Source organism: Colletes gigas, unplaced genomic scaffold (assembly GCF_013123115.1).
Source record: "Colletes gigas isolate AHSC1104 unplaced genomic scaffold, ASM1312311v1 Colletes_gigas_Sc00015, whole genome shotgun sequence".
NCBI lineage: Eukaryota > Metazoa > Arthropoda > Insecta > Hymenoptera > Colletidae > Colletes > Colletes gigas.
Window position 1 is genome coordinate 5810520 of NW_025106644.1, and position 127437 is coordinate 5937956.

The 127437-nt window shown below is 40.4% G+C and overlaps 15 protein-coding genes across 32 annotated transcripts; 7 read left to right on the plus strand and 8 right to left on the minus strand.

Moving 5' to 3' along the window:
• The first annotated feature begins 693 nt into the window (after positions 1-693).
• LOC122399715 (ELAV-like protein 2) lies at positions 694-23135 on the plus strand. 4 transcript variants are annotated; one of them, XM_043400604.1, is made up of 8 exons: positions 694-1471; positions 5045-5280; positions 7662-7765; positions 8679-8832; positions 10265-10303; positions 12882-13113; positions 15092-15133; positions 19380-23135. In XM_043400604.1, exons 2-8 carry the CDS (start codon positions 5085-5087, stop codon positions 19702-19704), a joined length of 1092 nt encoding a protein of 363 aa, XP_043256539.1. In that variant the 5' UTR covers positions 694-1471; positions 5045-5084; the 3' UTR covers positions 19705-23135. The 4 variants fall into 4 exon arrangements, with proteins under 4 accessions (XP_043256539.1, XP_043256540.1, XP_043256541.1 ...); XM_043400605.1 differs by lacking the exon at positions 15092-15133 and having other exon boundaries at positions 12882-13140; XM_043400606.1 differs by lacking the exon at positions 15092-15133.
• Positions 23136-36056: 12921 nt separating this feature from the next.
• LOC122399770 (eukaryotic translation initiation factor 2D) lies at positions 36057-38908 on the minus strand. The gene is given in 8 exon segments (XM_043400712.1): positions 36057-36350; positions 36416-36584; positions 36656-36860; positions 36935-37015; positions 37186-37331; positions 37400-38098; positions 38159-38546; positions 38723-38908. Coding segments are annotated over 8 exon segments (1821 nt in total). The 5' UTR covers positions 38779-38908; the 3' UTR covers positions 36057-36273.
• Positions 38909-39854: 946 nt separating this feature from the next.
• On the plus strand, positions 39855-43516 carry LOC122399725. 3 transcript variants are annotated; one of them, XM_043400622.1, is made up of 5 exons: positions 40601-40692; positions 40799-40846; positions 40923-41518; positions 41582-42733; positions 42818-43516. In XM_043400622.1, exons 3-5 carry the CDS (start codon positions 40931-40933, stop codon positions 43472-43474), a joined length of 2397 nt encoding a protein of 798 aa, XP_043256557.1. In that variant the 5' UTR covers positions 40601-40692; positions 40799-40846; positions 40923-40930; the 3' UTR covers positions 43475-43516. The 3 variants fall into 3 exon arrangements, with proteins under 3 accessions (XP_043256556.1, XP_043256555.1, XP_043256557.1); XM_043400621.1 differs by lacking the exon at positions 40799-40846 and having other exon boundaries at positions 39855-40692; XM_043400620.1 differs by lacking the exon at positions 40799-40846 and adding an exon at positions 39855-40037 and having other exon boundaries at positions 40175-40692; positions 41582-43516.
• Positions 43517-44179: 663 nt separating this feature from the next.
• Positions 44180-46922, plus strand: LOC122399896 (cilia- and flagella-associated protein 91-like). The gene is made up of 9 exons (XM_043400953.1): positions 44180-44211; positions 44369-44655; positions 44730-44938; positions 45009-45357; positions 45434-45762; positions 45822-46043; positions 46119-46414; positions 46483-46735; positions 46809-46922. The coding sequence occupies exons 1-9, from the start codon at positions 44180-44182 to the stop codon at positions 46920-46922; spliced, it is 2091 nt and encodes a 696-aa protein (XP_043256888.1).
• A 757-nt stretch (positions 46923-47679) lies between these two features.
• On the minus strand, positions 47680-49036 carry LOC122399810 (F-box only protein 28). The gene is made up of 3 exons (XM_043400782.1): positions 48784-49036; positions 48467-48715; positions 47680-48407 (listed from the first exon to the last, which is right to left on the minus strand). Exons 1-3 carry the CDS (start codon positions 48868-48870, stop codon positions 47757-47759), a joined length of 987 nt encoding a protein of 328 aa, XP_043256717.1. The 5' UTR covers positions 48871-49036; the 3' UTR covers positions 47680-47756.
• A 186-nt stretch (positions 49037-49222) lies between these two features.
• Positions 49223-55163, plus strand: LOC122399795 (importin-7). 3 transcript variants are annotated; one of them, XR_006259288.1, is made up of 20 exons: positions 49223-49393; positions 50153-50231; positions 50303-50453; positions 50535-50693; positions 50806-50962; positions 51028-51392; positions 51478-51623; positions 51743-51906; positions 51978-52097; positions 52193-52519; positions 52594-52780; positions 52870-53093; positions 53173-53265; positions 53353-53579; positions 53682-53887; positions 53978-54250; positions 54333-54476; positions 54575-54673; positions 54834-54940; positions 55055-55163. XR_006259288.1 is itself a non-coding variant. In XM_043400758.1 (19 exons), the coding sequence occupies exons 1-18, from the start codon at positions 49310-49312 to the stop codon at positions 54640-54642; spliced, it is 3174 nt and encodes a 1057-aa protein (XP_043256693.1). In that variant the 5' UTR covers positions 49223-49309; the 3' UTR covers positions 54643-54673; positions 55055-55163. The 3 variants fall into 3 exon arrangements, 1 of the variants encoding a protein (XP_043256693.1); XR_006259287.1 differs by having other exon boundaries at positions 54575-54940; XM_043400758.1 differs by lacking the exon at positions 54834-54940.
• A 776-nt stretch (positions 55164-55939) lies between these two features.
• Positions 55940-58567, minus strand: LOC122399796 (NEDD8-conjugating enzyme Ubc12). The gene is made up of 4 exons (XM_043400759.1): positions 58298-58567; positions 57284-57378; positions 57011-57217; positions 55940-56934 (listed from the first exon to the last, which is right to left on the minus strand). The coding sequence occupies exons 1-4, from the start codon at positions 58398-58400 to the stop codon at positions 56794-56796; spliced, it is 546 nt and encodes a 181-aa protein (XP_043256694.1). The 5' UTR covers positions 58401-58567; the 3' UTR covers positions 55940-56793.
• Positions 58568-59190: 623 nt separating this feature from the next.
• Positions 59191-62775, plus strand: LOC122400040 (FAS-associated factor 1). 3 transcript variants are annotated; one of them, XM_043401235.1, is made up of 12 exons: positions 59191-59334; positions 59744-59812; positions 59881-60163; positions 60246-60423; positions 60490-60766; positions 60827-60953; positions 61057-61202; positions 61278-61432; positions 61510-61705; positions 61783-61886; positions 61969-62290; positions 62475-62775. In XM_043401235.1, exons 1-12 carry the CDS (start codon positions 59293-59295, stop codon positions 62553-62555), a joined length of 1980 nt encoding a protein of 659 aa, XP_043257170.1. In that variant the 5' UTR covers positions 59191-59292; the 3' UTR covers positions 62556-62775. The 3 variants fall into 3 exon arrangements, with proteins under 3 accessions (XP_043257170.1, XP_043257173.1, XP_043257171.1); XM_043401238.1 differs by having other exon boundaries at positions 59881-60019; XM_043401236.1 differs by having other exon boundaries at positions 61969-62303; positions 62475-62600.
• A 66-nt stretch (positions 62776-62841) lies between these two features.
• Positions 62842-66810, minus strand: LOC122400039 (exosome RNA helicase MTR4). The gene is made up of 10 exons (XM_043401234.1): positions 66621-66810; positions 66446-66547; positions 66126-66368; positions 65846-66053; positions 65494-65760; positions 64595-65423; positions 64342-64514; positions 63843-64274; positions 63209-63746; positions 62842-63132 (listed from the first exon to the last, which is right to left on the minus strand). Exons 1-10 carry the CDS (start codon positions 66731-66733, stop codon positions 62975-62977), a joined length of 3063 nt encoding a protein of 1020 aa, XP_043257169.1. The 5' UTR covers positions 66734-66810; the 3' UTR covers positions 62842-62974.
• Positions 66811-67540: 730 nt separating this feature from the next.
• Positions 67541-74051, plus strand: LOC122399789. Of its 4 annotated transcripts, XM_043400749.1 has the most exons (8): positions 67541-67743; positions 70054-70168; positions 71625-71818; positions 71881-72039; positions 72108-72445; positions 72526-72860; positions 72972-73274; positions 73419-74051. In XM_043400749.1, exons 3-8 carry the CDS (start codon positions 71739-71741, stop codon positions 73698-73700), a joined length of 1497 nt encoding a protein of 498 aa, XP_043256684.1. In that variant the 5' UTR covers positions 67541-67743; positions 70054-70168; positions 71625-71738; the 3' UTR covers positions 73701-74051. The 4 variants fall into 4 exon arrangements, with proteins under 4 accessions (XP_043256684.1, XP_043256682.1, XP_043256683.1 ...); XM_043400747.1 differs by having other exon boundaries at positions 72526-73274; XM_043400748.1 differs by having other exon boundaries at positions 72526-73274; positions 73422-74051.
• Positions 74052-75275: 1224 nt separating this feature from the next.
• On the minus strand, positions 75276-77326 carry LOC122399776 (46 kDa FK506-binding nuclear protein). Its single transcript, XM_043400723.1, has 4 exons — positions 77265-77326; positions 76996-77085; positions 75883-76789; positions 75276-75785 (listed from the first exon to the last, which is right to left on the minus strand). The coding sequence occupies exons 1-4, from the start codon at positions 77272-77274 to the stop codon at positions 75704-75706; spliced, it is 1089 nt and encodes a 362-aa protein (XP_043256658.1). The 5' UTR covers positions 77275-77326; the 3' UTR covers positions 75276-75703.
• A 486-nt stretch (positions 77327-77812) lies between these two features.
• On the plus strand, positions 77813-87150 carry LOC122399704. Of its 4 annotated transcripts, none has more exons than XM_043400585.1 (4): positions 77813-77951; positions 79643-80624; positions 82391-82498; positions 82568-87150. In XM_043400585.1, the coding sequence occupies exons 2-4, from the start codon at positions 79799-79801 to the stop codon at positions 86311-86313; spliced, it is 4680 nt and encodes a 1559-aa protein (XP_043256520.1). In that variant the 5' UTR covers positions 77813-77951; positions 79643-79798; the 3' UTR covers positions 86314-87150. The 4 variants fall into 4 exon arrangements, with proteins under 4 accessions (XP_043256520.1, XP_043256517.1, XP_043256518.1 ...); XM_043400582.1 differs by lacking the exon at positions 77813-77951 and adding an exon at positions 78867-79186 and having other exon boundaries at positions 79285-80624; XM_043400583.1 differs by lacking the exon at positions 77813-77951 and adding an exon at positions 79164-79582.
• A 184-nt stretch (positions 87151-87334) lies between these two features.
• On the minus strand, positions 87335-90099 carry LOC122399706 (cdc42 homolog). Of its 3 annotated transcripts, none has more exons than XM_043400588.1 (5): positions 89470-89725; positions 89198-89400; positions 88942-89051; positions 88659-88856; positions 87335-88576 (listed from the first exon to the last, which is right to left on the minus strand). In XM_043400588.1, the coding sequence occupies exons 2-5, from the start codon at positions 89373-89375 to the stop codon at positions 88487-88489; spliced, it is 576 nt and encodes a 191-aa protein (XP_043256523.1). In that variant the 5' UTR covers positions 89376-89400; positions 89470-89725; the 3' UTR covers positions 87335-88486. The 3 variants fall into 3 exon arrangements, with proteins under 3 accessions (XP_043256523.1, XP_043256522.1, XP_043256521.1); XM_043400587.1 differs by lacking the exon at positions 89470-89725 and adding an exon at positions 89942-90099 and having other exon boundaries at positions 87886-88576; XM_043400586.1 differs by lacking the exon at positions 89470-89725 and adding an exon at positions 89746-90096 and having other exon boundaries at positions 87899-88576.
• Positions 90100-92147: 2048 nt separating this feature from the next.
• On the minus strand, positions 92148-95845 carry LOC122399897 (sodium channel protein Nach-like). The gene is made up of 9 exons (XM_043400954.1): positions 95787-95845; positions 94790-94961; positions 94408-94549; positions 94219-94340; positions 93598-93889; positions 93228-93422; positions 92608-92800; positions 92435-92541; positions 92148-92362 (listed from the first exon to the last, which is right to left on the minus strand). The coding sequence occupies exons 1-9, from the start codon at positions 95810-95812 to the stop codon at positions 92148-92150; spliced, it is 1464 nt and encodes a 487-aa protein (XP_043256889.1). The 5' UTR covers positions 95813-95845.
• A 91-nt stretch (positions 95846-95936) lies between these two features.
• On the minus strand, positions 95937-107294 carry LOC122399898 (pickpocket protein 28-like). The gene is made up of 11 exons (XM_043400955.1): positions 107086-107294; positions 106884-107026; positions 106732-106795; positions 105473-105644; positions 105269-105414; positions 104816-104948; positions 103940-104222; positions 102631-102793; positions 102469-102575; positions 101539-101719; positions 95937-96093 (listed from the first exon to the last, which is right to left on the minus strand). The coding sequence occupies exons 1-11, from the start codon at positions 107292-107294 to the stop codon at positions 95937-95939; spliced, it is 1758 nt and encodes a 585-aa protein (XP_043256890.1).
• Between the last annotated feature and the right edge of the window lie 20143 nt (positions 107295-127437).

Sequence of the window (127437 nt, forward strand, 5' to 3'; positions counted from 1 at the left end):
ACTTACAATGAAACTCGTACAAGTGTCGCGTATTTTCCTTCCGCGAAAGGGGAGGCGGATTTCTTTTAAAAGTATTTTTCTTTTTTTTTTTTTTTGAAGCAACCATCAGTGGTCTCGACGATTGTAATTCGTGGTTTCGAGTTCAGCGATCGAGTGCTGGCTCTCGCGAGGGGTAAAAGGACTCTTGTATCGACGCGATAGCGTACCCGGGGACGACGGGGGTCAAAAACCGTGAAGGGTTGGTCATGATCTGACGCAGGGGGTGGTAGGGGAACGAGAGAGACGGGATAGCAATATCGGGGAGCCACGTTGCAAACATTTCGAGCGAAACCCCCTGGCAAACATCTCCCGGTCGGGAATATCGTCCATACTCGTTTCTAGAAACTTTGTAACCTCTTCTATAGGCTTTCCAATAATTCGAAAGTTAGTGGAAACTCGAAGAAATTAAAGTGCACAGGGGGGGGGATGCTAGTTCGATCGTCGATGGGAGGTCGCAGTTTATTTAAGAACGCGCATACGTCTCTTATTAGTTCGATCGGCAACCCCTTGGCAGGGAACGCGCGTTGGAGGAACGAGATACGTAATAGGACGAGGGGTTCGCGTACGGGCTTAGCCGAGGGTGCACGACCGCGTCCGAGCGCGGCCGAGTACCGCCGAACGAGCCCACCGAGCGGTGCAATCCGTCGGCGAGAGGCCGGTGTGTCCAGTCTCTAGGCAGCCTCCGCCCGTGTCGTATCGTTATTTCCGTTTCCTTAGTATAGTGTTTAACGCTTTAATTTCTAGTCTCGCGTAATCCTCTACAAGTTCATCACACGTTACGTACACACACTCGTATTCTATCGTTTCCATAGACACACACACACACATACACACACATACACACGTACACGCGTATACACAGGTTTGGCGCGCATATATGTATCACGGCGTGTACACGTACTCCCGGGCCCGTATTTTCATTTCACGACGAACGCGAGTACATTGGCGGCCCGCGGTCCACCGGATGGTTCTGCTCGTAGCTGTCGTGTCCGCGTCGCTGGCAAAATAGTGAGATCACAGGAAGCGAGCATAAATGCCGATTAACGAGCGCTCGCGTCGTACTTTTCTTTCATTGATTTCCCCTTCTGTTCCGGGCGGCGGTGCGAGAGCGTGATAGTAGTAGGTGAACCATAGAGAAAGAGTTTTAGAGATCAGGGACGAAGCGCGAGAGAAGCGATAGACGCCGCATAAACGCACAGGGCAGGTTCGCTGCTTGAGGTGCTCGGGGTTCCGCGTGTGTGCATTCTCGGGGGAGAAAAAAAAGCGATAAACGACGTCGAAGGAAAACAACCGGGTTGGAGAGAAGTGTCGCGGAAAGGAAAGTGTTTCTCTCTGTGTCGTTTGCTGTGTGTGTATGTGTGTGTCTCGTGTGCTTTCGCGTACATCGATAAGGTAGATAGCGGATCCGGAAAGGAGGTGAAGAATTAAACAGGTGAGGGGTCTTATATTTTATTTCTCCTCGTAGTTTCTCGCTAGCGACGTGTCGTCTTTCGTTGGAGGGATTCGGAGCACGTGCCGTGCCGAGGTTCGTGGCACATTCTCGTTCTCACCCTTTGCTTTCTGCGTGCTTTCGTCCGTTCTTTCTCCGCGTCGCTCGCCGCGCTTTCCCCGACTGTCTGCCTCCCCCCACCCCACACCCCCCCTTCACCGACCACGGCACGAGCTACTGCGTTTTGCGTGCGTGCGTGCGTGCGTGCGTGCGTGTCACGTCCACCGTGTGTGCTTTCTCGCGCGGAAAGGGGCGTCGCGAGCGCGAGAGGGGTTTCCCTCGGAGTGGCGGAGGGGAGGGATCTCTCGTGCGCGCGGCACCAGAGAAAGGAGAGTAGGAGGGAGCGAGGCGGGTAGCTGGCTGGACGTTGGAGCGACGGAGAGGGAAAAGGAGCGCGGCAGGGACCGAGGAGTAGTCGCGCCTCGTATTGATCGGTCCCGGCCACGCGATTTTCATGATCCGTCGCCATGGCCACCTGGCCACCGGCCGAAGATCGTATCTGCCAACCGTACATACGTGAAAATCGAACTTTAACCCCGGCGACCCACCTGCTACCATCCACAGACCTCCTCTTCTCCCTGGGGATCTCGATGGTCGCGGAATTCTTTCGCGCCTAGCGAAGCAAATCACTATTTTGAGAATCCGTTGGATCGTTGTCGGGGAAATTAAATGCACTATTGTGTGCTCGATCGAACGATTGTTTAGGCTGCCCGAAACAACGCTATCTTTGTACAGTAATAAATACAGTCGGTTGGAATTAAATAAATATTTTTTCCAGTCGAGGTTGGGTTTCCTAGATCGACTTTCGATGGTCGTTTGGGGTGGGTTTTCGCATTGTGCGTACACGCAGCCACGCGTAACGACTATTGTCGTGAATTGTAACGACGGTGCCCCCGGGACTCGCGTTTCGAAGTCACAGGGCGAACGATACGTTTCCCGATGCCTTCCTCCTGCCCCCGGGTACAATGGGGTTTCACGGCTTTCATCGTGACGTCCTAAAACATCGCGATGCCGAGGAGAACGCGGATCGATAACGCTGAAGATGCGGGGTTACGATAAGTCTGACATTTTCCCCCGACTCCGACGATATTCAACCCCATCTTGGGAACGTAAAAATGTCGATCAATTTCCAACGGTCTTGTCCATGATTTTGCAAGAATGGTTCGCGTCCCTCGCGTAAGGTCAGCCACCCCTGTCGATGGCAGAGTTTCATGGCGGTAGCTTTCACCGTCCCAGTTTCTTTCTCATAGTCGAAACGTGGGCACGTTCGATGCATATAATAAAAGCTATCTATTATCTCCGGAGAGTGAGTGGTCAGTCGGATTGGGGTGACCACAGTCACGAAACAGAGACTGCACCCTGCGTGGGGCGGCCCCAAGGACAGCTGATACGAGCGACAGACACACAGGCGGAAGGGAAAAAGAGAATTAAAATGTACACCGGTAGCCCGTTACCGAATTGATATGTGTGCGTCCGCGGCAGCTGTGTGTATTCGCCTTAACCGTGAACACCATCGGCACCCCACGGCCGTCGCCTATAATTCCCCCCCTCCGCGTCTCTCTCCGTCTATTTTGCTCGGTTTCCGTCCCTTCGGCTGCCTACCGGGTGTCTCGAGTGGAATTACCCGACAGTCAAACGCGATACTTTTTAATTAACCGACCTCTCGCTTCTTTCGTGATCGATGTATTGCACGGAGATAAAAACCTCGATACTTGTACAGGCACGGTCGGTAAGGAGGACGTGTCTGGATATTATCGATTCGTGAACTCATTCAGTTTTTTAATCAGCTGATCTCTAGCTTTTTTCATAGTCGATGTATTGCATGGAGAGAGAAACCTCGATACTTGTACAGGCACGGTCGGTAAGGACAGTATTCGTGACCATTAAATACTCGTTTTTTAATTATCCCTCGCTTTTTCGTTGGGAGTATTCGATGTATTGCACGGAGAAAGAAACCTCGATACTTGTACACATGGTCGGTAAGCAAGGCAGTATCGATTCGTGACCATCGAGTACTCGGTTTTTAATTACCTCTCGTGATTTCGTTGGGAGTATTCGATGTATTGCACGAAGAAAGAAACCTCGATACTTGTACACATGGTCAATAAGAGGAGAGTATCGATTCGTGATCATCAAGTACTCGTTTTTTAATTACCTCTCGTGATTTCGTTGAGATTATTCGATGTATTGCACGAAGAAAGAAACCTCGATACTTGTACACATGGTCAATAAAGAGGAGAGTATCGATTCGTGACCATTGAGTACTCAATTTGTAATTACCTCTCGCATTTTCGTTGGGAGTGTTCGATGTATTGCACGGAGAAAGAAACCTCGATACTTGTACACATGGTCAATAAAGAGGAGAGTATCGATTCGTGACCATGAAGTACTAGTTTTTTAATTACCCATCGCTCTTTCGTTGAGAATATTCGATATATTGTACGGAGAAAGAAACCTCGATACTTGTACAGACACAGTCGGTAAAGAGGAGAGTATCGATTCGTGATCATCGAATACTCGATTATTAATTACCTCTCGCTTTTTTCGTAGTCGATGTATTGCACGGAGAAAAAAACCTCGATACTTGTACAGGCACGGTCGATAAGGACAGTATCGATTCGTGACCATCGATTACTCGGTTTTTTCGATGGGAGTATTCGATGTATTGTACAGAGGAAAAAATTTCGACCTTCTTTTAACCCGCGACCATTAAATTTTAAAATTAATTTAGAAATTAGAATCCTTCGATTAAAATTTGAAGTAGGAGAGATTGCAAACACCCCATAGATATCTCGAGCGTATTGAGCACGGTGGTTGGTCAGGAGGGTGGAAGGGGGCATCGCGAGGGAGAGTCCCGGAGCCCTTTAAACCAGAACCAGGGGGTCGTCGCCCCTTTAAATTATCCTCGTTTCTATCGGACCCTTCCCTCTCTCGGGCCTGCCAACCGCCGCCACCGCCTGTTCTTTTCACGCTGTGTTTTCAAAGTCATTGTCAGATTACGTCAGCATCCTAACCCACGAATTTTCGACGTTAAAACACCCGGTACGAGATTGAAATTCTCGTCGGATCGCGATCGCGTTCCCAATGTTTTCTTTCGTCCCTGGAAAAAATTGCGCCTGTTGCTACGCGAATGTATACATGTACGGGCAAAAACAGAGAACAGTACTCGCGGATTTCGGTGTTCACCGAGTGTCGCGCGAAAGGAAACTTTGTGCATCGTGTACAGTGTTTTGGTTTGGCCCAGACGTTTTTACGTCCTTCGAGGCTTCATTCCGTCGGCACGCGTGGCTCCCCGTGTTTATACTCGTCTGTTTTCTTCCCGTGTTCTTACCAACAGCCGTTTGCGTCTAATAAACTGACGTACACACGGTCCGAATCTCATTGAAAGAGCCTCCGACGATACACGGAGCCTTCGATGATTTCGATGACGCGTGGTCGAGCCAACGACCCATTGTCAGAGTTCGACAGATCGCGATGATCGAACGCGACGATAACTTGGCCGCATTCTCGTTTCAGATTTCGTACGTAGTTAGAGACGATCCGGTAGAAGAGTGCAATGATGGCGAACGGAATGGACACGGTTGTGCAACAAAACGGTGGTTCCAACCTCGGGCATGCCCCGCAGGAAGAGTCCAAGACGAACCTGATCGTCAACTACTTGCCGCAGAGCATGAACCAGGATGACATCCGTTCACTCTTCTCCAGCATAGGCGAGGTGGAGAGCTGTAAATTGATCCGCGACAAAATCACCGGTAAGTTGCTAATAAACTCACATTTTCCCAATTTTCACTCACCATTTGTCAATAATTATCCTCCAATACAAGATAGTAAATACAGAGACAATAAAAAAAAATATTATTGGATTGTGCACAAATTAATATCGCCATTTTTCAAATCTATCATCAAGCAATTAAGCCTCTAGAATGTTACAAATTGAAAATCTTTTTTCCAAACTATAAAACGTTATGGGAGTAGGTTGTGTCTCTCCGCGCCATTCGTTTGTTTGTCGATGGACGACGTCACGCGAATGGTGTTTAGTCTCCACGGGGTTGCTGTTTGTTTGGCTCTATCTCGAAACGATCGGGGGAGGATAGGATCTACTGGACGAGACGACGTTGATGTGCTCGATGAAAATTGTCGGATGGAACGATCGTCGAAAGTCGTCAGCAACGGACACCTGTCGATGGCAGATGTCAGCTATCTCGCGGTTTACAGCGTTTCATCAATTTCACGTACGCAGTGGTCCACCCCATCGACTCCAAACCAACCCCCCCATATTCGACAGAATTACATGTTCAAACACAATGTCAACAACCACTCCCTCGACTTCTCAGGACAGTGAAAACTCATTCATCGATTCTACTTTGTTTTATCTCACATCTCTAGATCTATCGATGTCTCATCGTCCTCAACATGATCAAAATTCGACTCTCCAGGCTTGCAAATCTTTCAGAATTGCTGAGTCCCAAAGTCCTAGATCGTCACAACTGGTTCTGGAATATGAATTTTTAAATAGTGTATCTATCGATGTACGCGATTATTATGCCGTGGGTTCTCGAGTTTCAAACGATTGCGTAATGTTGTGATTTTTCGTTTACCAGAGGCTGCATATTCGCCGCGTAATTCACCGTAATTTGTACGCGCGTACGCGTCTGGATTCCGTGCGTTAGTGGCCGGTGTAGCACGTGCGCGCGGACGTCGCGACGCTATTTCGAGCGGCGAAGTAGCGGGGGCGTCGTTTGGTTTTGAGGCTCCGCTGCTTTATATTCGACCTCGCGATCCTCAGGGCCGTACTGCATCTCGACCGTTTCCTGTTTTACGGAAACATCGATGACAGCGCGCCACCTCGACGGCACATTCAAAACTCCCGCGCTTTTCCCGCGTTTACGAACTTTTTATACGCAATACAAAGTTCTTCTCTATTTATTACTCGTATCGAACTCATAAATATACAAATTTCTCAATACCATTCCATAGAAGTGACTTTCAACTCTTTTCAACTCATTCGCGACGCCATTTTGTTTCTCTGGAATTATTTATCGTTTTGGATTTTAAAAGTGTCATGAAATGTTCGATAATTGTCAAGAATTTCTTGATATCATTCTATAGGGGCGAGTTTTAACCCTTTTCAATTCATTCGTGACGCCATTTTGTTTCCCTTATTTATCGTTTTAGACCTTGGAAGAAATGTCACGAAATATTCTCTAATTATCACGAATTTCTTGATACGATTCCATAGGGGTGAGTTTCAACTCTTTCCAACTCATTCGTGACGCCATTTTGTTTCCCTATTTTATCGTTTTAAACCTTGGAAGAAGTCTCACGAAATATTCTCTAATTATTTGTCAAGAATTTCTTGATAAGATTCAATAGGGATGAATTTCAACTCTTTTCAATTCATTCGTGACGCCATTTTGTTTCCCTAAAAACCAATTATTTATCCTTTTAGACTTTGGAAGAAGTCTTACTAAATATTCGCTAATTGTCACGAATTTCTTGCTAAGATTCCATAGGAGTGAGTTTTAACTCTTTCCAACTCATTCGTGACGCCATTTTGTTTCCCTAAAAACCAATTATTTATCCTTTTAGACTTTGGAAGAAGTTTTACGAAATATTCTCTGATTATTTGTCAAGAATTTCTTGCTAAGATTCCATAGGGGTGAGTTTTAACTCTTTCCAATTCATTCGTGACGCCATTTTGTTTCCCTAAAAACCAATTATTTATCCTTTTAGACTTTGGAAGAAGTCTTGCTAAATATTCGCTAATTGTCACGAATTTCTTGATATGATTCCATAGGGGTGAGTTTCAACTCTTTCCAATTCATTCGTGACGCCATTTTGTTTCCCTAAAAACCAATTATTTATCCTTTTAGACTTTGGAAGAAGTTTCACGAAATATGCTCTAATTATTTGTCAAGAATTTCTTGATAAGATTTCATAGGGGGCGAGTTTCAACTCTTTCCAATTCATTCGTGACGCCATTTTGTTTTCCATGAATTATTTATCGTTTTAGCGAAATTCTGAGATTATCGAAATATAAAATGGCGCCTGATGGTTGGAATCATAGCCCCCTCCATGTTTCTCTAGTCTCAAGAAATCGTCATCGAAATTCGTTTGCACTCTTCTGTTACAGGTCAGAGTTTGGGTTATGGTTTTGTTAACTATCACCGGCCGGAGGACGCTGAGAAGGCCATAAACACGCTCAATGGTCTTCGTCTGCAAACCAAAACGATCAAGGTTCGTTTCCCATGGATGCTCCGAATAAAAAAATGTCGATTTATAAAGATCTCGTGTTCGATTTCTTCTAATTATAAGCTAGATTTTAGTCTCGTTCGTCGAGGAACGTTTTTGTGAACCAAAATCGATGTGGTCGTCGATCAGTGTCGTTCTTTATTCATCCAATAATGAAATTGAGATCAAATCAAATGACGCCATTTTGATACTTGGAAGTAAACAAGTTAGAGTCGTAGAAAAGCACAGTAAATTTTGATTTGTTATTATAAATAGATAGATAAGTGTTTTTTATTTGCACAAAGAAAGGTAATAATGAAATTAAGATCAAATAAAATGACGCCATTTTGAAACTTGGAAGTAAACAAGTTAGAGTCGTAGAAAAGACCAGTAAATTTTGATTTGTTATTACGAATAGATAAATAAATGTTTTTTATTTGCTCAAAGAAACATAATAAATGGCGCCATTTTGATTTTAAATCATGAATGGATCATTTTAGCCACTGTGGTGGTTCTCAACATCGAAAAATGCGTTGTAAAACATCATATAAACCGAGGTTATCGATCAGTGACGTCCTTTATCTGTAAAAAGAAAAAGATTAAATGGCGCCATTTTGAAACGTGGAGAAGCGCGGTAAATTTTGATTTTTAAATTAGAAACGTATCGTTTTAGCCACCGTGGTGGTTCCCAACGTCGAAAAAAAGTTACTATCGTCCTTTATTTGTAGAAAAGAAAATATCGATTAAGTTAAATGGCGCCATTTTGAAACGTGGAAAAGGAGGTTAGAGTGGTAGAGAAGCGCGGTAAATTTAGATTTGAAATTACGAGCGGAAAGTTTTGGCCCTGTTTGGTGGGCCCTTCGAGCGTCGAGCGGCGTTTCGATTTGGACAAAGATTTAACAATGGCTGGTTTCCCCAGGTGTCGTACGCGAGACCGAGCAGCGAGGCGATCAAAGGCGCGAACCTTTACGTCAGCGGTCTGCCGAAGAACATGACGCAACAAGACTTGGAGAATCTGTTCTGCCCTTACGGCAGAATCATCACGTCGCGGATACTTTGCGACAACATCACCGGTGAGTTGTCGTACGTTGTCACTTGGCAGTAACGAGGATCGTGTTGACCAGTTAGCGAAAAAAACGCCCCTGCGGTGCAACACGGGGGCCCCCCGAGGCCCCCGGGAGGGCGAAAGAGACAATAATGGTCCGATAAAGCAAAGTCTCTGCTAAAAAAAAAAAAAAAATAAATAACCGAGGAACGAATGTGTAGTTTCGGTATCGGTGCGAGCCCAGACTCGCGATCGAGCGAACTTGCGTGTCCGATCGAGGATCGACAAAAAGAGAGTAGGCCATGGGGTTCTAGTCGTTTCACGCGGGGTGGATCGGTGCGTCTGCAATCAGAATATGCTCGTCGAGAAAACGAGTCGAGAGTGTAAAAAAAAATCGAGTTGTAGCCAGCAGCGAACGAAACACTGTGCTTTCGCTACTTTTTGCGTTACGTCGATTCGATCGAATCGGTTTCACTTTCATTTGCTTTCACGGTTTCTTTCTCTGTGTTTTCTTTCATTTTTTTACGAACGACCAGAGAGGATATCTCGTGATCGAGAGGCGAAACACACACACACGATCGCAGCTGGGACTTGTTTGCGATCAGAGAAAAAAAAAAAGCCTCTGCTTTCGTTTTATCGGGGTTTCTTTACTTGCGTTGCGTTATCAGCGTTCTGTTTACATAATCCTCAGTTGTACGCACAAGCCTCATGGCCTAGCACCCTCTTGTTTTTACACGTATAATTATTGATTTCTATTTTTTTTTTTTTAAATTCAACTTTATTTTCTGTTTCGTTTGATTCGAACGGGTTTACTTATTTCGCCGCTTCCTTTTATTTCTCTCACGCCTCCAACACTGGCATAATTTTCTATGTTACACACGCCACAGGACGCGCTGCCATCCCGTTTTTAATTTTCTCCCTTCGTTGCTGGTTTGCTTTTCACTACTTCCACAGCGCGGTCCTCGATCCATACTTCTTAGCCTCTATTTTAGTTTCTATTATTATTATTATTTTCGTTTGTTTTTCAGTTCAACCTCGAGTATGTTTGTTTTCTACCGTTTCACGATGCGTTGAGAATTCTTGCATACTTAAGGATGAAGAGAGAAATAGCGTAATTAACACAAAGACTCGCTCGCCCCTTATTCATCTCATCCTCTTTTGGGTTGTTAAAAAAGAATTTGGAATATTGGTTCATTTTTTCGATCTCGTTGGCGTCGAATCGTGTATCTTTTCATTTAAAAATCGCGGTGATTCGACGCCAACCCGGAAATAAAAAAAAAAACGCCCGTCGATGTTTCGCCGTCTTCTTATTACTCTCTATCCATTCTCTCACGTTCTCTTTCGTTTACCTTCGGCTATATCATTTGTCGCATCCCTCCGTCTTAGAATCAGGGGCGAGCGAATCGTGTATGCTGCCAGTTGAATTTTAACGTGATATGATTTTTTCCGTTTCTGTTTAGTTCGACAGATTCTGACCGGCGGCGGAGACTATTTGCCCGGTACGTAACTCATACAACTCTCTTTTCTTTTCCCTCATTCACGTTCGAGCTGAAACAAAAGCAGCCGCTGTTAATTCGTTCTTTTTTTTTATTTTCAAGCCGATTGCATTTAACCTCTCAAGGATCGAAATTTTTTTTATTTCTCAACAAAAAAGAAAACAGAGGGCGAACATTGGGTTCTCCTTTTATATTTATTTTTTTTTTTATTTTTTTCCTGTCGGCTGCTTTGTTCGCGCGATCACGTTGCCAAAACAGTTACGATCCAAAAAGTTCCTCCCGAGCGCCGTTTTTGTTTCTTTACGCTTTTTGTCGTTATTATTTATTTTGCGACCGTGGTCTCGATTACAGCGTATCGTTCTTTTCGTTCCCCCATTTTACCGCGTCGTCGACCACGTCCTTTCGCGCGTTAAAAAAGATAACTTGGCTTCAAACGGCCAGGGAAACCACACTCGATCGGTAAACATACGGCGAAAAGACGCTCGCTCGAGAACACGACGTAAAGAAACGAATCTGCGCGCACCGAGCCACTCGATCTAGAAAACCGCATCAACGACGGATTCTGCGGTTGTTCGTCGTTGATCGCGGCGATGGATAGTACGCCACGGTTCTAAACGACCGGAGAAAGGTTCGTTAGCGTTCGAATAGATCGTTAACAAAACCAACACGTCGACTAAAATGAGGCTTTCACGCCGCACCCCCCTCCGGGTTCTTCCGGTTACTACCACCTCCCCACGGAGACTTCCGGCGTCCATTTTGGAGAACTCTTCACCCAGCATTGCAATTTTCATAGTTTTCACTTACATTGCAGTATTTCGGTTCGATTATAATTTTAATGATATTTGCTACTCTTGTAACTTTGTTTTGGTTAATAATATTTTGGTTAATATTCTTTTTAGTAGTCATGCTTTCTTTTAATTGGGATGTATACATTGTATAATAGTATTTAGGAGTAACTTTAGGGTTGAAATTGGAGTGAAAGTCTTAAATTGAAGGATAATAAGAATATTTTATTGAATATTCTACTCAATATTCAGTTTCTGCTTTTAATTAGGATGTATAAATTGTATAATTGTATTTAGGAGTCACTTTATATTGAAATAGGAGTGATAGTCTTAATTTGAATGATAATATGAATATTTTTATCAATATTTTTCTCAGTATTCAGTCTTTCTTTTAATTAGTATTTATAAATTGGTATAATAATATTTCAGAGTATATTTAATGTTGAAATAGGAGTGGAATCTTAAATAGAATGATAATATGAATATTTTGTTCAATATTCTTCTCAATATTCAGTCCTTCTTTTAATTAATATATATAAAAATTGTATAATAATATTTAGAAGTAAATTAATCTTGAAATAGGATTAAAAGTCTGAAATAAAATGAAAATATGAATATTTTGTTGGATATTCTTCTTAATATTCAGTTTTTTTTCTAATTAATATATATAGAAATTGTAAAATAATATTTGAGAGTAACTTTAATGATGAAATAGAGGTGAAAGTCTTAATTTGAATGATAATATGAATATTTTGTTCAATATTTTTCTCAATATTCAGTCCTTCTTTTAATTAATATATATAAAAATTGTATAATAATATTTAGAAGTAAATTAATCTTGAAATAGGATTAAAAGTCTGAAATAAAATGAAAATATGATTATTTTGTTGAATATTCTTCTTAATATTCAGTTTTGTTTTCTAATTAATATATATAGAAATTGTAAAATAATATTTGAGAGTAAAATATGAAAATATGAATATTTTTGTTCAATATTCTCCTCAATATTCAGTCTTTCTTTATAGAAATTGTATAATAATATTTAGGAGTAACTTTAATGATGAAATAGGAGTGAAAATGTTAAATAGAATGATAATATGAATATTTTGTTCAATATTCTTCACAATATTCAGTTTCTTTTTTTATTTAGGATGTATAAATTGTAAAATAATATTTGAGAGTAACTTTAATGTTGAAATAGGAGTGCAATCTTAAATAGAATGATAATATGAATATTTTGTTTAATATTCTTCTCAATATTCAATATTTCTTTTAATTAATATATATATAAATTGTATAATAATATTTAGGAGTAACTTTAATAATGAAATAGGAGTGAAAATGTTAAATAGACTGATAATATGAGTATTTTGTTCAATATCCTTCTCAATATTCAGTTTCTTTTTTTAATCATCATATATAAATTCCTAATAAAATGTAGGAGTAACTTTAATATTGAAAAAGTAGTATCTCAAATAGTATGTTTATACACTCCTCCATTTTTATCATTCATATAATACCTATAAATATCCTTTTAATTAGTCTCAGAATTTTGCTTTAAAAAACGACTAACCAGTCTTAAATACCTAAAATTTGTATAATAAAATAGCTTAAAGAAAAATTATAAGAAAGAGGGTTGCAATGTTGGTGAAGCTTAGCAAACGAAGCTGCTAAGCTGCTAAGCCCCCCCCTCCCCGGAAGTCTCTTAGAGTGGTTGACCGCGTAAGACGTGGAAGAACGAACCCCAAAACGAGAGGGGAACCCCGTCGAATAACCAGCCTGACCGATTCCGACAGGATTGTCGAAGGGGGTCGGTTTCATAAGGTTCGACCAGCGGGTCGAGGCCGAGAGGGCGATCCAAGAATTAAACGGTACCATTCCGAAGGGCTCGACCGAGCCGATCACCGTCAAGTTCGCCAACAATCCAAGCAACAACAACAAGGCGATACCGCCGTTGGCCGCCTATCTGGCTCCGCACGCGACCCGACGATTTGGCGGCCCGATCCACCATCCAACCGGCCGCTTCAGGTACATTCCACTGTCGCCACTATCCAGGTACCTACTCGCCTCTACTCGCTCTACCCAAAAAGATCTCTCTCGTCTCTTTTTCTCTATTTTTCTACACTATCATGCTTTCCGTTTCCTGTTTTACGTTCCGTTTCTATTTCTATTTCTATTTCTATTTCTATTACGTTTCTGTCTCTTGTCTCTCTCATTTCTATTCTCGGTTCATTCTCGTTCTTCCGTATCGTTCGATAGATACCGCGTCGACGCGCGATCGGTCGATCGATACTCTCGAACGCAGCCTCGACGCGCGAGCGGTCGATAGCTACTCTCGACACCCGCGATAGGTCGACCGTTCCATAACCACGGAGAGTCGATCTATCGCGACGAGATATCGAACATCGAACTGAAATTTTTCACAACTACGAAAGTATCTAGCGATCGTTCGATCGTATCTTTTTTCCTGGTTTAACGCACTCACCGTTTGAGTACCTGAGTACACTGCAGGCTCCTCCTTCTGCACCTCATCTACCGTACATATTTCATCACATATTTCCGTTTTTTTTATTAACTCGATCTTACGTATCCTGGTGCATGCCACGTTGCGTGTCATCCTCATCAGAATTCGATTTCAGTTTCCGTGGTTTTTCTTTTTCCCGCGATGATAAAGAAATTTTCCCCCTCCCCGAAGAGAAGATAATCGATAGAGTCGACGGGTCGAGCACACTCGGGAAGCCATTAAATCGAACGCGATCGATGTTCTCGATATCAATATTTCAGCGACACGAACGTTGCGTATCGGGTTTAATCCGATCGTGAGACACGCGATACGCGATACGCCAGAAATTGCTGCCTTTATTTTCACCTTTGTTATCGTCGACACCTGCGAATCGTCCCCTCAATTCTCTGTTATTTGGATATTTTTGGATTTACCGATCCCTTCGAGAAACTACTCCCCTCCCAGTTCCAGACTCCCCACTCCCCCCTCTCCTTTCCCGACCAACAACGAGTGGTACAAGGTGGTCTCTAAATTAGATACTAATTATAGTTAGAAAGTATAGTTGTAAGTCCGTCGGTCGTGCAAAACAAGTCACGTCGTGCGATAAGACTGATCCTTGACCACTCTGGAAACATGGAGGAGCAAGGCACACACAAACGTTCTGTTATTTCTGTAAGTTTTGTTGGTTTTTTATCCTCGCGATCCACGGTAAGGTTCATCAAACTCTAATAAAAATAAAATTGCTTACCGATCTCTCGATTTCCAATACCGATCATTCCGATTCACTCCGTTTGGAGCGTTATGGTGGACCGCGAGGCCGACTAAAAATTCGAAATGGCGTCGAGGAACGTCGGTAACGATAAAGTTCCGCGGTACACGCGCGTATATGCACCACAGCCACGATCCTCGCCATTATTTAAACGATGACGACGATTAACGAGCAAATCGAACGTCGAGCTTCTTACAAGTCCGTCTGTAAGGTCCAATGCCCGGTTAAATGAACGCGAGATAACTTACGAGAGAGAACTCGTTCATCGATCTCTCGATAAATCGAGAAACTTTTTAAATTACGCTTTGGCTTTTTGCTTCGCCTCCCAAAACTCCCTTTATCTCGATCTCACCGTTCGATTTTGCGCTTTCCTGTTCTTTTATTTCCCCTCCTCCATCGAAAGAAAGTTTAAAACCGTTTTGGAAGCTCCGATTCTCTGTTTTTTCCCCCTCACTTCTTCCTCCACTTTTGTTTCCTTTTCTTATCATTTCTTACGTTTCACTCTCGCTGTATCTTCCGTTCTCTGTTCTCGTCTTTGTCTGTCTGTCTGCGTTTTAATTTTCCCTCCCCCCAAATTTAACGAGAAAAGCAAACGGAGAGGCACCATAGGTGGTAGTTCGGTGAGAAAAAAAAAAAAAAATTATGGAAGCGACACACACTTTATCCCGACCTTTTTCTGGCTCGTTCCCGGAGTATCTCTCTTCTTACGTTGTTCTTTTTGTGTTTTGTTTTAGCACTGGCAAGGCCATGCTTGCCATTAACAAAGGCTTACAGAGGTCAGTATTTTTTTCGTTACTACCACTACGTTCCCTCCCAGTTCTTTCGTTTCGTATTGAGTTTTTTTTCGTTCTTGTTTGTGTGGCTTCGTTCTGTATCCTCCCCACGTGCTTCGTGTTAAAAATTTCATACAGTCTCTGTAGAAGAAAGTTTCTCTAAAAAAAAAAAGAAAAAGTAGATTCCAAGGGAATAATAAAAATATTGCTGATTTATTTCATTTATTATGTATTCCGCCATTTTGGGAGAGTCTGTGAATTGTTTTAATCCTGTATGAAACTTTTAAGGCTCTTTCTCACTTTTCGTCTCACGCTTTTCTATTTTCTCTCGTCTCTCTTTCCTTCGTTTAATTTTCGTGTCTCTTGAGTTGACAGCCTTGATGCGTTTCTCTGCCCTACGTGATGTCACCGAGCATACATACGCGTAAACGTTTTTTCGAGAGGTCGATTCTGTCGATCTATCGACCGAATCGACCTCTCGATTTCCTTGTACTCGTATCGAGTATCGATATATATCGATATATCGAGAGGAATGAAATGAGAAACGAGTCGATGCAGTCGCGCCGGGACCGTACAGACGGATTACGAGCGATCTTTCTGGATAGATCCATAGATCGTCGCGATCTTGTCTGCGATTTAGTTGCACGAAATCGCAGCTGACTCGAATCAACGTTCCTCGACAGGCTTCGCATTTTCTTCTCCCTTGTTTTGTTGTTTCTTTTCTTTCGTTGTCTGTATAAATCGATTGTGGCTCGAGACCGTGCACCAGCGATCGCTCTCAATATCTATAGATCAATTAAAATGAAAAGAAATCTCAGTTGAATATGAGATATATTTTAATCATTTTAATTATTTTTTCTGTGCACATAAATTATCACACGCATTAAGTATTCTGATTAGATTGTAATTTCAATAAAAAATGCGTGATGATCTTTGAAATAGAGTGATCGAAGAGCTAAGCAGGATGCACGATCTCACAAAAGAATCGAACTCACCGAATCGTAGATATATTATTTCGTTTTGGCGCACATACCGCAAAAGAATCGCACTCGATCATTTTGAGAACGATGGACCAACGGTGTCTACGACTTCCGGTGCCAGAAGAAACGACTATAACGTTCGAATAATTGCGAGAGGTCGTTCCCCCATAACACGATCTGGAAGATTCAGGCAGAGATGGGCAATTTCGAAGAAATAAATTCGTACAGAATATTAAGTAATATTTTTTGGACAGTAAAATTCCGATTATGTGGCACACTGGGAGCCTGGGGCAATGCTATAATATCAAATATGCCGGATAATTGTACTATACCTACATTTGAAGTGATAAAAACGAGGAATATTATATCTCAAGTATTATACTTTCGGTAAAGAATTTTTTTCTCGAAACTGAGTAGGATTTCGAGGGTATGTCTGTTCATAAAAAATTATTGTAATTGGCCCCTGCAACCAAAAATAATTTTTTTAGAATCATTTGAAATTTTTTAATTTTGTTGAAAAATTTCACAACTTCTCGAATTTTTTTCTCGAAAGTGGGTAGAATTTCAGGGTTATGTCTAATGATCAAAAATTAGTGTAATTGACTCCCCTAGCTAAAAATAATTTTTTTAGAACGATTTGAAATTTTTTTTTTTTTCGTCGAAAAATTTAGGGACTTCCCCCTGTCGATATTCCTTCGAAATTAATTTTCCATTTTTAATCAATTTGTTTGGCGCGATACGGAAATTTTGTTTAATACTTTTTTATAGGTACCCATGAGCTCTATTTCAGAAAAAAATTTCATTGAAATATATTCACTATTATAGGAGTTATGGCTGTTTGAAAATTGGACCATTTCTATGGGGTTCTCCTCACTTCACGGGGTTAAGGAGCAACTTTTCGAATATTTTTGGAATTTCTACATATTCTCCACTAAAATACGCGTTGTTTGCCTTTTTAAACATTAAAATCCTTCGATCCGTTCAAAAGTTATGACGTTTTAAAGATACGCACGAAATTTTGGAGTAACATTTCTGACCTGCAATTATACTATCAGTAATGAATTTTTTTCTCGAAAGTGGGTAGCAAATCAGGGGTATGTCTATTCACTAAAAGTGATTGTAATTGACCCCTTCAACTAAAAATAATTTTTTCAAAATGATTCAAAATTTTTTAATTTCCAAAAATTTCTCCTCCTACTCGAATTTTTTTCTCGAAAATGGGTAGCAATTCGGAGGTATATCTATTGACCAAAAATGATCATAATTGACCCCTGCAACTAAAAATAATTTTTTCAAAATGATTCAAAATTTTTTAATTTCGTAAAATTTCTCCACCTAGTCGAATTTTTTTCTCGAAAATGGGTAGCAATTCAGGGGTATGTCTATTCACCAAAACTGATTGTAATTGACCCCTGCAACTAAAAATAATTTTTTCAAAATGATCCAAAATTTTTCAATTTCCAAAAATTTCTCCTCCTACTCGAATTTTTTTCTCGAAAATGGGTAGCAATTCGGGGGTATGTCTATTCACCAAAAATGATCGTAATTGACCCCTGCAACTAAAAATAATTTTTTCAAAATGATTCAAAATTTTTTAATTTCCAAAAATTTCTCCACCTGCCCCTTCTCGATTTTTCTTAAAAATTTCTTTTGTATTTTTATTAAACACAACCGCGGGTGCCAGATAATCGGAACTCTACTCTATCTTGACAATTGGCTCATCTCTGGTTTCAGGGATACCAATTCTCATAATTGTCGCGGGATGAACTCCACCCCTAATCGATTTTCTCTTCCAAAAATCGTAAATTAGTCGATATTTTTATATCTTTTCATTCCAAGAAATTTACGGAAGAAAGGGAGACGCTTGTTAGGGGTCGAGTCCGTCCCCCGCGTCATTAAGGAAAAACCACCCCCGACGAAGACGACGCGTGTATATACGCGCGTGTTTGTATGAAAGTCGCGGTTCCTAACGAGCGTTTGTAACGAATGTGTACGTAATTACTGTTCACCACCCCCGGCACTATACTGAAAACTCACTGAGATGTACCCTATTTTAACGCGGCTGTGACCACAAGCAGGTACGTAGATACACTTTTTCTACGTCTGTAAATATACTCTACGTTCACCTACACGCCCGTCGATGTATTCAGTGTTCGTAATTTCCGCATGTCGATTAACGACCGTCCACGTTGCATGTTCACCGCGAGTTTTCTTTCAGTTTTACCTTTATTAATTAAAATTTCAGTCCGTCGAGACCCCCCCACCCCCCACGTTCGACTTCCGGCGTAGACTTGCATGACGATCTTTTCTTTTCTGTACTTCATCTCTCCAACGAGGCAGTAGCGTTTCTTTGTCATTTATTATTAATTTTTTTTACGATAATTCAGAGTGTAAATGATTTGAACCCTCGCACGACTTTGGTAGCATCTGTCCCCTCAATAATAATTACTGTCTCGCGAGACAACGCGAACCTCGGGTGTTTCTGGGCTGAGTCGCCATTTTGTTGGTCGCAGACTATCGCTGTTTACTTAATTTGTAACATTAAACATAGATCACTTGCAAATTTTTACGTTGAATACTGATTTTTGTAAGAAAAAAGAAATTTCTGGGTATTTGCGTTTAATATTTTAACGTCTAAAATCGTTTATATCAATCTTAATATCTGTTTATTAGCATTTTGAGAGTTAATATCGAGTAAAAGCTAAGAATAAAAGTCGTTTAATTTGTTAACACTTTACCGACCGGTAGCGGTTGATTAATCGGCTATCGGTCGGTAAGCGTTGGTCGGTAAAAAAGTCGATTAACAGGCTATCGGTCGGTAATGTGTTAAGATTGAGAAATATAATGATATGGAGGTTAGGAACATTCGTAAATCCCATAATTCCCTTTATTTAATTTACAACAGAAAATGGCGTATGATTAAACATGGATGACTTGCAAATTTTGACGTTCAATTTCTGGGTATTTGCGTTTATCATTTTAAGGTCTAAAATCGTTTATATCAATCTTCATATCTGTTTATTTGTATTTTGGGGGTTAATATCGAGTAAAAGTTAAGAATAAAAGTCGTTTAGTTTATTAATGATATGGATGTTAAATGTGGAGGTTAGGAACATAGATCCCATGATTCCCGTCGTTTTTGCGCGCGTAATTGAAATCGCCGTAAAGCGACACCGTCGTTCCCGGTTGCAATGCTCGGAACGACGGCGGAGGATCGATGGCCTGGGTGGCGCGAATCGTCGATGGGTGAACGTTTTCGACTGTTTCAGGTATAGCCCGCTAACAGGCGATCTATTGGCGAACTCGATGCTGCCCGGACACGCGATGAACGGATCCGGCTGGTGCATCTTCGTCTACAATCTGGCGCCGGAGACCGAGGAGAACGTGCTGTGGCAGTTGTTCGGTCCGTTCGGCGCCGTCCAGTCGGTCAAAGTGATCCGCGACCTCCAGACGAACAAGTGCAAGGGGTTCGGTTTCGTGACGATGACCAACTACGACGAGGCGGTGGTCGCCATACAGAGCCTGAACGGTTACACGCTCGGTAACCGGGTACTCCAAGTCAGCTTCAAGACGACCAAGAGCAAGGCGTCGTAGGACAAGCAACAACAACGCAAACAACTCCACGCAACCACAGCCACGAACGCGGACACGGACACGGGTTCGAACACAAACACAAACACGAACATGAACACGAACACGGATCTAACCACGACCACGAACACGACCACGAACACGAACACGAGTACGACCACGAACACGGACGTGATCGTTTCATCGACCGCCGCCACGGCCTCGGGGACGTCCGCGACCGCCGCGATCGCTGTGATCACGACGCCATCGCCGAGGACCGTCGAGGCGCTCGCGGCAATCGCGCATGCTTCCAGTAAGAAGATGGACCACCAACCGAACCAACTAACTCGTTATAGCGTCAGGGGCGCGGTGTACCGACCGCCGCGCAATTACGAGTACTTGTACGACTTGATAACCGACTCCGATTTCGACACGCCGGACGAGAACTGCTGGTTGTCAGCCTGCTTCGACGAATGAGGCCCGGAGGTATCGTTAGACCAGGATACGACCACGACGACGGGATCCCTGTTACGTCGATGGGCTACGATGTCGCGGAACAAGACGGGGTGAGAGGGAGAGAGAGATAGAGAGGTGTGCAAAACGTGCACGTGTGCGTGTATGGCGAGATAGAGAGGCCGTGAGTATGGGTTACGTGCTGCGTGTGTGCGTGTGTATGTATGTGGGCCAGAAGGGGGTAGAGTTCGGGGGTCGAGGAGGAAACCGACGGGGCAAGTAGATCTCGTGGACCGTGGCTGCGGAGACAACCTGTGGAGGAACTTGGCATTTTCTTTCCGTTCTGCTCCCCGTTGTCCCTCTCTTTTTTCGGGCAGCTCGACACACGGTAGCTTTACGGGCCCTGCCGTTGCGTGTGGCGAACGAAATTCTATTCCAATTCTGCTGGGAACCTCTTCCGGGGGAAGGCCACAGAACGCCTGAAACGAAGCAGCGCCATCTAGAATAACAGCGCCATCTAGAGCAGCCATTAAGAAGGCACACGTTTGTACGAGCGTTTCTTTCACTGTTTTTTCGTACGCAGAGTCCCACACGCCACGGAACGGCCCTGTATCTGTATAATAATACGTGCGCTGGTGCACATGGGGGGTAGTTTCCGGCGAGGATCGATGAAAGTAGCGCGAGGGCTGCGTAGAACCGGGGGAGGTGGACGGGGAGAGATACGATCACCGGGGGAGCTCGCGACACGCGATAAAGGACGCGTGGTCGCGACTTCCGGTGCTCGTTTCTTTTACACCTCCGTTCCCCCCTCCCCTTGCACGACACCAAAGAGTCACCGACGTCAGGCTGTGAGCATGAAACGGAATTCGACGCGAAAATAACGAGCATCGATCGACGAGGTTCCGGAATTAACACTTTACCGGTCGGTAAGCGTTGGTCGGTAAAAAAGTTGATTAGTACGCTATCGGTCGGTAATGTGTTGGTCGGTAAAAAGGTCGATTAATAGGCTATCGGTCGGTAATGTGTTAAGAACCTCCGAGCCGCGTTCTCGGCTCGACCGGAAGCGGAGGATCGTTGGGAGGTCGAGGGCTGCGCGGGAACGTGGCTTTTCCACGCCTTTCCGATCGAATTCCCTTCGCAGTGATCTCATCGAAGCCACGGATCCCGCGTTTCGAGGACGTGGCTGCTACCCCTTAACGCTCGAACAGGTTTCAAGGTCTCACACGCACAGATCATTCGTCTTCTGAGGTTGTGGGAACGTACATTCTGCAGTTTCGGGCGGTCCGCGTATTTTTAACGGGATGAAGAGAGAAATAGGAGGGCGTAACCGCGGTTGAAAACCGTGCACGATATATTTTATAACAGGGGCAACACAGTTTTAGATTCTCGATTATTGAAAAGAGTAATAGCGCGCGTCTGACGGCGCGGGGGGTGTAATCAATCTCTAAAGTAGACAACAAGGCACTATAAGAACGAAGACTGAACCGAAGTAACGCTGGTTTGTTCATTCGATGTACAAGGATTGGCGGCCAGACTGAAACGGACGAGCGTTGAGGGGTCGAGACGATTCTAAACGAGGCATCTCGCGTTCAAAATGGCGGACTAGAAGTGTGGGTGGTTGTATCCAATCGAAACACGGAACGTGCACGAGGCAAACCCGAGTTAAACATAATCCAGTCTACGTAGAAACGATATTTCTATTGCAAAGTATAGACAAAGGGAAATGAAAATTGCACATTGTTTGAATGTGTGTTGAACGCGTCTGTGAACGTTCCGTGGACAAAATGGACGATGTAGATCGTGTCTGATGCGAAAGAAAGGATGGACAGGCCGTGAGGCGAGAACGGGACGGGGACAAGATCGATCTATCGATCAGCGAAGTAGTTCTCTCGCGCGCGACTTACGCGGAAACCAAAGAAAAATTTAAAGAGAACGATGAACGTACTTAAATCTTAATCCTCCGTATTTAAAATCCGTAGTTGAATTTAAGACGTCGACGAGTACCGGAAAGACGAATTATATATTATCGTACGCTATTTAAGGAGATACTTTTTAGGGGCTCACGTGCATACGAGAGATCTCGATAGATCCCGCGGTAATAAACGAGGACATCGAGACGCTCGACCCGAGTTTTTTTTACGTTCGTTCGGTTACGTAAAACTGTACTTTTTTTCGTTGCTAGTCAAGCTCTTGTACTTCTCTGTCGGTTCTGGCCAAAGAGATCCGCAGCTGGTCGCGTTGGTCAAAATGCGAGGACCTTATTTTCATTATTTGTTTTCTTTTTTTTTTTTTCTTCTTTACGTATAGGCGAGATGTGTTAGCTATAGTACAAAGTGCATTCTCGAGCGCGCAGTCTGATTTTACCCGGAGCTTTTTCTGTATAAAAAAAAAAATAGTCCCTTCGAGTGTGCACCGTTTCGTAGGAAACTCGTTGGCGCCTTTTTTTAAAAAAAAAAGAACGCGCTTGCGCGACAGGGACGTGTGTGAAAGGGAACCGCCGTTTCGCGGCCGAAATACTCCAATTTTTATAAAACGCCGAACGGGTTCGTTCGCTTACTTTTCTTTTTAAAAATACAAAGATAAAAAAAAAGATAAAAAAAAATATATATATATAAAAAAAAACACAAGTCTAACGTACAAAACGATATTCGATGAACGAGATGTGCTTGCAATATTATCATCGTACACGCTCGAGACGGTGCACGGTCAATGTGATACAGATCGAGGGGGGGCGAACGAATGATCCCGTCGATCGTCGCAACGCGTGTCTAGTCTACGTGCAAAGGGGGCGCTGTACGCCGCTGAACGCGAGTAAACGACTCTCCACGGGGAAAAAAGAAAAAAAAAAAAAACGACAGATCTTTTTAGAGTATTAAGGTTAATCAGACAGGATCGATAAGAAGGCGCGATTTAGGCGGTACGATGCGTAAGGTAAGCGAAACCGGTGTCGCTCGCGCGAATCCCAACGACTAAAATATCAGGAACAAAGCTTGAAGAATTTTAAACGGCAATTTGATACGAAAACACAAGTTTTCGCTTGTAAAAATCATTGGATTTTGTAAACTTTGATACGGGACTGATTAATGCCGATTTAATTTCGTTAATTACTACTCTATTGTACTATGGAATGTCCCCTGGACGAATCAGCTTAATGGAAATCTAGGCCAACGAATTCTTCGTCGCTTTTCCCGATCGCGGCGGTTTGAAATTGCCGCGCGCGCGCGCGCAGAGTCGTGTAGTTCGATCGCTGGCCGGTGGCGCGCGAGTGTCGCGGAGTGGCGGGAGACGGTCGCGTCGTTGCGGCGCAGCGCGAGCGTACGCGGATTTTGTATGTACTTAATCGCGAGTAAAGCGACAATTTCTTAAGCTCTTAGATTTAGTATATTTACGTGAGAGAGAAGAAAGCGTAGCGTGTATATGTTGTCCTATTTATGTGTACCTTCTTGTGTCTAGTCCGGGAACGAGGGATCGGGCCCCTCGGCGCGACCGTGGGCAAAAAGTGAAACGTGAAAATGGCGGCGCGTTCGGGGGGGCCCGCGTTCGGGTTTTCCCAAATGAAACGTAATTTTCAACCTCAAGCAACAAATGCTATCAGCTAAGATTTTTATTTTATTTATTTGAAAACCCCGGTCGACGAACTGAGTCTCGCGCCGGGGCGAAGAGGATCTCGATGATTAGTGCAAATTATTATACACTGTCTGACGATGCAGTGGCGTCGGGGCGTGCATTGGCGTAGAGGCGTACGCGGAGAAAAATTATTCGATCGAAACGATCCGCCCTTCGTTCTCGTGGGTGGGTCGAGACGGATGTTTTTATTGGGTGATGGGGGAAACCGGAAGCGTACGAATTTCGAGGAACGAAGGGCGAATCGCGGGTAAGAGAATTTCTCCGCGACTTAGGGTGCGAATTCATACACCACGTGCAGTTACATTTACTATTATAAACAATTAATCTACTCCTCATAATTACTATCAGTATATTAATTACATTTATTATTCTGGTTATTATTATTATTATTATTATTACCATCGTCATCGCCATTATTATTATTATTATCATTATTATTATTATTATTATTATTATTATTATTATTATTATTATTATTACTATTATTATCATTGCTATTAATTATGATCGTATATATTTTTTGTATCTCTCGTCTAGTAGCTACGTGTAACCTTAAACACCTTATTACTAACTTACTCTCACAACCATCAACAAAAGTGAACAAAAAAACTCTAACACTATTTTACTTTTAAACAAATCCGCTATCGCTATTTTCTTACCACCCCCCTCCCCCCCCGCTATATAACATTACTTACTATAACTATCACCACCACCACTACTTGCTATTATTACTATTACTACTACTACTACTATTACTACTACTACCGATTATTTATTTATTTATTTAATTATTATATAACATAACAAAAAAAAATTATGTTTTATTTAAGGATTAAACTGATTTGTGTTTGGTTCGAATACGTCGTTCGTTTTATTTCGATTACTTGTTTCAGTTGCCACCAACGGCCCACCCATCCGACAGTCATCCACGGTGCATCTACATATCTCTCCATCCCCGATATACTTCTTCCCGACATTCCTCGTTACTCAGACTGACTAGTATGATAAACGGCACGCGTGTGTGCGTGGGTGTGTATACACGAACGATTCGCCCCGGGCCTTCTGATCGCACGGTTCGTACAATCACAATTATATTTGAATTCGTTGCAATTGGGTGTGTGTGTATTTCGCCAAGTGCCGGAAGAACCGACCATTTCCGGTACCGATCGACGTTTGAACGAACCAGCGAAGACCGGAAGGCTCGCGACACCCGGAGGACAAGACTATCGAAAACGCGCGCCATCTTGGGACGAGAACGTGGCGCCACGGCGAACTTACGTACCACGTTGAAGATTCGAAAGGGGACGAGACACAATTCTAACGTTGTTTCTTCTCCTCTTTCGAGGGAAGCTGCTCAATTTCGCGCACAGTAAACCGGAAACCCTAAACGCACAATACGGTCGGAGAGCAAGAAACCACATCCTTGGTGTTTTATCACGCGCCCTGTCCCGTTCTTACCGGGGAATTCCCTGTAAAGATGAGTGATCGAGAGGAGTCTGTGAGAAGCTAGAAGAGTGTGAGCAAGAAAGAGAGAACTGAGAGATGGGTAACATCTGAACTTACAAACCTATATTAACAAATATGGCTATTAGATATTACATTATGTGCATTGTATTTTCAAGTAATCGTTAGTTGCATCGCTACGACGACGACGACGATCACGAGTGCTCATCGTCGACGACACTGAAGAAGAACACACAGCGAAAGGGCCAACGAGAACCTTCTGGAGTCGCAAACCGGTTCGAATTATCCCGCCAGGATCGCGCTAGTTACGAAACGCAACGCACAATCGCGCTGTCCGCGTCGCTCACGGTCGTCGGGTGCAGCTCGTGGTCGTCTTCGTTTCGTCCCCGCAGTCGGCCATCTTTGATCGACGACGCTCGCGACAGACAACGACAGGAAACGGTATTAACGTTCTCCGATGGCCGCGAGCCGTGAAACCAGAACAAAAAGGGTAAAAAGAAAAATCCTCTTCCAATTTGTACCGAAGCGACACGCATACCGCTGAGACTGAGACTTTAGGCAATGATAAATTAGCAACGATCGCGACACTCTGGCCCGAAACTTCCAGGACGTCAGAGGATATGTTTTATCGATGGACTCTGGAGAGTCGAGAGCGTTTGAACTACCGTTTAGGGTAATCCTCGTCGCCATTAACGGCTCCGCGAGTCTGTGAGAAGCGAAAAATAGGCTACGGGACATTTTGCATACGCGTGCGGTTTCTTTTTATTGTTTTCTTTCGGTATACCGCCTTTAGGAATCTCTTCGGTGCGTTTCGTCGGTTTCTTCTTCGATGTCTCCTCCGGTTATCCGCGATTCCGATGTCTTCGATCTTTCTGGGGGGATGGGGAGGTTTGTTTTCTTCGTAAGGGAAAAGAATGGAGGCTGTCCGTCTTTTCTTTCTTGGGTCAGGGGTGGCCGTTTCTTCGATCGTAAAGGCGGTGTACTCGATCCTCCAGGCGAGCAGAAAATTAAAGAGTGAAGGGGGGGTGAGTGTGAGTGAGTGATAGAGAGGAGAGTGCAGTTATCCGGGCGCGGGAGGATGGAAATTATTTTAAACGCGAGTCGTGGAGAGAGAGGGAGACACTGTCGCGGCAGCAGATGCAGCTCCAGCTCACCGTAGGCCTAACTAAGAAAAAAAGATGAAAAGTATTTATATACTAAGCTAACTAATTAACGGGGGCGTGATGGGGAGAAAGTTGAGAGATTCCTGACGAGCGAACAAAGACTAAAGAGAACGAGAGAGACTGATCGCGTGAGTGGGCACGAGAGACTGCGAGAGGGGGTACGGAAGGAAAGGGGGTAGAAAATAACTTAAAAGAAGAAGTACTCGAGAAATTTACTCCGAGCGCGAGTAACACAACGATCAACAAAAACTGATAGACTACTCTATAACAAAAGACGAAAAAAATTACAAAAAAAAAAAAGATGAAAGGGGCGATGGGCGGGAGGGGGGCGGGGGGACGACGTGCGTGGATTGAATGGGGCGGGGGGGTGGGACGGAGAGAGGAAGAAGGGAGGGGAAAGATGGGGCAGAGGGGAAGGAAAAGATAATCTATAATCTTCTGTACATGTTTTGATTATTCTAATTATTAATTATCGTAAACTTATTATAATAACTATTAATTAATTAAATTAATTGATATCTATGGAACTGTATTTAAACGACAAAAAAAAAAAACGTTGTAGCTAGTTTGTCAATGGGTGTATAAATATTTAATTACGATAACTCTATAGTGATACTAAAAGATGAAAAACAAAAACAGAACAAGAAACAGACAGAACAAAAACATACAGAATACAAGGAAGAGAAACGAATAATAATAAATAAAAAAAATGAGAAAAAAAATGCGTGAACGAGAATAGAAGAGCGAGTACGCGCGATGCTGTATGAGAGAGAGAGAGAGAAAGAGAGAGAGAAGGTGAATGTTGTCTGAATATGCGACGAAAACACACAAACACACACACACACACACATATGAGCATCGAGACGATACACACACAAGGCACATGTAAAATTTATTCAAAACGAGGAAACAAGAGGGAAACAAGAGGGGCGAGGAACCTGTGCAGGGGATGTTTAAAAAAAAAACGATTCAATATTTTGGGAATTTGGGGGGAGGGGGGCTGATCGAGAAACAGCCCCCCCTTGCAGGATATTATAAAGGGTGTCCCGGGGAATTTGGTTTATTTCCTGGACACGCGGTGTGAGTTTCACGGTGCTTCGTGCGGGGGGCTTCTTCCGTTTTTTCGTTTTCGTTTCGAGAATTTCGACTCGCGAAACCATCGTCGACGATCATTTTTTTTCCGAAAGCGTCGAACTGTGCCCCGTGAAAAAGACTCGAAACCCTAACTAGCGCTTTCTCCGGAAAAAAAGAGACTTCCGTTTTCTTGTTTCTTTTGTATATTCGCGCTCGAGCAGCGACTCGATTCAACCCTCGAGGAGCGAATCGAGCCCTCCTCGGGGCTGGGGTGCGAAATTTCTTTCAAGAACGGTCAGAGTCCAGCGTTTTTCCTTCACTTCCGGTTGCCTGAAAACGAGAACGCGAATCAACCGGAAGTTCCATTCGTGTTTTTGGGGGGGGGGGCGAGCGGGTCGTTTAAATAATTTATATTCTGCCGAGAAACAACGCTTCGTTGACCTGGGGGGTTTGGGGGGAGGGCGAGGGGGGTGGGGGGATTTCTTTCAATCGATATTTTTAGCGAGTCGACGCGATCGAGAGACGGAAAGACTGTCGGCAATCAATTGCTCATACCGAAACGCGATGTATAAATTATTTAAATTAAAACGATCTAGAATCCGGAGACAATCGAACTCCGCTGACCTATCGACCCTCTAACCTCGACACTCATCGAATTCGACCAAAGCGTTGCATATTTGAACAAAAAAAAAAGGAATCGAATTAAAATTTAAAACGAGGAAAGAAAGGTCCTCCCAGGAAGAAGTGACTTTCGCTTGGAGTGTGATTCTAAATAGACTATAATTTCTTCCAGGACCCGGTGTCTCTTTCCTGCGTGGACACGTTTCCCGATTAGAGGGTCGAGTGTGCTGTCGATGAAGCGCGATTAGGACGATCGACGCGGAGCGGAAGTAGGAAGGAAGGCGCTTGCTAGATCTCGATGATCACGTAATATCGAAGATACATTCCATCCGAGTTTGGAGGGCTCTCGCGCGGAATACAAGACTTCCTGTTCTCGTCTACGACCTTTTCTCCATTCCGAGATGCTCGTTTTCGACGCTTCGAAGCCCTTTTGTCTTTCTTCGCTCGCGACGCGGATCCCTGTTCGGCGCATTTTCAACCGGTTCATTGTCAATATAATGGCCTCCGCAGGGGCAGACATTTTGTTTCTCTTGTAAGTGAAATTAACACTAGAATTAATGATTGGAATTAAAATTAGAAAAATGGAGAAATTAATCAGAATTTGCTGGGAACACACCATAATTGTCGATAGTTCTAGTGTTGATATGGCCTGATTAACACTTTACCGACCGGTAGCGGTTGATTAATCGGCTATCGGTCGGTAAGCGTTGATCGGTAAAAAAGTTGATTAACACGCTATCGGTCGGTAAGTGTTGGTTGGTAAAAAAGTCGATTAATAGGCTATCGGTCGGTAATGTGTTAAGATGTTGAAGAAGTTTGAGACACTGAACGGGTTAAAAATGGCGACTGTCGCGGTGAAAGAACGCGTTCTTGATTCTTTTCTATAAAGATCGAGAAACGTTTATAAGGTAGACGAGAATCGTCGAATATCTCCACATTCCAAGGACGCTCAGGCCCTCGAGGTACAAAAAAGTTCGCGATAAATCGTATATTATATTATACGCGTATCTGATTATCGATCTCGAACGGAGCCATCGCCAAAAGACAAATTAAATCCTTTCCTATTGAAAGGATCCGGGGCATTTCTATAGGGAATCGTATGAAAGTTTATTCGTCGACAGTATTAAGATTATAAAGAGGGGGGGATGGGATCCCCCGAAAGGATCGACGGACTCGGATAGATCTCCGCGCTCTCGCGGTGTGTCTCGGTGATTCCGTAATTACTATTATAATACCAGAGATTTTACCATTACGATATTATAACGTTGTATGTGTTATAAGTGTTCATAAAAAAAAAGAGAAAAAAAAATAGCGAGGAGTTATTATCACCCAGGATGAAAGGCAGTGCAATACAATTTTTGTCGTTCGTCGAACGGAAACAGCGAGAGAAGAGTGAGAAGAATGATACGAAGAAATAAAAAAAAAAAATAGAAGAGGAAGAAATAAATGGAGATATAAAAAACCGCGCGGATCCTTTATTTCCGGATGGACGAAGGCATGGAGGAAAAAAAAGAGGCGACGGGGGACCGCTGATTTCCAATGGGATCACGATCAAAATCACGCGAAACAATCTGTCCGACTGTTACGAATTGTCTTTAGAAAACGTTTTACAGCTTTAATGGGAAACAACCGTAGACGTAAGCGAACGGAGGGTACTAATTAAACGAAAATAAATAATACTGATAATAAAATAGAGAAAAGGGAGAAAATAGAAAAAAAAAATAAAGAAGAAATTTAAAAGGAAGAGCGTAATGAAAGGGAAGAAGGAACGAACGAGAACGCGAGGAAAGCATATAAGTTTACATATTGGTTCACCCGTTATATCGAAACTCAAACGTTTTCTCGATTAATAATTTTTCTGAAATGGAAAACCCCCGATTTGTTCATTCGATACTTCCGTTCGCGACTTCTCGATTCAGTTGCGTCCGTTTACCGCGCCGTGGCGCTTCGATCGATCGACCACGACCGTATCTCGAAAATCTCGGTTCTTTCGATATCGATTCGCGATCGATCGACGCTTTCTCTTCCGTTTCGTTCGACTCGTGTTTAGCGTGGTATCTCGTCATGTAAATTAAGAATGTGATACGCGATATTATATTGATAGATCGATGAGCGAGACCGGAAACGGAATTATTGGAACCAATTTTGGTGGACGCCAGCGTTCGATCATCGTCGCGAGAAAAACGATCGATTTCTCGAAACAACTAGAATAACAGTCGAATTTTAGAAATCCAAAAAAATCATAGATTTCTCTTCGAAGCGTGAAGACTTAAAAATCGTGTTTTTTTTTCTGGACGATCGATCGACGTTGGTGTTGCTTATTTAATTAGACTTCGGATGAAAACGAATTGAATATTGGTGCGTTTTAGCGCCGGCGAGCCGAAAGAGAGGAAGGAATTATCATCGAAAAAACTGTGTTTCGGTGTTCAACCCCGATGGGAACGAGAAACGAAAGAATTTTGGACTGGAATACAAAGGGGGAACGAGCAGATTTTCTTCGTAATTTTTAATCGAGCCGACGAATCAATAGAAGAGAGAAGAGAGGAGGAGAGTGGGATTTTCGATCGAGTAATGGCGGTCGTCGAGGCTGATTGTAACGAACCGAGAGAAAAGTCTGATTTATAGAAGCGTGTTACGAACGAAACGTGAACGAAAGATGGTGATCCATAGGCCGAGGAGGAGATAGAAACGAGATAGAAACAACGTTGGACGTTGGACGTCGTAGACGCGGATAAGGGTTGGGGGGGGGGGTGGGGGCGCGGTGGAAAAAAAAAAAGAAAAAAAAAAGTACACAAAGAAAATAAAACGCGGATTATAATAGAGTAATGTATTTTATGACGGGTTTTAATACGGTATTGATAGCGATATTTAACTGTAACTGATAAACAAAGGCGCTATTTAAACGTGGTGGGATATAAAACGAATAAAAAAGAAAAAAAAGTAAAAAAAACGTATGAACGTCACACGGTAATGGTAAACTATAAACGCTACTATAAGGATAACGATTTACGCTAGGCGATAGACGTGCGATCGACGTCGAGACAAGGAAAGAGTATGGACGGAAGAGTTATTTAACGAAAAAAAAAAGAGAAAAAAAAAAAAGTGATGATAGGAAACAACGGCGATCGATATCAAATGGGAACGAAGGAAACGCGGTGGCTTTTTACTTTGATATCCGATTGGAGGCGTAGACATCTCGGTTTACCTTTTGTCGGTTTGTTTTCGGTCGATTACGCGTACGTGGGACTGAATCGCGTCGGGCGGGAATCCCCCCGTAATGTACGATTATCGAATTCGACTCTTTTTTTTAATTTTTCTTTTAAAAAAAGGGTCGAACTCGTTCGATTCTCGCCCGAGTCTTCGATGCTTCCAGTAATAAATCACTCGGGAAAAAAACGATTCCACGAATTATACCGTACGTTCAGACGCTGAACGATCATTCTGTGTGCATAATAACGTTACCAACGGACGTACCGCACGAGGGACTGCACAAACCATAAGTGATAATAAACAAACGACGGTAATCGTCGTCCAGAGAGGAGAGACTATTCGAAATTTCGAAATTCTTACACCGAGGATCGTGATAGATCGGATAATTAAAAACAGGACGTACGATTTAACAAAAAAAAAAATAAAATTATAGCGATTATTTATTAATTAAACGAACAAAATTTAGGGTGGGAGAGAGGGTGGTCGAACGGGGGAAAAAAAAACAAAGTGGGTGGACAAAGTAAGACTGACCGCGGATTGGGAAAACCAAGACGACGAGTAGAAAAATTTTTTGGAGATGCAAAAACCCCTTTACAGGGGGTGGGTCGTCTTTCTTTGCTGAGAACATTTGGTCCGCGTCGAAAGGACAAAGATCGTGGAGAGGGAAAAGTCTCTTCTCCGTTAGGAAAGTTTTGCCTGCGTCTGATCATGCACGGGCTACCACTGTTGGCCGTGCACAGGCCTAAGGTTCACGCATCGACCAACAAATTCGATACAACCGAGCTTCTTCCTGTTTCTATTATCTCGTTAATATCAGAAATGCAAGTGAGAATCGATTTCGGAACGTTTTCTGTTCGACTAGATTAACTAATTCGTCCGCGGTGCGACTGGCGCTCGATTTTATCGATATTATCCACTGTATCGAACGCGATTGTATCGATTTTATCGACTGTATCAATTGTATCGATAGTATCGAACGCGATTGTATCGATTTTATCGACTGTATAGACTGTATTGATAGTATCGAATGCGATTGTATCGATTTTATCGACTGTATCGACTGTATCGATAGTATCAAACGCGATTGTATCGATTTTATCGACTGTATCGACTGTATCGACTGTATTGATAGTATCGAACGCGATTGTATCGATTTTATCGACTGTATCGATAGTATCGAACGCAATTGTATCGATTTTATCGACTGTATCGATAGTGTCGAACGCGATAGTATCGACCGCGAGCGACAGTAGCGCCAGTTGCGACCGATCGACGCGAAGACACGATCGTGGGGGGGGGGTGGGAAAGGCGAAGCAGAAATCGAAATTCTTTTCGAGGTTCAGTGGACGATAGCCGATGGAAAGATAACATTACTTTTGATTTCTTTCTTCGTAACGTTAGACCTTTAGCAAAGAGCACCTCCGATCATCAAGCGTGGCCCCGACGAAATTATTTTACGAGGATCTAATTTCGCGGGGAGCCGTCGCCGCGAAGGATACCGTGTAATCACTGTTACCATCGATCCGTCGCGAATCGATAGATCGACGCGGGTCGACCAAATCGATTCGCGGCTGGGATCGATTCTGTTGGAAACGTCGCGCCCAGCAGATTAACTTAACCTCTTAAAGAGTAGAATCTCAAACGACTAAAACGCTCCCGAACGGAGATTAAAATCGTTATTTCTTTATCGAGTGTTTCGCGAGTATACTTTCTTCGAGTACCTTACGGGGCCGAGCACGGGTTTTTGTTTTACGTTCGCCTAGGCGCGCAACCGCGCTATAAATCTAACCTATATACGTGTATCTGTATTTAATTATCGTCATTTATCCATATTACTGTGTACTTATCGCATGATTATTAATTACTTACGCGTATTATTTATGCAACTACAAATAGGTATCCATTGAAGTATTATGTGGAATTTAGATATATCTATATACACATTATATTACATTATATTATTATATTACATTATATTATATTATATTATATTATATTATATTATATTATATTACATTATATTGTATTACATTGCATTTACATTACGACACAATGTATTTCTCACGTGAAATTTTTCGAGCATCTCGTAAAACACCGCGACGGCTATTGTTGTTAAACAACAACTATATATACCATATATGGGCGTGCTTTTTAAGAGGTTAATCGGGATACCGATTTTTAATATGTAGTTCAGAGCAAGAAGCTTCCTCTACATGCACACATATTGACACAATGTCCATGTACACACGTTCATGCATACATTACGCGAAATCCGTCTTGTTAGTTCGAGTCGATACCTCGAATCGCGCTCGATATCGACGTCTCGAGATCTTACGCTATCGAGGATCGATACATCGATCTCGTTCCAAGTCGAACAACCGTTTTGAATTTTGTATCGAAACTCGAGGCACGTTCGAACTGAAAAGAATATATCACGAATACAGGCGGGACCGACTTTGAACGAAGAAACGCAATTTTTCTCGTTTACAAGCGACCCCCATATCGATTGTTCCATCGGGGCATTCTTCGTCGTTGCCTCAAACATCTTTCAGCGTGAAACTGATTGCTATTGAAACACGAGTTCACGATTTTGAGGCAACGAGTCAAGGATATGTCGAGAGGATTCACACCAAGGTGCAAACGACACACACATACACACACATACGCAGCACGAGCAATACAAATTAATAAGACGTACTTTCGCGCGTTCGAACTCCCGCGAAGAAAAAAAAAAAAAAAAGAAATTATAGAGGAACGCGCGACATAACGAAAGGGGGCTCTCTGATCGACAGAAAAAGTCATATAGTCACGCAACAAGTACAAACATACATACACAGGTGGGGAGAGAAAAAAAAAAAATGGAACAAAGGGGGAGATCCATTCACGCACACAGAGGCACACACATAACGATAATTTAAAAAGAAAAAAAAAAAAAAAATACAACATTCTCGAGAACACGTGCGCGCCATCACAATTGTTGATATAAATTGCGATCCATGATTATTACTATTTACGATATAATTATTATCTTGCATTGTCTAGTCATACGTTATTATTGTATAACTAACGATATTAATTATTAATTAATCTGTACTACCTAGTCGCATTATGTGTTGCATAAAAGAAAAAAAAAAAAATTATGAAAATTCCGAAGGCGAAAAAAAAATACGGAAGTGGGAGAGAATGATGAGAGTGAACGAGAGAGAGAGAGAGAGAAAAACGAGCATGAATGAACCCGAGAAAACGAGGGATGAGTGGCTAGAGAGAGAGAGAGAGAGAGAGAGAGAGAGAGAAAGGGGTGATGATAATAACGAAATTTTTTCGGTGATTAAATTGCGAAGAACGGACGAGTGACGATGATTTTTGGTGATGATTGTGGGCGGTGAATACGGTCGTGATTTACAACCGAACGATGTGAACAGGCAACAACGGTAGGCACAATATGTTCCCAAAAAAAAAAAAAGAAAAAAAATTCGATGAGATGATACGATTTAGAATATAGCGAGAGAGAGGGAGAGAGTGAGATAAAGGCGCTCGATGCAGCCGTGGCGCGATTTGAGCATTGGCGATTGTTTAATTTTAGGGGGTTGGGGAGGGGAGTTGAACGTTTCTCGAGGGTGCTTTTCGGGGTTTTTGTTCTGTGGCCGCGATCCGTCGACGGTTCCGACGATGTTGGACGTCAATTTTCGTGCATTGAAGTGCAGACGGTTGAAAAAAAAAAAATTTAATGTAATTAAGCATTCCGCGTGATCCGTGATCCGTGATCCGTGGTTTGTCGAGTCATATCCGCCCACAGATAACGTCGAGCCAAGTCGAGAATGTACCGCCAATCGGACACGGTCGAGAATTGGACGAACGGGCGACTCGACCCCTCGAGCGGTGGTCGTGTATTGGGCATCGAGGGGGTGGTCGAGTCGCTGTCGCTCATGCGAGTCGTTTCATCGGTCGACGGACCCGTGGCGGGAAAACGGATTCTAATCGAGCGATCCACGACTGCAGGGGCAGCCTATTTAGTTAAGGAACAGAAAGTGAAGATGATAAACAATGATAATGATGATGATGATGATGATGATGATGATGATGAAAATGATGATGATGATGATGAAGATGATAAAAAAAAAAAAAAAGAGTAATAACTGTCGCGACACTCGCGCGCGCGTCGCGTGTATCAGGAATGGCCTGAACGTGACGCGCCCGCGCGTACCGCTGGCAGAAAAAAAAGAACAAAACGAGTATTAAATATATGCGGGGGCCGTGGAGAGGAGGGAACCTTCCTTTACTCAAGAGAAATCTCGACGGATCGTTCGCCGATCTTCGACATTTTCCCCATCGTCGGGCAAACGAAAGAAGAACTTATAAAATGAAAAAGAAACAAAAAAAAAAAAAATGAAATGAAAAAGAAAGACCAGAGGAAATGCATCAAATCTGTAATACCTCATATGAACCCTCGGTTTCGATACATAGCAAGCGCATATTCCTGTCAGAACAAAAAAAAGAAAAAAGATAACAAAAAAGTCTCGAGATATCTTAACATGCGTTGTCTCTCCTTCCTGTGAAATTGTACCCTCCTCCCTCCCTCCCTCCCTCCCACCCGAGGAGAGCTCGCGGGCCCTATATTGCAATATTTGTACTTTTCCATGTTGAAACCTCGATATACAATAAATTATATTAACAAACTTTGATAATCGATTCTTTTCCGAGGGGGCGGACCGTAAATAAATCAAACAGTTTCGATGACGATTCATTTATTCGTCGACCCACGGATACAATCTCATACATTCCGTTCGCATTGTCCAAAAAAGAAAGAAATAATGTCTTCGTATTTTGTTTTATTTAGCAGATACAGCCTTTACAACGGAGATCCCTTAATTGCATAGAATGCTCTTGAATCCTCGTTCATTTTATACTAAATCGGAATCGAGAAAGAATAGCTCTCGATCTCGGGCAAAATTTTATTTTCCATTTCCGTTTGAAAGCCACTTTATCTTTTCTGAGAGCCTTGCTTCTTCGGTGCAAATTCTAAACCCCTTATGTAAGTCTTTTTAATTTGGTATTTTTCTGTAAAAAAAATAGATCCATCGTAGTTAAACATATCTAGCATAGAATAAGAGTTCGTTGCTTACCGGTGAGTAATTTATACACGTATAAAATCTGGTTTCCTTGTACAAGGACGCTTGGAGTTTTCTTTCCAGGTTCGTCCGTGATCGTTGCACTTGCACCGATACTTTGGCATTCCTTGCTGAACTCCTTCGAATTTATACCGAAAGTTTCCAAATTATTTACCAGCGTTACCTTCAATGTAAAACATATTTTAGAATCAGTCGGTCTTCGTTTTTCAATTCAAATCTTCAAATCGATCGTACCTTTTTCCCGCCAGATCGAACGGTGACCCTCATATCGATAGGTTCGAGTTTCCCGGTGTGCAACAGCTTATTTCCGGCTAACGTAACCTCGTGCATGTGCGTCATACGTCCGATAAACTTATTTATTCCGTCCTCCATTGTTATAGTCTCTTGATTCACTTTGGTCTTCATGATACCTGCGAGTTGTGGGTTTAATCTCAATATCCTACGAACAAAATAGGTTAAACGGTCGTGCGTGAAAAATGGCGGGGGGCACACAGTGTGTCGAGTGTTGCTTACTTTCCCTCCTGTAGATTCTCCGCTTTCACGTATTCAGTAAAACATTTTCTGATCTCAGCTCTTTTCATTACGTCCCCTTTTCTGCAATCATCGTATGGGAGTAAAATGTACATAATATGTATCACACAATAGAGCAAAATGGTATATGACGTAACGGTTGTCGACTTCTGCTCTGCACAGAAAATCATTCTCTCTGCAATTATTGTACCGTGGTAAAAATATGTCTCCCTAGCGTGGTGTCGTATACTCACTCGTATCTGAATTTAGATAACACCGGCAGAACGTCTGCTGTCACTCTGTAACACTCGGAGACCACTGCCGTGTTTGAAACTACTGGATCCGAGGGTGGTGCTGGTTCTTCTAAAACGACCAACTTCTTTAAAAGGGGATGATCAAACTACAACAAAGAATTTATTAATATCTATATCCTAAATATTCCTATTAGCCAAAAACTACAAATATTACCTTAATAGACAATATGCTTTCTACTCCTTTTATGACGGAAGTATTAATTACACCCTTTGCTTTCATTTCAGCTAAGAACACGGACAGCTTTTTATATCGTGACTTTTTTATATCTATATTTCTATCGGGTGGACATGCCGCCAATAAATGATTCTTCGAGAAATTGGACACTAACATTGGTAAATCGTTAGATTTCACAGACTTTTTGCACGCTTTTAGAAAGCAATACTCTAACAAGTTATCCATTTCTTGCACAGGATCTACAACTGCTTCAGACTGTTCCATAATTACATTCTCCACCTCCTCGGATTCTTCTGTCCTGGTTTCCTCCGCATTTTCCTGTCAAGAACAATATTAACGATTCTTTAGCATCGACCGGTCGACCCCATTTCTGCGAATGATATCGCAAATTACCTCGGTGAGAAATTCAGTTTCTAAAATGTTATCGTTACAAATTTCTAAATTGCTTGTTGCTTCCACGAGAGGCTGGTCACTGTTTTCATTGATTAGATCTATATTTTCTAATTTTTCATTATCCACGTCGAGATTCAGGGGCCCTAGATTTGGTCTGATAGGTGGCTTTCCTAGTTGGCAAAGCGTATCGCCTATTACGTGTAAAATTTCGACGCATTTTCCGTGGCCCCCCGACATATACATGTCCTCGCTAGAACGTGCGGTAATACCAACAGCAACGGATGCCTGTAAAAAAGATACACCTGTATCGACTTATCGCAAATTATGAGAACGACTAATACAAACCTTATTATCTTCTGTATCTACTGAAACGGGAGTACCTTTCTGTAATTTGCCAAAAGAGTATAACGTTATAGGTTCTTTCATTATCACTCCAGGCAACATCAAGTCTGCGCCGCTCGCTAGTTTAGGTACAACCGGAAGACCCGTTGTAAAAACTCTCAACAAATTTTGATGATGCCATAACGTATATATAGTTGGCAATAGTGTTTGATGCAAAGAGTCAATTTGAAAAAACATAGGTATTTTGGCAACACAGTAAACTTTCGCTAATTGTCCACCGTAAGTTATGACTTTCATGACGCTTATCGCCTCCTTTTTGGGAATCAATAGCTGGGTTTCTTCCTCCGTGAGCATCGGATATGCTGCCAAAATTTCTTGACATAATTTTTTCCTGAAAAACAAACGCATAAAAATACAAAATACATACGTACATTGCTTTGTCCATGTCATAAGTAATATAAAATATTTATTAACGGTTTGGAAATGTATTGAGAAACGCAGAATTAATTATTTGATAGTCTGACATGTGAGACAATGTTTAACGTTTCACGTGGGAGTTGTACCAACCTTTCCGTTCCCTTTAATTGATTATTCGACTTAACTTTAAACGGTTTTATAAACATCTTAGCTGCGCAAATTATTTAAATAAACTGCCAAAAATCCAGCTCGACCCACCTGCGGCTATCTCTAGACACAGCTGACAGCCGCTGCTGGAATCAGTGTTACCAGATATTTGACCGATGTCCAGAGGAAACTGTCCCTCTGTTCTAGCAAACTAAATTTTCCTAGACATCTCCTACATAATCGTTGATTAATCAATTTCAACGATAAAACAATTAACGTTAATTCCTTAAGTTCTAACGGTGCACCCAAATAACACGAATCCTAACCGTGAATAGAAAATCACTAAACCCTGCTTCAATTTCCTATGGGATTCTAATTAATTCTAATGTTCAAGAGTTTGCAAAGGACGTATAGGAATTTATTAAAAATTCAGATCGTATAATAAATACAAATATTCTAGAAAGCCTAATTACGTCCCCAAGTATTTTATAGCATACATAATGGTACGTTCTCACGTAGCAGTAAATCGTCATGATAGCGTAGTAGTTTTTCGACTATTTTTATACAGTCTAATGTTACATAACATTTAATTACTTCTAAAAATGGTGTAGGATAAAGTAATTTCCATATTTGTTCCTATTAATCACATTATTGCTATGAGAGTGATAAAAAGTTATAACGTAAACTATGTTTCGTTGTCGCGACATTAAATTTCTTGTGGGGAATCCCAATAATAACAAAACTATTTCATTCTTTAATAACATTTTACCTATCATCGTAATAATTATTATTATCAGGGAATCTTAGCTTAATTTTGGAGGGAAAATGTTTAGAAAGATTAAAGGTGTTTCAGTTTAATTTTACTATTCAGTATGAATGAACCATAAATACAATTAACCGCCATAATTTATAACAATGAAGGGGGAACGTGCAATTGAAATGCTAGATGCATCTGTAAAATGCAAATGCACTTCTTTTTATAATGGAACTAGAATTATAGATTTAGTACTAGATTTTCCCCCATAGAGCTTGCAACTTTTTCCACGTCTTGGGGCGGCGTTGCGATCGGTCGGAAGTTAGCTGCTTGTGAGGGCAACTCAGGCAATTGCATTGTTTCTCTAGTGAGAGAGTGATCGAAGCCCTGGTAAAAGGTGTAAAAATACGGATTGTAAACTGTAAATGTCAACTGATCGTTCGACAATAAACAGTGTTTGCGTGGAGAGAGTCAGTGATCGAAATCCCGGTCCATTTAGCGTTCCTGCGGCAGTAGGCCGTCTTCCTGTACTCATTAGGGAATAAATCCTACACCTCTCGCACAGTACGAATTATATTCCAAATTTTTTTGTTATACGTCTATAATTTTAGCGAAGAAATCGTTCTTGGTTGTTTGTAACCAATATTGTATGAATACATGCAGAGAGCACGTAAATAAACAGTAGAATAAAAATTCTATAGGATAAAAAGTATGTCCGCTGTGTATCCAGCTTTGCCTAAGTTGGCTGTGCGGGATAGTTTTGACGATGAAGATCTGACAGATATTGATGACGAAGTGTTCATTAGAGATGGAAAAAGTGGGCTAAAATTAGACGACGACAGAGGAGTCAAACAGCATTTAATGGCGCCTCGTAGAAAATGTAAAAAGACTTATAATTTTGAAACATATAGATTTTCGAACAAAGCTTTTCATCTATCTCTTTGCTTTGGACTCATGGCATTGATAATACTATTAAGTTTGATTACGTTATGTATATATATTGTAAATATAATTCCTATACCGATGTCAATTCTGAAAAATTGGTTGTCGCACGATTTTAAAGAAAAATCAAACGAATCCGATATAGTTCCGTGTACATCGCTTGCAACGGAAATTGTATGGACTAGATCGTTACCAAAATTGACATCCGAATCGCCACTGAGAAGCAGTGATGTTAACAATGATGGATTAGAGGATATCATTGTCGGATTTAGTACAGGTTCTTATTTATATTGAAATAAGTATATTATCTTAATAAAAATTACTTAGAAATTTCTTTTCGATAATATACTTTATTTTTATTATATTTATTTTCTGATTTACAGATTTTAATTTTCTAATTTTATGATTTTGTTGAAACTTCAATTAATGAGGTAAATAATTTTTATTACCTATTTTAATGGTAGCGAAAACAATTTTATAAAACATTGCTATTGTTTTGAAAAACAGATTTGGATATGGTAGATACTCCAGAATATGCTTATCCATTGCATTGCGAAGGACAAATCCCATGCTTTGGAGGAGTTCTAGCTTTAAATGGTAAAACGGGAGATACTATTTGGATGCATTGGACAGCTCATGCGATCTTTTCGGTTGACTGTGGTTTGGATTTAACAAATGACAAAATTAAAGATTGTATTATATGCGGATATGGTGGCATACTTCATGCAATTAATGGACAGGATGGATCTAGTATATGGGAAGTACCGGTCAAAGAACTATCAACTTCGGAAGAATGGAAACTTTCTGATATTTATGATGCTAAATTTATTGCGGACGTTGATGGAGACGAAGTTGGAGATGTTATCGCATCGCATACTATACAATCAAGAGAAATTCATTTGAGTGAAATTGTTTTAATATCAGGGGCTAATGGAAATATTATACACAGTTCATTTCTGCCGAAAACGGAGCAATTGTTCTTAGCACCTCAAAAATTAATTCATCCGGACGGAGAAAATATTTTTGTTCTTGTAACTAGTGGTCGAAACCATTCGGGAGGATTATATGTTGTTCCTCAGGTGAACTTAATGTATAATAATTTGGTAAGTTATCTGTTTAACGTTTAAAGACAAATATACAATCATATAACAATATATATGTTGTAGAAATTACGAAAACTGCATCATAATGCAGGAAATGGGACTCCTTTACCACCAATTTTGGTGGATATAACATTAGATGGAATCGAAGATATTATTGCTGCTACATTTAACTCTATGATAATAGCTTACGATGGATTAACGTTTGAACCTATTTGGAATTATACAGTTCCTAATTCTGAAGTAATTAGTATACCTATCCCTGGTTATTACAATGACGATGATATTCCAGATTTTATGGTGAAACATCATGTAAGCTCAGATTTTTCTACATATTACAACACAGTTGCGACGGTTATAGACGGAAAGACAGGAAAGTCTTTGCTAGAAAACCCAATACAAGATAGTTTAAGCAAAGAAATGTCCGGTTTATCTGTTACTGTCGAAGGTTTTGGAAATGACTGGTTTTTACATTGGTCGGTTGATTGTTTAACTTACGATGAAATTAAAGAGAAACATCAATTTGCATTTAACGAAACTTTTATACCTGAACCACGTGCTGATTTGTGTAAACTAAAATTTAACTCTACGCTGACTACAACCCTATATGCTTTGAGTCAACATGTTGGTCCACCTGGTATATCATTATATTATTCCGAAAATTGGTATTCTAGAATAAAATCGTATGCAAATGCGCCGTTTGTATCCGAAAGATTAGCTACCAGTTATAAAGAATATAAACCTGATATTATGAACAGTGAATCTAATAAAACGTATGAAAAATACATGGCACATAAAAAGTTTTCTACTACTGACTATCAAAATGATAATCCAGGCGATATTAACAATGATTATACTTGGAAGAGTGGAAGTAAATGGACGCACAAAAATGCGCAGACGAATGAGGATTATGATATCTCGTATGATGGCGATAGTAATATCAATATGGGAGAGGAACAGTCTGCGGATTATTCACAAGTAGATCAAATACGAAAACAAAGAAGTAACATTGATGATAAATTTACTAATAACCTCGTCAAAAATATAAATAATTCGACAGGAAATGTAGTCAGTAATCGGTCGAACATATTACAGCAACTTAATAATTACCTCACGAATTTTCATATGAAAAATAATAAAGTAACAGATATAGAAACTAAGATCTCAAAGAAAAACAATGGGAATAATACCAAGGAATCGACTGAACGGACTTTCGTGGTAATATTATTTAATGCATACATGTATAATGTTTTCTTAAATTTTGTTGGAAAATGCAATTTAATTCGTGGTATTATATTTCAGAATATTACACAAGCCGATGCACACTTTTTTCCTAATATTATACAAAATAAAGAGAGAGATGCAACTATAGAACAAAGCTTTAAACGGGAACCGTTAAAGATCCAGAATAAGGGAAGACATGTTAAACGAAAATCTAAAGCAAAATTATACAAACAAAAAGGGAAACGTGAAATAAAAGCTGAAAGTAATCGTATATATCTGATGTATGGTATACAAAAACAACCACCGACTGGAATTTTGTTACCTTCTATTTTGGAAACAAAAGGTGTAACGTCTGTTGATTTGGTATTTTCTACGGTTTTGTTATCGTCTTCGAAAATACCTGTAATACCAATTCAAGAAGATGTAAATTGTAAAAAGAAAATGCTTTTAGAAAAAAAGCTACACTACAAACAAAGTGTTGATATCATTAAAGATTGTTTAATTGTACCAGATACTGGTTATAAAATATACCACGAAGCAACAGAAAGGGAAAATTTTAAATCTTCTTTCGACGAAATGAGAATATATAGACTAAAACTGGAATGTACCTGCCCAGAAGATATGTTACCTAATCAAAGTTGTAAAAATATTTCCTCTCGTCAGAGTTGGTCAGAATATTTAGGTCCGCTTGGAAATGGATATTTCAAACCACTACTTCATAAGGCAAACGTTTAAATAACTTTCATTTGTGTTAATAAATATTTTAATTTCTAAAAGATTTACGTGCATATTAAGAAATTCGTATATTTTCGAAAAATGTCTATAATGTTTAATATACCTATAATAAAAAAAGTAATATAATTTATTAATTATATGTAAAGTATTTATAGAATATAAAATATATACTATAACCAATACAATTTTATTAAAATTTATTAAAACCATGTTCATTTATTCGTATATGTATGTATGTATTGCATAGTATATAATTCTAGTATTTGTTCAATTTCGAAAAGTCTGAAGTTAATGTTTGATCAATACTGGTTTCATGTCTGTGCTAACAACCATTATCAAATTTGTTTTCTTAATAAAGAAGTAATTGTACTTTTGTACCTTTCATAGGAAAGAAAATAATATTAAAATACCGTTTGTGACTATTAATTACTAAAAACTATGCATAGAAATGCATTGTATTATTAGCAGTTTCCATTTCTCTACATAATTTATATAGAGTTCTACATTATGTGTAATAACAAGCCAAAATTTAAAATGCCCAGCGCACAGGAAATTTGTACATTTGTGAGTTGCTTTGTAACATTATTACTTTTTTTTTTAAGTTCTTTATTAAAAAATTTAATAACTTTAACACTTGCAATTTTACAGAATACTTGCAAGAAACTATTATTCGCGTGTAACAGTCGAGCAAAGAAACAGTATAATATGGAAAAAGAAAACTGGATTTCAGAGTTTAAGTAAGTTAATACTTGAAAAATTAATCAGAGATCGATGAACTTGTAGTATAATTTTTTTCTTTTACAGGTAGGGTATTTATATTAATTACAATACATTGTAACAAAAGAGTAATTGTGATATGTAGTTATCGTTGGTTTTAAATCTCAATTCTTGTAGGATAATGGCTAGGCATCGTCATAAATCAGTTGAAATTATGTCAGCCGATAATTATAAATATTATCGACGACCAGTTATACCTTTTTTAATACCAGAAACACAAAATGAAGACATTCCTGATCATATTAATCATGATATCTTGAATAATGTAGTAAGAAATGCACAGAAACAATGTTACACATTTTCACCTAAATTAGAAGCACATAAAAATGTTGGAATTCAAACCGATTATCGGGATAGCGAATCGCAAACTGTACCATGGGAACCACCATATACCATTAAGTCAGGTAAAATATATTAAATATAATTTACATACAGAAACATCCTGTATAGTGCTATAATATAAACAATAATATTTTAGGTCATAATCCTGAAGTATTAACAATAGCACATTTAAGTTGGGATCATGGTTTACCAGCTGGACTTCATGAAATAGAAATTATTAATAGAATGAGAATGAAAAGGGCATGGGAAGCAATCCTTCCTCCTATGGATACATTAACTAATATAAAAATACGTTCTGCTATATTAACAAAATTGGAAATAGACGAATGGGCATTTAGAGAATCAGTATTTATCTTCTCACAAAAATATAATTATATACACATTCATTTAAGAATAAAATACATTATTATTTTAGGAGATTCAAGCGATAATAGATTATAGACTCGAGCTTATGGATAAAATATCAAAATCTCATGAATGTGAAAAAGAAAAGAAAGTAGAAGATCGCTTGGACAGGTTGAAAATCCTTTTATCCAAACGTAGAGACAAAGAAGTAAATGCTATTAAACATAATCTTAGAAGAGAATTAAGAAAACTTCATAAAAAACATTACCAAAAGCAACGATTTGTTAAACGTGATATTATTAAAGAACATATCGATCCAACATCTGAAATATATGCACCACAAATGCGTTATGGTGAACATCCTCAAAGAAGGCACGAAGTAATACGAAAAGAATTATTGAGAGAAAGTTACATTGAAAGTAAATACGAGTATATCATTGCTAATTTTACAATGTACTTTCTTGTCTTGCATTTTTTAAATACTCATTTATTTAGGTGTAGATAAAATAAATACATTGCCAAATTGGCTTCCAACGTATGAAGACCTGAAAGCAATTAGACCAAAGCCTAAACCAGCCGATTTTTGTATCAGAGAAACAAGATGGACAGAAGAGAAACTTAAACAGTTATATTCTGATTTGAGGGAAATTAGATTAAACGTTGAACAAGTGGAAACATCGACATTATTGAAGCGCAAATACAAACCACCATCATTGCCATCTACACCGCATATTTTAAGTACAGAAAATGCAAAAGACACGCACATAGATGAATTATCTACTCTTGTGCAAAAAATAGTTAAAGGAAGAGCTCTTCAATGCTTGGTAATTATTATATAGAATTGTGTCAATTAATTTTTATATTTCAATAAATCTTTTTGTAGATGTTCAAAGGTCGCAATAGATGCAGAGAATTAATCGAAGAATTGCAGTCGTTTCACGTACTAGAAGAACAATCGAAAAATCAATGTCAAAAAGAAAAAGAATGCACGATAAATTTACAGCATTTACAAAATGAAAAATCTGCACAAGAAGATCATTTGTGCGAAGTTCTAAATTCTTTAGAAGGAATGACTGTTTCAGGAATATTGGATTTTCTTAGTAAAGTGCGCTTTGTTTTTTGTTATTATCAATGCATTCGTACAGCGCGAACTGCTTGTACATCTGTGTCTTGTTTTCAGGAATTGATAAGATTGGAAGACGAACGTCGAATACATGCTTTTGCATTATTAGCTGAGAGAAAGAGAGCTATGAAAGAAGCAGCAGAAGCTGGAAGACGTCAATTGGAATACAATCGTCGTAGAGTGTTTGATGAAATGTTTAGGCAAATTGTAAAAGTTCATCAAGAGTCTGTGGAAATCTATTTAGAAGATATTATAAAAGAAGGCATCGAATGGACATCGGATGAGGCAGCCAAAGAATATATTTTAGACCTATGCGATAAAGTGGACGATATATCGAAATGTGCCCAAGACAAGTAATAGTTTGAATAACAATAAGATTTTTTAACTATTTTCTTGACTTCTTTTTTTGTATATTTCTTAGTGCAACAAGGATTGCGGAAGAAGAACTGGTAACAAACATGATTTATAACTTTGTATTACCCGAAGTAGAAAAAAGTACTATACGAAAAGCTATAAAAGAAAAACAACAAAGTTATTTGCGAAATGCGCATGCAGTAATTTATGACCAGATATTAGATTTACCACCTATTGAAAATATAAATTTGTCCAACGAGATGTGTACAGAAACATGTTATGAAAATGATTCAATTATTGTATCGAATTCAAAGAAAATTGTAATATACATCAATGTTTTAGAATACTTTATCTATGATTTCAGATATTTAACTTTGTATAAAATTCTTTTAGTTCGAACCTTGTTCAACAACGGATGCTACAGAAGAACGATTAGAGTCTCTAAACGCAATTGTTTTACAGGACATAGAGTCAATATTGAAAGATGTCATATCAAATGTTGTTTGAGTAGATATACATACATAATTGTGTTACAAGATGCATTTATACGGAGCAATTTTTTAAAATCATAATTACTGAAGTTGGTAAACAAGTCCATTAATATTACCGCATATCAAAACAATCATATACAGGTATAAATATATACATCTAATACCAGATTTGTTGCTAACTTTTACATAATGTAAAATAATATTAGTGCAAATGGAAAAGTTACTACAAATACAATAAATAAAAAGCAAATTAAATAGATGTTATCAATTTTGTTGAAATCTTATTAAATTTCAATTTTAAATTAATATCCACCGTTTAATAAATTGTCTAAAATTATACATAAATCATATTCTTGTAGTAGTTATAATTTTTAATACATTTATTAGCTGAATTATAAGTTTATACAATAATTTAATAACACAGTCCATTACATTTACTCACATATTCCGTTTGAATCATATGCTCGAATAAAAATGAAATAAATCATAGTATATTTTTATCTTTCAAATACGTGTAAAATACATCCATAATTGTTTATTAAGAATACAAATTTGAGTTAATATGTATTTAACAAACCCAAGATAGTCGATCGAAATGAAATATAATTTAAAATTTTACTTCGTATAGCACTTTTTTTATTAACTTTGTTAACTATTACGTTTTCTAATAATTTCAAATTGCATCTTGAAAATAGCTACATAGGTTGAACTTTAATATGTAGAAAGTTTAAACGCTTAAATTTATTCAGTTATAACATAAAAAATGCAAAGTACAAATAGAACAATTATCTCGTATTTCATATACAACCTTATTATGTACAAAGGACAAGTTAATGCAAAGTTGAAGCTTTTATAATATTGATTTTAATCTTTCTATTACCAGTTTACATCTTTTCGCTTGCAAGTCTTTCGTTTGATCTATAAGTTTTCTTTTACAAGTCTCTATAGAATCAGGTTTTTGTGTTTCTTCTCTTGCGCGGCTCAAACCAGTCGTCAAATCAACCATTTTCTGCTCCCATTCTTCAAGGTGCTTTCTCATTTCAGCCAACTGCGTATCTTGATCGTGTATCTTTTTTGCCTGTTCTTGTAATTTTAAACTTTGCAATCGCATTTGGAAACCTTGCCTTTTCATTCTAAGTTTCATTTTGCTTATTTGTCCTCTCATAGACAGGACAGACAATTTATTCTTTTTGGTACGAAAGAAGATTTTCTTAAAAGTCTGATTTAATTTTTCCGAATTAAAGTTATGTGGCAATGTTATACTGTTTGGATTTGTAGTATGATGAGAGATCATCAAACTTCCACCTGGTAATTCGTAAGAACCTACGTTACTAACAACAGACGTACAAATACTATGCTTTAAATCTGGTAAAATCTTTTCATCGAAGTGTTCCATAGCCATACTGCTAATATCTCTTAATTCTTGAAGTATTTCATGAGCTCTAGGTGGAGTTTTAGAATCACGAATCAAACGGAGGACTCGGAAAATTTCATCGATCACCTAATATATAGAAATATATTATAAATTAAATTATATTGCGTTAGTTATAGAATATTCACCTTTCCAGGAATAAAGCAACATAGATTGAGATCTACGTATTTTATAAAAGTCATGGATAGCATGGATATCCTTGTTTCTATCGCTGTTAATATATCACAATGACGTGCCAAAGGATGACTCCTTCTCTCCGATTCTCTTCGTGGTAATTGACTTTTTACTGCACGCAAACATTGTGCATGATATTTCTCCATCAAATTAAAGCCACGATTCAATAACTTTTTACATATCCGATCAAATTGTTTGCAAACCTATAAAAATAAATATTGTTTACCAAATAATGAAACGAAAGCACAAAATATAGAAAAGTAAATCTTACAATTCTGTATCGTGAAATTTCGTCGTATGTAAGGTTAGACAAAATTGTCTCCAAAACAATATCAGGAAGATTTATTAATTGCAACATGTCAGTGTTACGTAGTTTTACGGCCAGACTTATAACACTATCATTCGATAAAAATTGTCCAAATGTCGCATTAGTTCGTATCTTTTTCGATCAACAAGATAATGCGTTCAAACCGTGCAATTTCGGCCAGTTTCGACTAAGGTGCATACAATTACGATTACAATGTTTTGACCGACCGATGACCTATAACAAATATAGCTGTTGCATATGTCCGATTTCGAATACAGTTTACTATCTACATTTTTGCAATTCGGCAGGTCCGCCAGTTTCCTCTCTAATTTTCATGTGTTTAATGGCCGGATATAACGCAATCCGCTCTCGGCCGCCATATTGTTGTGTCACGTGACGAGGGAGTAGCGAGGTGAATGCGCCGGGTCGAATTCGTGAGGAGGAGTCAAAAAATTTAGACAACGTCGACCAACAGAAAACCAATTACAAGATGGATGTAAGAAAAGTAACAGAATTGTTGCGTGCCACGATCGACCCAGCGCAACAGAAGCAAGCTGAAGAGCAACTGAATCAGGTCGGTCAACTGATCGAAAACGTGCACGAACGACCGACACTACGACAGAAACATGTGCCTCTCCGCGAACTCTTTTTCTACGTTATCATTTCACCTTTCGTCATTTTTCACCGAATCTATAACATTGATTTTTGCAAACTAGTTTCTGCACGTTTTTTAACACCAACAGTTTCTTTAAATTATTTCATTGCCTTCTCTCCTCGAATATGACCTTTAACCACATTCATGATCATTTTCATTGAATTTTTTTTTTCATATTTATAGGTTCTGGTAAATACAACATTTATTGTACTTAGCCTTATTTAAATTAATTTCTTAATGGTATAAACTCCTTCTACTATCACTAGTGGAAAAACTGTACTCCTTTATTTGTGGTATAGCTGCTCCAACTTGCATAACTTATTAAACCATTTATGTTAAGATTACTCCGCATATTATGGGTTAATTTATTTGTAATTTTAATGTTATTCAATATCAGTTTATTATCCTAGCATTTTATACGACGAATACTTACGAGTAGTTATTGAAATATATATGTAATTATAATATTATTGGTCTTTTCGTATTAAAAATTATGTATGTGTATTTGTTGAAATTGATATATTTAAAAAATAATAATATTAATGATAATCGCATTAAGTATGAATGAGCATGAATATTTATTATTATATCAGTTTTACAGGAATAATTTCCTAACAATGTATACGATAATTAAAAAAAGGTTTTATTAGCTTTGTAACGCAAAGAAAATATTTTCAGATACACAAAATTATTGGTTTTGCACCAACATTACTACAAGTAGTAATGACTGCGGAGGATATGCCTGTGCGACAAGCTGGTAATTAAAAAAAATAATTACTATAGAACAGAAAACAAGAATTAAATAATGATAATTCAATATTAATGCAGGTGTTATATATTTAAAAAATTTAATTACAACAAATTGGGCTGACAGAGAAAGTGAGAATGGTCCGGTAGAGTTTAGTATCCATGAGCAGGATAGAGCAATGATTCGTGATGCAATTGTTGATGCTCTGGTGCATGCACCAGAACTCATCAGGCGAGTAGCGAAATTAGTTACTACGGTCTACGCGATGTAATTAAAAATGATTACAATGAATTTGTTCTCTTATCGATACAGAGTACAATTGGCAGTGTGTGTCAATAATATCGTAAAACATGACTTTCCTGGAAGATGGACACAAATAGTGGACAAAATCACAATATATTTACAGAATTCGGATGCTTCCTGTTGGCCAGGTGTTCTTCTAGCACTTTATCAACTAGTTAAAAATTTTGAGTATGTCGATATTTCTTATTATAGGTCTTTATTTCTATAAAAATAATCCATTAGTATTAGAAAGCAGAATACATAGTTAAACAAGTTGCTACATCTTTTATAATCTTTCTAGGTATAAAAAAGCGGAGGAAAGAGGGCCATTGAACGAAGCAATGAATCTTTTGCTTCCTATGATTTATCAGTTAATATTGCGCCTTTTACCAGATTCTTCTGAACAATCAGTTTTATTGCAAAAACAGATATTGAAGATATTCTTTGCTCTTACTATGGTATTTTATTTATTACGATAATTATTATGATAATTTTACATTATTATTATTCTTAATAATTTCAGTATACGCTTCCCTTGGATTTGATTTCAAAAGAAGTTTTTTCACAATGGATGGACATAGTACGGCAAGTAGCCGACAGACCCGTTCCGCCTGAAACAAATAATCCAGATTTGGATGACGATGAACGCGCAGAATTACCATGGTGGAAATGTAAAAAATGGGCTCTCCACATTCTTCATAGAATGTTTGAGAGATACGGCAGTCCTAAAAATGTAACCAAAGAGTATATAGAGTTTTCTGAGTGGTACCTGAGAACCTTTAGCGGAGGTATACTCGAAGTTCTATTAAAAATTTTGGATCAATATCGAAGGAAAGTTTACGTGTCGCCTAGAGTGATTCAGCAATCAATTAATTACATTAATCAGGGGTAAGCGGCAAAGCTCTTTGTCAGTTAAATGTAATACCATATTTTCTGAAGACACAGTCTGAAAGTTTTCTGTTTCGATGTACAGAGTGAGTCATGCGTACTCGTGGAAATTCTTAAAACCACATATGTTCGAAATAATTCGTGATGTACTTTTTCCAATCCTTTCGTATTCTGCTGCGGATGAGGAGCTTTGGAATAACAATCCGTACGAATATATCAGAGTAAAATTCGGTAAGACAGTAGTCAGAGTTTCCTTTACTTTGCTTAAAAATAAAGTATAGTTTTAAGAAATCTTTTCTAGCGTTTCGTTTTTAAGCCTTTATTGAAGAAGGAAATTGATTACTTTTTAGATATATTTGAAGACTTTGTGTCTCCGGTAACTGCAGCGCAAACATTATTGCATTCTGCTTGCAAAAAGCGTAAGGGTATGCTTCAAGAAACCATGCGATTCTGCATGGAAGTATTAACTAGTCCAAATGCAGACCCCAGACAAAAGGATGGCGCATTACATATGGTAAGTAGCTCTGTATAGTAGAGCTTTTCTTATAAATTTAATATTATTTAAAATCAAAAATGTTTTGTTAGGTTGGCAGTTTAGCGGACGTCTTATTAAAGAAGAAAGTATACAAGGAACAAATGGACAAGATGTTGTTACAATACGTCTTTCCTGAATTCAGTAGTCTTCATGGACACATGAGAGCAAGAGTAAATGATTCTTTTATATCCATAAACGTTTAATTTATCGAAAGTCTTTAATTGCTCATGAAATTCATAGTTAATTCATGATTATTGTATTTCAGGCATGCTGGGTGCTGCACTATTTCTCTGAGATAAAATTTAAGCAGGAACAAATATTAATCGAGGCAGTTCGATTGACGATGAATGCTCTTCTGACGGACCAAGATTTACCGGTTAAAGTGGAGGCTGCCATTGCTTTACAGATGCTTCTTTCTGCTCAAGATAAAGCACAAAAATACGTAGAACCTTTAATCAAACCAATAACGCTTGAATTATTAACTATTGTACGAGAAACGGAGAATGACGATTTAGCGACTGTTATTCAGAAAATTGTTTGTACATACTCGGATCAGCTTATGCCAATTGCAGTTGAAATGTGCCAGCATCTTGTAAGCGGAATCTTTTTTCAATTTTTCTTTTGTTATGTATGTTTGGATGTTGGAAAAACTATGTATCCTTTCAGGCTGCAACTTTCAGTCAAGTGCTCGAAACAGATGAAGGCAGCGATGAAAAAGCTATAACTGCCATGGGTATATTAAACACTATAGAGACTTTATTAACTGCGATGGTAAAACAACCACAAATTATGGCACAATTGCAACCTACCGTGCTTCAGGTCGTCGCTCACATTTTTGGCGAAAGCGTTATGGGTAAGCTAAATGATAAAGATAAAAGATACATTACATTACATTATATTGAATATTGATTTATCTATTTATTTTATACCCTTTTGCTTCAGAATTTTATGAAGAAGCCCTTTCGTTAGTTTATGATTTAACTGGGCAGACAATTTCGGAAGATATGTGGAAAGTCTTAGAATGGATGTATCAGCTCTTTCAAAAAGACGGCTTTGAATATTTTACTGATATGATGCCTGCTCTTCATAATTACATCACAGTCGACACGTCGGCTTTTCTCTCAAATGAAAATCACGTATTGGCTATGTTCAATATGTGCAAAGCCGTATGTTATCAAACTTTGTTTTCACGAAAACAAAAGAGGATCTGTCTAATAAAAATGATTTTTAATTTTGATGCGTTAGGTACTAACTGGGGATGCCGGAGAAGATCCAGAATGTCATGCTGCCAAATTATTGGAGGTCATAATTTTGCAATGTAAAGGTCACATTGATCAGGTAGGATTTTTTTTAAATGTTTATATTAATATATTCTTTTACAAAATTCCGTCATCTGACTAGACAATAAATAAAATCATTTTTTAGTGTATACCTTCGCTCGTGCAATTGGTACTGGAACGTTTGATGCGCGAAGTGAAGACATCAGAATTGAGAACAATGTGTTTGCAAGTAGTAATCGCAGCTCTTTATTACAATCCAGCGCTTTGTCTGGAAACAATGGATAGATTACAAGGAAATTTTGGTCAGTCGACAGAACCAATTGCGTCTCACTTCATTAAACAATGGATACACGACACGGACTGTTTTTTGGGGTAAGCATCTTACATTTTTAATATAATTTTACTACGCATGAAATACAACTAAGTGAAGTGAATCAAAGATTTACAACGTAAACAATTGTTGCATTTGTCTAGGTTGCATGACAGGAAGTTATGTGTTCTTGGATTATGCACTCTAATTAGCATGGGACCAGCAAGACCGCCAGCAGTGAATGAATGTGCTCAACAAATTATACCATCTTTAATCCTACTTTTCGATGGTTTGAAAAGAGCCTATGCGGCTAAGGTAACTGACACCGACGATGAAGAAAACGAGGACGACGACAGCGATATCGACGAAGGTAATTACTTTCATTTATCTTTGGTAATCGTCAATTGAATTACATTAATTCGTGTTAAATAATAAAAGTACGCGTGTTATACTTGGACAGAGGTATTATCATCGGATGAGGATGAAGTCGACGATGCTAATGAAGAATATTTGGAGAAACTGCAAGACAAGGTGACGAGGTCGTCTACGCAACACGGTTTTAATATATCTACTTCGCTTCAAGATGGCCATGGCGATCATACGTCGGATGATGACTATGATGGCTCAGAATACGATGCCAATGAGGAAACTCCACTTGAATGCTATGTCACACCTTTAGATTCGGAAGACACGAATCAAGACGAATACATTGTTTTCAAAGAAGTAATGCAAAGTAAGTAGCCAGTTTATACTTTCTTTTGTTGGTATATTTTATTAGTATGTATAATATTTTTTTTGTATATTTTTGTTTTTAGATATTGAAAGATCAGACACAGTTTGGTACAGAGCATTGACCGGTCATCTGACCTCAGAACAACAAAAAGCATTACAGGAAATTATTCTTCTGGCGGATCAGCGCAAAGCAGCTTTGGAAAGCAAAAGAATTGAACAGAGCGGTGGTGAGTCCGTTTAATTGGTTCCAATACCAATACTTGAACCTAACATCGTGAATGTATCGTTATATCGAAGTAACGTTTGCTTTTATTCTTTGTTTCAGGTTATGCTTTTCACTCGCAGACGGTACCTACATCGTTCAACTTCGGTGGTACGCCCCTGACCCGATAAAGACTCTTGATCGTTTATATTTTTAGCTTAAGTAAGTAAATAAATTGTGAAGCATCCAAGTCGCGTATCCTTAACGATACAGTAAAAATTCCCACTCCGTTAAAAACCGAGTTACAACGAGTCAAATCGAACATAAAGAGCTCTTTTTTTTGTTTGTTTCTTCACGTTTTTCTGGCTTTTCATGACTATAGCTCGGTACATACAACAATGGTAGCATCCTTTCGAGCGTTTGGAAATCCATTCCACGATGGAATCTGCGGAGAAGCACGCTTCTTCTCGTAACACACACTAGTAAAACGTAATTAATTCACATAATAGAAATGTATCATCTGAAGTAAATGAAAATAGTAACATCTATTTTGTCACATAAAGATATTCTCCTCTCTTGATCACTGTGTATTTCGATTTCCAGATTCCAGAGAATAAGTCCTGATCTCGATTTCCAAATCACCGTGCTTCTTCGCCGAGCTCTTAGCCAATCCATCGTCCAGCGCGATCGAATCATTTTTTTTTTCTTTTTTACGAAAAAGGAATAGATTATATGCGAGAATGAAAAAATTATGATACGAAAGCGAAGTAAAGCAATGATGTTTTGTGCGTGTATACATGGTGTGTGAAAGGGACAAGAAAATAAAAAAGGAGAAAGTAGTTCGATCGCTCTTGAAGCGCTCGAAAAAGTGCCTTCAATACACGCTCGACGCGGATGGGACCTAAATTAAGGACAGCAAAGTTGGATCGAGGCAAGGACGCTTCTCTAGTTTGTAAGTTTCGTAAACACTGCACTAAAGTATAATAAATTAATGCTAGTTAAAAAGAAGATATGTTTAATTCAGGTCTTTCCAGCTTTGATTTTCATTAATAGATACGACTTTCATAATAAATTGTAAATAAATGATTTCCAAAATATTACTAAATTGATGTATTTTCCGAAATTTGTCTACGTAGAATGACAATATCTATTTGTACATTGTTTTAATTAAATCAATTTGTTACTATAAGACTAATAATGTGGTAAATCTATTTGTAAAATAACAATGTAATAACTAGTTATTTTTTTATTTGTTAATTTGGAATATTTATAAAACCAATTGCCAGGAATTAAAAGTAATTTGTAGAATTCATATCTATGTTACTAAAAGGAAAATAAATCTCAGAAATACAGCTAAATTTTTAATAGTTTCTTTAAAACTATATTGCTTTGATATCGTATTTAAAATTAGCTAATAGAAATTGTTAATCATGGGGGGGGGGTAATGTTCAACGAAAATTAGAATACAAAATTTTTCCTTAACAGCCTTATATTCCACTTTCGATCGATACATAAATTAAATTACGTGGTTTCCGACGAAGAGCATAGCAGGATATGTATCCATTCTAGGAAAATAATTCATATCCTGCGAAGTGATCCTCAGGGCGGAGATACATTTTTTTTTTTTTTTTTTTTTTTTAAAGAGCTGTGACGATCGCAATTGCAGATGTGTTTGCAAATCTCATACACGCACACTTTTTCAATAAGATTGGTAACGAACGTAATGATAAATACTGTCAATAAAGTATAAAGTCAAACTTCGTTGGTCATAACTAGAAGTGATGTCCCAAGAGAGGCTGCAACAATTTTGATCACAACTTTTTATTTATGTCCAGGTGTGTTCATTCCATTGTATAAATTACTATAAATTTAGATATCGCAATCCGCAGATACACACACGTGGGAATTCAGGACGATCGTAGCCAAAAATACGTCTATAATAAAGTTGTAATAATATTTGTAATCACAGATGCTCTTTTAAGGAAACTTGTTAACAGCTGTTATTCGACAATAACCGCCACTTTAAATTGTATTTACCAATGGATAGATTCAAGTAAGAAACTTGCAAACGTAAATACAACATCGATTCTTTGCAGAGTACTGAGTGAAAGAGAAAACGGGAAAGAAAAGAAAAAAGGTATCCCACAGCTCCGAGCGAACAGCGCATCGGTGGCATTTTTACCGATGGTTTGTTGACCAACGGAACGAAGCACTCGATCAAGAAGACGCAAAGAGGCCCCGTCCACGAATAAACGTGAGAGACAAGGGAAACGCGTTTAGAGCAGGATGTTCTACTCTCGGTCTCTTTCCTCAGTGTGCCCTCGAGGGAAACGAGCGCTGTATCACTTGAGACATCGTTCGAAGTAAAACGAGCCAACATAGCCGCCTCTCATTGCCTTTGCTACATTTTGCTCAAACGCTCTCCTATTATTTTGAAGGACCTCAGCAGCATCTTTATTCAATGGATCTTCTGGATTTGGTTCCTAAATAAACAATGTATTCTTTTAATATATCGCCCCCTTTTTGTATACGTACAAAATAATACGTTACATTACATACAAGAAAAAGATACTGCAATCCATAGACAATAGAATTAATTGTGAGAACTGGTTTCCAATCTTCTCTTAAGATATTCAGACACACATTGCCATCCAAATCAATGTTAGGGTGGTAAACTTGTGTTTCACACTTTACTTTTGGTGGCTCATGTGGATAATTTGGCCCAACTTTAAAACTGAAGACAAATCTGCCACCCCTATAATATCCCTGAAAAAAATTAAAAAACCAGATTTTTTTTATTGGACAAACAATGTTTTGTACAAGAAGCCTTACCTCGTCTGGACAAATAATTAATTTAAAACTGAGGAGGTCGTCTGGATCAGGAAACTCTGTCCCACATGTTTTTGGAAGATTGAGTTCATTTATGTCTATGCAAAACAAAAAGCATCACAGAAGTCTTTCTTCTTATCATATGATAATCATAGTTCTCTGTATGTAACATTTGTAAATACAAAAAGGAGTATGTAAAAACCATATTTTAAGATCAATTTTTCAATGTCATCCAAAGGTCAAAACTTTATTTCAACGTAACAATGCTTCTGTGTTAAATTTTATAAACTAGTTATAAGTAGATTTAACAATATTGCATTAACATTTTCTTATATGTAACTTTATTACATTTTATATTAGTATTTTTCAAAGGAAGTAATTTAATACACATTACAAATTCTATTGATAATATATCTCAGTAGCAATATAATATCAAAAAAAGGAATATTGTTCTTTATATTATTAAAATTACAGTAATTTAATAATATAATGAACAATATACCTGTATATTCATAGGCATAATTGTGCTTGACAGGTTTTCTTATTTTAGAGAGTATAACCAAACAAAATTATAATTAATATCGATACGTTGCTTATTGATTAATTTAATGTCAGTTTACAGTAAAAATTGTTTGCTCTTTTAGTTCATTCATGTTTCTCACTATTTCTTTTTTCTTTCTTTTTGGAAAGTTAGCAAAACAGCTATTTATATTATCCCAATGAAATATTTAAATAAGATATCGTTTCTTAAATATTGCACATATGTTTATGTACAATAAAATAGGTTAAGAAATTAAATGTAAAATCTTATACGCATAAATGATATCACGAAAAGTTGGAAAGACATTAGTTGTACGAACAAGTGTTGCAAGACTTTATAGATGAAAACTTTACAAGATTTTAAAGAGACTCTTTCTTAAACAACACACTGAAGTTTTTGTGCATTATAGAAAGTCAATAGTTAATGAAACCAAAAAGAAATTAGCAGAAATACAATGGAATGGCCATCGATAAAACCTTTTGTGATTCTCAGTTGTGCTGCGGATGCCTTCTTTTGGGTGCCAGGTTTCGGCGACTCGCCATCCTTATTCGCCTGTTTTAACGAGAATAATTTGATCATGATAAAGTGACAGTGCCCGGCGTGGAAGGCATAAAAAAAGTCTCGTTCTTCCTCGATCGGCCACGCGCGCGAACTACGATGCACGCAACAAAACTCTTTTTGACAATGGAAACAACTACCATAAATTTATGACTGATTTCACGTGGACGTAGCTCAAGTCACTTCTGTTACTCTCACGGTATTAAGTTCTATTTTTCATGTTGCACAATTAAGCCAGTATTACATTCATATACATACACATATATATATACGTAATATTGTAACTTAAAATTAAACAAATAATCGTTTATTTTAGTTCAAGTAGTTTCAAACAAAGAAGATTTTATAGCGATCTAAGTAATGACGGAGCTATAATCTGTGTTTTTTAATTAATTCGGAACTTTGAGTAATACAATTAATCTTAAATATTGTATAAAGTATACTATCATCGGTGAAAATCAGCCATTACTATTATCATATATATATATATACATATTAGGAAAGAATTAATTAAATGTAACAATCAAAAACGTAGAATAAGAAAATTTATATTCACGTTACCATAAATATTACAATTTTTTCATGTATATTTCCAATCTTTTAAATATGATTGGAGAACAGTTATAACGATTTAAGATTCCACCAATCGTAATTTCTGGCGTGCATTAGAGAACTTTAGTTGAGAAATGAAAATATCTCTTCTGATATCGCCCGATATACGAACAATTGTTTGATGTTGCAAAGGAAAATATATAAACACTATAGATGGTTCAATGTTCGTTTAAAACTAGCGTGAGGTTTAAGACGTCAATGGCTTGCATTCATTGTGCATGTTGCTTGTAACGATTGTAAAGTAACAAAATAGTTTTTTCGTGGGTTGCGTATTTGCTCGAGTTTGACAGTAAACGTAGACATGATGGCTGGAACACGGGCCGAGATTTTGGCTGACTTTCAGGTAATCTATCGGAGCTTCGATTATACATTTACCCCAAACACAAATAAAATTTTAGGTTATGATATATACGCATAGTGACATTGACAATAGTTGAAATCTATGAATATAATACGACATTTTCCAATTGTTTTCTCTTTAATCTGTCAAAATTTCAACGATGTTTAGGAACGTATAACACCATTCGAATAACATTTTACAGTATTTAGTGGCGTATATTTTTAAACGTATCTTCGTGTGTACATTGGTTTCTTTGTCCCTTTGTATAATTTTGTTTATGAATCATGAACCTTTGTAAGACTATAAAGTTACGGATATAAAAAATTGCGTTCAAGAATTTATTTTATTGTGATGTCGTGTAGTATGGTTCATATTTTCAGAACAGTTATTTAAAAGTATTGAATTGTTTTAGGCATGTACTGGAATTGATGATGTTGGGGATGCCATCAAATACTTACAAGATTCGAATTGGGATTTATTGGTAAGTTTGTATGTAAATTACAGGTAAAAGGAATATAGGATTAAAAATTATTTAATTACACTTTACAGGCAGCAGTAAATCAAGCCATGCCTCGTGGTACACAACAACTACCTTCCGAAATGAGTCCAGATATAGAAATGATAGAAGAAATTGAAAGAATGCCTCATTCGTCTTCTTCGTCGTCACAAACTGTTCATGATTCAAAAAGTAATTCAAAAATGGATGTTGTAGAAAATTCAAAACCAGGAACAAGTAAACTTAAAAACTGTGCAAGAGAAAGAATACTCACATTCCGCATTAAGTATCTTAGTAATGTTTATAAAATAAATTTGTCTGAGTTATCCTCTTTAAGTAAGTAACTGAGTATTCCTTGTTTGGCAATGTTTCTTATTAATAAAATTATTACTTTTTAAACGAGATTTATTACTTTTAGGTGATCTCAAACAACTTATATGGGAACAAACATCCGTCTCTCCTTGCCAACAACGTCTTTATGGCTGGCCAAAAGTACCAGAATCACCTTCTACGTCGTTACAAACGTTAGATTTGCCAAAAGAAAATACTTTATGTATGTCTTCTCTAACGGAGGATCTTGATATAACAACCGATAGGTAAGTAAATTTATGGAAAATTATTTTAATATATTGTGTACAATTATATTATACTTGTATTTTTAGTGCAAATTTAGCAGAACATATGACTCAAACGTATACCTTAAATATCAAAGATGAAATACGCAAGGAAACATATAATTTAAAGTTTCTTGGATCGTGTACAATCCTTGATGTAAAGTCAGGTATTTACTCATTAATAAATGTTCCTATTCGATATCAGCAGTGGAAAGGTTGGCCAAGTTCAGTGAAAAATGATAGCACTATGCTAGCACAAAGTGGAATTTCTTACCCGGAACATGATCTTTCTGTCACTGAACTTCCTATGAAACTGGAGAAGAAGGTACCATCGATAATAATTCAAGATGTATATAACAGTTCGGTAATGTTTATTTACTTTTAGGATGTTATAGACCTAGTTGGAAGCGATAGTTCTGAGAACGAAGGAGATGATGTAGAAGAACCAGAATCGTTTAATGTCGATGATGATATTTTCATAGATATCAAGTCTACTAAAATTCAATGTCTTAGTAAGTAAATTCAAATCTTGATAAATTATTTATTTATTAATTTTTATGATATGCAGAATATTTAATATTAAATAAATTCTATAAAGTGCATTTCTTTTTATAGTGCCAGAAAATGTGACCGATGAAACAATGGGTACGTTGCTTTTTGCAGAAGAATTTGAAAACAGGTATGGACTGGGACATCCAGAATTTTTTACTGGAAAATTTAAAGACGCTGTTAAAGAATCGTGTTTAAAACCTGCAAAAGAGGTTTGTAACTAATATAATTAGAAATGATAATAGATAGTACTCGATGTGTAATGCTATAAATTTCAATCATTATAGAGGAAATTGTTGGCTGTATATTTACATCATGATAATAGTGTATTAGCAAATGTATTTTGCACGCAATTATTAGGCTCTGAAACAGTACTGCAAGTTCTATCTGCAAATTTCATTGTATGGGGTTGGGATATCACCTATGAGTCTAATAGGCAAAGGTATATTTTGCAAGAGAAGATGTTTCTGTTCATTGATACAATAATTTCTTGTACAATAAATTACTCTTAATTTACAGGTTTCTTTCGTCCGTGAAAGAAACGTTAGGACCGGTTGCAGTATTAGCTATGAAAAATATAGACATTGATACTTTGCCTGTTCTTGTAATTATAATGAGAACTAGATCTAATACAGAAATATTTACGACAGTTCATGGCAATGTGGGTGTAAATGAACTACTAACAAACCTAATTCATGCTGTTGATGTATTCCAGGTAAAAGAAAATTAAAGTTAACATTAATGTATAATCTTGTGTTATATTTCATATGTTGTTACCGTTTTGAAAAACAGTTGCAAAGACGCGCTGACATTGGAGTTGAAGAAGAAAGACAAGCTAGAGAAAGAGTTAAACAAGAGCAAGATAGAGCATATCAAGAAAGTTTAGCAGCAGACAGGTGAATTAGAAATAATAAATTACATGATTGAATACAGTTATGTATTAATAATAATTTAATACAACGCGTTATATGATGTTAGAGCGAAAGAAAAGGCAAAAGAGCAAAAGAAAGTGGAAGAGGAACTAGAAAAACGAAAAAAGTTAGAGGCAGAGAATGAGAGGTTGGCTGAAGAAGCAAGGAAAGAAGCTCATAGACAAACTGTAGAATCGAGTTTACCCCCGGAACCGCAACAAGGCGCGGGCGATGGTGTACTGAAAGTAAGAGTACGACTTCCGACTGGAAAATTTCTGGAACGTAGATTTCAATTCGACACACCATTACAAACGCTCCTTAATTTCCTCATCGTGGAGGGTTATCCTACAGAAGAATATAAGGTCCTATGTAGTTGGCCTCGAAGGGATGTAAGTAGATGATGTAAGCATTTGAGTTCTTATTATATAGATATTCCTTTATGGCATTTATTTCGTCAGATTAAATACAAGTGCAAAGAACCTTTCATAATTTTACTGTCAATTTGTAATAGTAGACTGAAATAGTTGCCCAGAACGAAAATATATTCAAAGGTATTCCTATATGTATTTTTAGTTAACATCCATGGATTCAAAACTCACTCTCATGGATCTGAAATTCTGTCCTCAAGAAACAGTAATTTTAGAAGAACGATAAGTAATTTTGTTGTAATTAAATTAAAAATGTAGAAATTAAGCATCGCAATGTTCTGAAAGTGTTATTTATTTAACAAGTTTCGAATAGTTGTCAGTTAATATGAGTTCTGTTTATTATGCAACTACATTTTCATGCTGTATTTTTTCGTACTATTAATTCGTACAACAAATGTAGTTTTATATTATAAAAAAAAAAAAGAAGTCCTTTCCATGCATGTACATTGTATATTTTAAATTCCTAAGAATAAATTACATTCTGAGAAACCTCAAACAAAAGCTGCCTTTTGTTTATCGTTACCATGATTGCAATGAGCATTTCAAAATATATTGAAAGAGAACTTAATTTGTAAAAGATATAAATGGAACTCGTAATAAAAAAAATATATTTTAAATAATAGCAAATCTTTCTAAAAAATTTTATTATAGATACAAAGATGCGGCAAAGACAATATCACGTTTTATGAGTTTAATCGCTTCGCTGAATTTATTCTCTAAATCCGTGTTTCCAATGTTCTTTGCTGCTTGACACAATTGTCTAAGAACTTCTTCTAAACGACGCATACATCGTATAATTGAACCTAGGATGAATAAAATACAATTAAGTTTACTATGAAAGAATGAAATATAAAGACATAATTAAAATCTGCAGTATACCTTCAAATACATCTGTCATTTTACAAATCTGTAAGAAAGTGGCACCTTTACTCCAAGCATATACAACATCCATTAGATATGGTTTAAAACTTTCCACATATGAGTCTTCGTCTAATTCTAAATTAGCTTCTGTAGATACTTTCGCTATTCTGCGGGCCAAATCTTGCATTTGTCTTAGAGGGCCACCTAATTCCTCGGTACTTTTAGGCATTTCGTTCGATTTATCGTCACAAACAAAACAACTAATTAATGCTATCATTTGCGGTACACTTAACGTATTAAATAATCCATTAAAAATCATTTCCGTCATTAACAATTCATCAGCTCCATTTAGTTCGCAAGCCACTCGGCCTTTTAATTCTATAACGTCTGACGTTGTGCAATAAGCCAATCTTCGTAACACTCGTTTTCTACATTTTAATTCATCCATTTGAAGTATCGATTTGGCTCGTTTCAATTCTAACTTTGCTTCTTTAAGCTGATTAGCTAAGTCATCTTTATGCAAAAATTGTTCGTATAATGTATTTATATTGGGATCCTATACTCGAAGTAAAATCAAACATTCATTGTCATTGTACGAGTATTAAAGATAAGTGAGAAGTAGCACGTAGGAACAGAACTATAGTTATCTTACCTTATGGAAAGGGTGAGCATATAATCTTTCTTCCAATACTTCGATTTTCTTAACGACATCTTTAAATGTTTCATCTTCTATTCGCATGTCTGTAATAGGATTCAGTAGCGGTGGTCCGTCTGGAAATCTTTTCTTTACTTCCTGTATCGTTTTTAATACACTTTTCCTGTTGTCGGATGGTCTTAAATCTTTTGGGTAGTATAATCTAAGTGAACTTATTTGTGAAATTAGTGTGTGTAAAACAGGGACTACTTCCATGTCACCCTCTTCTCCTTCGCGACAAGGTACTGGACATCCTTTGCTAGACTCTTTAGAAATATGGAGTAAAATGTCTATAATGATAGCAGTGTTTTCTTTTGTCGGATTTGTAGGATTCTTCTTTTTAAAATTTACAATAATACCCCAATCAAACATTTCATTCTCATTTTTCACCTATAATCGTTATTAAAATATTAGAAAATAATGCTATTACATGTAAGTAGTATATGTAAATACATACTTTTACTAGCCTTCCAGGTTGTAGGAATGGAAGTAAATATTCTGGTTTTGTCAAGAAAGATCGAAATTCGGTACAAAGACGATCGAGTTGTTCACGTATGTCATGGTAAGACGATATTTGATTATACTTATCAATATCCACCGCATTATACGCCGCTTGCAATTCTTTTACCTCTGTAATAATTTGTAAAAATAATAATAATCATTTTATACCAAATTGTAATATTTAATTGTTGAATAAACAATCTACTTACTGTTATATAAATCAGGAATGGAGGCTTGATTTTGGAATTGATAAAAACTCCTTTCAAGCATGTACTCCGGATTAATTTCTTCGACTCTTAGAAGATTTAAAACCATATTGTAAGTCAAGTGAAATGCTGAATTAATGGGGTCTGGTTTCCCTTGTACAATCGCTTTGCCAATTACCGGACTAACTTGTTCATCTATCATTAATATTACTATTCCTTTTTCATCTAGACCTCTTCTGCCCGCTCGACCAGACATCTGAATATATTCACCAGATGTAATCCAACGAAAATCTTTGCCATCGAATTTTCGCGATGCTGTGAATAGAACTGTTCGCGCTGGCATATTTAATCCCATTGCAAAAGTTTCTGTCGCAAAGAGCGCTTTTATTAACCCTTCGCCAAACAATATCTCGACAGTTTCCTTCAGTATAGGTAAAAGTCCACCATGATGAATTCCTATTCCACGTCTTAAAAGTGGTAATACATTTTCAACCTGCGGTAAGCGCCTGTCTTCTTCGTTAAGAACATCCATAGCATTATTAAAAACTTCATTCACTAATTTCTTTTCTTCTATTGTATTTAAATCCAATTTAGCCATTTGCATCGCATAAACCTCGCAATCTTTTTTTGAAAAGCTGAATATAATTACAGGTGCAAAGTTCCTTTCCATGATCATTTTCACCATTTTGAAAATATTCGAATGTCCAGAATTTGAGGAGCGCATCCCTCCTTTACGACCTTTTGTATCTCCTTTAGCAGGATCGCCGTGTTGCAACCAAGCCATTGCTCTGTTGAAATTTTCTTCTTTAAATTGTCCCGTTTCATCTACAACCTATGTATTAATATAATCGTAAGTTTTTTTATTCTTTAATAAATTAATTTTTTTATTACGTTTCACTAACCAAGTGAATTCCATCCCCACCAACAGGAAATATATAATGTTGTAAAGGAGTCGGCCTATAGTCTGTATAAACAACATGACACGGTTGTTTATGTAAATGTGCTACCCACTCTACGAATTGCCGTGCATTAGGTATAGTAGCGGAAAGAAATACATAATGCACATTGTCTGGTAACAATATTAATGTTTCTTCCCATACGACACCTCTGCTTTTGTCACGCATATAATGAATTTCGTCAAAGATTACCCAACCGACTTCACGCATTACCTGAACGTTAAATACATTATTGAAATTACTAATAATACAATAAGAAACATTTATATATATATATAGTTAAAAATTTAAAAAAAACCTCGGATCCTCTGTAAAGCATGTTTCTTAAGATTTCAGTAGTCATGATAAGAACACTGGCTGTTGGATTAATTGTAACATCTCCGGTTACTAAGCCAACATCCTTGAATTCCTCAAAAAATTCTCTGTATTTTTGATTACTTAATGCTTTGATAGGAGTTGTATAAATCACTCTTTGCTTATCCCTTAACGAACATGCTATGGCATACCTGTAAAATGTCCAATTAGCAATAAGTATATTTATAAATTTTCTATCATTTTCTATTAATTAAGATACATACTCCGCAACAACAGTTTTACCAGCCGAAGTATGAGCAGAAACCAAAACGGATTGATTGTTTTCGATACATAATATTGCTTCCTTCTGAAAAGGATCTAGCACGAATTTATATTCCTTAGCTGATTTGCTTTGTTTACTTTCCAATGGTACATATTGATAATCCGGTGGTACTGCAACTTCGTGCGTACACGATTCGATCGTCTCTATAGTATGTATTTTAATACGCGGTGCCAATTCTTCTACGCTGCATACAAAGACATACAATAATTTTTAAAAATGATAGATAAATAACTACGAGTTACATTTATTATTGTAGGTTACTTTATATCTTCCAAGACAGGATCGAATCGTAATTTTTTAGAAATTATTTCACTAGCATCAGTTTCCAAGTCTCGTTTCGTCCCACTCTCTGGATCAGTTTTTCTATATATTAATCATTTTTTTATTATTTACAGGCACGCTTCATACTCGTTCGTGAAGTTATGGGGATGCTTACTTTTCGTTCAATGATATCTGGAAATCCTTCTGTCTTACTGGGGCTGGAATTACCTCTACTACATCATCTGTTTCTTCGAAAACGTCAAACAAGTCTTCAGAAAAATTAGCCATTTTAAGGACAGATTATATTTACAAATAATAACAAACACCAAAAAATTCACACATGTGAAAGGTTAGTATTTACACCCTCTTCGTCATTTTATATCGATTGTCGGACATATCGAAAGGTTTATCGACCATATCGAAGGGCCTATCGATTAGCATTCGACTCAAAAACTTCGATAAATAATTCCAAAGTTTCGATTAAATATGTCGACAGTTAAGTACTTGGTCAAACGGAAATTATTCATAAAGTAATTTGTTTGTGTAAATTATAAATTATACAAACTAAGCTGCGCATTCAAAGCACGAAGTCAGTAGTTAAGAGTAAAAATAAAATATCGCTTTAATATGAACTTGTATATGATTACATAAATTGCGTACAAATGAAGTTAACGCGGTACAAACACACTTGAATTAAACGTACCAGTTCAAAAGCAAAATATACGTTCGAAGAAATTAAAGACGACTGCTTTGAAAATTACGATTAAGTCTAATAATTTGACGACTAAAGTTCTCGAATAAAACGTAACATAATAAAATTAATGATTTTCTTTTAGTTAATAAGGTTATACCAACAATATCGATTGTTATAGGAACAGATAAGGTAGTTGCTTGTTATTGTTGTACATAACTGCGATCGATGAGTATTGCACGATTTATAAATAATCGTACATAACGATTATATGATTCATATATTATTGTACGTGAGTATAGAGGGCATAGTCTATTAAACTAATTCTATGAAACAGCAAAACAATATTTATGGGATAATTATCGATAAAAAGGACTTTTTTTATCTAGATAATGATTGACTGTGGAGGAGAGAGAGCCTCTGATGATCCAGTCAAGTTTCGGGACGACGAAACGGGACTTTCAGTTTCCTTTGGACCTCCGCGAGAACAACATCGTAAGCGTAACGGTTGCGCTGATACGCGCGTGAAAGTTTTTGTCTCTCAAGCGTTCAGCCATTATCGTACATGCTGTCAATTTCCAACAAGGAGAGGACGAGAGAGACATAGGTATTTTACCATAGACAAAGCAATTGAAATTTAGCGCTAATTATAATATATATCGAATTTTTAATCAACATATAAAATTGTTCTCCTAAATTCTTTCGTGTAAAAAAATTGCTGAATATGCTTTTTCTTTTTAACTTCCTTCTGGTTTTTGAAATAGTAAATGTCATTAGACGTAATCAGAAAATGTTAATTATTAATGGATTTTGCTTTTAATTAAACTTAAAGAAAGCATGTAATATAATGGTTTCTTTTGCGTAAACAAATTATCTAGTACAGTAAAAATGATAAAATTTTATCATTTGTACGATTGTAATTATCGTTAAATATCTATATAGATCGTTTAATTAAATTGTAATAGACAATTATGTTTCGATCATATTTGCAATTTCAACTATTAAATCCTCAATATCTCATTGTTAAACTTTGAACACGAAGATACGAAAGAGCCGATCAAAGTTCACAGTTTCGAAAATAATTTTATCAAGCAAGAATTAAATTTACTATATTTTTTTGTAGAGGAAGAAAGTATAAGACAACTATTTTGAGTTTGAAATGGAGGGGACCGAATGGCCGATTAAAGAAGAAGTTAAATAATATATTTATCGAGAACTGCGGTGCGAGTATGTTGCGCGACCCTCTGCGGTGACGAGGGTTGCGAAACGAAGCGCGTCTCGATAGGATGGCCATATGTTAGAGTCGAAGGACGAGGATATAAGAACACGAGACGATCAATGGTCCCACGAGTCATCGTGCCGCGGGTCGAAAAGTCAGGGTCTGTCCCAGAGTCGATCTTTCTCAACCACTCTGTGCGTCCTCCGGAGGAATTCTGGTCGTTCACTTTCATGATCTGTTGATCTTCGCTCTTTCGTAGCTTAAATCGGTCATTTCGTCTTACTGTCGCGCTTCACCTGATCGAAAATCGTTACAATAACGCCAAAATTCGGTTATTGGTCCTTGCCAAAATTTATGTACCAGTAATTGATGTTCTAGCAAAAAAGGTTTCAATAATAGTGAATAATTCCGTTATTTTGAAACATTTTTATTGTTAAAAAATTGGAAAACAATGTTAATAGTTTAAAAATCTATTACCTTCCCAAGCTTTACCTATTTTTAGACACTTTAGGGTAGCGTCTCGCCTTAAGAATTTAAAGCAATTACGTACGCTTATTAAAACAAGCAGTTGTTCAAGGTGTATGTACTGATCGGTGGAAGGGGAATGATGAAAGTAAACGTAGGCGCCATATAATTTAACTTTGCTCTGTTGATTGTTGTTTCAAAGTAACGGTGACTTCTTGCCGCGTTACTGTTCATTGTTTTAGCCAAAAACGATATATCCATTGCCACATTTCGTATTACATAATTGGCGCTTGATCGTTAACCGATTTCATTTGCGTGTATTGTATTATTGTTCGATGACAAAAAGCACGTATGTATGCATGTATGTTCAAGCACAGGCCAGCGAACTGATGTAATCCTCGACTAGGCCGTTGATTACCGTACAGCAATTGTTATTTTTCTACTTTCTCCGGAGGAAAAGAAAAATCTATATTGCCCCATAGACATAATAAATAGCCAGCTGCGTGTAATTTACATAGCTATTCGACTGAGCGTACCGTGAATTTGCATGTATGAAAGTTGTGCTTCGCCCGGGGCTGTTTTACCTTTCTTTGCCTTCAAAAGAAAATCATAACATTCGTACGGTACCGTATAAATCTCTCATTTACATACCGTCGACCTCAAAATTGATTTTACACCGGAGTGTAATTTTAGTAATGTTTTTGAGGTGGAGGCAGGTCTGTTAGATTAGAAATTTATTCATGACACCTTCGGCGCCGTGAAACTAATCTCGAGAATCTGTTTTGGCGACTGTGACAGATGCGGGGATCGAGCATTTATTTTCTTCTTGCCACAGGGCGGCTTCTTTTCACAGGACGGCCCTGAATGAGTACCAGTGAAAGTTTGCGAGCAAAATATTTTTCGCGACTTCGTTTCGTGGACCATTCGTACTATCTTCCTATAAGATAAATTTCTACGAGTTTTGTACGCTCCGGTCTCTTCTTTTTAATTTTCTATTTCAAAGTGCTCAACATTCTCAGTCGAATAACAATGTATTTTAATCGATTGTATAGAAGTAAGCAACGAATCGTATATTAAATTAATTTCTACCGATTCGACGCGAAGACTCTTCAATTGTATGATGTGTTTTGTATGTAACTACTGTAGATATATCTCTGCGCGATATCGAGCTTCTGGCTCGAGTTGCATTCTTCTCCAAGCACAGGACTTTTGTAACGTCAATCGACATTCCAGGGTGTACCATATAATACGTGAACATCGAGGAGCGGGCTGTAGCGACGTGAAAGTGGTCGGCTGGAAGTGGCGGAATGCGGAGTGCTGGGCGCTACGGCGTGCACGCTGATCCATGGTACTAGTTAATTGGAGTACCACACTTACCTGTAACTCGTGAACCAAACGGGCTACTTTGGCACATCGTACCATGCTCATCGGATGTCCGACTTTGCAACGTATTGCTAATTCTTTTTAGACCGTCCTAAAATACATTCCCTAATAGCAAAGATAGTATTTCATAATTTTTTTATAGCTCAGAGTCAATCTTACAAAACTTAATTTCAAATGTACCACACTTCTACGATCTTTATATTGCAATAGAAAATGTAATTGTTGATTTAATTTCGCAATAGTACAGATAGTATTAATTTTTTTTATAGCTCATAGTCAATTTTACAAAACTCAATTTCAATGTATCAGTACACTACACTTCTACGATCCTTACATTGCAATAGAAAATGTAATTGTTGATTTAATTTCGCAATAGTACAGATAGTATTTCTTAATTTTTTTTATAGCTCAGAGTCAATCTTACAAAACTTAATTTCAAATGTACCACACTTCTACGATCCTTCTATTGCAATAGAAAATGTAATTGTTGATATAATTTCGCAATAGACTTAACAATGGTTACGGCTACGTTATATGCGGTTTAATTAGGGTGTAGTTATAATTACAGTCAATCGTTTCATAATGTATCATGTTCTGTAATAAGTCACACGCTTGCGAAGTAACCGATTACAAATTGCGCGGTTAATTTTCACTCTATGGCGAGATAACATCTATGAGTCTTTTAAGAGGCATTATTACCGAAACATAACATTACCCTACATTCTTGTCAGTCTGTGAGGAATGTCCTGGATAACGTAATACCCGTTTCACGTTGTCCAATTTGTTACGTGAACATGACGAATGTGAAAGCGACCTTGAAACATGGATCATCCACCGCATCAATACTAAACGGCTCGTCAGATAAATATCTGGTTAAACAGAAATCGGACGATCGTAGTGTAGAATATTTCGATGAAAAATTCTGATGCGTTAGTTCGCCCGATGAGTTGAGACACGCAACGAATTATAATTACAAATCGTTAGAATAACGAAAAAACTGCTTATAAATTCGTGTGAAATTCAAACGGGAAAAGATGATTCAATCTCCTACGATTTGAACACTTTTTTCCAACATGTTCATTCATTAATGCAACGTGTATGACATGCATGTAAATTTTCGAGGAATTACAGCAGAGGATCAGAGCGTCTGTCCTGAATCTCGATTACGCCACTAAAAGTGTTAGTCTTGAATATGGAAGAAGGAACGGACAAGGCGAGAATACAATAATATCGATTACGACACTTGTAATTTCGTGCGAAGACAAAGGTGGAGGAAAACCAAGGAGTTTAAAACTTAAGAGAAGACACGTTCTTTTACAACGCGGAAACGATTGATCTTTAGACCTACATTCGGTGCTAGTTTGTATCGCGAGCTGGCAAACATCCTGCATAAGATAGTCTAATGTTATCCTTTCTTCCAGCCCTACCGTTGTATCGAGAAGCCAAAAAGGGATGATGAGATGTCGGTGAGAATCGAGGAACCTAAGAATGAAAGCGCGCGGCATTTAGTCCGCTGCTGAGCATTCTACAAGAGCATGCAGCGGTGGTTACTGGCCCTAGACGAACCTGCATCTAACCCATGCGGTAACACCGTCATCAACCATCAATCATCCAGGTTTTGTACTTCTCGTAAAACATGGTATCTCTGAACGCTCGTCATTAGAAGTTCTATTCCAGCGCCGCAGTCGCGACGACCTTGGCAGTTTCACCTGGGAACCAGAACAGCCCCGACGATGATGGTGTAAAGTTAGCTTTGCGTCTACCGAACGAGCGATACGTTTGCAATCCCGACAGTCTGTACGCCGTGCCGAGAACAGACTTGCACGAAGCAGAATGGTAAAGGGTGTTACTCTGAGCAATGTACTATTGCATCGGTATAGTCTAACAGCGTATAAATTCTACAGGATAGAGCCCGACTCGATAGACGCTGAAGTTTCAAGATTCGTGGCCGGCTCGTCAACAACCACAACGCGAAACAATCTAAGAAAATGTTGCCGGACTTCGACCAGTTCTGGCTATTCCAGCCACTCTCCGCCATTGTCCGCTGGCTCTTACTCTTGTTATGCATCGGCAGTCCCTGGTCAGGGCATTTTCCGGGCTGTGCCTATAACGATGAAAGACCAGTTCGGTGGAGGGCTTGCTGTAATTCACGAGAGCGAGGCGATCCCGCGTCCCATTTGGCCGTCTGCGTTTCCTAGCCCGCGTGAACTTCATCAGAACGATGAAAACCCCGAATACGATGGTGAGCGTCGACAGCGACATTATCTTACGCTTGGCGAACGCCTCGAGATTAACAAGCCATGATTTTACGATTCACGATAGCTTTGTACGCGTGCTGCGGATGCGGTTGCGCGTATGCATATTCGTACTGCGATTGGGATTATGAAAACTCTGCAGGCACATCGGCGCGCGACGTCCTCCTCGAGTTATCCCGAACGCTGAACTCTGTGATAGAAGGCGAGACCGCTATGACGTCGGAGGAAATCCTGCATAGCATCTCGCAGAAAGTTGCTCAAGGAATCGGTTTGAAAGGAGGGATCTACGAGTACGTTTATCATAACTCGTCGTTCATACCCGGCAAGACATCGTTCGTAAGCGACAAGAACTCGTCGTTGTTGAGCTGTAACAATAGAATCTCGTCGACGAGAATCAATCCGGTAAATTCTAAGCTCTACGGTAACGTACGGCATTTTTACGTACATAACCCGGCATGGTTCACCTGTTTGAACTCCTGCGAACATGCTCACGGATTTTTATCATCGTCGAAGGTTGAGGAACGCGTCGGGACAGCGAACAACGAGCCAGAAAAGAAAGGAAGCCCGTCAGCTGTGTTTTTGGTAGATGATCATTGCCAAGAAACTACTCTCGGATCGGCATCGCAAAGAAATAGAAACATTTCCGGTTCGCGCATTTGCAAATGTTTGAGCCGTTTAAGTCATAACGTTAAAGAACCGCAGAACGCATTCGCGACCTGTTGCGTTGGCGTTGATGCGAAAAAGACTATCGTAACGAACGGCGAAACAAAGCAAAATCGAAATAGGCTCGTTCACAGCGAACCGGAATACGTGACGGTGAGTCCATGAAATATACATATGTACAAGGTAGAGAATAATTATTGTTCTTTGGTTAGATTTGTTTCTCATTCTTTGTGAGCGATATAGTAAGTTAGTCTCCGCAATGTAAATGTAACCAACCCATTAAGACCGATGTTTCAGCAGCTGGAGTGCAGCGACGGTGGTTCATCCAGCGAAGGCATAATCGTTTCGTCCGGTAAAAGTAACTGGGACCATCATATACGAGGGTTCGCCGGAGACTTAGACTTCACGTTGGACGTTTCTCGTGCCGAACGATTGGGCAGAGCGATCGCGAAAGCGAAACGAAAGCGACAATGGTGTAGGGTTCTAACCGCCTTCTTCGGACTAGTCTTCTTCGTTTTAAGTGTCGTCGTTGTCTCGTTGTCCGTGACAAGAGGTCGTAAAGTATTTGGAAGCATGTGAGACAATATGCTAACGAGTTAGTGAAGTGATATAATTGGAGATAGTCGCCTAATGACCCTGAGTAATCAATACTTTTTGTCCCGAGTATAATTTAATCGTTCAGTCAGGACGGTCTCACGACGGCTATTGTAAAAAAAACGCTGACTGATATACTCTCGCTTTATGTATTTCTCAGTACCTTATACAGTTAAGTGAAATTAGCAGGATTCAAATCCTGTTAACAATATGTGGCTGTGACCATGTTCTTATGTACGAATACTAATATACGATATATGCCCTAATAAAGCCATGTCAAATATTGAATCTATGAAAATTATACGATTCAAAATTTGAATAAATAAAGGAGAAACATTTACCCCTTATATTACTTTATAATGAACCACGTTTATAATATTGCATATTTCCGGTTTCGCAGTAACCGACGAAAAAAGGTAAAAATAGGGATTAGTAAAGAAATGCATCTAAAGAGTAGAGTACTGCAATTTTTGACGAGAATTTGCAGAATATTTTCTCGTTAGACGACGCAAATTATTACGAGTTACCAAGTATGTAATTAGTAATCTGCGCATGCGTACAGAAACTGTAAGCATACAACAGTACCTAACAGTGACGATGGTTGACGTTAAGTAGAATTTGATAAACGGTCGAAATTACAGTGACAAACCGATAAATTCAAAACTCTTTCGTCATAACTGTATTAATTTAGCTCTCATTCTCTTTTATCTAAAAGAATACGGATTAGTACAAAGTTAAAAATCAAATCCAAGCTACTTGTTCGTGATTGAAATTTAGAGGTTATATCTCCATTTGTTCCTTATATTTAGATTTTGAATAATCATAAAGAAGAGATATAATTCTTTTGACTTAAGGTAAGACTCAAGCATGGTTAATTAATAAATAAATAAATAATAATTTACCATGCACCATTTTAGGGTTTCTAATAAATTATCCTAAGATGGTATGTGTTCCATGCATAGCTATACCTATACTACTTATTATAATGAGATTCCTGATACAGCCAATATTGTTGAAATTATGGCAATTTAAAGGTAAACAAAAGGAGGTAGCCTCGGACGAACAAGTTCCACAATTGGTAAAAGAATGCACGAACGGAGTATGTACGTTATCTTGGAAAAAGGGCCAAGATGTTAAAAAAGAAAATTAAACACGGTTTGCATAAATTTAATTTAATTATCTATAGTTGCCGATATAACACTACTCTTATTTTCTATATGTATTGTAAACGTTCTTTGAAAATATAATAAAATTAAAATTCTGTATAATTACAAACGTACATTCCGACTAGATAGTTGTTATTCGTTTGTTTTGTATGTAAAATAGTTGACGAATAAAATTTAAATACGAAACAAGTTACACGGAACATCGATGCTTTTGTGAATTATTTAGAGTTAGTATGCGAAGTAAATAATTCATAAATTAAAAAGGTATTTTGGCACATAGACATACATATGTACATACATAAAATGCTTAATTTTTATTTAAAAACTTCAATTCTACTTTAACATATTTAAAGACAACAGATTATATATTGTACGATATACATGAACCCTTTGCGAAACTTTATCAAACTTATTTTTATTTCAAATTTTTTTTTATACTATGTGTAGAAAAAAACTTTTGCTCGAGACTATTAGAATCTTAAATTATTTTAATACGCGTAACTATTTGTAAATGCTATTCCCTAATTCAACGCTTAACAAATGATCTCACATTTTCGAGGAATTTTTTATATCCTTGTGTAGTATACTCACGATTAAAAGCCACAGTACAATAACTATTTTACTTACACTCGTACACGATATTTAACTATAAGAATACTTTCTAAATGATATTACGTAGTATAAAATATATTATAAATGTCATATCTTCGATAAACTTGAAGCTTTAGAGGACAATAGAAAAAGGGTGCCTTGTTCATTATTTCAAAATACATTACATATCACTTAACAAATACTCGAGAGTCTGTAAAATATTCTTAACTTTTAATGAACATTTCGAAGTTCAACTTCAAACACAAGTGTACTGTTGCCGGGAATAACGGGCGGCGAACCCTTTGCTCCATACCTACAACATATGTTATTTATAAGAAATCATATATAAACATAATCCTAAGTGTATCAATACACTTGGGATTTTATATAGTGAATGAGATAATACGTACGCCATAGCCGGAGGTATTGTAACACGCCGTTTTCCACCGACTCTCATTCCCGCGATGCCAACATCCCATCCTTTAATCACTTCACCTTTTCCAAGTCTGAATTTGAAACCCTCTCCTTGCATCGTCGAGTCAAATTTCTTTCCATTCTTCAAACGACCTACGTAATATACAGACACAAACTTTCCAGCTTTTGCAGGCGTACCATTACCTATTTTTAATTCCTCTACTTGAACTCCTCCTTCTACTATTCTTTTCTTCTGATCGCTTTGAACATTCTTATCGTTTGATTGCCTTTGCTCTTCTTTGCTTTTTTTTTGTTGTTTGTGTTGCTGTTCATGCTTTGCTTCTTTTCCATTTAATAATTTTTTCTGCTGTTGCTGTTGGCGTTTATTCTTTTTATCTTTTTGCTGAAGCTTTACAACCTTTTCTTCTTCGTCTTCCTCATCTTCTTCTTCCTCCTCCTCCTCATCTTCTTCGCTATCCTCTTCTTCGACTTGATTTACTTCATCCCCTTCTTCTAAATCATCCGTTTCGCTTTCCTCGTTAAGACCATCTAGTTCTATATCTTCTTCGTCCGAGGACTCTGCTTCAGGTTCTTGTCTAGGACGTTTTGCATTCTTTTTCTGACTCAAAGAATCCTTAGCTTTTCTCTTTGATTGTTTATCGACAAGTTGCGGCGCTTCTTCGTCATCCTCTTCCTCTTCCAATTCATCCAAATCCAAATCCTCGTCGGGTATCAGATATCCAGTTAAATGCACATGACCATGACCGTTACACGTAAATGCTATTTTAGTTCCCTCTTGAAAATTCAAATCAAGCGGTACCTGCCATGTTGCACTTTTTATCAAGCTACACAGCAGGTAATTTCTATTATCGTAGCACAACATTACTTGTACCAAATTGTCATCTACAACAAATAATAATATTACTTAAGAAATTAAGGAAAAAAAAATACAAAATATAAGTTATAAATAAAATGATTCTATATGATTTTATTTAAAACTTAAAGAAGACTTTGTGTAAGTCGTGACAACGAATCCAGTATGTTCGAACAATTACTACTTTTATACATACATCAAATAATTTTTAAAATAACGTTAAACTGATTTTTACCGGCTGTAGTGAGATCTAAGCTCGCCATAGACACGTGGAATGATTTTTCAACGATCTGCGTGTACCGTTTATTCGGTTCTATTATCAAACCTAAAAAGAATTAGAAAATTAATACGCTTGTACGTTAACGACTCCATCGTAATTTTATGTTTTTCAAATGTACGATCGTTTTTCACGACCACATGGCGACGCCATTCTAAACATTTCATTGCCGGCAAATTTTGGATAACCGATAATATATAATTTAATTCGTACTGGTTTTTACTTACCCCAAAACATCGTGGCTAATATAATTACTTAACTTTCGTTTGAATAAAATAAGACTATTAACAATTAAAATCCTAAAATATGTAAAACCGATATATATATATATATATATATAAGTAAGTGTGTCCGTGTGTAAATGTATATATATATATATATATATAGTGTCTATACTTGGATATGTACACGAGGTACAATAAGCTATATAAATCAGGTACTCCTTATGGTCTCGCGCCAACTTGCCGAACAACTAGAGCCTACCAAAGTCTGCCATACAGTATGCATCGCCGCCTAAACTCGATCTCTAACATGAATTATTTTTTTGCAGATGCAACCCCATATTCTGCGACAACGACGACTATCTCTGCGTATTCCCTCCAGAGGGCTACAGAGGGTATAGTAACGGGTAACGGATTATGATAACGAGACAGTAGCATTTGTCAACAGTGATGTAAGATTTAAAGAATTCTTGAGTGTTGTCCGTGGTGGTGTGAATAACCTTAGCTTGCCATAATTCTTACAATTTTGGGTAGTTTCGTACAAGATTTGAGGAAGCGGATCGTTTTCATGGAAAACTGCCCCATTGCATACACACTCTTAAACACAGCTACGTGAACGCGAACTTCGTTGAATCGCAATTGTGGGGAGTCAAGAAAAAAGACGTTAGCCTTCCCTTCGCGTTCTCGAAACAGGTGATATCCGGTTTTAATTTAATTTTTAAAATAAACGAGAAGATCGAAGGAACTGCGATTCTTTCTATCTTTTAAGTTTATTAATCTAGGTTATAAGATGAAACTTTGATTCCATCTATCTCTCTTCGAGTCTCCGAGTCGTAGACGTTAGAAAACAACATCCGTTTCTGCTATTTGGCGTTGTAATATGAATTCGTAACTTCTATTTTTCTTTATTAGCCTGTTTAATAAACTTTCTTTGATCATTTTTCCAATTTAAAAGTATGCGCCATTTTACGAGCGATTGTACCACCATCTACGGCAGAGCGGCCAAGTTTGTCGAGAAATAGTTGGCGCCTCCGCCGCTAGATGGGGCGTCCGGTCCTACTTTCAAAAAGAGTATTTTTCTGGCGTCGTTATTTCTGTCGCGCGGATTCAATTTCTCCTAAGATGTTGGATGTATCTTATACGATAGATGTGCGATGGCGCGTAGGAGAGACAAACGACGGTAAACGGGGAACGGCGGTTTCCGTTTCGAAGCACGGTCGTCCGGTGGAGTCCTCTCGAGGCTGAAACGGACCGACGATGGTTAGTTCGTTCGATGTTCGTTTACGAATCGAAAGTGCATAAACGGGGGCATAAACTCCCGAGCATTGCATCGGAACGGTAGTCGCAGTTAACGCGCCGCGAATAGCACGTTCGTTACCGGTCCGCTGACCACCGTCAAATTTTACGTATTAACACCGCCACCCCGTCACGGTCGAATATCGTTTCCGGTTTTGGATTCGGTCGCCGGACGAGAAGGTTGCGTTCCGTTGGGTTTCGTGAACCGTGATAACGTTTAAATAACATCGACGAGCGTAAAGTTTTTTCCACATTAAGTCCCCTCGTATATACATGTATATATACGTGTGTGTGTGTGTTTACGGTGAAAGTACGAAACGCATCGAGAACCATGACGGCGCGTCGTGTCATTTAGAAGTGCGCCCACGTTCGCCGTACGAGATCGATAAACGGTAGAGTGTTACTAGAAACGAGCATTCGCTTGCGCACCGGGAACGAACCGCTGGTGTACTCGTTGGAAAAATAGGAAACAATGGCCGTGATGAAAGCAACAACGGAACGTTAACGATAGCGGCGGTGGCGGCGACGGTGGCGGTGGCGAAGGTGCAGAGTGTCGGTACCGGTGTCCGGTGACAGTGATAACGGTGACAATAATTCCCATTCGCGTATCTCACGGATATTGCGACAGCACGGTAAGGTTCGCGGTAAATATTAATTTCAATTTCGTGTTGGTCGTTGACACGAATCGCGTATCGAATCTACGGTCAGGTCCGGATTATTGACGTTCTAGGGCAGACAAACCGTAACGCCGCTAAAAAGGATACGTATCGATTCGAAGAAGATGTGTTCCCCGTACGTGCGTCTCTCTCCGTCGTCCACGACGTCGAACGGAACGATTCGACACGTTTTGCCACGAACGTACGGATACTTGGATCGACGGTGGTTCTCGATACGTTCGGCGTGCTAGCCATACGTTCGAATCTCGCGATTATCCGTGCGTGGTTACCCCGCGCTCTGTTATGGTCGTGTACGAAATATGGCGTGCCAGTTCCACGACACGATCACTTAACACGATCGCCTAATCGATCGTAAGTGAATCGATCGAGCGTGTGTCCTCGCGGTGACTTTTATTTGTTTGTTTTTTTTAGCTGCATTGAAAATGAAAACGCTCGGCGCGAGCGGTCCGTCCGGCGAACGGTAACGGCACGCGAGACGCCAACGGAGTAACCAGAGACGCTCAGACAGAGACAGAGAGAGTGAGAGAGAGAGAGAGAGAGTGAGAGAGGAAAGAAGAAGCCACGATAATGAAGGAGCACGGAAGCAAACTTCCGCCGGAGCAGCCCGCGAAGATTCTCAAGTCACTGTTGAAAAAGCCCGGCCAATCGAAGGCCAGGTCGCAGAAGAACCGTGTGGTGATCAACGAGAAGCTGAACGAGTTCTTCGCCGCTGATTACATAATATTGATAAAGGAGGAATGTTGCGCGGATTACGAGGAGGACTGCGACTGTTGCTGCCAGGAACACGAGCTGATACGGCTGGGGAACTGCAAGGAATGCCGGGCCGAATTGAATTTACGTTTCGGCGTTTCCGATAACGGTCGATACCACGACGTGGACAGGGACGAGGAGATAATACACGGGAACGCGGTCAGGGAGCAGGGTTGCGGCAGCGAGCGGTTCGATTGCGTCGAGCTGCACGTGGAGGACGAGGAGGAGGAGTACGAGGTGGAGGTGGACGCCGATGAGGACGAGGACGAGGACGAGAACGAGGAGGAGGAGGAGCTGGACCTGGACGAGGACAAGGAGGAAGAGGAATCGAACGATCGGTTGTTAGAAGCTCAGACGAAGGATGCAAGAGCCAGGAAGAGACCAGGAAGGGGGAGGATCGACGGGGCGCCGGATAATGGAAATCGAAAGCCGGATGCACGCGAAACGAGCGTCTCTGTCCTCTTGCCACCGACGATATCGCCTCCGCCGCCGCCACCACCTCCACCGCCACCTCCACCACCGCCACCACCTCCCCCAAGACTACCAGGAACGCTGGACGGAACGTCGTCGCCGGTCCCGCGGCCGGAACACCAGCACGAAACTCTCAGCCCGCCAGAGGGCTACAAGGATGTTTACTCAAACGGTGAGCCCTCGCAATCCTCCTTAAACTCTTAACAACTTGTTAATTATCAGATTACAACGAGCACCAGGTGAGTCGCTATGTAGAACGGACGATTTCCCAAGCTTAATTCCTCGAAAGCACTCTCTTGTACCTCTCGTCGATCGATTCGACAAATAAGACGAGTGCACAGTCGATCGTTCGAGAGACTTACATACGTATCCTTGTTAGTTTTTCGTAACCGATATCGAGAGCAAAACAGTCCCGTTTCGACGAGGGAAAAAGCTACCGGATTTAACCGGGCTGCTTTCCCAACTAAAAAACCACCACGGTAGGTGTTATTAAAAATTTAATTGGGTCAATTAGCCTCGTGGAAAGTTTCGCCAACGAGGCTAGCCTTGCACACCAGTCGTTACTTTTCAATTTACGGTGATTCAGAGAATGGAATAAAATAAACGATAATAAATATATTTCAGACTTGATCGGAGACCGCGGTCTGATCGCAAAGGTGTCGGGTTGTCTTTGTCGAAGATCAAGGCGCCGACTTAAGAGGAAAAGCATTATCTCGGAAGCTTGCGGTCGTCTTATCGTTGCCTGTTGCATGGATTTCTCTCGCTTCTCGGAATACAAGCCAGTTGGATTAGTTTGTCGATTACTGGTGCATGGAACCCATTATCCTTCAAACGAGAAAATATTTTCCAACGAGCCGTGCCAGCTCGAGAGAGCTATCGCGAGCGTTCCCATAGACTCGGTTTGTATGGAACGCACGCGGTGGTTAATAATGGATGCTTTCGAACGAGTCGGCATAGTTTTTCCCACGACACGTGTTCGCAAAGTTGGACGACCGACGCGACTGTTCTCGCGGCGACGTACTTGTTATTCTTATTTCGTAATAGAGAAGCATCCACGGAACGTGGACGATGTCTACGTAACGCGTAAACATCGATCGACATGCCTATCGACGTACGCGAACGTTAAAACGATAATTCCCGCGCGCCTACGCTCATCGGAAGCGTGTACAACGTAGCGTGACTCCGGTGTTTTCACGGTACGCAGCAAGGACGAACGCGTGCATTCCTGGGCAAAAAGTGATCACCGTCTCGTGGAATACGCTCGTTGCGTCTCGTTTAATATACACTGCGGTGCATAACTATAGCAACACCCACGTTTTTAACATTTCCGACCTGTAAGAAGATCATTCGAAACAACCAATTATATGGTATGAATAAGCATTGTAAATAATGGATTTTAGGTGAAATTTATTCAAGTTGTCTACTTATATGTCAAGATTTAATCGATAAAGAAAACAATAGAACCGGTTCATTTTTAACACATTACCGACCGATATTAATCGACTTTTTTACCGGCCAACGCTTATCGACCGATAGCCGATTAATCAACCGCTACCGGTCGGTAAAGTGTTAACGCACTTGAAGGGTTTCTGTTGGAATTTTTTTAGTAAACTCGGGAATTATTAACATTTAGAAATCATTAGTTGCAACTACAAAACTCTTGAAGATTATAGTGGTGCTATAGTTATGCTCCACGGTGTACCTTTCACGCGCGCCAGGCCTGTACAGCCCGTTGAAAAATAAATGTTCCCAGAGACTTTGAGATCTCACGCATCGCGTTAAATGTCTAATAAACTATTAATAAACTATACGCTAAAGCCTTATGTAAGCTGGGGACCTCGATAGACGAATAGAAAGTCCGTAAACGTTTTCCTTTTGGTATATCCGAGGGGTCCCGTTTCTCTGCACGAGTGACTAACACGACTTGTGATTTCGCAGATTCGAATATCGAAGGGGAATCGCCGTACGAGCAGGAGAAGGTAGCGGAGAACGACGATGAGAACTCGAAGAAATTGACGGAGCAGTTGCAACGAACTACGTCTACCGGTATATTTACATTCTAGAATTAAGAAAAATATGAAATATCGTGTACGAGTCTGTGGTGTTTGTTTGCAGAGGCGCGTCATCGATATCTCGTGGAGACGATAACCATGACAACGGTCACGGAGCGGCGTATTGTTCGCGAGATCAGTCAAGAAGAAGAACGCGTCGTTCGGCGGGAAGATATCGATCCATCGAACGAGAGGAGAGGCGACAGGAAGAATGTCACCGAGAGGATGGCTTCTCACGACAGTCTTTGCCTCGTCGACGACCGTCAACGAACATTGCCCGGGAAACCAACGAACGGTATGGAACAAGATCAAGACGATCGACTCTCTCAAAATGAAACGCAGTCGGACGCGAAGGAACTCTCTCTCGTGTTCAAACTCGGTAGCTCTTCTCTAGCGACCAACAGCTTGAAACCGAATTCCGCGGTCAGGCAATTGTTTCCAAATCCAAAATTCGTTTCACCGCCTCCTAGCAAGCTGATCTCTTCGACGAGTTCCATCGACGATCCGCAAGACTGTCTCCTTGCACACGCTGGTACAGATAGCTTGCGATTGTTCGACAACGCGAAGAGATCGAAGCTCACAGAGAGCCAAAGCGCAGATTCCTTCGACGAGGACTCGAATCTGATCAGAAGAACGATCGAGAGAAACACGCTGCGCAGAAGTCTGTTCAATAAATACCGGTCGAGCTCGCGGAAGAAGAATCCGCCGTTGAAAAACTTGTCCCTGGAGGAACGAATACGCCAGCTGACCTGCGTGGATCAGGAGGAGGGCGACGCGTGTCCCAATTCGACGGACGTGAACGAATCGGTGGCGGTTCTCGACGTCGACGCCGAATTAGCGGCACGCGCCTCGCCGCTGGAGCAAGAAGCAGCGTTGACGTCGACGAAATCGCTTCTTCAGAGTCAGACTACCGATATGAACGAGATTCCAGCGTCGCAGACTGCTGCAGCAGGGTTCGGTCTATCGTCTGGCGCAACGATGGCGGCGATACCGTCCACGGCGGCGACGTTGCTTGCATCGAACGCGTCTACGACCGTCGCGGTTTCGAATTATCACAAGCAACACTCTCTAGCCAGTGGTTCGAACCCCGCTACGGATCATTCGCACAATCATTCGACTTATAGGAAGCTGACGGACCTGTTCGTGCACAAGAAGAATTCAAACATGCCGGATCTCGGTCTTGGGAACAATGGCAAGAGCAACAACATCGGCAAAGAGTGTCAACAGTCGCGTAACTCTGTCATGAAGACGAATAATTCGGACGCGCGTAGACAGTTCTTGGCGAGTCTGGCGCCATTGTCGTGCGTAACGGTAAACAGCACCGATACTCAGGAAGACTATTACAGACACGATTCTAGGATGATGGCTAACGAAAATCGCGATTCATCGGCTAATTATAACACCATTTCGCCGTACAGTTTGGAAGACATCGAGGCGGCTTTGCGCGAGGACGATCAAAGTTACGTGGGTCCTCCGGATGTTACCAAAGGTACTCCGATGCTCACCAGCAGACCCGACATAGGCGACAACATGTCCGACGAGTTGCTCGCGTTCGTCGAACAGGACAAGTTTAGAACCGAGAGAATAAAACGTCGTTACAACGAGACGGAAGATCATTACATGCCCAAGTTGAATAATGCCAATAGCTACGTGGCTGAGAACAGGCTCGATAGAATCATCGATGGGAAGAGCGACGGGGACGACGGACGACAGCAGTTTGGCGTCGCGCATCGCGACGACGTGAACAGCAACCGTGTGAATAACGAGAACAAGAATCGTGGCCAAGTACAATGCAACGCTGGTCATCGATACGATAACAATAGAGTGAACAAAGACGATAGAAACGGCGGCAACGACGACAACGACGAGGACGACGACGATGAATTGAACGATTATGGGTTCAATCGCAGACCATCGGTAACTGGCATCAAACAACGGCTCTCGAACAGCACTTCCGACGAAACCTTCCATCGAATGGTTCTAGAAACCAACGACGCCGCGGCTGTACCTGGCTCGAACTTTCAATCGCCGTTGCCGAGCTATCAGGAGAACAATTGCGTCAAGATCGACGGTCGAATCGCATTGTACGACGAGACGATCGATGACTCTGTCCCGCATTCGATCATCGGTACCTTGGTCACCGACGACCGCGACGCCAACACCATCAACAGAATAAACACGATGCAGAAACAGATCGACGATATCTATCAAACGATCGTCGAGAACACCAACGTCGCTGCTCAGAGTTCGTTGGAGCACGGTGGTCCCTGCACGGAGGACGCGTACGCGCGACAGCACGCGCAGCTACCAGCCAACCACGATGCAAGCTTCCGTTTCTATCAGGAGCAGAGAAACGGCCAACAATACTTCCAAGAGCAATTGAACGGTGGAAATACCCGAGCACAGCGCGGCGTCGCAGCCGGAGCAGAGGACATCGACGCCGCCAGCGCCCGGCGTCGCGATCCCGTCGTAACGACGCTCTCGAATTATCGGTGCAACATAATGCCCGCCGCGAACACTACGTTGCCCAGCAGCAACGGCAAGTGCTATCGCACCATGTATTTCGTCCCATACAACGGGCTCTCCGATCCAACCTATCAGAACATCCAACGCATTCTACCGGCCCATCCATCTCCAAGTTACGCCAGCCACATCGAACGGTATCCGTACCCTTGCTCGAACAAGAACGATCATCGGCCGCAAACGCAACCCCAGCCACTGCCCGCGTCGCAACAGCAGTTCAAGTATTACCAGTTAGGGAATCGTTCGCTGTCGCCTATATCGAACATCACGCAAACCAACCTTGCTTCACCGGTTCCTTCGGGTTCGATCGGCCACTCGGTGCCCCCCGGGCCCGGAACTTCCCCGCCTTTCGACTCGCGACTCGCTGCGATCTCGTCTCCCAACCCCATCGCGTTGCAACCAGCGCAACAAACCTTGCATCTTCATCTCCACCATCACCAACAGCCGGACGATTTCCGAATTTCCGGCGTAGCCTTCTCGCCGGTCCCCCAAACCGCGAACCATTCCTTGCAAGTCCACCACCATCAGCATCAGCATCATCGACACCATCATCAGCCCACCTTCTATCGATTACCATCGACCATCGCCGCCGCGACGGCACCCTCTTCCTCCTCCTACACCGTGATCGCACCCTCGAGATGCGCCACGTACGCAGGCACCGGGGTTGCGACCACCGAGAGTTCATACCGATTCTATCAAGTGCACCTAGGTCGCACAGTGGTCACACCATCCTCCGAGCTCCAGTCAGCTCAAACGTTCTTGTCCTCCTCCTCCTCTACGATCGCTTCTTGCGCCACCACCTACTCACCCTCGTTGCCAACCTCGTCTTCGTACACGTCCCCCCTCTCCTCGTTGCCCACCGTCACGGTCACCCCTCAACAAACGTCTACCCTAGTGCTTCCAAATCATGTTCCCGAACCTACGCGTGTAGCCAACCAACCCGTTCCCACGCCTTGCACCTCCGCCACCTCGTTGTCCTCCTCGTCCTCCTCGTCCTCCTCGTCTTCCTCGACCTGCTCGTTCTCCTCCTCGTCATCTTCCTCCTGTTCCTCGTCGTCTTCGTTGCAAATCCCTTGCTCCCCCTCGAAGCTACAACAGCAACAAGCTCTCGGGCCCTACGCGGTGATAGAGCGCGGCGTTCCGGAAGGAGCCGCGAGCGCGTCCTCTCACGATCTTCCACAACCAGGAGTTTTGCTCACGTCTAACACTTACGTGGCGCGCAATCCCACAGGCGTGTCTCTGCCAACCCATGCACCGAATTCGGTTTACTATGCGATGAACGTTTAAACACAGTCTTTACTTCGGTAAAGTTTCATATACCAAAGGGTTTCCCGGATACGCGAACGAATGGTCTACGCCTGCGGCATATATGTTTGTATATCGATGCATGGTCATTCATTCCACTCGGGTAAACAGAGTCTACGGTAAACTTACTACGCTAAGTATCCGCCTACGGTTAGAGACCCTTACCCCCCTTCTACGTGCCGTATTGTGTTTGATGGGCCGCGACGCATACGTAATGCGTGTCAAATGGCGTTCCTTTATGGCGATAGCGATGCGACGATCGGTTTTCTGCATCACGGTAGCCCTCGCGTCACGATTAAATTAACTTTCCAACGGCAGCAAAAGAAAATAAGTCTCAGGACCCGGCGCGTTATGCCGCAAAGCAACTTTGTTTCGTCGTGTGTCACACTGGCAACGTGCATACGTTGTCATCGATTCTAGTCACGGTAAAATACGTACGCTAATTAACCACAAGTATAAACCAAAGTACGTTTCAAGACGTTTATGTATGCGTGTAAGTGTATAGCTGACGATTCAAATTTAATTCGATATTTGCGGTGGAATTGATACAGTAATTAGGAATGTCATGGCGAGAAAAGAACAGGTACAATGTGTATCGTGAACCAAAGTTATTTTATTTCGATTAGCGCCACGGTTTCGTACAAAACAAATTACCTTAAATTGTTTCGTTAGAGTGTCTGTAAGAATGCGATACAATCAGTACCGTACGCTCCAGGATTCGTATTTGCTTCAACTTTCGTCGTTTACGTTTGTGCAATATTCTGCCGTCGTCTCTTCCGTTTCCTCTAAGCACTCCCCCCCCCCCTCCCCCACTTATTTCCGTTTTATGCTTACGAGAGAAAGACTAAATGTTCGAAAACCTATCGTTGTAAACGGCAGTACAACGAAAAAGGCGATAACGAAAGAGATAATTGGAAAGATAGGTGACACAGTTAAACAGTATTCCGTATTTTTTGTATTACGAAAACAATACAAGTGTTCAAACGCGAGGATCGAAGGAACCATCCCGCGTCAGGTAGTCGAGATTAATTTGCCCTCTCTATATTTGAAACGTACGGATAGTGTACGTGAAAGCGTATGTACACCGAGATACACGTTTCGTGGTAATCGCTTTGTCCTCTTTTACGGGGAAGCAAAACCATAGAAGTATACATCGTTTCGCAAAAAAAAAAAGAGTATTAGACGATTTGGACAACGGTCGATTTGGGCGTGTGCATTATCCAGGTACATGTGTAATAACAGTGTATCGCAATCGGTACTTGTAGCGACTTAAATATAGAAATGAAGTATCAACGTGTTAGAGTAGAAGAGTAAGATAACATTCGATATCCGAATGTAATCGATTTCAATCCAAAGTTAGATACCAAACATTCATGGTAATAAACGGCCAAATTTAAGAACAAGTTTTACATGTACTATAGTTTAATTAATCATTCAACGATATCACCCGTGAAAAAAGCGAATGTAAATAAAGCTTTAACCACACCACCGTGTTAATCTTTTATGGATGTCCGTAGAAATATGGTTTTCTTGGCGATATAAATAAATTTTTAGAGAATGCATTTAACGGATGTTTCAAAAATTTGGCTATTAAACGCGGAAAGGATCAACATACGTATCGAAGTAGAAATCGTGAGAAATGTATTCATAGGTTCGAATCGTTTTTTAAAACTGATTTATTAAAAAATTCACACTACCAATTTATCAATAAAAACGTCTTACACAATAGTTGAATGTTTTGCAAATGTTTTGTTACGAAAATCGTATGGATGTTCGTAGAATCTCGGTGATTATGCCATTTCTTTCGTGCGATCGTCAAAGTATCAATGCTCGCTGCCATGAATCGATATAAGCGAAACCGGTCATTGCTTATATTTATTCAACGAACGGATCGATGGCTGGAAATGCGTATACTATACATTTATACGGATCTCCATTTATATATAAAATGTCTGTTCCTCATCTTTTTGTGTGAATTTTTTCGTTCAAGTCGAGCACGTATCGAATGCGTCAGAAACGAAAGATGAATTGTACCGATACTCGGATATCGGAACTACCGATCGTCGAAAAATGTTCTTGCATGCACCGTACGATGGAACTCACAGTCTTCGGCTGAATAGCGCTAATAGATTTCAGAGAGGATGTAGGTTCTGCTCTACAAGATGACACATCGTCTTCTTCTCACTGGCTCCGGAGGCTCTAAAGCTGCTAGGATCGCTTCGTCGAACACATTTTTCAAGCCTTTCTGAAATGCGAGAGAATAGGTATTAGAACGATCGATAAACAATCAACCGCGTAAAACAAATTTATAACAGATTTCGTTATACCTGTGTAAGAGCACTGCATTCGACGTATTTCACCGCTTTCAGCTCTTTGGCGAGCTTTTCTCCTTGTTCCGCCGATATAGGTTTCTGTTTATTTTTTGCAAGTTTCTCGATCGTCGCGGCGTCGTCTCGCAAATCGATCTGAGTACCAACCAATAGGAACGGTGTCTTTTGACAATGATGAGTTATCTCTGGAACCCACTGGCAAAAGATTTCTAATTGATTCGTTGGGATGTTTTGCCGTAATGATTACAGACTAACCTAGCGCCAAATTTCACACACATACCTTTTCTTTAACATTTTCGAAAGACGAGGGCGACACGACAGAAAAACAGACAAGAAATACGTCGGTCTGAGGATAGCTTAAAGGACGCAAACGATCGTAATCCTCCTGACCTTTGAAGAAACAATTAGGTGTAATTGAAACTGTACTGGTACAATTATTCGGACATATAGAAGATAATCTATCACGATACGGTTATCAGTAAACTCATTCGGAGGTAGATTAGATTTGTAATAAATTGAAAGAAATTTCCAATTACCAGCTGTATCGAATAATCCTAAAGTATACGGTTCTCCCCCAATCATTACAGTTACGGCATAATTGTCGAATACTGTTGGAACGTATTCAGATGGAAATTTGTTGGTGGTATATGAAATCAACAAACAAGTTTTACCTACTGCACCGTCCCCCACTACGACGCACTTAATTGTCTGCATTTTTCTTGTTCAGCGTTTAATTTTTCTGTACAGAGAAATGAGCAGTATATTACTAAACGAGGCTCTTAGCTCGACAAGAGGAAAGCTTTCTTACACGGGATTACTTGTCAGCCACACGAGATGAATATTTGTCTGATTTCGTTCCATAGTGTTCGGTCTTGGTTTAGTCTCGTCGAGTCTCCGTCAAGTCTCGTTACGTTCCATTACATTCGGTCACGTTCGATCACGTCCCGTAACGTTCGGTCGTGTGTTCCCCGAGCAAAGAAAATTAAATGCATTCTCGTGAAAGTTTCACGGAAATGAATCTTTTCTGCACAAGAAACTAGAATCGCGTCTGACAAATTTCAACGGGAGCCAACCGATTACACACATAGGTTTCCTATGAAATAATTGTGTTTTCAGATCGCCATTTTAGATATTCCGTCAAATATATCAGTTTTTCTTCCTAAGCAATATCATCCAAATATATGGCCAGATACATCCAATTGCATTTTTCACGGTTCAACGTAGTAGAAAGCGTACTGCATCAAGGAATGTAATATATGAAATTTAACCGAAACACTCACGAGTAACTGGGCGTCGACAACACACTTTACTGTCACAAATTTTTCGAATTAGTATAGAAAGTCGACGACTTTGCAATTCAGTGATGCTCTATGTGACCGCCATCTACTATAGTACTTGTTTTAAGCCAATAACCATGCGCCCAATCATTGATGCATTCACTGTACGATCGTTGTCAGGAATGGATCGATGATTGAAACAATTGTTCATTGTTACATTGTTCGTCGTTATTTCATTAGAGCAATGATCGAAAAATTGTAAGATACGTGTAATATTTAATATTGTTAATGTTTTAAACCAGAGGGCACCAATCAAAGGTGCCACATGTGGCGACACTGCAGTCTTAGCATTGCAGCGACATTAGGTGGAGAGGAAAAAAATATTAGCTAATGGTCCGGAGTTTTATATAAAATAGTTTAAATTTACAGTTGATTAGCTCGTATGAAGGTAATTAATTCGTTAAAGTGGACGCTTCTTTCTTTTTCTGTAGATTCTTCGATTGTAGGTCAACCCCATGGATATTGAATTTAGTTTGCCTTCTCTCCGATAGGTGGCGCAACGATACAGTATTTCTACCATTCGCGCGCGTTTGGCGCAGTTGCGATGTGATGCTTGTGATGTGAGGTTTGAAATGGCGGTCAGCTGCGGAGATTCGAGAAAAAAGGCGAATGTGAGGCTTCTTGCTCTTCAAAACTGCTGAATTTCGACTTGCTTCAATCAGTATACGATTTCGAGTCTCGACTGGTCAGGTATTTCCATTTTCTAACGTATGTATACACCATAAATGCATCCTATCGAATTCGTATTTCGATTCGTTTGTGATATGAAATTTGTCTTCGTTGAATTGAACTAGTAGCCTCGTAAGTATAGTTTTATAGCGTTCTCTAAGTACAGAGACATAAAAATATGCTTCCAAGCACGAAAATCTTTGACACGCATTTTTATTAGAGGAATTATTAGAGGAGAACGTTTCTATTTCGTGTCAGTGATTTCGTGTTCACGATAATAAGTGACAGACGAGGTATACGATGATGACGTATTGATATCAAGGTCATCGGACCAGTGAAGATCGAGAAATGGTCAAGAGGTAGGATAAATCGAAATAGTTTCTTTGTAGACAAGACAGTCCTAACTGTTAGCTTTAACTTAGGCTCTGACTAGTCTCCCCACTCTTTCAGCACCTTAGACATATAAGCAAGGTCATTGCGAAGAATTCTTCAGTCTCGTCGTGAATTCGGGAGCGTACAAATGGCCAGAAGTGAACCGGGGGACCGCTGCTGACCTCTGCTGGCCGCTGCTGGTTACTACTGACCATGGCTGACCACTACTGACCACTACTGACCACTACTGACCGGTGATGACCCTCTCCTATTCTATCTTTTGATACCAATTTCGCATAAATAAACTAATTTTGCCTTCCTTGTTTAACTGATGTTGCAATAATATGAATATTTTCTTACTTTTTAGCTGGCCCAATGGTAACTACCTTATCTACTGACAACAAGTAGTAAGTCCACTCCACTTATTAACATTTTATCATTTTTATTTGTTTGATTGGGATTGAAACACACGGCAAGTTGTCAGCAATCAAGGCCCCTACACTTGGAAAAATCGAAATCCACCAATAATGCCAACATCGAATGGACCGATAAGGATTGGTAAGATTTAATATAGAGATAATTTTATAACAATTAAAATTTGTACATTTCTTATATATTTTCATCATGTCATCGAGTTACTATGATAACACATTGTTCTATTCCGTCCTATACTTCCTTTGGTGATAACATTCCTCGACATCGCTGTATTATCTTCTCTCCCCCTGAACGGAAAGGTTATGATAACTTTTTCGGAGTACATTCTTCTTGCGGTGGAAAGTTATACTCCTATCGAATGCTCGAGTTCAAGTTTGGCAAATTGTTTCCCGTGAAACTGAAATTTGTCGAATATCAGACGCTCCACGTGTTCACAATTTTATAACCCAGAGTTCTATCAACGCGAACGAGGTTCGATCTTTCGGTTACGTAGACGGGGGATCGATGGAAATGCGGTTCGTTCGTGAAAAATGTTAGATATTTTATCGCTTGTATTACAGATGTATTCTAATCGACTGTTAGATAAATTGAAGAACCCTCAAACGATACTAAATGTATTTCGATCGAATTTTTATTGCTATTGGCTAGGCAAATAGAAGCAGGAACATCGAGATCATTGTTCTCGAATTCTCGAACGTGGAAATAGCTCGTTCCAGTAAACAGCTTGTATCGAGAGTTGATTATGTGGATTCTCGTCTTCCCCCGCAGTTTCGGGATCGGTTTTAGGGTTAAATATCTCCAATAGAAAGAGCACGCTAAAGTAAACGATCTCTATCACGCTGGTTAGGCTAAAACCGACGAAAAATCCGCATATTCCGCCAGCGTCACCTGTAAAACACTGTTTGTTAACACTTGAACCTGTAAACAAATTTTCCAATAGAATATTTGAATTATACTCACTCAAATACTCGTACCAACGGTAGCTCTCATCTTGTTTCAGATACGCGGTTCCAACTTTCCCGAAATACACTCGAAGGATACTGTGATTTGTTACGTTAACGTTGTCGCTAAGGATCATCAATATTAATTTAATAGTTCAATCTGGCTGAGAAATATAGAACAGTTGAGCTTACAGTAGGGTCGTTTTAAAGTAGCCACTCCTGAGTTCGAACACAGTGCTCTTGGCCAGATAAAAAATTTCGTCACATGAAGGATAACAGTTTTTACAGTACAGCGTTTGGTTATTGTTTACCAAAGAGTTTAATGTTCTTTCCGGGTAAGGCACTATCGAAAGTCTTTTATCTGAGTTTAGAAAAAGAGTGTAATATTTAGTAATTTAGTGTATTGGTATTTAAATTCCTTAATTATTAATATAGATTGTGAATGTTTATGTTCAGTAAATATGCAAGAAGATTTATGCCATAATATGCAAATTTTACACGAATAATATGCAAATATATGGTACATTAATATTCAATTTCAACAATATATTGTAATATATTGTAATTCGAATCTCAGTAATGAATAAGCATTTTCTGTTTGCCCTGTAAAAATTCATTTCTAATCATTCAACGTCGTTGGAATATAGATATTCTTGCATATTAACACTTTACCGACCGATAGCCTATTAATCGACTTTTTTTACCGACCAACGCTTACCGACCGATAGCGTATTAATCAACTTTTTTACCGATCAACGCTTACGTCGGTAAAGTGTTAAATTCTACAGTGTAATTGTAAAATAGTCGCTCACATTTGTACTCCCTTAAGCACGGTATGTCCTCCATGGTGCAAGTCCTGTTGGACCCTGAATGACCAATAGAATAATAATTGTACGATTTATTGGGCACAAAGTAAAATTGTTTCCATCCGGAAATACGTTCTATCGCGATGAGAATATCTACGGATATCGGCATTACCTCAATTTCCTCGTTCTTTGCGTCGATCTCTATAAAATTATTATTCCTCTCTCTCAAAAGCATATTTCGCGCTTTTGATGAAATTTTTGTTATTTAACGAAACACGCATCGACCGTGTTTTGTTAATACCGAAATATCGTTACGTGTATTCCCTTTGACGCGAATTTTAACATAAAAAAAATTGTACAGAATTTGTTCACTAACGTTCCGTGGGCCGTGGATTGTAGAAGAACGGTCTGCATTTGCAGCTCTTCCATATATCGGCTACTTTGCAGGCAACTATGCAATCGCTGGCGGTGTATATCGCGGAGATCGATGGCCTTTCGTTCGGAAAGTAGCATCCGCGTTTCTCGATCGGATATGAACGAATGTTCTCGCTGCTGTGCAACCCTAACGCGTCCAGTTCCACGTATTTATCGTTCAATGGAGACAGCAAAAGCTCCACTACGCCGCCAGTGGTCGTGTCAGGGTAGTCGTAGGGATCGAACACCATCACCTGCCGAATAATCACGAAAAACTAATTACAGAGGGTCGTAAATAGAAATTACATTATGAGATATCGCGGGAGAGTCGTTAAACGGTTCGAGGGAAATGTAGCAACTGGTCCGAACCGATTGCAACGCTAGTCCATGGTTTTTACAATGTGCAGCGAAATGGCGCATCGTGCCGCTAATGACTTTCGTTGACTTTTTATCAGCGGAAAATACGATAATCGTTGATAACCGAGAGCGGGGAAGAAAACGATTAGGGTCGCGGAATTGCTAGGTATGAAACGGTACAGTGATGTTTCGGTGGAAAATTTCAACGATTATTCGGGAAATTTACCTTCCAACCCGTGGTAGAGATAATGGGGTAAAAGTAATCATCCATCAGCGGGTCCAACATCAGTGTTAAACCGCTCGTTTTGCCCACGTGTTCTACCCGACGCGGTGAAAATGATATCGTTGCTCTGTCGAGTTTGTTCAACACTGTCAATACCATGTAAAGTTAGTAATTTGGTTCGAACTTACTCGCGCGAGTCGTATCTTTCCGGGATGTAGTTGAAAGTGCAACAAAATCCAGTCTCCGTTTGGCTGACCGTGAATATGTCCGAGCAGTTCTGCTTCTCGTTTTGAAAATAACAGAGCACAAGCATAGCGGAGCAGTCCGGGGTCAGCTGAAATTTCGTTCATGCTGTTAACACGCCGTGTTCGTAACGGGGAGCGTTTTATAATTAACACTTTACCGACCGATAGCCTATTAATCGACTGTTTTACCGGCCAACGCTTACCGACCGATAGCCTATTAATCGACTGTTTTACCGGCCAACGCTTACCGACCGATAGCGTATTAATCAACCGTTTTATCGGTCGGTAAAAGTGTTAATACGCGAATTACAAAGCTAAACGCTACTCACGCGCATCATGAGCTCGGCGATGTCGTAATCGTTATCGTAAAACTTGGACAGCAGTTGAGTAAGTTGCGTGTAATTGTCAGCCTTCGCGTTCGACGTCTCGTAGAAATCACCAAGCGTCCAAAGCACCTCGAGAGTTTCGTCGAGAGACAAGTTCGAAATATTCGCGTTATATCTGTCTCCAAATTAATTAAAATTCCCTCGTGAAAAATTGATTCTCAGATAAAATATTAAGTAATCCCAATTAGCGTAATATCAAAGTGTAATCATAGAAATGCTAAATAATTTGAGAGAGGATTTTAAAATAAGCTTCTAGAAATGTGATCGTTCTAAAATAGCTGGATTAAAGTTTAATGTAAAGTCGATAGTCAATTCTCTATTATATATGGACCGTTTATTTTGAAGTCCATTTTCTCTCGTTTCGAGAGAATTAAAGGTTCACATATCTGTTAATTAAAAAATTCAGGCAAATTATACGAAGTCTGGCAATGTTTCAATATGTAATTTGGTTATAGAAATTTTAAGACAATTGTAAAAGTCGTTTAATTTCAATTTTGAAAAATCAAATATCACTTAAAATATACTTCGTATTGATCCAAATTCGTTTTCAAATAATAACACGACATAAAATAGAAGTAGTATCTTTAATTTTAGACGCTAATTACATTGCTAAAATTACAAGATATTAATACAATTTAATAGTGGCATGATTATGCAATTTCATTTATCAACCAATTTTAAATTCTACAAAATATGGGAATTTTTTACGAAATTAAACACGGACTAGTTATGCATAAAAAATTTACATTAAATTAAGCATGAATTATTTTTTCAAAAATGGACACCACTTTCAAAATGAACGGTCCATATATTACTCTCAACTTCCGTTCAAAATTTCGAGCCTAGATCAATGAATCCTTCGTATTTATTAATGTTAGAAACAATTAGGTCGCGATTATATTTTTCAAGTGAAATTTTGTGCATCGTGTTCGATCCTTACATTTCAGTCGCCAGTTCTTTGACCATTCGAAGACTTATTCTATTAATGCTGCAGATAGCGACGCCTGTAAGTGCAGAAAATTAGAGTTTGTCCATTCTTCTGCAGATCGAGTATTTATTAGAGAAATTCCTGTGTTTACTTTCTTATAAATTACGATACCCCACCTGGAAACTGCAAATTCTCGGTGGGGTAGAGCTCTGCCTCGGACGTGGTCGTTATGGGTGTGTCGATAAACTCCTGATAAACCACCAGGGAAAAGAAGATCATCGCGAATATAGTGCACACGTATGCAACGATCCACACGACTCTAAAAATGTTCAAAAAATCAGCTTTCCAATTAACCGTTTCGACCTATTATTATTCCTTAATTATTGAGCATTCTCTGTGTCCTGTAAAGTTTCGCGAAAGTCTCGTTGGAGGGTAAACAAGCAAAGTTTGCAAGCGTTTTTCCGGAGAACGTAAAACGCGTTTGATCGCTATTAAGCACGCCCGATCGCAACGGAAACTCCCATAAAGAGTAATACGTAAAAGTCGTCGTAAAGCGCGTCGATTGCTGCTTTACCTCGTGAAATAAGGAACTCGTTATCGAATTTGCGTTTCGACGCGTCACAAAATCAACGCGTTTCATTTGTTTGAAGGAAACGTTACAGTTTCTTTGATTCCGTGTCGTTAAACTTGGTGTGAATTTTCATTTACCTGTCGAACCACGTTGCTTGATCCTCCGCGAGATACTTGAGGCCCACCAAGCTGGAATGTTTGCAGTACTGCTTCAAGTATTTTATAAACGTTTGAAAGCAGCTCGATTGCGCGAACCGTTTGCGTAAAGTTGGGGAAACCCAGCCGTACGAAAGGCCGAGTTTTCCTCTGTGTTGCGGGCTTACAGTCGCTATTTCGCTATTCCTTGTAGTCATCGTTCCCCGTAACGAGAACCACGAGGTATTCGTACAAATGCGTGCACGCTTCAAATCCTACGAAAACGGGAAATGTAATTAGCCGCGATCGTTCGTAGGAACAACTCGAAATATCCACAATGGGGCCCGCGTAACGTGAAATAAACGAAACGTTGTTCCATCGGTAACAATACGAGAAAATTCCAAATTTCAATTCAAAACGAAACGAGCTTGTTTTAAAAAATTCAAACATGCTGTGTATTGGACGGCTCCAACGACTCACCGTGATAGAAACGATAGTATATTTCGCAGTTAGGCTCCACCTTTAGGAGTTCCTCGACGACTGCGTGCAGCGCAGTGTTTTACATCGTAAAAACGATCGCTAGTTTGTTTTGCGTATTACACGTGTCGCCTATGCAATGCTGTGATTCGTCTTCGCAAAGGTCGCGTATCTTGCATCGTTAAATTATGGTTGTAGCCTGCTTATCTCTCGTACGGTCAGCTATTTGTCCTATTGTTGGGAGGTTGTATCTCTCGATCGAATATTAAGTTACCTGTTCGATGAAAAATGGATTTTCTACACACCGCATATATCGTATAGAACCAGAAAACTGTATTAAAATCGCGTTAACGTCGAAATTAACCGGTCTAATTACAGTAGAACTCCGTTAATCCGAATTCCATTTGTCCGGACTAATGTCGTCACAGTGTCTGGTTTACCGAACATGTCGCTGAACTCCTATTAGGTATTCGAACCAATAAACAGCAGTAGAAGGGATAATCCGAAGACACCTATCATCCGATAAATGGAGGTCTCTGATTAAAATAATCGTTAAAACTATAATTATTATCTCTGTCTCGCGCGGAACGGGTTAAAACCGATACTGCCTTCAGTTTCACCGCGTCGGGGTACTAATCGCAAGAAATAAATCAGATAAACGTGAATCTTTGTTCAACAAGTGAACGACGCAGATTATCGCGCCGACTGGCCTTGAACTTTGCCTGTAGCTAGATTATTAAGGTCGTAAAAGTTCAGAACTTCGTCAGGTGGTAGGTTCGTGACTAGAATGGGCCTCCCAGTTTTCCTAATCCAGCGTATCCGACGGCAGGTCGTTGAAAGCACGACTACCCTATCGCGTTGCGTACGTGTCTCGTTATGAAAATGCGTCGTTCGTCGGCCGTGACGCTCGTGAATCTATTATAAGCAGGGAGATGCAGCCGTAGCTGTCGTTGGTTGCAACCTTGCAAACCCCGAGTGCACGTAAATTAGATCAAGTTTACACGACGTTAATCGAATATCCGAGACTCGACCGTTTTACCTCCTGTCCACGCCTCCGACCATTCTATCGTTGATCCTCGAACGTCTGTGCGTGGTACTAAAGGCTTATCCTCCCTTTACGGTGCTCCATGATTCGCGATACAAGATTTATGGTGCTACACGGCTTACAGCCAGACTTGCGAAGCAATCGCAAACGCGTTATTCGTCAATTTCGAGGAATTTTATGCGTTGTTGTTCCGCTTACGATCATAAAAGAGAAGTAATTTCAATCTATTAATTTAGTGCCAAACAGCGCTGCGTCTACTTTTGCCAGTATTTCGATGAATAAACTATTCAACGTTTTACCGCGTAAACAAGTAGTCTGAATATTTTATTGATGAAAATTGTGTTTTGTTGCCTTTACTCTCGGATACGGTCAGTTTACGAGCGATAGACCAGCGTTACTTTGGTCGCAGTTAATCTACTGTAAATGTAATTTAAGAAAACCCCCTGTCGAAGTAATCTTTAATGCAATGTGCAATTTTCTGCTTCGACTCGTTGTCCATTAGCGAGGCACAAGTCCGACACGTTCTCGAAAATATCAAATGCAAACAAACATTAGAAAATAGATACAATTACAAACGCATTACAAACAAACATTTAAATCAACATTCGGTGTTTACACAGCCGAAGGTACACAATCATTAGTACTAGAACATAATTACTGGACAACGTACACATCCGCGGTAAAATAAATACCGAAATTATTCGGCCGCTTATGTTTGCGACATTTAACGAACATCAACGAATCATAAAAATCTTCGTAAATAGTTTTCTGAATGGTGGTTTTGGCCCTTGTATCAAAGCATAGCCGGAATAAATAATTAGTAACGGTGCGTCGGGGGCTTTGTTTCTTGCGATCACGTCGGGGCTGTGTATTAGATCAGACCAGGCGATTATTCGCGGAACGGGAACTGCATGCTTCCATGGAACCCTTTGTTGTTCCGTGCAGCTTTGTGGAAATCAATGTAACTGCGTGCGCGTATCGCTGGGCGCCGTTCATTTTCCTTCTGCGCCGCGAGAGCAATCCGACGTTCGTTTATCTCCCCATATTCAATATGTGTTTTCGAAATTCACAGATAATTAGAGAACAATGCCACGCAGCGACAAAGTAACGATTTATTAAACGCGGCGCGATTTCTGCTTGATTTTTTTATTCTTTTTCCGCGAACACGCGTTTAAAGATATCAGTCACGATTGAATGAAACTAACGTCACGGAAACGGATCAATTTCGCTCCGTCGATGCGACAACGCAACATCGAAGTTGCCGAACAAAAATCCCGGGAATGTCAATGTCTGCTGTGTCGAAATAATAGCGTAACAGCTGCTCTTTTGCCTGACGAATCTGTTACAATCTACAGCATTTTCGCGCGCTTCGTTATTTTATTTTTTTTTTTACCCCGAAATGAGTACACGCGTCGAATCAACTTCGGTAGAATAAGTCGACTGCTAGTGTTGGTTCGCAAACATGAACAATTTCTAGATCGATACGTTGCAGAGAAGCTCGGCTCGAAGGGTTAAAGGGTGGACGAATATAAAAGCATTATTTCGCCGACAGCCGAGTGGGTTGGATGGGGATTTAAAAGATAATTATACAGCCTCGCATGATGAACCTCGGAAACTTACGCACGCGTTTATAAAACTATAACTCAACGTCTGATTATACGTTCCTCATGGCGGATCTCGCGAGACCGACGAATAAAGCGCTAATAAATTGCGGCACCTGGTTTGATTTATAGCACAGTTGCCTGATTAAATAAAGCCTCTTTCATTAAAGAAACAACAGCCTGCAACGTATAAATAAAACGAACGAATTCCACTCGAGTTATTTCGATCGCTTGTATCATTACAAATTCTCTATGTTTTTAATGAAAACAGGAAATGTTTCGACGTCGCGTTACATCATATAATTAACGTTAATGCTCATTATCGATTCAACCCGTTAATTAATACGAACACGCCATATTTATAGAAATGTTGAAATAATGGCCCCCGCGCGTGCAGAAAGTTTCTGGTATATTTGTATAATTAAAACTCGCAATATGGCCCTCCCATACACACGTTTCCAGGAAATGCACGTTAACAGTCTAGCTAGTGCTAACAAATTTAATTAAACTCATTCTTTCGGACGGATTTTATTAAATTTTTCCTTTCATAACCGATGCCACGTTGGCATCTTTCATCGACATTAACTAACATGCTTTATTAAATTCTAAGACACGCGAAACTTGATTAAATCGTACGGAGGCTCAAACAGACTTTAACGCTAAACCTACCACGACGTTCAAATGACCGTTTTTTATATTAATATTTAGAATTTCTAACATACAATCATAATTTAGCGCCATTTAACTTCACTAGTTTTCTTATAAAAGTTTAGACCTGTGCAGTTCCGAAACTATTAGTGTTTTATTAATTATCAAGGTATTGTTAGAAGCGGCAAAGCCTCCCCTTTAAAACGGCTTTTGGTTTTTGACGATCGGACTTTCCGTTTTCGAGATATCGCAATTTATGTAAAAGGTAATTTTTCTTAATCCGCCTCTCTCACTGTCCGCCGCGTGTACAATAGCCTATTCACGCGTATTAAAAATACTAAAAGTTTAGACCTGTGCAGTTCCGAAACTATTAGCGTTTTATTAATTATTAAGGTATTGTTAGAAACGGCAAAGCCTCCCCTTTAAAATGGCTTTTCGTTTTTGACGATCGGACTTTCCGTTTTCGAGATATCGTAAGTTATGTAAAAGGTAATTTTTTTAATTGGACTATCTCTGTCTTTGTCTGGCGCGTCGGACCTCTTTGTCGCACGTGCATCGTGCTGACCTACCTCACGAACGTGACTGGCGTGACCTAGTTTCTCGGGCGTAGTATTTCCAAGAAATTACTACGCATTGTTTACTTTTGATGCGCGCGCGAGAGTTCATTGATCCCGCGCTTCCGCATCTGGCCAGCGCATCGACTTGAAATTAAAATCGCTATATCTTCGGAACTAATTAAGCTATCGACTCGTACGACCTCTCATTTTAAAGGGCATTTCATCCCCTATCCAATGACTATACCAACTACCATAATTTATGCTGTCTTCTATGTTTATTTTGCAATTTACTTTGACGTTACATACCAAAAACTGTTTCAGCAATTCTTATCGATTATACGTGCGATAAAATTAGATTATAAATTGTTCATTTAATTGAGAATGAATTTAACTTTGCACACAGGATGTTTGCGTAATTACAAGTAAAGTTCAAGTAAAATATCTTACGAAATAAAATTCAAAACACAACTTACTATACATATAATGCAAAAATTACTTGGTCATTAGGGAATGGGTATACATGAAATATCGATATGTTTAGTGTTTAGAAACTCCCATGAGTCTTCAAAGAGAGCCGACTATTGTTCATATTGTTTATCAGAAATTGTTCCCAGTGTAAGCAAGTTCCAAAATTATTTGCCCCCGTTGAAAATATTTTAAACTAACGCTAATATTTATTGGTAAATCGACCGTGCCGGTTTGTTGTTATATCGGGTCTCGTTCTCGGATACAATTCGCCCCAATAAATTATCTGTAACGCCGGCCGTTTACGTTTAGTTTTATTATCGATACCGTCGGAGGATGTTGGTCCCTTTAAAAGCTCCCACGCGAAAAGCCCGACGAAGTAGCCGAACTCCACGATGGCAATGAGGCTGAAACCAATAAAGATGCCACCAATGCCGCTGGCTTCGCCTGGAAAATAATACGAACGCTTTATTTTGACGATCGAACCCCTCCAACTTGCTTCATTGTTCGGCGTGACTTCGGCTTTAATTCTGCTAATATTCCAAAGTTCGACGATAAAATTGCCAATTCGCCAGTTCTGAGATACAATTTTCAACGTAAGAGTCACAGAGTTCGAATCAAAACGGGGAATGGGATAAAACACGGCCGATTAATTTGTAGTAAAAACATTTTGCTTCGTCCAAGGAACATTTTTACAATTATAATCCCTCGGGCGCTTAGGGGACCAAATCTCCCGCTTTTATTCAACGACGAAATTTCCATCGAATTTGCGTATCTAAAATCCTGTTAACCACGTAAGAAGAGTGGTAATATTTTTCTGTTACGCGGACGCGAAATTATGCACGTCGTCACGCCGCGACGCAAAAACGTTCCGCTTTGGTGCGCTCCACGGTCTAGGCGGATCCTCGCAACAAAAGATAGTAAGTCCTTTATCCCGAGTGCATTACACCACTTGTAACACGTACCGGGCGAGTGTGTCTGTAACATAATGGATCAACTCGTACCGGAGCAGTTTCGTTTCGCTTTTATTTCCTCTGGCTCGGGGGCAACCGATTACATTCGCGCGGAAACTTTATGCTACGAATCCATGCGTTGCACAACCAAATTCGAATCCTTTGCAATTTTATTTACAACTCCCTTTAACGACATTCAGGCAAAGCAAAACTTAATTATCTCGTCCGATATAAAATACTCACTCAAAAGTTCGTACCACTGATTGACCACGTTCTGCTTCAATTTTATCGTCCCGAAATGATTGAAATACAAGTGCACTGCACTTTGTTGCACGCAGTCGACGCCGTCCCTTGAAATCGTTCGAACGATTAGACGATTCATTAATATTTTGTCTCGATACTTACAACAGTTTGGTTTGATGGCGACCACGGTTCAGACGAGCTTCGAACGTATTTGCATTGTAGGTGACGTCGGTGCATAAAGGGTAGCATCGTCTGCAATGCAAGATCTGCGTGTTGTTTTTGACATCTTGTAGATCTGCGTTCGGCACGGCGGTGTACCATTTATCTGAAAAAAATCAATTCCCTTCGAGGCAGACAATTAAACCCGATTTGGACTTGATTTCCGCGACTATCGCCGTGTTAATTAATCAGCCGTGGTTCGCGCGGAATGCAACGCGATGCGGCTGCGAATACTAAACAGTTCGGGGGTTCATAATTTATGCGAGTTTCGATTTCGAAAGTGCTTACATTTGTGCATTGACAAGCACGGCAGGTCCTGTAAGTTGCAGACCCTCTTGGAATCTGAAAAGGGGGGCATTGAATTATTCAAAGGTCGTAACTTTGATCGAATTGGAACGGGTAACCAATGAAATATATTTGGAAATTAGAATTAATTGTGAGAAGAGTATCGTTAAATAGGAGGCAAACTTAGTCGATGAAGGGGCTTTAACCGAAGACAGGTTTTGAAAATACAATGCACTAAAGGGTACTCTAAATTACTAGAGATACTCTTCAGTTTCTCAACTCCCAGGGCGCCTGACTTATTTAACGAACATCGAGTAACTCTGTAAACTATAAAGTTACGCAACCGAAGTAGCTTCGTTCGAAGATAAGTTTTGGTCTCTTAAAAATTACTCAAACTCGTTAAGCCACGACAGTGACAAAAAAAGTTACGCGATATTTCCTCTTTAAAAAATAATACGCGGTGAAAAATCCAGAAACCTGAAATCCTTTCGCGCGTCTTTCGGCGTAAAACGTGGCTCGTCGTGCGTCTCCATTTTCGCCTAAGCTGATCCTTTCGCCAACGAGCCGCCTGGCATGCAGAATTTTGTTAAATATGACGAGCAAAGGGACGCCGACGGCGTAGCTTACCAGTTTGTTTCTGAAGGGAATTTGCTCGGTAAATAACTCGTGTAAAATTAATCAAAGGTCGGGAAAATGTGTACACACTCGTTAATATCGCGTCGTTTCTGCAGCATGTAATCTACGATATAAGCTTCGTGTGGTTTCTATGCAGGGACGTACTTTTTCTAAGCTAGTTAAAACGTTGGTAGTAAATTTAATCGGTTAGAACGCTATGAACTATTAAAATTTTTATATGTTTCAAACCTCACTCTATGAGATCAAGTGGTCTTCTTTTAATTTTAAAAATTAGGACAGCACTATATTGGTAAATTTTGATTCCAGTCGAAACCTGAGTGCAGTGTCTCACCATGATTCGGCAGATAGAACGGTATGCATCTGCATGTGTGCCATACGTCCTGGATTGTGCACTCGACGAGGCAGTCGCTGTGAGTGTAAGAGGCATCCGGCGAAGTCATTTCTTCGGGAAACACGCATTTCCGGTGCTCCAACGAGTACGGTAATATATTTTTTGTTCCGTAAGACACGATCGCGTCTAGTTCCACGTCCTGGTGAGTTTCCAAGGGCACAAAAATCTCAATCAGCCCGCCACTGTTCATGTCCGGATAATCGTGAGGGTTAAAAACCATCACCTGTTGGAAATTTTAATCTTTTTTTAATTATCATGTTTAAAGCGTAAGATACAAAATTTTTGACGGCTCAAAGGTTTAATATTCATATACAAAACCTTTGAAAGGGCGTTTAAAGTATTCGTGTATCGTGCAATGCATTTCTATATCCAGAAAAACATCGGTTTCTAGTTTTGGAATGAACAAAGCTTATTTAGCGCCGTATCGGGGGATTATAAGCTTAATGCATGACAAAGGCAGCCGTGTTTTGTTTTAAACAAGATATATCTTCGCGTCGAATTCCCCGGGACACGATTACCGGTTTTAATATTGAAAGGCCGTCGACGCGATTCGATATTAATTCACGCCGGAGATCACCGAGTTGTTTGATTCGTCGGAGCAATGAAGGTACAATTAATGGGTAATTAACTCATCGACGCACTTTGTTTGATTTTCGATCAACGCGCGGCTTTAGCGAAGCGATGAAGTTCGCTGAATAGAGACTAATATCAAAGTATAATAGAAAGGTTTAAAAAATTCGTGGTAAATATTCTTGAATTCTAAAATTATCTTAGAATTTTCTCCTGGGAAATTCCGAGGATTTCGATCGTATTTACCTTCCAACCGGTGATGGGAAAAATAGGGTAGAAGTAATCGTCTAGGAGCGGTTCCAGCAAGACCGATAGTCCCTGGTCCTCGCCAAAGTTTTCCACCTTCAGTGGATCTAGCCTCAGATCGACGCCATTGTTCCTACGGAGATACAGGAAAACGAGAATACGCGAACGAAAAAGTAGAGGGTTGCGTGCACGAAACGGTGCCGTTATCCGCGAAATAATTTCGAGGGGGAAAGAAAGGGATAGAAGAAAGCTGCATCGTGGATGGGAACAGATACGAAACACGAAACGTCGAGACTTTACATGCACTCCGCGCGAAAAGTGAATTCTCGGTTCTCGAGTTCCTCCCGCGGTGCGATATATTCTTTAAAAAGTGAGAATTTCCACTCGTAACGCGCGTAAATTCTACAAGAAATATACGTTGTCCGTAGAAATTAGAAATTGCCCGAAACTCACAAGTATGCGTCGTCCTTTTTGATGGCGTAATTGAAAGTGCAACAGAATCCGTCCTGCGTTTTGCGAGTTTCGAACACACTCGAGCAGTTTTTGTTCTCGCCGTGGAAACGGCACCTCGAAATCATGCTCGAACATTGCGGCGTTAGCTGAAATCCCTTTGATAATAATATCAAGCTTCTTCTAACGTTAATAAATATTACTCACGCGCTTCAGTATGTCGGTGACGTCGTAAGGACCTTTATAAAACTTGGCCAGAAGTTCATCGATCTCGTACGATCGTTCAGTTATTCGAAACTCGGAGTCGTAAAGGTTGCCCAGTTGCGAAAACATTTCTTGAATTTTTTCGACGGGTAAATCGGTGATGTTTAGCTCGAAGCTAAGAATATCAATAATAATAAGAATATACTGCACTCTGTTTGAAAAATTGATTCTGTTTTCACAGATTTTCCATTTTATTGCGAAACACGCTAGCTCGGTGTGGTATATACTCTTGAAAAAATTGTGTGAAAAATTCATGGGGAACCGTCGAATGCGTGAAATATTTAAAAAGCAAGCTGCGCGTATTTTTCAATCCGACAGGGAAATTTTTGCGAAACTACGTAAACGATAAACCACGATAAAACAGAGGGATAGGAGTTTCGAAACGCATCGGTTATACGCGTGAAATTAAAAATTCTATTTCGCGGGAACAACTGACGAGCTTTTGCGGTGCAATGTTGGCAGTCTATCGTATATTTCGCGACGAATAACATTACAGGAGAGGAGCAAGGGAGGGGGTAGATATTTATTCCCATTGTTACCAATTACGATTAATTGAAATCGCAAATTCCCGGTTTCAATATTAATGGGCGTTTTTGCGGGCCGGAATTAATTAGAGCCGCGAGTGTACACTGCATATTAATGAAGATTTTTTCGAAGCAGACTTAAAGTAGGTCTTGCAGACTGCATATTAATGGAGTTCTCGGGAATTTGAACGTAACCAGGCACGTGTTTATGTATTCTCGTTCAACGAATACCTTTTCTTTTAACACTTTACCGACCGATAGCCTATTAATCGACTGTTTTATCGGTCGACGTTTACCGACCGATAGCGTATTAATCAACTGTTTTATCGGTCGGTAAAAGTGTTAATCTGACTCGCGACTACCTGGTAATCAACGAAAAATATTTATTCGGGATTATTTTTCCACGATGCCGTTCTTGAAATTGAATTTTCGTACTCGAAGTAGCGGTCCAATTTGTTTCGAAATGAAAAGCCAACTCTAGCTCGAAGCGCCGGCGGTTGGCACGCGATGCAACGTCGACCACAATCGAAATTATCTATGCAGTGTAATTTGGTGCTGTCCAATGAACCGACTCCATTCAATTGCACTTTTTCAACGGCGTCGCGGACGGTGCACGGTGGCCACAGTGCACTCTTCGTGAATTGCACGCGTGCTCGTTTAATACCGGAAGTTCCTCACATTTCGTTCGCCATTTCCAGAGCGGCCTCGCGACTAATACGATTAATGCTGCAAATCGCCACGCCTGAAATAAAATGCTTCAAATTCCCAAAAAACCAACCTTCGACGCCTTGATCAAGTCAGAAACGACTTTCAAAGTGCATTAAATTCACCTGGAAAATCTAAATCCTGCGTGGGGAAGTGTTCGGTGTCCACGCTGGTGACGCACGGATGATCGATGAAGTCTTTATACTGGTAGTAAATCGTGTAAATCATCATGGGCACGACGATCGAGTACAGCACCATCAATAGAATTCTATAAACGTTGGCAGATTTCATTGAAAAATTCACAAGTCGTTCGATCAGCCAAATTACCTATCCGACAACGTCATTTTCGGATCCACGAAGTATTTCAATCCAGCCAGATTGCTGTATTTGCAGTACAGCCTCAAGTGTTTTACCAAAGTTTTAGCGAACCGCGATTCACCGGGACGTTTACGTTGATTGTCGGAAGCCAATCGACGGGGAACGCGGTACGGCTTCTTTCTGTACTTCTCGAGCCCGTTTTCATCGTAGATTCGCATTTCATCGTCCTCCGCGATTAACGTTTATCGTTAACCGACGCCCTCGAGAAAGGATTTACGATCTGATTTTATCGTTCGATGCTATTTCGACGCAACCGTACGCGAATTAATTGCTAAACGAAGTTGCGGAGACATTCAACGATTTTTTAACGAAGCATTCTCTCTTGACGAAAAAAAAAAAACAGAATGAACGTTAGAGACACCGACGAAAGAGAGAAATTTTGAACTTTTCGAGCTTTGTTCTATCGCGTTACGCGGTCGACCATAAGCTTTCGGTATTTCCACGATGACTGTGGTCTACGACGTTTACATTCAACCTCGTAAAAAGCTCGTCGCGTCCCTCTCTTCCATTGTAACTATCGTTCCGCCGATAGAGCGATTCGCGAGCAGCGTAGCATATATCAGGAATCGTTTAGTTACCGATGGCCATCGCTCGTTTCACGCACGTTCACATGATCGCGAAATTTATTCGAATTCTTTTCCTTTACGTTTTCTATTTTACGAACAAGCACCGCGAAACGTTCGAATTTCATTTTATTTTACAAAATTAATTCGTGGCACATTTTTAACAGAATCAAACCCTTTTTAGAATAGTGTGTATCGCTGACAGAGAATTGCGAATTATTTTATCTCCACACGCAATCATTTCGGGGAAAGATCACCATCGCGTACGTGCATCGTCGCGAAACAACTTCATCAAGAATTCGTTATGAATATTATAATACGGTGATAGAATATTCAGTAGCAACGTTGTAAAAAATTTATCGCAACTTTAAACGCAATTCGGTTTCGTGCTTTTTAATTTTTATCGTGTATCGCGTGAAATAGATAGAATCTGCGCTCTTGAAGGGTGGAAGGAGCTATCTTGTAATTCTCGTTGCGCGTCCGATCGTTGGTCGGTTGATTAACGAAGATGGCAGGTCTGATCGACGAGAGATAGTTGAATAAAAAAAAGGGAAGAGGAGAGAAACGAAGTTTCGTCGAAGTTGCCGAGCTTTCGCGAATCGCTGATTCTCCAAGCGTCTCTTCCATTAACGTCCTTACCTTTCATGGAAAAGTTCGGCCGGTGAAATCGAACAAATAGATTTTCCGAACGCTCGTGCTCTACTAAATGACCCGTGACTGGAACTGTATCGCCATTGTCAATTAGAGTGCGCGGAATCAACCTACGTTACGTTCACGTGCGTGTCGCTGTGATTAACGACAATCATCGCAACAATCGATTCGCGATGGAATAGAACAAGCCACTGCTCGAACAACGATCATCGATCATTGTGAAGTTGTTTACGCGACACCCGTGAAATATTCATCGAATCCTTCACCCACGCGGCGGATACTTTCGGAGACGATAATAATCCATACGAACGTAAAAACGAAATGAGTATCAGACTATTGAATATACATATTAAAATGTGTTGATTTTAATATTAGATATTGGAGGAGTTAATTACAATCATTTTTGGTGAATACATATACTACTAAAATCGTATGGATTTTCGAGAAAAAAATTTAAGTAGGTGGACAAATTTTTCGGTGAAAAAAAAATTTCGAATCGTTCTGGAAAAATTATTTTTAGTTGCAGGGGTCAATTACAAGCATTTTTTATCGATAGACATACCCTCGAAATCCTAACCATTTTCGAGAAAAAAATTCATTACTAAGAATGTCTGACCAGACGTTCATCTGTTCCCCTTAAATTTTTCGTCGAGAAAACAAACTGTCAAATTGTTCTGGAAAAATTATTTTCAGTTGCAGGGGTCAATTACAATCATTTTTTATCAATAGATATACCCTCGAAATCCTACCCACTTTCGAGAAAAAAATTCGAAAAGGAGGACAAATTTTTCGGCGAAAAAAAAATTTTCGAATCGTTCTAAAAAAATTACTGTTGGTCGCAGTGGTTAACTAGAATCATTTTCGGTGAATAGACATATCCCCGTAATCCTGCATCCTTTTGAGAAAAAAAATTCTTTATTAAAAATTATATAATGTGTGGCCAAAAATGTTTCTAAAGTTAAGTTCTACTTGCAGATTCGAACGTGTACGATGGGTAATTTTGTTGCTAGGATTTCTTTGCGTGGCCGTGCATCCTGTAGCTCGTTTGTTTCAGAATTCGCGTATCACAGCAGCCCTGCGTATGGTTGACGCGCAACGTTGCATTAAATCACAACGCGACGCTAGGCGTCGGAACCGCCGCATTTTCCAGAACATTATGGCAGTTTTTTCGCCGCCCTTTTCTCGCCACCCGTGATTTGCGACGGTGCTTGATTTGCGATACGCCGCGGCTTCGAGGATTCCTCTTTACGACCGAGCCGTATCTCTCGCGGCGAAAGATTATCGCGATAATTTTACTACGAAACATTAAATGCTCGCCGCGGATGCAATTATGATCGCCGAGAGTCGCGAACGTTAGATTTTAGTGGCGCTACATTTTACGGGGGAGAAGGGTTTCGACGCTGTTGTTACCGCTTGTTTATCGCCGCCGCGACAGTCGTATGTATTTCAATTACACCGAGTTAGTTGACTCGATCCACGGCGAGCTTGAGTAAACCGCCATACCTGCCGACCTCGAAATATTTTATTAGTGTCTCGAATGATTTACCGCGTTACGCCATGTATTAAGTCAACTCTCAAGTTTCCAACCCTGATTTTTGCAAATTTTAGCGTCAGAGTTTACGTCGAGAACCGTTGTTTTGCTCTTCGTATTTTGTTATCCCCTATCATCCACAAATAATAGAAACTTTCCTCTCTCGGGAACAATTTCGTCAGTTGTTTGAATTAGTAGATTCCGTAAACGGGGGCAAAGTAAGCGTAAAGAGAGAACCGGGCAGAGATTCTTGCGAACGTACATGGTAAGCGACGTAAGTCGCGTGAAAAGCAAGCATGACTTTCCTCGAACGCAAAATTTCAGCAGACGGAGCCACACAACGGCTGCACTGCCTAAAGGTCTGCATCCAACAGCTGGGTGTCTACCTTCCGCCTTCATGATTTCCTCGGCTCGACTCGGCCTCGTTTACATTCCGGATTCTAAAAAGCCACTCCCACGTGCACGTGCCACCCTCTGGGGGAGGGGGGGGGTGGAAGAACTAACTCATGACGTGTTTTCCCCGTTTGCAAGATATTCGAGTATATTTAAGGGCGGATCTCATATTTTTGAGGAAATAATTATATCAAACACCGTGCATAAGTGCCTGGATATCGGATATCGGTAGATGGGACACGTTTCCGTTAGTTTCCACTTTCCCGGGAGTCAATAACACCGTTTCTGGACCTATGAAAAGCTGAAACCGGAGTCCCGTCGTTCGTATCAGGTTTTCCAAAGTTCAGGGTCGTCGATATCAGGTTCTCAGTGCCACGCGTCCTCCGTATCGAATCTCACGAGATATCTGTTCAACAATAGAGGGACATCGAGCGCCTCGAACGTGACTGTTGTTCGTTTCGAGCGTTTCAAGAGGCGTCGCGATTTGTCACGGCGATCTAAACGGATCTCGACACGCGTCGTGCTCGTATCATTTTGTAGAAAATTGCGAATTTTAGCCACCCGCGCATAGAGAATCGCTCTGGTAAATTGGAATCAGAATTCAATTGTCTCGCGCAGATATATCGCCGTCGCGAAAATTATTTTAAATAGCCCAGGCAATCGATTCCCCTTCCCCCCTGAAAACGCTTTGGAACCGTCGTTATCCGCGCATTATGTATCGTCCCATTAATCGTGCGTACAAATAGTTTTGTCACCGCTATTAATTTACAATGCTCTAGTAATATCCTCCTATAAATTCACAGGGGAAACAAGCGACTCGCCCCGCTCGCCTCCCGATTAAACAACACTGCGGATTTAATAATTAATATCGGTAATTGAGAAGCCGCGGACCGTTTCGCCGACGAAGGGGAAACGTAAATGGAGATCGCGACGGGTAAAACGAAACGTTGGACAGCAGATAAAAGAGTTTCAGCCCTTTTCACATCGACGTTTAATTCCGCTCGATGGGGAATTTCGCAGAACGCGCGGGAAAACAGAAAAAGGGCGAACCGTGGCGCGAGCAGAAAAGATTAAGCGGAGAGTTAATTACGGTCTGCGCGGCAGCGAGAGGCTAGAAGAACGCGTACGTAGTCGCAAACGGCCACGGAGGCGGTGGCGGAGAGATAAGGGAAAAGGAATTAAGAGAAACACGAGCCAAGAGAGAAACCCTTTTGTTTGCCCTTAATTGCGTGACTAGTCGCGTTACACGTTCTTCGTTTTATCTCCGCCTTTTGACCATCTGCACTTCCCGCCACCCCTTTGTCTCTCTTAAAAAATAATCCCACCTCGTTTAGTCATCGCTCCAAACGGTTCGTGGATCTAATTTCTCGATCCAAAAACCTACGAGTTTGTTTCCAAGTATTTTTGGATCGAAGGGTGGAATTTTTCGACGGGAACGAAGCGACGAGGTGAAGAGAATTAAGAGGAAAACCTGCTGCTTTTCATACATGAACGAACGCGGTCGCGTCGCAGCGGGCTCTAAAAGAAGATAGGAAGAAAGGAGGAGCTTTGTTAAGGGAAAATTGAATGGGTAGTCGCAGCCCCCGGCTTCCTCTCGTCGTTCCGTGTAACCAACCGAGGCTGGTTTTTTAACCGGCGACGATCTCGCTAACGAAGATCGGTTCGATAGTCTACGTTCGGCGCAATTTCTACACAAATTTTTATACCGCCAAAAAGACGGCTTCGATCGACATATTTCTTCCCCGAGTTGTCACGAAATGATCGTCAATAGGATTTGAATAAATCATTAATATATACACACGTAAATATTTGAGCCCATTTCGTTGATACGGATGAACATAATCCAGGTGTTTGCTGATTTCAAACGCGATAATTCGCTGAATGCGAGCAAATACGGCGTGACGTTTGAATAAAGAAAACAGAGAAACATTCTGAAATTATTCAAGAACTTTGCGGGGCCCGAATGCAACGATTTTCGGCATAATTGGAAGTTTTTGGGGAAAAATTGGATCCGCTTAAATCGTAGATCCGATCGCGACGAGGTGCGCGGTGAATCATAAATTGGGGAACCCGTTCCCGAAGTGTTTCTCCACCTTTTCTCGCCGCGGAGCCGACGGAGGGGGGCCCCCCTCATTTTTAATGCATTAAAGTACGTCGCGGAAGACACGAATTCTACAAGAATCTATCGGGAAACGATAGAAAGAAGGGCGAAGAAGGAGGAACCGATCCGTGTCGAGTAAAAGAGGCACGATCATAATAATACGCCGTGGACGTGAAAAAGGTTTATTCCCCGGCTAATACTACACCCGTGCGTTATGCTATTGTGCATTATATGCGACGTCGCATGTAAATGCAGCCGTTCGAGCGTTCTTCCGCGGAAATCGTAAGAATTCCGAGCAACCAGCAACCTTTTCCACGTGAATTCCGTTGAATTTCAACGCGAGAAGGTAATTGCGATTCAGACTCGATATCCGCGATGATTACGTTCGTCGTTATATCTCCCGGACATAATTGAATTCGCGATAATATCGCCGCGACACGAATCGATTACCTTCGATCCCGTTCTCTTTGTTACTCGAATCGAATATTTGTGGATTTTTTACGAAAAAGCTGTCGTATCAAGGACATTCGTGTGGTCGTTAACCTTGGACGATCTAGGATTGATTCCAATCGCGAGAACCACTTTCGCGCAGGGTGCTTTCCGCTTTCCGTTTACGCTGCCCATATAAAGCAGCACGCGAAGTTGGTCCTTTTACGAGCATTTCACGACACCCGGAGCCCTTTTTCCTGCAAACCTTTCGGCGGTATAGTCGGTCCAAAGTCGTCTATCGCGACAACAAATAAGAGATTGTAGGATTTGCAGTGCAACCCGTGAAATTCGCCTCGATCGTATTTTATTCGCAGATTACCAATGGTATATTGGAATACGAACTAATAGAAGGTTTAAAGGATAAAGACACGTTTATCGTAATGAATTGTTAGGGAACATGACAGTGCACAGAGGCCGTCGGGACTTGGTGCCAGCAATCCGGCGACCAATCAACGATTTCGTTGGAAATTAAGGAGAGTAGCACCGTATCGGGCCAGCCGCGATCGACCGGCCCTAATCGGTGGCTATTTCGCTCCGGCCATGCACGTGTATCTGATGCACCGAAATAGTGATTTAGCGTACATCAGTCAAACAGTGCCACATGTTACCATTCGCCGTCATAACCGTGCGTCATATCGTTGTCGCCGGGTGTGTCGCGTGTCCCTAGTTTTGACCAACTATTTCGTGCGATCCGATCCAACCAGCGACGGGGAATTGCGTGAAATTTCGCGCTACAAGCCCCCCGCGGGCTCCCGATAATCGAAGATAATTGGGATGATTTAGGGTGATCGAAAAGCAACGTCGCGCGGTTCGAGCATTAAGAAAAATTAATCCATTCAAAGACTATTTCAATCGCTCCGTTCTGCATTTTGCGCTTATGAAACGCGTTCCACCTCTTATGCACGGTTTTATGGAGAGGATGATTTAGCATAATGAGAACGCATAACCTATTGTTACGTTCCGTATAGCGAGAAGGAAAGTAAGATTCCGGATTAAGGAGAATGTGGTATCGCGAGTAAGTACAGTGTCGAGTAATTTTATCTTAGCTGACTTTTCTTTTTCGAATAAAAAGTAATACCACATTCCGTTGAAAAAATCCAGTCGTTTGGAATAAAATATTTTTTAAAATAAATCATACATCGAACATGGCTCGTCAAGGTGCAATTTCGCCGCGTGAAATCGTGCGGCAAGAGAGCATTTTTGTCATCGGTGAAATCAACAGGAATCGTGCCGATTTTGTACGCTGTAATTTTGAAGAATTTGTATTAAATCCTGGCGTTGAATTAATGTCGCGTCGCGGCTGAAGATTAAACCGATACGTTTCTGATCGCGGAAGCAAATAATTCCTGTCCGATGTTTCCGGAAGCTCTTGGAATCGTCGACGTTTCGCTACGATGCAACCAGACGTAAATTTCCGCGGTGCAATTTATTATATCTCGGGGAATAATCTTTATCGCGTCGTTTAAAATTTTGTAATCACCAGTTTATTAAAAAATGATTGTCCAGTGAACGTTATATTTGGGTAAAGAAAATCCCACGTGCATATTGTAGCGTTTCACGTTGTCAAACTGAAATTTTCACCACGGATTCGTGGACGCAGATCGTAAAGACAAATGCGAGGCATAAATCATTATCAACGTCCAAGCGTAAAGCGTAAAGTCGTAGCTTGGTCGTGTATCGAGATTCGAATAACTCGGTCTCCTATCCGACAGCGTTTCTTCGAGCCATTCCGATTCGTGACTCGACACCGTAGATAAATCTCGGGAAAAACATGCAGAGAGCGGCGAACGGACCGGAGGATTTCGCCGCAGAAATATTTGAGTAGTTCGATAACGCCGGGCTAGGATTTACGCGCGACCCGTCACCGAGGATCTCCAGGCAGCTGGAGATCGAGCAACATCCCCGTCGAGGATTCCGGGATCATCCTGTCGATGCGCCGACGTAGACCTCGTAAAGCGTGTGCTCTTGAAAGATATTCGATTCGAGCGATGAACGAAAGAGGATAAACGCGAAAGACGAAGCGTCGGTTAATCGATCCCCCTTTCGAAGCTACCGATCAGCCATGAAATCGTCCGAATCTTGCTCCGATAGCCTGATTATGTTGCATTCTCGTAAAACTTCGCGGTCCATAAACTCGATCAAAGGACGATGTATTATTCAGAGACGGCGTTAATAAAACAAGTTTCCTTTCACGGTGCCAGAAGTGACGCGTGCTCGTAGGTGCACTGTCGTTTCTAAACCTTAACACTTTACCGACCGGTAGCGGTTGATTAATCGGCTATCGGTCGGTAAGCGTTGGTCGGTAAAAAAGTTGATTAATACGCTATCGGTCGGTAAGTGTTGGTCGGTAAAAAAGTCGATTAATAGGCTATCGGTCGGTAATGTGTTAATGGAATAAATTATGAGGGCCATTGTGGGACGCGCTGGTAACCAGATCTCGATTTGAAACTTATTAAACGTTCCGCGCGGATCCCATTACTGGGCCAAGGTAAATACAATTGGTCGCGTCCATTTTACGGGAACGAACCGGACGTTATAAGCTACGTGCATTGAATACGCGAGATGAAACGTCGGAATATCGAGGTTTTATGCTATACGATATCGGCCTGGAAGCGGAGCATGAGTTACCGCGAAGGAAACTACTTTTTTGACGCTGGAAATGTATCAAGTCGTTATGTAAATGGTAGCTGTTGCGGACAAATAACAGTCCCCCCCAAGATTTACATTCGTGGATACAAAAACGGACGATATTTGGGATATCTTAAAAAAAAGATTCGATCTATTCTTTGCGGCGAGTTTAGGGTAATGACATTTCAAATTCTAATATTACCATAAATCGGATTGCGTAGAGAAAGTTTGCTAGCGAGAAGAGGGACAAACACTTTACGTAACTTGGTCGGAAACAAGAGGAAGTAACCGATATACCGGGAGCCAAGTTTCTCTCCTTAAAGTTCTGGCTCGGTAAAGTATACAGCACATTCTACGCCGCGGCCGGTCGCCCGTGAAGATTTATACGAGTGCGGGGAATTAAATAAATACCAAGAGGCCAATTACTATATCAAACGGGGTATAAAGTGGACGCGGTGTGATTTGATTAAACCGCCGGATCCATTCAATTCATTGAAATTCATTAGAAGCGGCGATAAAGTCGCGTGTCGGCCATTCGTTGCTTCCGGGCGATAACTGCGGCAAAATTGAAACACGAGACCTGTTCCTTTTACCGTGGAAAACATTGCGTTTGGTCGATTTCATAGATCTCCAATGATAGAGCGAAAAAGGATCGCGTCCACCTTTTTTTTCGTTTGGAGAATCACCTGAAGAGTTGGTGAAACCAATCAAGAGGTTTCTAGAGGGTACACAGAGAGTGACCATAAGCGTCGAACCGAACAATTTTCAAAGTTGGTTCGGAAAACCGGTTCCGGAAAAGCGTCCTTTTTGGCGGACCAGGTTCGACAACGGGTGCTTCCAGTTTCAGAACGACGTTAAGCACGCGGCAATTTCAGAGGCCATCGATCGGCCGCACACAGCGGCGGCAATTAAATTTTCTCCCCGGCGCGGCGGACACTTCGCGGAGCGAAAAAGCGCGAAGGTTAATCGCTGTAATGCGGATTTAACGCGTTGGCTGGCACACGCGAGTTTAACGAAGTCGAGCGAGCGGACCACGCTGCCGCCGGAAACGTTCCCGCCACTTTAAATGTTCCTAGGCTCTACAGAGGTCCGCGAACTTTTCTCCCCGACAATAATGAAATGCAATTTTCACCGGCGCCTGCCTACGAGAGTTCAGCCTCGCACGAATTGCCGGGAAACTAGCTGTCGATAGTTTGTCTCTTTGCTATCGAGGACATTTTAAACAGTTCCTTTTCCGCGAACGTAAAATGCGGCAAATTAGTGGGTCCGAGTGGGTCGTTAACTGCGTTCGAAACTACCGGGAGCTGTTAACGTCATAGTGTACGATAAACCACGTAACTCAGCCATCACAACTTGGGTCTATTGCATTAATTTGTAATAGAGATAGCCTGGTTGCCTAGCGCGATAGTCGAATTTTAACAAATACTATCCAACTATTGTTCCACCCAATTTCCTGCCGTAAATTTTTCCCACGCTGTCCGTAAATTGGATTACGCGTCTCCGTTTCTGCTGCATCCTCTTCCCGTATACTCCATCTTTGCTGTCCAACTTCGAAAGTTTTGACTTCCAGAACTCCATCTTACCTCGTATAACTGTTATACTCTAACTCGCATACTCGCCTCGGACTACTCAACGCGACACGCTTCTGTCCTCGTTGCTTCGTTTCTAACGCTCATTAAAATTTCGAAACTCTCTCCACCTACTTTCGCAACTTATTATTAGGAATAGTTTTATTATTGTGGGATAGAGACGTTGAGATCCTAACGAGGAAGTAAATTTCTGCTTTCGAGGCTCTCGTACCTTTAACCAGAGAACCCTACCGTTTAATCGCGTTAATTTCGCGAACGTTAAAGCGCGACGGTGACCGGAAATCTTGTTACAACTTGTTAAAAATGACATTCCAGTCACGTGGCGGATAAATTGCTCTGATATTTCCGACTCGCGCGGGAACGACTCCCGGCTGCTTTTAATTCGATTTCTCGGCTACTTTGGCCGCGTTTGCAATCCCGAATGATTATAAATTAAACGCGGCAGACGGTGCATTGTCTCAGCAACCCGTTGACGGACGGTCTGATACTTTGTCGTTGTATTTACATTGCTAATACAGACATTAACTGTTAAACATAATAGGTGTAATCATGAACACGCGTATCACGTGGCCGATTATAAAACGTCGAATAGATTCGGATTGCAACGTCCAAATATTTGCACCCCGAATTCCGATGTTTGCGCGAATCGTATCGACGGGGCGATTGATTTTGTTTCGATTTCGGGGTATTAACAAATAGGGTGGATCCCCGTTGAGGTAAAAGCTCAAATTTGCTGACCGAATGCAACGAACCACGGCTGTCAATCGATCGATGGAATATGACGAACGACGAACTATAATATAATATGTTCAGTCGTGGAATTCCGTAGTTTGTCACCGAGGCGGAAACCGCAACACGTGGCCGCGAATTTTCATCGGTGAGCTACGGGGTAAAGTACCATAAGGAACCAAGACGATAGAAGGGCGGAACAAGGATCGCGCGAAAGCTCAACCGCCGTAAAACGAACCGCAGTCAGGGTATTTTAGCCATTGTTAGCGCGGTCCTTCGTTCCCTTATCGCAGACCTTTCGCCACTGGCCGGAGTTCGTGATCATAACGCGGGGGGCGAAAGGACCGAGCTAGGGCAGTTGGCACGTTCCAGGACGGAGAAGAGGTTTATGACCTTCGTTAAAGGATTGCCACCGCCTAGGCGTCTTGGAAGCTGGATTCGGGGGGGGGGACGTGGCTTTTGATTTGGATCGTCTGTGCCTCGAATACCCTCGAACGAAGGACTGATCTTGCGGAAAATTGAGATTATCGCGGGTTGACCTGGTTCTTTGTAGTCGTTGCGCCGATACCCTTGCCTATGCCGACAGATTCGAGGACCTACGGACATGGTCTGATTACCCCGAGGGTTGTTTCGCGTTAATCGATCTTTAAACCCCCCGATAGGCGGTTCGTTTAGGACCCATGGCAGGATTCTCGTTTTGTTCGAAGGGTCTCCGTTTGCCCCTACGGTCTAATCGATCACGCATTATCTTCGTTGTAGCAAACGATAACGATATTCTTATCAAAAACGAAATTTGTAACATTCCTCGATTTTATCTTGCTTACGTCTCGAGCGTTCAATTTCGGGATACAACCGTAAGCCAGACGGGGAAACTTTTATTTGCTCGATCACGTTATCGAACCCTTCCTTCAAATAAGGTCGATTCCTTGTAATCGTTTCTGCACATAACGAAGGTTCGTAGGGAATACACGAATACCCTCTTGAATCGATCGACCATCGAGGGAAACTTCATTCTTCTCCTATTTCTCGTGTGTCAGAAACGAGGGGATCATAAGTATTTAGATAAATTCTCGTGTTATTCGTTCCAAGTAAAATCTAAAGAGCAATTATGTTCTCGAAACGTTCTCGAACGGAATAACTTGTGGATAGTAAAATAATTCCTCCCTTGCAAAAGTCTGTTAGTTATTTCCAGCACGTCTTCGCTTCAGGTTCTTTCTAACCTGGTATTTTTCAACCAGGATTTTGCCGAACGTGTCCAAAAGGATCGAGGATTTGTTTAAAAACGCCGTGAAAATTCACGGCTCGTCTTTAAAGCGGTTTCGGACCAGTTCTAGTTTTCTATTAAATAAAACGACGTTAACTAATTAAACGGGCAGTTGAATTAATGAACGTTCCTCTAGGTGTGCTCCGACTGTAAGATTTCCATTAGAATCAAGTTTCTGCCGCGAGTTAGTTGAAATTCCGCCACACCTATGTAAACATTTTACCATAAGTTAATCGAGGTTCTACTCGAATTTCATTAGCATTCCGCTACAGGTGTTCCGCGGCGTATGTTCTCTTGCAATCCAATCATAGCTTTAGTCACGGGATCGTGTCAAGTAAAAGATTAACTTAAATACGAAATGCAACGAGATATTTTTCCATTTATACGCGACGCATCAAGTTTCCAAGTATTTAAGGAGAAATACATTCTTTCGGAGGAGTCTGTTCCGTTGTTTGGTATCCGTGTTCACCTAAAAATCGAGGAAAGAAAGGGGAACGTCGAAGTTCGCCGACGTGGCAGAAAATATGAGCTAAAGTTGGTAGGAATCACAGTAATAAGCTCCGCTAACTTGTGCTTTTCGAGTAGCCGTCGAGAGATCGCTGGCTCCGGGGTTCGCTTTTCTTCCTCCCCTGGTCTCGTTGCTCGAACAATTGAAACTTAACGCTGCGAACGGAGATACAATTAGACGTTTAACGTAGACGGTAAAACAATTCTTATCGGCTGCTACATAATTAATTTCGCGACAACTGCGTCGCCTGGATCGCTTTCGCTCGCAGTTGGACGGGAGCCTTTGCGAAATAATACGCTTTTCGTTCCTCTTTTAGCATTCTTCGCGACAGAAGAATGTAACTCCCAAGTGGCAGGCGTCGCGGAAGTATGAAATTTCGTGTCCACTTGAAATTGTGTAATCGACGAAAAAGAGCAAAGGTTTAAGCGTCGAAAGTTGAAGCTCTGTCTCTCGTGTTTTGCAAAAACTCGGCCCGCGATCGCACGAATCTGCGAGGCGGCCGAAAAGGAATGAAAAATTCCGCTCAAACAATAAAACAGTGCAAATAATGCGCGGGGTTTCCCAGTGGGAGAACAGAGAGACCGGAAGGGGTTATAATTACTCGGAATGCTCTTGCACGGTTCCGTTGAAGACGCCGTGACAGCTCTTTTCGCTCGATTCGTCCCCACGGGCTGGACTTGGCCCTCCCTCTTTGTTCTTCCGATCCCGTTTGCTCGAGGGAAGACAGCGGTACCTAATTCTCATCGGGAGGATCGCCAGAGACAAAGAAGCCGCCGATGATGATGTGTCTGTCGGACCGTTCGGCCGGATAATCTGGCTACCGTTTCAGAAATGGGATCGATGAGGAAAAGTGAACGAGGATTCGATGCCAGATTTCGTACTCCGCGGCGAACTGGAAATAGCTGGAGACCCCGCTCCCCTCTTGTATTCTTTTCTATCCCATTTCTATGGGAAATTAGTCGTTTAACACGTTCTCCACCGCGTCATTTAGGTATACTTCTCGTTGCTGCACATAGTTCGTTACTACACATATTGTTATGATATTTAGATTGTTGTCCATTCCGGCTGCACGCTTTAATCCCGGACTCTAACTCTTCATTCTTTCACTTTGCGACCACGAGAAACTCTTTGACGCTTCAATTCCGACTAACGAACCAACTCTCGTTCCTCAAACGCACTGCGCGCTTAGCATTCTCGCGTGCACACGTACACACACGCGAGATGTGTTGGGAAATAAATGGTAATCCATGTACACGATCCTGATTTTGCAATGCAAGAAGCACCACTGATCAAAGCGATGAATTTACAATGAACACGAGAGGCAATCAGTATGTAATTCCGGTAAAAGGCTGAAAGCTACGGATTTTCAACTTACGTCTGTCGTTGCTCGTTGCAAACACAATTCGACCCTCGCGGAATTAAATATTTTCTGGCCGTTAAACGTTTCTTTGGGTCGAATGTTTGCCTTCTTTTCATCGTCGAAGACTTTTGTTCCATGCAATTAGCGAGTAGGGTTGAGCGGGTGCTGTTGAACCGATGTTTGGACAGACCATAAGCGGATTCTGACTATTTCTGTTTTTGAATCTAATCAAGTTTTGCTCGTTAGTAGAAGTAGGCTGTGCATGGCCAGCCAGCACGAACAGGTATCAGTAATACCGTGAAGCTTGTTACAATCTCAAAATGTTTGAAAAGTTTTATTAATTTTACGAACATTAATATCTTCCAGCGCGTTGTCAGAACTTGGAATAAAGTCATCATCCCGTTCTCGTAATGAATATTACAAAAATAGTATCAACCGGGCTCGCGAAACTCGAACGCCTTAAATATTTATTGACTTCTGCAACTTTCCGCATACTTATTGTGGAAAGAGCCACCGGGAAGATAAATCGGTCCTCGGTGGTATGCCGATCGATGGGAGTTCGCCACTATCATAAATAATACTCCGCAACGTCCGCGGACGGTCGTATGAAGTATCGTAAACATTTCTTGGTATCTGTTTGAACTTCACCTGCTCCGAATCCCATTGTCAAATATTTTATCGTAGCACGTTAGCAGCTATCCACTATTTCTCTAGAAAAAATATCGCCAACAAAAGCATAGTCTAGACGGAATAAAATCGCGAAGAAATGAATTTTCCAGTGATACAGCTCAACGAATAGTCAGACATCGAGTAAACGTTTCGATTGCAAGTTTAATCGTCGATTTTCAGGTTTAAAAATTGCAACAGGATTGTTAATTCGGTGGAAGATTAAGAGGATTATTATTCGTCTTAATCTATGTAATAATTAATTCATCGACGAAGAAGTTAATTCAGGAACGCTGCGGGCTCCGGCAAAGACTCGGCTGTAACCGACGTTTCAATAATTTAACCGGGCATTTTGCTCCTGTGTGCGTAACGAAGGATCCATTCTAAGCGCTTCGGAGCAGAAAGAGTTCAAAAAGACCGGAATCCGCAGCCTGGGCTGCGAGGGGGATAGAAGGTTTTATTGGTTTTGCCCGTCAAGCACCTGTCAGTCGCTCAAACACAGTCGTAATTACGAGCACGCCTCATCGAGGACCCTCCTTCTGAAACAGATCTTGTCCTCCCTTTCGTTCTGCTCCTTTTCCTTTCTATCCGATAGACTCGAACCTCGTCGAGACCGCTTTCGAGAACGTTCTCGAACGCGACCTCTATTTTCACCGTGAGACAAGAGCTCCTAAACTCTTTCGATATTTCATTACGTACCACTTTGAAATTTACTGTTCATTACCCGTCTGCCTTTTGCTCGGTCGCTCCCCTCTATTCCACAATTTTATCGAATACATTTCTTCTTCTCTCGGGTCCTCCATGAACGTTCAATTTGGATCTCGAGCGCTACACTCCTACCGCTAGTTACACGCTATCGATCGCCTAGGCTCCCTTTCATCTTGTCTTCGTGGATTTGTATCGAATGTACCGAGAAAAATGTCCAGAAAAAGCGAGTCAGGTGTTTCGCGAAGTCCTTGCGCTCGATCAACGAACAAACGAGGACTCGCTCGCAATGATATATCAATTTCGAGGCTTGGAAAACGCACAAAGCTGTCCACGCCGTTTAATACGATTACAGCCGGGTTATAAACGTCACACGGAATAAAACGTTCCTTTTTGGCGCCACGACGAAGGGATTTTCGATAATAGCCGAATTTATAGCGAGGGGGGGCCAACAGACCCCGATTCCAGGGGAGCTTTTAGCGATCGCGGAATCGGAAGTTTTCGAAACTCCACGCGCGATAATTTACGAGACAATTAATGGACCATTCAAGGCCATCGAGAAGTTATCCCGGCCATAACTCCTTACTCCTGGCCTCGACCTTTCCCCTTTGACGCTCGTTCGAACCTACAATCTGACACAGTGTGCTAGAATGAAATAATTTAAGCCTTCGAGGGTAAAAATCGTCAGGGGAGAAACTATTTTTTTCGACGCGTAATTCCCCCAGGTCTCCGTGCTAGGCGGAAGTTACGGCGTGTTAACGCGCCGGTTAAAATTGCGATCGGAGGCGTCCGGGCGCTCGGGAGCCTCGCGCGACGTCGTAATATCCGGGGCTAAACTTCATGAAACACTTAATAATTCTCAGGTAGCGCGCCCGGGGGGAGCCTAGGTTCGCCGAAAAGTTCGGGCAGTAATGCATACGGGAGTCAAGGAGACGCGGCAAAGTTTTCGTTAACAATTTTTATCCCGTCCGGCGAGCGGTACGGAAATCTCCTCGGTCTCCGAGCACATAAATTATCAGCCGTTTGGTGGGTATAATCTGTTTACAGGCTGCCTGGGCTTCCGGCGTAACGACGGGCATTTTTAAACCGTCTGCAGCCCCCGGTCCTTTGTCTCCTGTCCTCCGCGTTTCCGGCGCCTCGATCTGTTCGGGCTATCTCGGCGAAACCGGACGCGATAACGGACGACGCTCGGAGGAGGGCGACGTCGTTAATTATCGGGAATTTTTAGAGGATCGAAATTTCAGAGCTCGATTTTCGCGATTTATTAATCAGGGAAACGCGTGTCACGTGTTGTTTACATCGAAATCCAGATAACACGGGGCGAATTTATCGTTCTGGACGGTCGTAAACAACGCATCAACTGTACAGGGTGAATCGGTAACTCCATCACCTTAAATAGCCCCATCGATTCAACCCTGTACATCAGTTTGCACGGCGGCGCACTCGATAAAGAGCTTTATCGTACGTTTAATTTTCCGACTCGCCATTGTTTCCGTCTAAAAATGTCTGGAGGTGTGAGGGACGCGTTAAACGGCGCGTTACGACCCTCTCCGTGCCGCGGACAAAGCTTCCAATTTAGCTCCTCTTCAGCGGCAGATTTGACAAAGTGCTCCTGGGGCTGGCTTCTTGGTCCCGCGAACATCGGAGCGTTCGCTTCTTACGACGCGGCCATTATCCCCTCAGTTAGACGGCTAATTAATCGATGATATCCTCGCGTTACGATACCCCGGTAATTGGGGGCTATTAAATATTTAACGAGCTCGCTTTTCGCCCGATTCTGACGGACCGTGTCGCAGGGCTGTAAGTTATTTAGCGAAAGTGGACGCTCGCAAACGGAATTCGAAGGTTATTCTTGATCAAAGCGAACCGCGGAGCATTCGATTTAACGCCTTTGTTGCATCGTTTGCATCTAAGATCTCGTGGTTGAAATTTTAATTCAACTAATTGTCTGGAAATTGTTCCTGGTGTCCTCTGGCGATCAAACTGCACGTCCGTGTTTCCGGTTCGACCTATCTTCGAGCCGGATGTCCCTGGAGAGGCGCGAAACGTGCTCGCGACGTGGTTCGCGGGGGTCTTAGCCCCGGTCGCGTTCGCGAACGATTATCGATCACCATCGAGAGGCAACCGGGTATAGATTAGTTTGAAACTCGAATCAATTATACGTACGGAGAGGAGGAGGGTCGGCGAGCCGAGCTCGGTATACCGAATCTAATTAGTAATGCCGATTTAGCAAACCCTAATTGCGCGCCAACATATCACCGGCAATTTATGCGATGCCCGTGTTATGAATCACTCTGCCCCCTTGTTTTCCTACTGGCCACCTATGTATACCAACCAACCGCCTTTCCAACATACCCCTCCTCACCCACCGTTTCTCTTTCTCTTTCTCGATTTCATATTAATTCCAGCACTTATCGCGCGATTGTGAACCGAGCTCTGCATTGCATCGGGTCGAATCTATCAACCGGGATGGTCATCGATGAGCCAGCGTTAAACAGCGTACCGGTTCGTAACAAATATAAATCGACGATCGCCGCGAGTCCATTTTTCGCTTTATTAAGTTCCCCCCCTGGTCGTTTAATCGAGGAAAGTGATTAATCGATGGGAAAAACTCTCGACGCGACACGGCCACTGAAAAGTTGGTATTTAGCCCGGCTACAATCGAATCTGTGTACGAACGTATCGATGGTCGCGTTATTGGTCACAAATACAAAACGAAAACTGAAAATTAATCGTCCCTGCAACCCCATTTCGGTTTATTAGCCTCCTTTAATTAACCGAACAGGGGGGGGAAATGATTAATCGTCGGCGAGAATTCGATGGCTAATTAATTGGAAGTTGGAGTCTAACGACGTGTCTCGTCATCGAGCGCAGATCACGCTACAAATTCCTCTATTTTTCGGTCAAATCGTGATTGCAAATAGACATAATTAAACGATGGAAGATGTAACGATTAAAGCTGAAACTGGGCGAGTCGATTAAATCGCGGTGCACAGTTTACGTTCGGTAATTGCAAAGCGACTTCTTCCCGCAACATCTTCTTCGTCTCGGGCGTAATTAGTTTACCGAAGTATCGATAATAGAATTCCAGCTTCCAAAGTTGGCCCCACGGTTATCGCGGTGATGGACGCCTGGTCAGACATTTTTAGTAATGAATTTTTTTCTCGAAAATGAGCAGGATTTCGGGGATATGTCTGTTCACCAAAAATGATCATAATTGACCCCTGCAACTGAAAATAATTTTTTCAAAACGATTTGAAATATTTTTTTTTCAACGAAGAATTTAAGGGGAACAGATCGACGTCTGGTCAGACATTTTTAGTAATGAATTTTTTTCTCGAAAATGAGCAGGATTTCGGGGATATGTGTATTCACCAAAAGTGATTCTAATTGACCCCTGCAACTGAAAATAATTTTTTCAGAACGATTTGAAAATTTTTATTCAGGCGAAAAATTTAGGCATCTATTCGAATTTTTTTCTCGAAACTGTGTAGGATTTCGAGGGTAAGTCTATTCACCAAAAGTGATTGTAATTGGCCCCTTTAGCTAACAATAATTCTTCCAGAACGATTTAACAAATTTTTTTTTCGTCGAAAAATTTCAAACATATTCGATTTTTTTTCTCGAAACTGGGTCGGATTTCGAGGGTAAGTCTATTCACCAAAAGTGATTGTAATTGGCCCCTTTAGCTAACAATAATTTTTCCAGAACGATTTGACAAATTTTTTTTTCGTCGAAAAATTTCAAACCTATTCGATTTTTTTTCTCGAAACTGGGTAGGAATTCGGGGTTATGTCTATTCACCAAAAATGGCTGTAATTGACCCTAGTAACTAAAAATAAAAAGTTGGCCCACGGTTATCGCGGTGAATGTTTGAAACCATCAAAAATCATCGAATAGATGGCCTTATTGTACGATAAGGGTTAAGTACGCGGAAGTAGATTTCGCGTCCCCTTAAAATCGCGAAATTTGTCGCCGGTTCTCTAGTGGCCGGACGGGATTATTACGGGTCGGCGTGTTAGCCGCGGTTTTGCATCGAAATAAGGTGTCGGAGTTTAAATTAGAATCTCCTCCAACTCCGGGGGGGGGGGGGGGGGGGGGACGGTCGTTTCCTCCTTTTCCTCCTTTTCCATCCTTTTCGCAGCCGGGCTATAAATAAAGTCGATCTTAACTGCGATATAGACAAGGATATATCAATGTCGGGAAGACGGTCCGCTTTAAATGCAAATGGACGCCTGGCCCCCGAGATCCGCTCTACGCGTTACCAACCCTTTGATATCGATTCGGTGCAAACTTGCATTAATTCTTAATTATCGCCTCTCTCTGGTCGTCCCCGTAGTTTCCTTACCCGAATTCCAAAAGCTGCGAACATTTTCGCGCATAGTTTAAGAGCACGGCTCGCGGGAACGCTGTCTGGCTACGTTGATCGCGTCCAAATTAATTTAGACAATCTTGGGACCCGGAGAACTTTTCGTTTTATCGTCGACGTAGTTTCTGGTAAACGAGGCTTTTAGAGTTTTCGAGAACTTCATAACGGTATTGCTCTGGTATGCATAATTAATACGGGATAAACAAAGAAATAGGTGACCAAGCAAAGATTATAAATTCCACTCGGAGATGTATTAAATGCAGGAAGACAGGGGAGCTTGTATCTTTCATGCATGTCGGAAGCCCGGGTCCGCAGTAAGTGCCAAATGAAATTCATACCCGGTAAATTGGAACAAGGGATTGTTTCAGTTTGGTACAGTCGAGTCACACGTACGTATCTAAAGCACGCACACAGGACCCAGCGTATAATCGTCTTACAGTAAACTACGCGTCTGACCACATGCGCTCCTAAACTGCTTAACTATATATCCACGGCAAACGTAGCAATACAATGTATGGTCAGACCACTGTAACCGTTCACTCGCTACACACTGTTTACTCGACGCTGATCTCGAACGAGTTTAAACCACATCCAGAATCACGAACAAACATATCGAGTTGATTTAAAAAAAAACTCGTCTCTGTCGGATCTGAATAGGAAAAGGCGAGGCCGCAATAAATGATAATCGTGAAACGTTTCCGCGTTACGAGATCGTTCGTCGTGGAATAAGAGATACGGCGACCAACGACGACCCA

What these genes read in the sequence shown, in the direction of transcription:
- LOC122399898 (XM_043400955.1), bottom strand. Translation starts at nt 107,294, where the DNA reads ATGCGAATCTACGATGAAAACGGGCTCGAGAAGTACAGAAAGAAGCCG. An exon ending in GTTCTATCTGCCGAATCATG is followed by an intron (nt 102,794 to 103,939) that starts GTGAGACACTGC and finishes GATTTTTTTCAG; the next exon opens with ATAAATGGTACACCGCCGTG. An exon ending in CGCCATCAAACCAAACTGTT is followed by an intron (nt 102,576 to 102,630) that starts GTAAGTATCGAG and finishes AACGATTTCAAG; the next exon opens with GGACGGCGTCGACTGCGTGC.
- LOC122399795 (XM_043400758.1), top strand. Translation starts at nt 49,310, where the DNA reads ATGGATGTAAGAAAAGTAACAGAATTGTTGCGTGCCACGATCGACCCA. An exon ending in GTAAAGGTCACATTGATCAG is followed by an intron (nt 53,266 to 53,352) that starts GTAGGATTTTTT and finishes ATCATTTTTTAG; the next exon opens with TGTATACCTTCGCTCGTGCA. An exon ending in CGACAGCGATATCGACGAAG is followed by an intron (nt 53,888 to 53,977) that starts GTAATTACTTTC and finishes ATACTTGGACAG; the next exon opens with AGGTATTATCATCGGATGAG.
- LOC122400040 (XM_043401235.1), top strand. Translation starts at nt 59,293, where the DNA reads ATGATGGCTGGAACACGGGCCGAGATTTTGGCTGACTTTCAG. An exon ending in ATTCGAATTGGGATTTATTG is followed by an intron (nt 59,813 to 59,880) that starts GTAAGTTTGTAT and finishes TACACTTTACAG; the next exon opens with GCAGCAGTAAATCAAGCCAT. An exon ending in CTTGATATAACAACCGATAG is followed by an intron (nt 60,424 to 60,489) that starts GTAAGTAAATTT and finishes TTGTATTTTTAG; the next exon opens with TGCAAATTTAGCAGAACATA.
- LOC122399704 (XM_043400585.1), top strand. Translation starts at nt 79,799, where the DNA reads ATGAAGGAGCACGGAAGCAAACTTCCGCCGGAGCAGCCCGCGAAGATT. An exon ending in CAAGGATGTTTACTCAAACG is followed by an intron (nt 80,625 to 82,390) that starts GTGAGCCCTCGC and finishes GTGATTTCGCAG; the next exon opens with ATTCGAATATCGAAGGGGAA. An exon ending in GCAACGAACTACGTCTACCG is followed by an intron (nt 82,499 to 82,567) that starts GTATATTTACAT and finishes GTTTGTTTGCAG; the next exon opens with AGGCGCGTCATCGATATCTC.
- LOC122399897 (XM_043400954.1), bottom strand. Translation starts at nt 95,812, where the DNA reads ATGGTCAAAGAACTGGCGACTGAAAT. An exon ending in CCCGGAAAGATACGACTCGC is followed by an intron (nt 94,341 to 94,407) that starts GCGAGTAAGTTC and finishes AACTCGACAGAG; the next exon opens with CAACGATATCATTTTCACCG. An exon ending in CCGTTGGTACGAGTATTTGA is followed by an intron (nt 92,363 to 92,434) that starts GTGAGTATAATT and finishes AGTGTTTTACAG; the next exon opens with GTGACGCTGGCGGAATATGC.
- LOC122400039 (XM_043401234.1), bottom strand. Translation starts at nt 66,733, where the DNA reads ATGGCTAATTTTTCTGAAGACTTGTTTGACGTTTTCGAAGAAACAGAT. An exon ending in CAGATATCATTGAACGAAAA is followed by an intron (nt 66,548 to 66,620) that starts GTAAGCATCCCC and finishes ATTAATATATAG; the next exon opens with AAAAACTGATCCAGAGAGTG. An exon ending in ATGCTCACCCTTTCCATAAG is followed by an intron (nt 63,747 to 63,842) that starts GTAAGATAACTA and finishes CTTCGAGTATAG; the next exon opens with GATCCCAATATAAATACATT.
- LOC122399810 (XM_043400782.1), bottom strand. Translation starts at nt 48,870, where the DNA reads ATGTTGCAATTAATAAATCTTCCTGATATTGTTTTGGAGACAATTTTG. An exon ending in AAATTTCACGATACAGAATT is followed by an intron (nt 48,716 to 48,783) that starts GTAAGATTTACT and finishes TTATTTTTATAG; the next exon opens with GTTTGCAAACAATTTGATCG. An exon ending in GTTGCTTTATTCCTGGAAAG is followed by an intron (nt 48,408 to 48,466) that starts GTGAATATTCTA and finishes TCTATATATTAG; the next exon opens with GTGATCGATGAAATTTTCCG.
- LOC122399796 (XM_043400759.1), bottom strand. Translation starts at nt 58,400, where the DNA reads ATGATCAAATTATTCTCGTTAAAACAGGCGAATAAGGATGGCGAGTCG. An exon ending in ACAACTGAGAATCACAAAAG is followed by an intron (nt 57,379 to 58,297) that starts GTTTTATCGATG and finishes TGTTTTGCATAG; the next exon opens with ACATAAATGAACTCAATCTT. An exon ending in TAATTATTTGTCCAGACGAG is followed by an intron (nt 57,218 to 57,283) that starts GTAAGGCTTCTT and finishes AATTTTTTTCAG; the next exon opens with GGATATTATAGGGGTGGCAG.
- LOC122399789 (XM_043400747.1), top strand. Translation starts at nt 71,739, where the DNA reads ATGCAGCGGTGGTTACTGGCCCTAGACGAACCTGCATCTAACCCATGC. An exon ending in ATCAACCATCAATCATCCAG is followed by an intron (nt 71,819 to 71,880) that starts GTTTTGTACTTC and finishes GTTCTATTCCAG; the next exon opens with CGCCGCAGTCGCGACGACCT. An exon ending in GCGAACCGGAATACGTGACG is followed by an intron (nt 73,275 to 73,418) that starts GTGAGTCCATGA and finishes CCGATGTTTCAG; the next exon opens with CAGCTGGAGTGCAGCGACGG.
- LOC122399715 (XM_043400604.1), top strand. Translation starts at nt 5,085, where the DNA reads ATGATGGCGAACGGAATGGACACGGTTGTGCAACAAAACGGTGGTTCC. An exon ending in GATCCGCGACAAAATCACCG is followed by an intron (nt 5,281 to 7,661) that starts GTAAGTTGCTAA and finishes CTTCTGTTACAG; the next exon opens with GTCAGAGTTTGGGTTATGGT. An exon ending in TGCAAACCAAAACGATCAAG is followed by an intron (nt 7,766 to 8,678) that starts GTTCGTTTCCCA and finishes TGGTTTCCCCAG; the next exon opens with GTGTCGTACGCGAGACCGAG.
- LOC122399706 (XM_043400588.1), bottom strand. Translation starts at nt 89,375, where the DNA reads ATGCAGACAATTAAGTGCGTCGTAGTGGGGGACGGTGCAGTAGGTAAA. An exon ending in TCGAAAATGTTAAAGAAAAG is followed by an intron (nt 88,857 to 88,941) that starts GTATGTGTGTGA and finishes ATCTTTTGCCAG; the next exon opens with TGGGTTCCAGAGATAACTCA. An exon ending in AATGCAGTGCTCTTACACAG is followed by an intron (nt 88,577 to 88,658) that starts GTATAACGAAAT and finishes CTCGCATTTCAG; the next exon opens with AAAGGCTTGAAAAATGTGTT.
- LOC122399725 (XM_043400620.1), top strand. Translation starts at nt 40,185, where the DNA reads ATGTCCGCTGTGTATCCAGCTTTGCCTAAGTTGGCTGTGCGGGATAGT. An exon ending in CATTGTCGGATTTAGTACAG is followed by an intron (nt 40,693 to 40,922) that starts GTTCTTATTTAT and finishes TTTGAAAAACAG; the next exon opens with ATTTGGATATGGTAGATACT. An exon ending in ACTTAATGTATAATAATTTG is followed by an intron (nt 41,519 to 41,581) that starts GTAAGTTATCTG and finishes TATATGTTGTAG; the next exon opens with AAATTACGAAAACTGCATCA.
- LOC122399896 (XM_043400953.1), top strand. Translation starts at nt 44,180, where the DNA reads ATGGAAAAAGAAAACTGGATTTCAGAGTTTAA. An exon ending in GAAGAGCTCTTCAATGCTTG is followed by an intron (nt 45,763 to 45,821) that starts GTAATTATTATA and finishes ATCTTTTTGTAG; the next exon opens with ATGTTCAAAGGTCGCAATAG. An exon ending in TATTGGATTTTCTTAGTAAA is followed by an intron (nt 46,044 to 46,118) that starts GTGCGCTTTGTT and finishes TCTTGTTTTCAG; the next exon opens with GAATTGATAAGATTGGAAGA.
- LOC122399776 (XM_043400723.1), bottom strand. An exon ending in CTTAGATCTCACTACAGCCG is followed by an intron (nt 76,790 to 76,995) that starts GTAAAAATCAGT and finishes TATTTGTTGTAG; the next exon opens with ATGACAATTTGGTACAAGTA. An exon ending in ACAATACCTCCGGCTATGGC is followed by an intron (nt 75,786 to 75,882) that starts GTACGTATTATC and finishes CATATGTTGTAG; the next exon opens with GTATGGAGCAAAGGGTTCGC.